The sequence below is a fragment of the Plectropomus leopardus genome, chromosome 18, assembly GCF_008729295.1.
Source record: "Plectropomus leopardus isolate mb chromosome 18, YSFRI_Pleo_2.0, whole genome shotgun sequence".
In the NCBI taxonomy this organism is placed as follows: domain Eukaryota; kingdom Metazoa; phylum Chordata; class Actinopteri; order Perciformes; family Serranidae; genus Plectropomus; species Plectropomus leopardus.
Genome location: NC_056480.1, coordinates 19,009,233 through 19,131,128, shown reverse-complemented (window position 1 = coordinate 19,131,128; position 121,896 = coordinate 19,009,233). Strand labels below are relative to the sequence as shown.

The 121,896-nt window shown below is 40.1% G+C and overlaps 4 protein-coding genes across 8 annotated transcripts in view; 1 reads left to right on the top strand and 3 right to left on the bottom strand.

The window, feature by feature from the left end:
* Positions 1 to 2,228: 2,228 nt before the first annotated feature.
* Positions 2,229 to 5,697, top strand: cfap300 (cilia and flagella associated protein 300). The gene is given in 8 exon segments (XM_042506150.1): positions 2,229 to 2,320; positions 2,322 to 2,341; positions 2,473 to 2,552; positions 3,732 to 3,803; positions 3,925 to 4,082; positions 4,170 to 4,342; positions 4,477 to 4,543; positions 5,470 to 5,697. Coding segments are annotated over 8 exon segments (792 nt in total). The 5' UTR covers positions 2,229 to 2,230; the 3' UTR covers positions 5,602 to 5,697.
* Positions 5,698 to 11,539: 5,842 nt separating this feature from the next.
* On the bottom strand, positions 11,540 to 68,047 carry LOC121957533 (potassium voltage-gated channel subfamily KQT member 4). The gene is given in 15 exon segments (XM_042506153.1): positions 11,540 to 12,467; positions 12,894 to 13,032; positions 14,017 to 14,148; positions 19,404 to 19,503; positions 19,921 to 20,150; positions 24,030 to 24,155; positions 25,589 to 25,677; positions 26,720 to 26,769; positions 26,772 to 26,814; positions 26,911 to 27,021; positions 28,207 to 28,332; positions 28,914 to 29,089; positions 29,216 to 29,342; positions 31,221 to 31,311; positions 67,367 to 68,047. Coding segments are annotated over 15 exon segments (2,040 nt in total). The 5' UTR covers positions 67,669 to 68,047; the 3' UTR covers positions 11,540 to 12,269.
* A 12,612-nt stretch (positions 68,048 to 80,659) lies between these two features.
* On the bottom strand, positions 80,660 to 111,140 carry nfyc (nuclear transcription factor Y, gamma). Of its 4 annotated transcripts, none has more exons than XM_042506145.1 (11): positions 111,041 to 111,140; positions 98,384 to 98,493; positions 98,168 to 98,239; positions 95,278 to 95,391; positions 91,978 to 92,073; positions 88,640 to 88,816; positions 84,798 to 84,866; positions 84,204 to 84,356; positions 83,758 to 83,862; positions 83,609 to 83,668; positions 80,660 to 81,839 (listed from the first exon to the last, which is right to left on the bottom strand). In XM_042506145.1, the coding sequence occupies exons 2-11, from the start codon at positions 98,480 to 98,482 to the stop codon at positions 81,720 to 81,722; spliced, it is 1,065 nt and encodes a 354-aa protein (XP_042362079.1). In that variant the 5' UTR covers positions 98,483 to 98,493; positions 111,041 to 111,140; the 3' UTR covers positions 80,660 to 81,719. The 4 variants fall into 4 exon arrangements, with proteins under 4 accessions (XP_042362079.1, XP_042362080.1, XP_042362081.1 ...); XM_042506146.1 differs by having other exon boundaries at positions 98,168 to 98,236; XM_042506147.1 differs by lacking the exon at positions 84,798 to 84,866.
* Positions 111,141 to 111,903: 763 nt separating this feature from the next.
* The window catches only part of si:ch211-13c6.2 (uncharacterized protein LOC100000125 homolog), a 13,875-nt gene continuing 3,882 nt past the window's right edge, over positions 111,904 to 121,896 (bottom strand). For both annotated transcript variants that reach the window (XM_042506133.1, XM_042506134.1), the window contains 10 exons: positions 117,832 to 117,918; positions 117,610 to 117,749; positions 117,377 to 117,496; positions 116,377 to 116,422; positions 114,644 to 115,604; positions 114,410 to 114,509; positions 113,097 to 113,162; positions 112,900 to 112,998; positions 112,503 to 112,797; positions 111,904 to 112,285 (listed from right to left, as the gene is read on the bottom strand). In XM_042506133.1, coding sequence (XP_042362067.1) covers positions 112,029 to 112,285; positions 112,503 to 112,797; positions 112,900 to 112,998; positions 113,097 to 113,162; positions 114,410 to 114,509; positions 114,644 to 115,604; positions 116,377 to 116,422; positions 117,377 to 117,496; positions 117,610 to 117,749; positions 117,832 to 117,918 — 2,171 coding nt within the window. In that variant the 3' untranslated portion in view covers positions 111,904 to 112,028. The remainder of the gene's footprint in view (positions 112,286 to 112,502; positions 112,798 to 112,899; positions 112,999 to 113,096; positions 113,163 to 114,409; positions 114,510 to 114,643; positions 115,605 to 116,376; positions 116,423 to 117,376; positions 117,497 to 117,609; positions 117,750 to 117,831; positions 117,919 to 121,896) is intronic.

Here is a 121,896-nt window from a genome sequence, read left to right as displayed (position 1 = left end):
TGTACCCATCATGCATTTGTCATCATTTAAACAAAGTGTTATTTGGAAAAGTTCAATATCAGCATAACCAGCATGGAAACATTAGACAGCAAAAATTCTTCAGCTGTTACATCTTCTCACCTGCCTCGCCCTCCTGCCTGCCACATTTTTCAGTTTTATAGCTCTAATGAGCATGAATCAAGTGCAATTACCACATAGCAATCAGCAGACAAAGAGGAATTGACACTTTTGCTTGAAATGACTTGACTCAATTATGTCAGGTTATAGCCTGGCTGTAAACGGTATCAAAACATCAATTTTGGCACAATTTTCTCCCTCCCTCAGTGCCTTGTCGTTGGAGTGTAACAGCTGGATTTGGCCTCATCTTTGGCCCATCATACATCCTCTGCTTTTGGCTTGTCACCGTCTAGACACACTGAATTATCTCTGGCTGGCTGTTTTCATCATGACAATATGAAAATAATTCATTATGTTCAAATACAGTTCGTTTATCGCTCCAATTATCATCAGCACTTTGAGCTGTTAAATTAAAACTCTATGGCTAATGGGTCCACACAATAGTTCATAATACATTTCATAACAATAGTCCTGTCAAGCAGAAGAAGAACAGTCATATATTTTAACATCGCAATTTTAAAAAACTTTAAATATGACAAGACAGTGAAATAAAAGAGACAGCCAACATGGTTAACATTATCATGACTTCAGAGTGCCACACCGGATATATTCTTTGCTCTCCTCATAGGGAATTATCAGGGTTGGGCGTCCTATACTGGAATGTGGATCAAAGGGTCCCACATCCTCCACCATCCTGGAATGCTGGGAATGGAAATGAGTATTGAGCCTAGGATGTATAAAAAAATAATTTGTAGGGATCTGTAGGGAGTTACAAGGACAACTTTAAGAGAAAAAAATATATATGCGCAAGAGCAAAACAAGCACATGTAGAAGTGGTGGTGAGAAGCTTCAGAAGACAGAGTGCCCTTTTGGATGTGATGTTAAAAAAAAGAGCAATAATCTATAAATGTAAGGTTGATGATAAAAAAAGGGATCTTGCTGCTTTTTCTTCCTGAAGCTCAGGTGTTCCTGATAGATTGAAGAAAATTTATGAGACCGTTTAACACATCTGAGGCAAATAAAAACAGAGCAAGGCAGTAATTAAAATACATATTTAGGTGGGGGATGCACCTGAAGCCAGTAAGTTGGTTTCAAAAAAAATCCAGGGTGACCTTTGCAAAGCTCACCTGGTGCACTATAACAAACCTGCTGTAAAAATGATCTCTCCCAAATTCTAACAGTAATGTACTTTTTTAAACAAAATACACTTAAACACCATCAGTTTTGATGCTTTTTGGAGCCATGACAATTAACATAAACTGTAGGCTGCTGTTTGATTTTACAGCATTAAGCAGTATTTTTTTCTATTTTGCCAAATTATGCCTAAGGGCAGGACAGACACCACATGTAGGTTAGCTACAGTATTATACTGTAAACCTCACATTCGACTGTAGAGTACTGTAATATATTTAATGGTAATATAATTTCAAGCAAAGATATGGTAGTTACACCTTAAAATAACAGTATTGTGCTGGCAAGGACAGCTGCCAGCAGTTTACTTAGGAACATTTTTGGAGTCCACACACAGGTTAAAGTGTGCTGAGTCTTTAGCAGAGAAAATAGAGGGATGTGAGGCTAAAACAGAAGATCAGATGAGTGGCAGTGTGTTTCTACAGCAGGACAAGGATGCTCTCTGGTGGCTGTGAAGGCATGTCGCCATGTCCCACTGGTCCCACTGTGGGTAGTGCCATCCTGGTAGGTGTATTTGGATACATGTTGGGAAAAGTGAGTTAACATGAACTCAAAGCTTTACGCTTATAATGGAGTCAAATGAAGCGACAAAGCACGCGCTGGCTTAGCTTCTTTAAAAAGAATGTTCCAGTCACTAAGTGAAACGTTACCAGCCTCTGTTGTCAAGGCAACACGTACACGGATCTTCGGAGCTGGTAGAAACAGAACGACCAACCACTCCGTCGTCGTTCCGTGTACCGGGAGAAAAAACTGTCCAAACAAGACGCTGATTGGCTGCTGGTGAGCAAACCTGCTGCTGATTGGTCTGTAAATGCCTACAGCTCAGATACTTGATGTGAGCAAGAGCGAGTCATCATTATCTTTATAGCCTAACAACAACAACAAAAACAACGACAACGAACAAGCAAAGAAGATTAAAAACATGGCAGACGAGAAATACGCTTTTGAGCAAACTTTTTATTTTAGTCCTCTTAACTCCAAGACGCTCTCCTTCCTACAGGACCGAGACACCCTTAAACCTCTTTATGAAATGGTAACGTATGAATCATAGCTAACCTAAAATTTAATTAAAAAATAAAAAAGTTCAGAAATAATCTCTTCCTTCTGTCAGTTGGGCCTTCTTGTCTCCATGACCGTGTAATGGATGTGTGTTGTGATTTACAGGTCCATGCTGGGGAGGATTTCAGCTCAGTCATACAGCTTTGACCAGTGCTTTTATCCCTACAGCAGTGAAAAATTTGTACTGGATTAAGATCCACCATGATAGGTATAGATTAGGCTACTCTTCTGAAATCACAGTGGGCCTATAACTTTCTGACTGATTTGAATAACTTTAAGTGATGATTAAAGCTGCAGTAGGCAGAAATCTGTAAAAGGGGGGAAAAAAGGTTTTGAAAGTACACCCTTTCTCTCTGACCTGAACTCCTCCCACCAGACAACCACAGGCACCTGTGCCTCTGTAGCTACCGCCAGGTCTTTCTCTGGCGAGGGTGATATGTAGATGGTTGGCAAGACTGGTAGACAAAGATGTAGGACCCAAGTGCATGAGTTGGACAACAGTTCAGAGGCAAAAGACCAAAAGTCTTTACCCTATAGGTCAGACAGGCAAACAATTCAAAAAGGGTTAGGCAACTCAACTCACCTCACACCTCAACAATATTTAAAAGTTAAAGTCCAGAAAACAAGGATGCTGGAATTTATGACACAAGGTACAAACCAAAAATAGATGAAACAGGTACAGGGAGCACACAGACTAAATACACAAGGGAGACTGGGATAATTGGACACAGGTGAAAACATATCAGGGCAGGGCAGCCAATCACAGAAATGGGAAATACACAAGGACAGGAAGTGGGGATCTGAAACAAGAGAAGTGAACAAAATAAACAGGAAATGAACCTAAATAATGAAAACAATGAAACTCTCTCACATGTATTTATACCTTTGAACCTGTACATGGGACAATTTTTTTAGATTAGCAATTGGTTAGAAAATTATTTTTAAAAAGGCTCAGGAAAAATGTATTGTATGTGTTTTTTATAATTTACCATTTTTTTGTTTTGTTTTGTTTTATTCATTTTCTTGCTCATTTGTGGGTTATCTGTTCTTTTGTTGCTCATTGCCTTCTCCCCATGTATTTGAAAGAAAAGGATTTTTTTATTTAATTTATTGTCAGACTCTTTGTTTAGACTCTCTTTTTGATAAATCCATCTTCCTTTTTTTGGGTGGCTTTGCAGCATAGGCAGCTGTTTCCAAGGCTGGAATAACGTAACTTTCTCTGCTGTATATACTGAACTGAACAAATATGTTTTCTTACCTAATCTCAATATAGAAAACAATTACAGATTGTGTAATTAAATAATATTTTAATTGTCTTGAGGTCACTCTGCTATATATCTATATATATATATATATATATATATAGTGTTTCTTCAGAGATCCCAATGTGGTATCCAGTCTGAGGAAGATGGACGCCGGGGCCTGGGGGCCTCTTGGTATGTCATGTCCCCCAGAAAGCCTTTCATCACTGATAGTAGGAAATTGATCTCATCTGCTGGACAATATTTGCAGTCAAATTTCAGAGGAATGCTTTTGACTTCTGTCTGTTTGTTGTAGAAAAGCCAGTGGTGTCTGTCGATGTGGAGCAGGTGCCGTGCACTAAGGTCTCCATGGAGCTGTTCGACCCAATCTACTCTTGTGGGATCCTGAGGCCCTCTGGACATGTAGTTAAATGCTTCCATGATGTCTACCCCGACTATGATGAACTCAGACAGGTCACTGTGCCTTTTCTCATCCACCCATCTGTCTTTCTCTATCTTTTTTGACATGCAGTCAGTCAAAGTCTTCCTCTGCTCCTCTAGATGCTGCAGGAGGAGGACTCTGAGCACTACTACGTGGTTGGGAGAGAGGAGCGCGGAGAGTTTCTGTTTCGCCTCTTTAAGCACTTGTGCTTTGGAGGAGAGCTCTGTCAGTATGAAGACACCATTGATCCATACATCAACACCACCAAGCAAATTTACAAAGATCTTATCAGGTAGGCACAATCTGATAATATTTTGCTCCCAAGTTTGAATCCATACTGTCCAACAAGATAAACAGTTTTTGATCAGGTTATTGGTTACGTCCTGATCCAATAATAACATTTTGATTCCACACTTTACTTTGTAGTGTTCAGAAGGACCCAGAGACTAAGAAGATTAGTGTTGTCTCCACAGTCCTCAAAGTGTCTGCTTATGTAAGTGACTGATTGAGTGTGTTTGTGCCAACTAAGTTTGCATGCAGCTGGACTTCCAGCTGGCTAATGATTCAAAATCACTGTAAAATATCTGATGAAAGCAATTTAAGTTAGCATTTATGTATTAACTTAAAGGGACAGCTCACCCCAAAAAAACAAAAATACACATTTTCCTCTTAACTACAGTGCTATTTATCAATCTAAATTGCTTAGGTGTGAGTTGCAGCGTGTTGGAGATATTGGTCACGGAGACGTCTGCCTTTTCTCCAGTATAATGGAACTGAAAGTCACTCAGCTTGTGGTACTGAAAGCGCCATAAATAGATTTGAAGAACTCAACAGTAATGTCTCTTTCCAAAAATCATGACTCGGTTACGAAAGATAACCCACTGACCTCATTGCGAGAAGTGAGCAGGAACTGTTTTCTTTCTTCTGAACTACACCTGCCAACTATGTAATCCTGAGAGGCTCGTGCTCATGACAGCTCGAGATATAAACATTAAGAGTGTCCTCCTCAGCTGAGCCTCTAACGCTAGCCAGCTCGTTCGTGTTAGCTGAGTGAACAGGAGATGCATGCTTCCTTTTGCGCAGTGATACAGTTGGCGGGTGCAGTTCCTTGAAGAGAAAATAGTTTATACATGTAATTGCTCACACAAGGTCTGGGGATTCTCTTGAAAAACTGGGACGTGATCCCTGGAGTTTTTTAACTGATTTTTAGGAATCATGACTGCACTGCCTTGAAGGTGCTGTGTTTGAAAATATTGCAATATCACAATATCTGCAACTAATAAACTGTCAAACAGTACATCAATCTGAGTTGAAGTGACTTGCAATTGTCAAAATCGCACATTGCATAGTTGTCTTTAATATAGACACACGGCTTGCCTTCATTACTCACACATAAGTGGTATTTTTAATCCTCTGTAGGACGAGTCCGGACTATGTTACCCCAGCAGTCGAGAGGAGGAGCAGACATTTGCCTATTTGATTGTTGACCCCTTCAAACGACACGTGACTTTGTTCTACCACTGTCACGGTGTAGGAAACTTCTCATTGTGACAAAGAAGAACTGGAAGTTGGCCTGTAGTACTTGTCAGTCTCCTGGTGGACATGAGAAACATGAGTTCAGACTGCTGTACCCGGAAATCATTTGTACACAATTAATACCAAGTTTGAGTTACAATGAAAAAGGATTCATTATTTTCCTCTATGAAAGAATGTCAATGACTGTGCCTGCAATTAGGGGCCATGAAAAGCCTTTTGTTGATTCTCCCATAGTGTACTCATAATAAGACGCACAGTTACCATCCTGCAGTAGTAAAATGTCAGCAGACTCAACAAGGCAATAAAACAATTGAACATAATATAAGATCATGACTTTAGTCCATCTTTCACTTATGAATTATGATTTAGAATTTTTTTTGTCAAACCACAATTTTGATAAATAGATTACCTAAATCATCTTTTGTCAATGAAAGTAGAAACAGACACCCTTAACTCCCTAGTGTTTTTAAGTGGTGTCATTGTTTTGCTGCTACTGTTATTTGTTTGAGCGTCAACTATTTCCATTATTGGGGATAATAACCACAAGGAACTTACATTTAAACTCTTTGGACTTCCTTTGTGCAGTAAATCGAGCCTTCATTTTCCCAGGAGATCGTACCCGGTGGGGAAAAGAATTAGAGTGAAAACATGTCCAGACATTATAATTGTTTTGTGGGTCACAAGCACCTAAAAAACTGTCCTTTGATAGTTGTCCAATAGTAAAGTCCCAGTTTACAAGCTAACACTTGTATGTATATGCATGTATATAAGTAAGCACCTGAGAATGTGCCGGTGTGCTGTGCAGTTGTATTGTTCTCGTCTGTATGATGACTTCACCTGCTGGCAATTTGCTTCATGTGAGTTTAATTAAGCCCTGGTGACTGATAAGGTGCACCTATAGAGTGACCAAAATATAAGGTGAGTCATGGTGCCTATTTTGCTCTGAGGAAAGTCCAACAAGGCCAGAAATGTTTGTACTTTTGCATGTTTTTTCAGTGTGTCTTCACAGCCTCAAGACGTAAATAGAAGCATTAAAAAATTCAGACTCTCATCTGAATCTTTTGTTCTTTGTGGACGAATCCTTTATTGCATTATTCTATAGCCATTATATTGTGCAATCAAAATTTACCTGACAAATTCAAGCAAAAAACATTCCACTTTAAATTTCTATAAATGTAACACAAATTCATTGGATATATCCAGATATTTGGAATTAAGTCACTGGATTTCAGCCCCCTGCAACAGAAGCCTATCAGTCGTTACACAGTATCAATTCATTGGAATGGTTTAGACAAAGAAAAAAGAGACTAAATTCAACATACAGTCCAAAGAGCTTTATTGAAACAAATAAATTAATAAGTTAGTCAAGTGAGCTAATTTTATCCTCAGCAGATACACATTTTGTATCTCTTTAAAAGATCAAATAGAGGTGTGCATTAGATTAGAAAATAAGATAAGCGCCATATTTCATCAACCGGTAGCTACATCAATTGGAATCGGAAGACTTTGTTGGCTTTAGTGTTTTGCTTATTGCTTTGATCAGTTTCATTTGAACAACAGTTCCAACACCTAAGAGAGCAGTTAAAGGGTAACGAGCTGGAATGTCAAATGGCAGCAAGTCAGTGGAGGATGGATGGACGGGCGTCGTGAAGAAGAACAGAGTGAACAAAGAGAACGTGCAGATTGAGTCATGCATAGCATTCAGTCAGTTAGACGATCAGTTACTGTTTCTCATACTCAGATTTCTAGACTAGCGCCCCCTAGTGGCCTCAGAGGTAGTTGTGTGGAAGCCATATGTCTCTATGTGACATGCTTATGAAAGGACACATGCCTGCAGAATTTCCTGTGACGATACAAATGTCCATGCCTCCAGATCTGACTGGTGTTAAGAAAGGGTGACAATGCGAGGAGGTCCTGGCCAAGTTACAATGATATGCTACACACATAATAATACTCTAAGAAAATATCAAAGGTTGCAGCAGTCATAGAAGACTAATACCCTAAAAAATACATATTCAGGACAATTCGATGGTGTATTTTTTTTTTTTTTTTTTTTTTTTTAGTTAGGCCAAGTTTTTACAAGAAAAAAAGAGCATGGCTATTCTCGTGATACCCCTATGAAACCCTTCTCTTCAAAGCAGCATAAATATTTAAGTTTGAGACAGAAAGCTGCACCATGTCAGTTACAGAACAAGGACATAGAAGGCACAGGTCGTTTCCTTTCATGTCTTGACTCAAGACTTTACAGGAGACATCCTTAAGTTTTTTTTCTACTAATACTGAGGCCACTGCTAACACCAACATGCAATACAGTGGTCTTACATTTTCACAAAGCTCAACATTCCAGGTGACAATGAAGTGTCAGTCTAATAATGCCTCTAATAAACAGTCTTCTCTGCTATAGTTTAGGCCACTGGTTTCCAACCTTTTCCTTTTAGGGACCCCTCTAGGTAAAATGACAACCCCTGACGAAGTGACATATTTTTAATGGATATTATTTATATTCAACTGATAAACTGCAAGATTAACCCAAATATTGAACACAATTACTGCAGGAAGTTTGTTTAAAACCATTTGGATGAATTTTGAGCAGATTATTTCCTGAATATTTCATTAGAGATCAATTTTCCTGATAGTTAATCTAAACTTTAAAAATAACAATTTTCTCAGTTTTCTTCCCAGAAATGAATGAAATACTGAGATATAGGCCTACTTAGGATGTCAGTTTCTGTAACTAACCTGTTAATTTTTAGCATTGTTAATTATGATAGCACCTCTAACAACAGTCCAGGTGATACTGCTAGAGGTGGTAACAGAGCTAACAGTAATAACATAGTCAACAATGCTAAAGGTTTTTTTTTGGCTCAAATGTGAGCCTCTTACCGAAGGATGGGCACAATGTTTCCACAGCAAAGCTGTAGGGTTGGAACAGCGTTATTAGCTGTAAACACATCATGACCAGCTCCACTTGCTATCTAGCTCGGACCAGACCAGGGTGGTGCGCAGTTCACTAAACCATAGGTGGCAAAATAAACCTGTAGGCAAACGTGTGTAACCTGTGAAAAATATTCTTTCGTCTTACCGATTAATTTCTTACAGTTAGCCACTGACATCCCCAAGGCTTACTGTATACTTTTTAAAGTTTTCTTACATCCCCAAAAATCAAAGGCTTCTAGATCCCTGTGAAGCTGTGTTGACCCCGAGTAGGGATCGGCACCCCCGGGTTGGGAACCAGTGGTATAAGAATAAATCTAAATATATTTGTCCATGAAATGAATGCAAAAGTGGTATGAGGCCAAAAGCAAGCTCTGACGTGCCATTTTATTTCTCATGGCATCATAAAAGACCGAGCATTGAAGTACATTCACTGTTTGAAGTCTCAGTTTGGCTTAAATGTAAATGTGGAGCACCTGAGTCAACTGGTTTGACTGGAACAAATAAATGCAGGGACAAAGGAACTCTTTTCACTGGCCAAATACTGTATGGCGAATGTTTTCTTTGTCGAAGCTGGCAACGATTATCTGATGACGTTAAAAAAATATACATATGAGCTCTGCAAGTGTTGAGCGTGAACCTGATCAGCTGTGTGTGTAGTTACAGTTGTGTCATCCATGATTCACAAAATAGCTACATTTATTTAAAGATCGTATCTCACTAAATTAAATATGTCAACTTAAATCCTACATTTACTTTAACAACAACAATCATTAAAAAAACAAAAAAAACAAAACAGATTTCTGCTGTTATTGGGTTACGAAAAATCGAGTGCATGAACATTAATTACAGTCAAGAAATTAAAACAAGATAAAAAGACAAAAAGGTGTTTTAGTTATCAAGTGCCAAAGTATTTAAGTATAAGGAATTGCTTTCACTGTGTGTGTGTGTGTGTGTGTGTCTGTGTGTGTGTGTCTGTATGTGTGTATTTGTATGTGCTTGTTTGTGTGTGTGTGTGTGTGTGTGTGTGTGTGTGTGTGTGTGTGTGTGTTTATGTGTGTCTCCAGTTTTGTCCACAAGCACAGAGTGTAACCTGTGCATCACACATCTCTAAGAAAGAACCAGAAAAGACAGAAGAGTGTAAAGTTACACCTATGGGTGCCAAACCTGCACACTGTCTGTTCGTAGTGACGCTGTAAGGCTGGAACCATTTCCTAAGACACGTGCATTCATGAGGATAATGGCCTGGAATTCATGCGTTAGACCTGGACGCCTTACATTGTTTAAAACTGGCCAGAAAAGTGTCTACATCATCTCCACAGCTGCTGACTGCAGGATCGCATGCCTTCAGATGAGTATAAGAGCAAGAGCCATCCTCCTGTAAGAAAGGTGGTGGAGTATTACTGACACAGTAAACCTGACCTGAGGCTGAGTGACGAGGAGCAGTGCAGAAAAATGTGACATCAGTGTCGAAACTCTGACCGAGGATCAGTGAGGTTTTATCTACAATAACATGCACATCTGGGGGTGGGTTGGTGGGCTGCAAGACAGAGTAGTTTAAAGGGCACGTTAAAAACACAATGGAATACTCCAGGAGATAAATTGCAAGGAAGGTATCTGTGACAGCACATTTTGGCTCTATTAAATCCTAAATAAGTAGGGACATTCCTCACTTCAGTGCTAGACAAACAGGGACTAATGTCTTTCTTTTTTGCAAGTGGGCTTGATGGAGACAGAACATCTAAGAGAGGGAATGGAGATGAAAATAGACAAGATTGTACAGCACAAATCAGTCACTCCAATGCATTCTTACAGCTGTTTTCACACATTTGGGCAGCAATTAAAGCAGGATTTACACATTTAAAACTCCCTTGTTTGGGTGTGAAGGTGCAGCGCAGAGGTGTGGTGCTTTGGCAAGGTGGCTGTCCGCCCGGTGTGCTTTACCTATGGAGCTAATATCCTGCCAAAACTTAAACAAAACATGTTTTACTAATGCCCTACAATTTACTAACAAACACAATGGATTTTGCAAATGAAAATAACATAATAATAGTAATAATAACATAATTAAACTAATGCATATTGTTATGGCAAATACAAAATGTACCTATCAAACAAATACACAACATTTTTCTAATACATCATGCTTCAGAAACAAATATGTCTTACAAGTACAAAAAATATATATACTTCAAAGACAAAAAAAAATCACTTCACTTTTAGCAGTATTTTTCCGCAGTGAATGATGCTGGGATTTTCGCACAAATGTCTTTATCTTTTCTGGATAAAAGGGCACTGTAATATTTAGATTTCTCAACCAACTGCAAGTCAAATCAAGTTTATATCCATGGGTTTACAAAATCTATATGTAATGGTAAAAAATGTTTTGTCTCTAGTTAGACACAAGTTAAATATTTAGGCTAGAATCACTGTTAAACACTCAGGGAGTGTGAGGAGGGTGTGTTAAGCTGACATAAACTGAACGACTGACGGTGTGGAAAATAATTAATTTTCATGGAGAATTGGAAAATCTTAAATCTCTCAAGCATGGATTTAGCTTCTTGTCCTTGATTAAATATATTACGCAATGTGGAATTAGACAACTTATTGACTTAATAATTTTCGCTTGTGAGCTAGCCAGTACGATCTGTCTTCTTAAATGAGCAGTGGTGAAAGTTACAATATTCTGTTACGATCAAGGAGTCATTAAAGAGACAGCATTGACTATTTAGTGCTTTCTAGCTGGAAAAACAGTAACATTTAAGTTTACATAGCGCCACCTGCTATTGTGGAGGTAGAATTACTGAGAATTACTTAATTATTTTTTTTTGTACTTGTAAGACAAGGTGTGTTTGTTTCTAAAGCATGATTTAATAGAAGTGCTGTGTATTTGTTTTATAGGTATGTTTTATATTTGTAAAATTAGTTTGTTAATTGTGTTTTTCATTTGCAAACTACATTATGTTTTTTTACTCAATCATGGGGCATTTGTGAAACATGTTTCATTTGTTTTTTTAAGTTTATATTAACTCCATACTGTCCAGCTCCAAGGGAGCAGATAGTTTCCGTGTCGACGGCTCCTTCAGTGCTTAACTGGCGGTGTGAAATTTGCAGGTGGGACCCATTACATTCATCACAGCCATCCTAAGGTACTGAAAAAATGACTGGCATGGCACTTGCAGTATGCCAGCTGAGTCAGCAAACTCTCAGTCAGTTGATTCAAGCAGCCAAGAAAAAGAAAGAAATGATGATGATGATGATGATGATGATGAGGGGAAAAACAGACAAGATTTCTCCAAAGATTTACAAAATCCAGTCTGATTATCTACAGTTGAAGCTTTAAAGGAGGCATAGATATATTTATATATAGCATGAGGTGAGTGTGTGAAAGTGGTTCAGTAGTTTAGTCATACATGTTTATGTGCCCTCTCTTCATCTCTGTCCTCATCTCGTGGGTCGAGAGGCGTGTGCGGTGAGCAGCTTTGGCTGAGGCTCCCTGTCTGCTGGAGCCATCTGGTGGCCTCCGTCCATATCAGCTCTGAGAACACATTCACTTCAGGAAAAAGAGGTGAGGGTGCAGATTCGAGATGGAAGGGGTACAAAAAAAAAAAAGATAATCCCAGACAGATATGAAATGATTGATGACATTAAGGTCGAGCTGCTCGAAGTGAGGACTCAGCCGCAGGAAGACGTACTGTAATGGGTTTTGTGTCTGTGTTTGAACAGCCGCGAGACTGCTCAGCTCACTGTCATTCCAAGTTACCGCTCTCAGAGATGTTGAGCGTGTTAGCAGAGGGGAAGAGGTCTCTTTGGTCCGTTGGGCTGTGGTAGTCAGATGTCAGGTCGGGGTCCAGGAGGGAGGACAGGGTGAAGTGGGATGAGCCTTTCTTTAGGCACTGGGAGTAGAAGTTGAGCAGAAGGTCCAGCTTGTTTTCTATAGACTGTACCTGAAGAAACACACACACGTTTAGACTGCAGTGTGTCAAGTTCTTTGGCGCTCTATTTCATCCGTTTTTCTAATGAGATGAAACATGTTTCTAGAGTTTTCCTTCCATGTTCTCATAAATTAAATGAATATATTAACATTGAAACACTAAAAACATTTTTTCTTGAGCTTTTGCCATCAAATCCTGCTGGGAACAGCAGAAAAGAAAAACTGATGAAAGAAAGCCCACTGTGTTCATTAAACATGGACTTCAGCTATTAGATGTGAAATCACTTCATTTCCTGTTCTCACTTTACTGCACTTCCTTTTTTTCAGACCTACCAGAGTGAATGAAAGCAATCCATTGAGGTTTTGCAGCGGATTCATTTGTTTATGCAGAAAACAAAGTTCCACAAATGCTACGTAAATCAGACTCTTCCTCTGTTACCTGTTTCTCCACCTTGACTACACGTCCCATCATGCTTAGCTCATCCAGTGGGTCCAGTTCTGGCGGCGTCTTCTCTCCCTTTTCCGGGCGCGCTTTCTTATCGGGCTGAACGGCTCCACGCCCAATTATCTGGTCCACCCTTTCACGCAAAAACAATAGAAAATGATTTTTAAAGCTATTTTAAAACTTGTTTGGCATAACTTGAAAAGAAAGTTTGATATCTTAGGTGACATTTATTCCATTTCTCACGAGAGAATTAGAGGACATACTTTATTGATCCCCAAGTAGAATTGCAAGTTTTCACTGTTGTTATTTCTACACTTTAAATACACTCCAACGCATTTTGGAGAGATGTAAGTGCACGCCCTGCCCATTAACAGGCGCCCTGAGCTGCTGGAGGTTCTGTGCCTTGCTTAAGGACACTTTGGCATGCCCAGGAGGCAAACTGGCAACTCTCCAGTGAGGGCCAATACCAATACCGATTATCAGTACTTAATGAGACCGATAACCAATATTTTGAACCGATATGCATTTACGATAAAAATGAAAATACTTCTGTCAAAATTCAGAATTTGCAATATAAAAAAACTCCTACACAGAACTTTGTTTAGCTTTTAGCACAGTTAAATCAACGATTTTTCACAAAGTTCAGTGAAGGGGCGTCCGGTGGCTCAGTGGATAGAGCTGGCGCCCCATAAATGAAGGCAATGTCGATTCCAACTCGCAGCCCTTTGCTGCATTTCATCCTCTCTCATGACACCTTTCACGCTATCAATCTTCTGTCCTGTCTAATAAAGGCATATCTTTAAAAAATAAATAAATAAATAAGTTCAGTGAAAATTTAAATAAAGAATGAATGAATAAAAATAGCTCCCTGAGGTTTTACAAAGTAAAAGTTCCTCTTGCTAACACTCTTTGTGTGTATTGCAGACTGCCTTCCCTGGTGTTTGTTGAGTGTAATATGCACGCTTTTTCATTTATTAATTTTATCGGTGCCCATTAAATAAAACACAGATACAGAATATCAGCCCCGAAAATCAGCCGGGCCCAAAATCTGTCAACCCCTATTTTAAATGACAAAGCCAACACAAAATTAGAGTTTTTTTATATGCATAAAACCTACCGCATCTGCAGGCTCTTGATCCGGCCCAGCATATCCAGGTGTCCAGCAGAGTACTGCTCTATGACGTCCTTCACATCGTACGGACGCAGCGTCTCTTTAAACTTCCTCTTGGCCACAAGGAACTTTAAGATCCTACATAAACACACCAGAGTCACCGTTATCACTCCTCTGAACACCTTTAAAGAGCCTCACACCGCACACCCACATATACAGTAAACCTTTGGAAAAATGCAGGGGCAGGACAGCTATCACGGAGACCCTGAGAATAACAAGATTAATTACAGTCGGAGTGACCTTATCATTCACAAACAGCCCCATAAAGAGGGCAGAGTCGCCCCCCGACTAAACCATGTGGATATATTGTGATGATGACAACATCTCCCAGAGACATTTGCTTATCAGTGCTTGCTGTTTCAGCAATTAGCACAGATCCTCACATAGTAATGAGCACACATGCACCTCCATCAGAGCTACCCCCTGTTCTTACTCCTTTGTCAGGATGACAGCCATGTTGGTCCCACTGGTTCCTACTCCCAGTGCACACATCACCACCCAAACCCCAAATGTGGGGGAATCACACAGAGGAATGTTGACCCAGCACTACGAACACATCACTGACAACATCCTCTGCCAGAGGCGGTCTGGTTGGGGCGTCATGCACGAGGGAGTGGAGGATGTGCAAGAGATAATGGGGAAGGGAGCGAAGGAAAGTTGAAGCATGTGTGTGTTTGTGTGTGTGTGTGTGTGTGTGTTTGTCTGTGCCTGGCTTTCTGTGTTGGGTGGGTCTTTCAATTCCCTTCTTATCACTTACGAAAGAGATGCTGGCTCTGCAAAAGGACCGGAAACACCGAATGTAAGCGAGACAAAATATACACACTCAAGCTGTCATCTTACTCTGTGATAGGCCAGTCACGCCGGGGGAGACGGAGGAGTGAGAGAGAGCGTGAGGGCAAGGAAGGAGGGATTTTTTTTTAACGAGGAAATCCTATCTCACACATCCAGATGACTAAGTCCACTATAATACTCCCACTTGCCTTCATCGGAGGAAGAAAGGAAATCACATAAAAGGTCTAGGAAGCAGAAGATCAGAAACACTCAGCTGTTCTGAGAAAATGTCACACACACACATATCTGCGTACACAACCATACAGACACACAGATATAATGCCAAAAATGCATACACACACTGATGGAAATATCTACACACTAACGCAACAAAACACAAATGGGCTTAACAGAAGCAAACCTGAACTTGGGAGTGGGGTCAATTTCTGAAATAACCAGTGTAACCTTTGTTGAGGTCTGCAGCGTTTGCACTTAGAGCGGCCACATGCAGTGCACAGTTTTGTGAGGTGACCGGTGCTGCAACAAAGCAGGAGAGAAGGTGTGAGGGAAGGAGAAGAGGAGCGAGAGGAGGAGGAGTGGTGGTCTACAGCTGGTGCCACAGCAGCCATCAGCGCACTCTTCCCCCTCACGCAGCACTCTGATTCTTGATGACTGCTGCATTTGGGGTATTTTTGCAGGCGGCCTTTTCTTATTTTGCAGGTAGATGCAGATTTTTTGCCAGGGTGGGTCTCAGGTGTGGGTAAAAGAAAAGCTGGAGGGGGGTGGTACTTTAGATTTGGATCCTCCAAGGGTTTCTTCGAAATGCTGACTCTTTCTCTGTCGATGAAATGGTTTTCATAATACATGGTCAGGATGGAGTGTGGCCCCACTCTTCCCCAAAAAACTTCCAGTGCAACAGTCACTGGCAGTGGTGCTGTGCAGCTGGCACCGCTCGCTGAAAGATATTATACCTTCCTACTGTAAGGAAGTTGAGATGTAAAAACACAGCAATGATTGGAGGGACAGGAAATGTCATCTTTGCCCCAAAACGCTTGCATAGCTAGTGCAAATATTTTTGCAATTCAGCAAAGGAGGATCCCTGATAGTCTCCAATGGCAAGGTTTAATCTGTAACTTAAAAATGACTGTTATGCTGACACGATTCCAAGGCGGGCCAAGTGGGGTGAGCTACTGCAGGGGCAAGTCTGATTCTTCGCCAGATATGATGACTACCTCCAGCTGTGTGCGTACCCAATCATTCTTAAAGAGAAAGATACTGCATAAACATTATATGAGTTTAAAAATATTAAAGCTGAAATGCAACAAAAACTGATGACAATGTCTAAAGATCAAATGGTTATAAATTGTAAGCATGTCCAAACTGTTTATTTAATAAAGTAGGAGCTTCATCCGAGACTGCAAATGTGCAGAAATTTTGTGTTTTGTGCAGTATTGGATTGTGCACGTGAGGACAGTCACAGTAGCGAGAGCGAAGAGAGATATCAGTCCCTGTTTTCCCATCCTCCTCCTCCTCCCCTTCTTCTCTTCTCTTGCTCCCTCTGCCTTCTCCTCCGTACATACACAGAACACCGTACACATTTATCCCGGCAGCCAGGCACTGATTAACCACATGAGCCTCTCTGAAGTGAAGTCTCAGCACTAAGCCCTGCCGCGAAATTTGGTGTTTCACAAACATCAATCTTGAAACTCGCCAAGGCTGCCGCATGTGTGTGTGCAAAGCACCTGCTGTTTACACACCTGCACTATCTATAGGAACTCCCTCTCTTCTATTGTGTACTGCACAGAGCAGCTGAGGTCAGGGCGATCTGCTGAGTCAAGTGCAAACCTGAGGAGCGGTCATATAATACCCTATCAGTGGCATAATGATATCAAACAAATGTATCATGCTGCATCCCCAGACCAGAAAATATCTACCTCCTGTGTAACCACAAAGAAGACGCCTTTGGTTTAAAGGAACACTTTAGTCAAAAAGTTATGATTTGAATATCAATTACTCATCCCATGTTAAGCTGACTTTGTGATAGACTGCTTTTCTCACCTGCCTCCACGCTGAACGAAGAATAACAGAAAATTCTTGATGAATTGAAGTCATAGGGGTCCATGTTTAAGAGCAGCAGGACTATATACATTTTATCTATCTATCTATCTATCTACCTATCTATGAATTCATCATAACCACAAAACATAAATAAACTACCAATTTAGGCAGTTGTGGACCAGCTGCCCCCGTTCTTAAAGAGGTAAAACAATGAATTTTGTCTGGCTTTGAGTAGAACATAGAAAATTTACACTTAAGCTCCCTGTTAGAAAAGGCTGCACTGAGCATACGACTGGAGAAATGAGATTTGGATTATACTGCACGAGTTGTGAGAGAGTTTGTAAACAAGTGGTTTAATATAGTTTTGCTGGTATTAAACATAGAGCACTATGACTTCAATTTATCAATAATTTCCTCAGTTTTTTGATTCTTCATTCACCGTGGAGGCATGTAAGAAAAACTAAGTTTTCTTCATAAACTCAATGTAAAATGGTGTGATTAATTGACATAAGAATGGTCATCTGGGGGGTGAAGTATATAATGTAGCATATCACCAGGGTCAGACAGAGAGGCTGTTTTAGTAACAGTGACAATGTACAGGGGCAGACTGGTCATCAGGAAGATAAGGAAGACTCCCAAACAGTCAGTCCATTTCAGGTTCTTGATCTTTGAACTTCAACCACCATCAAGTCATTCTTGAGTCCAAGTGGACTTTTATGTCAAATTTGAGAAAACTCTCTTAATGTCTTCTTGAGATATCACATTCACAAGAATGAAACAAATGCACAGTGATCTTGACCTTTGACCTATGAACACCAAAATCTAACCAGTTCACTGTGAGTCAAAATGAATATTTGTAGCAAAATCTTTAAAGTTCCCTCAAGATATTCTTGAGATTTCTTGTTCATGAGAATGGAATGGACGTACATATGGCATATGACACCACCAATAACTTATCACTTCGTCCTTGAGTCCAAAATAAACATTTTTAGCAAATAGCACAGGCACAAATACAATTACAGCGCTAATCATAAACAATAATCGAAGTCGTAAAGATTATAACACAATATCTGCACTCATCTACACACAACAAACAGCAGAACTAAACAACACTGTAACACTGTTAATGTGAATATACTGTATGCATCTTATCTGTATCCACCTCATTCAAGAGCTTCACAGAGTGCAAATGGAAACACACAACAGCGTCACACTACTATGAGCATCGCTGTGAGGGAACACAGCTGACATCAGGGAACCTGAAAGAGTCGATCTAATCCGCTCTCATCAAATCTCTCTGGAGACTGGCCTGGCCCCAACACCAGATGTTTGCTAGTAATTGTAGTTTTTTTCTGCCGCCATCAGTGAAAAAACTCTACGCTGTTACTCTGCAAGTGAGTGTGTGTGTGTGTGTGTGAGAGAGAGGTTGCATTCATAATATTGTTGGTAATCCTCTGGGATATTTTCACATTTAAATACAGAAGTATTTTTGCAATGTAAACATGAGTAATTCTTTTTTATAGCTGTGTTATATATTTGCCAACAGAGCATTCTTCATAAAGACACTGAGTTATGACTGCGTACTTTGCATGTGCAAAGTGTTTGCATTTTCTTCATGACAGTAAGCCAAACTCATTCAAAGTGCCTAAGCACATATTGTGTAAGGACATCCATCACTGACGTGCTACAGTGATATGACATGAAAGCTTTTAGTGAGTTACAGTAAGAGATGACACAATGACAGCAATCAACATCACCAAGGCTCCCAATCAATTATTATTTCAGTTGTCCTTGTCTAAACAGTACAATATCGTTTGTCTCTGTGCAGGTAATGTACTGTGATCCTCCACCTGTACAGTGTTTGTACATTCATGTGTGTGTGTACTTATAGGCCACCCTATCACGCCACATGACCAGCCTGAATGAGCCAGGCTTGCTGAATGACAAGGTCGCACGAGGGAACTAACCCTGCCTGCAGGAGGGCTCAGTTACTTCTCCTAAGTGGATATTTCTACTCTGTCAGCTGAATCTGCACATGCCAGCACCTAAATGGAGGAGCAGCATGTTCACCAATTAATGCAGGCTGTCAAAGCCCATGAGAAGGGCCCATGTCTGAACGCACATGCAGTTGTTGTTCAGCCAGCTAAATGACCCTATTTTTCCATGTTTTTAAATCTAAATGACAAATGGGAGCAGTAAGTTTTGTTTCTGTTTCAGAAGATGCCATTGCACATGCAAGTAAACACACATGTGCAGCACTGTGTTCTGGCTCTGTGTGTAAACAGCACTTATGCAACAAATATTTAAAAAATATTCACTTTGAGGTGCATGTTTTGCTGTTTACTCTCCCTGTTTTTTATAGGTTAAAAAGCACTCGCCACTAATGGCAACCAAAGGCCAAGAATTGGTTGCCAAATTTCTCAAAATGGTTGCTAATAGATGACAAACCCTGACAAGATTTCCAGTGTTGTCATAACTAATAAAATACTGATAGCAGGACTCACCTCACAGCCCGTATGAGTGTCTTCACTGCAGGGATTACCTCCTCCATGGCAACGTCACAATATGGTTTGTCCTCCACACTGTCCTCCCCGACCCCCTCCACTGAGCCAAGACAGAGGGAGAGACTTTAACCCTTTAAAACCTGAATGGACACCTAAAACTTTGCTTAAAAAATTAAATGACATGAAAAATATCAAGACAACCATATTTATAATTATGTTAGTTATATATTTAAAATTAGATTACAGAGATTATTTGTTTGTTTATTTATTATTTATTATTTTCATATTTTAGCACTTTTTTCAGGTCACTCAGGTTTCAGGTTTTTGTTCTGTGACTTTTGTTTCCTTTTCTTGCAACTTTTTACAAATTTCTTGCAAATTTTTTGGGTCATTTCTTGTGAAGTTGCTCATTGCCTTCCTTCTATGTTTTTGAAATAAATGAAGCCAATTTCCTCATGCTTCAAAGGATTAACAACCAGAAATGATCCTCAGGAGAGTTAAGTGTATGTGTACCTACCATCAGCAGGTGGACGTGGTTTCAGGCGAAGGGAGGTGCGAAAGCGTGTGCGGTCATTAAAGCTCCAGCTCTTCTGGACCTTCCCCGGGCTGATAGGCTCGGGGACGTTCTCCTGACTGGGAGAGCGGCGGACACCGGAGCCCGGGGGCAGCGGTGACGCCTTGTTCCTAATGGTTTGGGATGATCGGGAATTGTTCATCCTGATCCGATCCCGGAAGCCCATTTTACTGCTGATAGTGAAGATAAAACAGTCAAATGTCTGCAGACACAGCATCCTTTTCGGATCATGAAAGACACTAGGTTTTCTCAATGATCACAATGTCCATGCCTTTGACCTTAATGGGAAACTAAGCTGTGTTATCCTGGGAGTTTAAGGCAGCAGCAGAACAGCAGCTTGTTAGAAAAGAGTTAGTTAGTAAAAGTGAACACAACATAGCATCTGACTTCAACAATCATTAGAGTGACTCGTCGACAAACAGACAAAACAGGGACACAAACAGACATTTACATTTTGTCTCAGCGAAGGACAGACTAGCTGACTTATCATGAAGGCAGTTTGACCACAGGGACCACTCAATATTGCTAAAAAATGATTCTTGCCCTGAGGATTTGCTTATTTAATGTGCCTATCATAGCACCTGATTCAGCAAAATCTGAAACCTGATTCAAGACTCGCAGTAGTGCTGGGCCGGCGGAAAATGTTCCACATACCATCAGAATAAAGACACGCTTCCTTAATCCCTTCAACAGAGTGAATAAGCATCGAAATATCACAGCGCAGCTGTACAGAAGGTGTCTCATTAAATGCACGCACAACAACCCAAGGCAGGTCGGTATGTGAGGTCATCTATTTTCAGGAGGAAAGCTATTTGACGGCCATTCTACCCAACAGATCTACTCCTAATGCTGCTGTTACGGCATGCTCTGGAGACCACTGCTTCTCTGCAACCACTCACATGTTACACACTGTCACGGATCCATAAGGCAATGCAAACATCATGCACCGCAGAGCAATTCTGGCCCAGCCGCTCAATCCCACATTTTTTTTAAAAACGATGATATACTCTTTGTTGTGCGTGTGCCATTTAAATTAAAATTTAAATAGTTAAGGGGGTTTAGTGGCAAACAACATTTCATACAAGCAAGCTGAAATGCTCCAGGTACACTGGCGGAAATGGGGAAGATAGAGTGAAAGAGCTTTGCATGCAGTTGGGAGAGCAAGCAAATGATTTGGATGCATTCAGCTCCATAAACTTCACTGAATCGTTCCAAAACATTAAAGAATATCGCATGCAAACGGAAACGCTGTAGCACTTTGAAAACCTTTTTAAAAAATGCAGCACAAACATACTGATTTTGTTCAAAGGTTACATGAGTAATCTGAGGCAGAAGAGCATGCTGAATCATTTAAACCGTCTTTCCAAGAAGACACTATGAATGAAGCAAACAAGTGAATTGAAAACATAAAGCAAGTCAAGAGCAGGGCAATTCTTTTGATTTCAGTTCCAATTTGGGAGAACCCAAAGGAAAGGAAAATTCAAAATAAGATCTCTTCTTTGTCCAGCCTATGTCTCCAGACATGACTGAGCTCAGTTTAATATCATTGTGAGTTTTGACCATTTTTTCCACACTTCTTAAACTCAACTCCTGAGAAACAGCCTTCCTCTTGTCTCAGCCCGATCCTAATTTAAGATCTTAAAATGATTAAACTGATCTTTATTTGTCTGAAAAAATCCAGTCTTAAGATAACATCAACAACCAAAAGGGGACTTGAATGGCCTAGAAATGAGCCTGCACAATATCAGAATTAACAGATCTCAGTGATCAAAGTCAAGTCTCAATTCTGTGTTTTTTATCTGTTCTCAAATTTGTCTGTCTTTTGAGAAGCCTATAAGCACAGCAAAATAACTGCTTATTTATTCTTTTGCTCCTAATTTCTAGGCTAGGAGAAATAAATCAGAATGTTTGGTTATGTCCAAATAAGAAGCTGAGTTATTGCTGATGGGACAAAGAAAAGACTATTGTGAGCAGCATTTTTTTTCTCTGGGAAGCTATTGCGTATTTTTGAGTGAATATTTTATTTCCTCATTTCATCAGAGACATCTGATGAAACATGTGATGTTAGCCGAAAAGAAACATGTATTTTTGTGACACTGTCATAAACCATTAGGACTTCTGTTTTGTTTTCAACACATGGTTTATCATGACTTTCGAGCAAAACCAAGCAAAATCAACCCTGGTTTGTCCAGCAGGAGAGTCAGAGCTGGAAAAACATCCTTTCAGGGGAGAAGAGCACAGCATTTCAGTGAAGGATTCACTCAAGCATTTGTGGACCAGAGTATAGAATCTGTTTAACCCTTTTAAACATGAGCAAAATGGTTTGATTTCTTTCAAAACATGGGGAGAAGGCGGTGAGCAACTCAACAACAAATGGCCCACAAAATAGCAAGAAAATGGTAACAATTTACAAGAAATGTTACTGAAAATATGCAATAAATAAACAGAACCCCCAGAAATGCAGAAAATAAAGAAAAAGGTGTATTTTCTTCAAGAACCTAATTATATGTATATATATATATATATATTTATATTTTTTTTTTTCTAGACATTTTTCCCTATATTTTATAATTTTCTAACAATTCTTTCTCCCCTTTTTAAAAAACACATTTTTTCTTTTTTTTTTAACCTTTAACTAATTTGCTGCAATTTGAGGGGACATTTTGCCAAGCTGCTCATTACCCCTTTTCCCATGTTTTTGAAAGAAATCTAACCAATTAGCTCAGGTTTCAAACGGTTTAAATACTTGTGAAAAGCGTCTGAATGCAGCAAAAAAAAAAGATTTTCGATTCAGGTTTCAAAGAGTTAGGGGATAGAAATTTGCAGAATATGGTTGAAAATACAGTGACAAAACAAGCCGCTGCACCAGTCCACAAATGTTTGAGTGTTTCAGGCAAGAGTAGCATGATTTGTGTGTTAAAAGAGGAGTGGGAATGGTGTTGTTAAGTTAGCGTGCCCCGTGCACAGGCTTATTGCCGTGGATACCTCTGCTTGCGGCCACCATGAATCCGGAAGAGACCCCGTTTTTTAGAAAGAAGTTGACTGGGGAGACACACAAGGCAGAGGGAGAGAGGGTGAGGGGGGGGGGGGAGACAGGAGTGGAAGAAGGGAGGGAGTGAGTGAGGGGAGGACGAGAAGTTCTGGGACACGACCTGGGTACGTGGTTAACCCATGAGGATAAAGCGTAGCAAAGGAACAACCAAGGAGAGAGGGTTAGGTGTGAGATCTCAATATTCCAAAGAGCCTTTCCCTTCCTGATCTTGTTGCCTTACCTAAAGATGAAAAAATGTACTCCTGAGAGGCCATTTTGGATTATGGAGACACAGTCAGTGAGAAGTGAGGAACCAGTAGGTGGGGAAGGATCATGCAAAGGTTGTGGATAATGTTTCACCTGAGTATATGCATCAAGACAGCCGTATAAAGTCATGTAGTGTAAGCAGCTCCTCAAAGCAAAGTCATTTCTAGCAGCAACATTTGCATTATTCCGTTTGCTTCTCTCATCTAATGCATGCATAAGTCCACTACATACCATTTACCCTTTCAGCCCGATATCACCTAAAGACTCTAACGCAGCAAATCTGCTCTCACTGCAAATTGCCGTTTATCAACAAGCACAGCTCATGACTTATAGAACAAACCTGCATGGGACTTCTGCCTTCCTGAGAACAGATGAAGGATGGAGGATGGATGACATGGAGACGATACAATGGAAATAAAGGGAAAGAAAGAGGAAGACAGGAAGAAGCAACCAGTGAGTGCACAGTGGGAGGTGGGCAGAGATGGCAAGAGTATGAATGTAGCAGACAAAGATGCAGAGAAGCATGGGGAGGGGGGCCTGCAACACAGTGGTCTCAGATCAGCGTTAGTTGGAACATTGTTAGATACACAACACATCCGTGCAGAAAGCTCCACAAAAAGCTTTGTTGATAATTTCTTCTCTAAGTCCTGTTGTTACTGTTCTGATTGTGATTGAGTGTTTGTGTGTGAGTGTAGGTAGACTTTCGGAGTGTCTGGATGTACTGTGCGAATGTGAGAGGTGGAGGGGTGCGTACCTGTCCCCCGACAGGTAGGGGGAGCTGTAGGGCCGCAGCCCAGACAGCAGCGTGAGGTAGGAGTTGTGGAGAACCTTCTTGGTGTTACGCTGTCGCTGGAGGTGACTGAACAGTAGCGTCAGTTCTCTGACAACCCCAACGTGCACAAATAAACACACACACAAAAAAAAACATGACAAATGAACAAAAAAAAACAACAAAATATGAAAAACTCACAAAAAGGCCAAATCAATGGTCCAAACGCTCAAAAGAAGAGGGATACTTGAGAGACATAGCAGGAACATCTGAATTTAAAGGAGCAGCGTGTGTAGGACTAAGTGGCATCTAGTAGTGAGGATCACAGACTACAACCTGCTGAAGCTTCAGCATGAAGTCCCGGTTAGAGTTCCTTCAGTGTTCATTGTTCAGAAGGTTTTTACTGGGAGCCAAATTATCCATAGAGGTCTGTTACTCTCCAAAACAAACAAACCTCCTGATTTAAACTGGTAAAAAAATCACTGAATAAAGCATTTTCACATTACAAATCAGTATTTCGCCGACACATTTCAGCTCTTCACAGACAGGTTTGCTAGCCAAACATCTGCTACGGTGCTCACCTTTTTTCTCTGATGACTTAAGATCCAGACATTCAGGAGGATTTTACCAGGAGTTGAATTATCTGTAAAGGTCTCTTCTCTCCAAAAAACACAGACCCAGTGATTTAAACCGGTAAAAACACTGAGTAAAGCAGGTTTATGTTAAAAATTAGTGCCAATGCTGTTCTGCTTGTCACGGAGGAGCTTCTAACTTTAGTGGCTGACGCAGAAATGCAAATGGCCCTATCTAGAAACAGTGTTTAGTTTGTCCGCTCTGGGCTGTAGTAGAAACATGGTGATGCAACATAGCAGTCTCTGTAGGTGAGGACCCACTCCCAGTGCAGATACAAACAGTTCATTCAAAGCTAACAACCAACACAAGGATTCTTATTTTCAGGAGATTAAGCGCTTAAGAAAACATTCTTATTGTTTTATATTCAATTTCTGCCAATATGTGCCCCAAATCCTGCACACTGGATCTTTAAGATATTGCAAAGTAAAAAGTTCTGACTTTATGTTAATGCAACAGAGATGCTTCTGTCTGAGTTTCTCATGTTACCCTCCTTTTAAGCAAATAAAAATTAGTCAAATTAATAAATAAATGCAAAATATAAGAAACCACTGCGCAGAGCAAAAATAATGACGGCATAATTGAATAGTGGTGGTAGAGGTGTTTGAAAGGGCTCGGTCCATATTTAATTTCAAAATGAGAGGAAACAATATTCCTTTTTAATTAAACCACCACTGCAAAATTAACTAAAGGGGTTCTGTTCTGACTAATGGACAAAAGGTGACAAATGTGTTTGTATTCAACGTATGAGCAGGGAAAAATCACTTATTATTGTAAACAATTCACTGCTTCCTGATGCAACTCTTAAATCTCTGTCTGCATTATTTACAACGCTTCAAACTATTGACTGAACACAGATATCTGATGGTTGAATCCACTCAGCTCTGAGCATGTAGACTGATGGAAGCACCTACCTGAATGAAGGCAACATGCTGTCATAGAAGTACCATGTAGCTGTCAGATAAGAGTGTTTGGCATCTGTAGAGTAGAGACGCCATGCAGCCTAATGAAAGACACAAATACACAAAAACATTAAGTGAAGTTAAAAACATGCTGGACTCCAACTCTTTATTGTGTTTGTAAATTTAGTCAACACCATGTTAGAATGGGATTCCCTAAGAACCTACAGTGTCACCCAGTGTGGTGCCTTACATCTCGAGTCCATGTGCCATGTGGCTGATGCTACCGTTGTTGGATTGCATTGGCTCGTCTCTTCACTTTTTTTTTTTAACAAAAATGTTATTTTTATTAATGTAATCTTTGCCTTAACCCCTCAGATAAAACTCACAGAGAGAACTCACACCTAATTGTATCTTCAAAGTTTTTTGTGTGTGATCATCTCTACATGAAGATGAAGATATGCTTAGATATGCTTGCAGATTTTAAGGATGCAACCGTGACTAACGTTAAGACTTCCTTCCAGATTTTCAAAAGACTTTAAAGACAGACTGCTAATAAATTCTCAAATCAACCATCACAGCATTTTAATGTGTTGACATTTAGATGGACTACATTATATCCAACATCAAAAATCAGATGTGGGGTCTGTATTCTGATATAAATAAAGCATCTGATTATCAGCCCAAAGGGGCTTACAAGGCAGATTATCAATTACCATGTACATAGGTATGAGAGCGAACATCTAAAATATATAATTACATGAGTCATCTATTTGCCTTCATTCTTGACATATACATGAAATAAAATGAACATTTATTGGTTGTGTGTATCATTTTTTAATGTGTATTATTATCATTATTATTATTATTATTATTATTATTATTATTATTATTATTATTATTATTATTATTACTATTATTATAAGTCTAGTTTATTTAATTTTCCAATCTTCATAAGCACAACTAGACCTGAAATAATTGAAGATTTTTGTTCTGCATTCTTAGAGGTGCATTCATGTTTACACATAAAGCTGCCTGACTGAGATGGTCAGAGAGCAAACTACTACGTCCTGCAAAGTAACATCTATCTGGATGAAACAAGTTTTTAGGGAATCCCATATTAAAGAGCCTCACTGTGTTTATTACCTGTATCAGGTTGGCAGCGGGCATCCTCCTCTTCTCGAAATGCTTCTGCGGTGCTGCTCTTGAACCTTCAAGGCAAACCCTGACCCCAGAATTCCCTGAGGGTCAAAGGTCAAACAAAAGTCAGCAGTGCTACTCTGGGCACTGACAGGGTTGTGAGTAAATATATAGATGTGAATATACAGGAGACTTACGGCAGGCAGGGCAAAGAAGGAGACTCCTAGAAGAGCAAAGCCGGCAGCTAGGAGTCGTCCTTGCCAAGTACGAGGAGTCTTGTCACCGTAACCAATAGTGGTTAAAGTAATCTGGGGAAAAAATACCCATGATCTCAAACACACACAAAACATTGTAGATCTGTCCACATGTATTTTGTATAAAACTACAACCGATTTCACTTTGTGTAATTTTAATTCTATTTTAGAAATATTTAATCACTTTTGAGAGTGTCTCAGGGGGGATCTTTTTTTAAAAAATTATGTTACTGTAAGTTTGTGTTAGCTATAATCCAGCTCCTTGACTGTGATTCCACAATGGTTCTCATATGACTTTGAACTTTAGACACCACAAAAGTATTTTTTTCTCCTCAGAAAGCAGCCTTAAGAGCTTTTCTCCCACATTTCCACACGTAGCACTAGTGAGCTAGCTAACGTTAAAGCTCAGCCGAGGAGAACGCCATTAATGTTTACATCTGACGCTGTCACAAGCACAAGCCTATTGTCAATAAGTAGAACCAGCGTCCCTCTGCATGGTGCATTTGTTGGCGGATGTAGTTGAGTAGAAAGAAAATAGTTTCTACATGAAACTGCTCCCAACAAACTTTTTTGGATTATCTTGAGTACCCGTGTCTTATTTTCTTGAAAGAGACATTGCTGTTGAGTTTTTTAAATGTATTTTTTGGCACTTTGAGCACCATAAAAGCAAGTGCCATTTACTTCCATTATATAAGAGGGAAGACAGACATCTCTACAGCCGATTTCTCAAACACTTGGCAATTCAAATCAAAAGGATCCAGATTGAAAAATAGGACTACAGGTAAGAGGAAAAAACATGTATTTTTGTTTTGGGGTTGAAGTTTCCCTTTAAAAAAAAAAAAAAATTCTGAAAATCTTAGATTACTAATGATATATATATATATATATATATATATATATATATATATATATATATATATATATATATATATATATATGCAATCTCTTTGGAAGAATATAAAGCTAATCTGGACAGCTTGAAAAAAGACTGAACAATAGTCAGTTTTATACTGTTAACGCCTGACAATCCCTCTGACTGGACATCATAAACAAATACAGTCATGGACTACAATATACATGTGATCTATTGTTGTTGTTTGGTTGTAATATTCCTAGAGGTCTCGTTTCTTATCTGTGTCTTTTTGTTAAGCAGACCATTTTGACAACAAAAGTCAAATATTAGTTCCTCATTAGATCAGATTAGAGCCTCTGCGCCTGTGTGTGTTATGTAGTACTCACAGTCCCCCCACCAGAGGGAGTCTGCTAGGTGTTAAAGTCTGAGTTGATGTCTTTCTCTGCCAGGTAGACGAGGAAGGAGGCAAAGATCAGGACCAGGAAACCTATGTACCAGGCAGTAATCAACTCCTGAGAGAGAGACAACAAGCAGCAATCAATCACTTCTGGCTGCAGCAGCAGCAACAGCATCTTTAACACCATAATCCCTGCTGTCATTACCGTATCACTATCATCATTATTGGCTAAATCCCCCTCATCATCACATTTAGCGTCCACTTTGACTTGGCTGCACAGTTCTGCTTACACAGCTGATGCATCAATTCATCATCATCACCTCCGTCTGTGTTCTGCAGCCGATCGGTGGGTGTCAGGTGTTCCGTTCAGCACAAAAACTAAAAACTAATTGCCCAAAATTAGCAGCTCAAGAGGAGTTTGGTGTTTGAGGCCAGAGGATGTAATCAAGTAACAGCTGGTCATCAGTTATTAAGTTATTTATCCCATTAGTGACCATCATCGCCAGTCTTTTAATAACTCTCTTCCTCCTGCTCTCATAATAATCCATAACGTTGTATGTAGCTACCCTGCATTACTATACTTTTCATTTTCAATGTCTGTAAACTAACCACTGTCGATAAATGTAGGTCATTCATATAAACCAGAGAAACTGTGTTTTCTCTCTACTATATAAACTATATTTAGCAGGCTGTCACCTTGCTGTGAGCGTAAACCACTGAGCCCAGTAGTTTCCAGGTGCCTCCCCGTCGGTCCATACGAACCATACGCAAGATCTGCAGGAAGCGCATGCTGCGCAGGGCTGACGTGGCGAAGATGTTGCCCTGCGTCCCAGCTGCTATCACTGCCAGCGATGCCACAAATACTATGAAGTCTATGAAGAAGTTCAGAAAAGAAACACAAAAAAGAGGTGAATACCAGTCATTACCAGGTAATGTCATTTAGCAAAATTTTCTCATCAACATCTAAATAGGACCTTGACGCACACATACACACTCACCTATGACACAGAAGGGCTTCCTGGCGAATCTCAGCCGTCCCTGCCATCCACGATATCTGCAGCAACAGCCAGCCGCCCAGATCCTGATGAAATACTCCAACCCAAACACCACGATCATCACAAACTCCTGCAAACCAAACACACACACACACACACAAACACAGGTCAGTGACATACAGCAGTCAAGCGAGCGTAGTGTTTGACATCTCATCCTAACAAATGCATCCACACACACACACACACACGCCTTTGTTTTCTCTGGGTTGGTTTATTATCAAGAGGATTTTGTTTGGGGGTTTCATTTTACTTTGCACCCCCCAGCCCTTGTCCTGCATCAGCCTCATTAATCGTTCCCTGCTCAAGACGTTTCCCAGCCAATCAGATCCCTGCTTGTTCTTTTGCCTCATCACCTTGTTCCCCTCTCCTAAGCTTCATCCCCTTGTGAGAAAAGTTTGTATTTAAGTCCTGGTATTCAGATCAGACGTTATTGGAGCCTGATGAATAATATCCTGCATTTCTGCCAATGGATCCCCCTAAATTCTAATGTTCTTTAAAGCAACGTTTTTCAAACGTCTCCATGAGGACCACTTGTTCTGCATGCTTTAGATCTCTCCCTGCTGCAGCACAGCTGAATTAAATTATCAGCATCTCAGCAAGCAGCTTCAAGAGTTCATAGCGAGTTGATCATGTGAAACTGCTGTGTTGGAGCAGGGAGAGATCTAAAAAAAACATGCAGGACAAGTGGTACTCAAGGAGCAGTTTGAGAAACGCTGCTTTAAAGTATCACATTGGTGTTTATTAATCCTTTAAAACTTGAGCAAATTGATGTTGTTTCTTAACATTTCAGACTTTATTTCATCAGCCAGGTGACTTTAATGAATAGAGGTTTAATAAAAATGTAAAAAATTTGAAATTTTAAAAGAAAAATTAACTATATGGTCAACAGCTGCAACTAATGATTTTTTTCATGATCGATAAATCTGATGCTTATTGTCCTGATTAAGTGATTAGTTGTTCGGTCTATAAATGTCATAAAATGTCGAAAGCGTTGATTAGTGTTTCCCAAAGTCCAAGATGACGTCCTAAAATGTCTTGTTTTGTCTCAAATCCAAAGATAATTAGTTTACTATCATAGAGGAGGAAAGAAACCAGAAAATATCCTAATGTAAGAAGCTGGAATCAGAGCATTTTTACAGTTGTTTCTTTTTAATTATTCAAACTGATTAATTGATTATGAAATTAATTGAGTTGACAACTAATCTATTGATAAATTAATTGTTTCACGTAAATTCCTTAATATTTAAATGTATTTTCTTTTCAACTTATAAAAGATTAAATATAAAGATATAATATTAAAGTTATATCAGACCAGTCACCGCCTATTAACAAGCTACTCAGTCAGTCCTCTCTCTTCATCTGTCCTCCTTTCAGGTGTCTCGACTGTACGGGCAGTTAAAGTTGCACTGACCCAATCCATCATTAGAGCCAATACTTGAGTAAGTCTACTAGTGGTTGATTGTCTGCTAATGGACGGGTGATTGATTGAAAGAGTGAACGGAGGGAATGTGAAAGTCAAGAGTCGGACCATTAAATAGCACGTAAAAATGAGCCAGGTGGGAAGAGAGACGGGAGGAGGAGGAGGAGGAGGAGGAGGAGGAGCTGTTTGAGAGAGGACGAATCAGGTTAAGAAGGAGAAGGCGAGTGTCCATTACCTTTCACTAAAGCAGCCTGAGCACAGAGGAAGAGGGGAGATTATGGGATAGCTATTAGGATTAGTGGATCATGTCTGTGATTTCCTGCACAGTCAACAACACCTGAATCCTCCCACATGCTTACATGGCTGTCTGTGCCTCCGCCGGCAGACAAAGCAGCACGTATGCAAGCACATTCGTTGCAGTAAGTGAGACGTCGTGTGTGAAAGGACAGCATATGAAAATTGATGCTGAGGTAGCCATATGTGTGTGTTTGTATTGCGAAGGAGACAGAGAGGGGAGAAAGTCCTTACCAGGATGAAGAGGCCTTGGTTGGCAAACTTCTGGTGGTCGGGGATGGTGGAGAACACAGACAACACCAAGCAGCTGAAGACCAGCAGGAAACTGAAACAAAGAATCACACACAGGTCAGTGATCAGAAATGCACTCAGTTTTCATTAATCCCATCAGAGAAAAACAAAAAGACAAAAAATAAAACAAATTAAAATACACTTTGTTCACTCTCTGAGTAGTTAACTAACAGAGGATAACAAAACTTATCTTTTAAACTTAAAAACTTATAAAAATAAACGGGAAAAGATTTGTAAATCCATAACGCAATAAAAGCACAGCAAGTCATATACGTTTAGTGGTGCTGGAATCAGAGCGATGTAACCTGTTTTATGTTAATAAATGCACAGTGTGTAAGAAGAAACAGTCCTAATATACAGCAGTTGTAGCTGAATATTTACAGTATTTGGTTTAATGCCATCTGAATTTGAGTGCTTTAACACATTCAAATGATCTTGTTTCAGCAACAGAGAATACACTGCATACACATGACCGCATGATGGGCGGCATCTATAATGCATGTACAAAGAAAACTGGTCTGTTGATATATGATGTGAACAAAACTGACAAACGTATTGTCTCAAAAAGAAGAGCTACACCGTATAACTTTTGGATTTTAATAAAAGTTAAAGATACAAATATTTAAGAGCGGGGCTACTTTAAATGACAGGATGTCTGTGAGGTGTGAGAAGGATCCACCCCTCGCTCCACTACAGATCTATATTCTCTTTTCCAAATATGGTCACTTCTGGTTCCAAAAATCCAAAATGGCCGATGTGCCAAACTCGAGGCTTCAAAGCAGGAGTCCACAAACCAGAGGGCAGTGATGCCACATTGGCTACATCCATTATATATACAGAACACTGTTTGTTGTGAAGCCAGGTAAAATTGAGAATAAGGTTAATTTTTTGTTTTATGTAATTTTGTTTGTTGTAATTTTTGTTTAGGGTTGCAGTTTTTAGTCAAAATACAAAATGTATGTTCATTTCTTTTGGCTGGATGACTATGAAAATACTGAGTTGTGCTTCAGGAAGGGAACCTCCTGTAGCAGATTTTATCTACCAAGCCTGAGGGAGAAGTTGGAATATTTTGTTTGTTGGAATATTTTGTTTTTATTTTGTTGAATATTTTGAATATTATGTTTGACCACTGCAACTTTACTTATGGTGTCTTGCAAACCGATAACAGTTGGGTACTTTGTGTGAATGAGCAGAGGGAAAGCACATGGAACTTTCTCAAGACATATTTTAACATCATAAAGCGATACAGTGCTTAAATATAGCCCATAAATGCATTTTAATCAGTGCATGACACGAAAATAAAGAAATCTATGAAAATGTTCTGAAGCAATTATCTCATGTCTATAAAAGTGTTAAGCAGCAAGTCTGTAAAATGAGCAGAAGAGAAGTGTACTGTGCAATGACTAGTACTGTACCATTGGGACCCTGCAATTCTGCTGGGACAAAAATTACTGCCCAAAGCAAGTAATGGCCACTTCAGTTTGAGAAGTACTCCAGAATAAAACATGACATAAATTCTGGTAAATTGTGTCTCATGTTCGAGGTGCTCTCCTGTCAGTGTAAACACTGCTCTTCTTCCATGACAGAGGAAAAGAGAAAGTCTCCACTGGACAATCTCCATCATTCACTCAGATTCAAGATGCAAGAGACATGCACATCATCTCTGCTTCTGTCCAACATCTCTTTAAACTATTATTAAATGTTTCTGGCTCAAAGTGCACTTCTCACATGCTTTTGCAACCATGATGTGAATTCCTCCTTCAGAAGAAAAGTTCACTCTTGGTCAAATGTTTTCAGGAGCAGGTTACAAACTACCTGTCAAATAGCACTTTCTCCTCAGAAACCCCCCCTCACTAAGGATGATGCATTAACTTTGACTTCAAAGGAAAAACATTTATGCTGGAAAAAGTGTGCTGCTGAAAAGAAAAATGTTGGCCCTTATGTGGCAACCGCCACACTCTGTCCCACTTAACCAGTGGAAAAAGTTATTGTTAGACGTTTCAGCGGAGATTAAAAGGAGGAACAGCATGAGCAGACAGCACAGAGGTGGAGTCTGATTTCAGGTGAGGTTAGTATATAAAGCTCCTGCTGTATTTTCATTATCTGTCAGTCATTGTAAGATTTTTATGTTATTTGTTATGATGTGTGAACTATTTTTCATGTTTTTTCTTTATTGTTATCAAAAATAATATTTGCACCAATTATGGAAGATGACAGGTTGTAGGGTCTCTTGGTAATATCAGGGACATAAAAAACAAAACTATATTTAGGCTACATTTATATTTAAGGCAGGCTCATTAAAGAGGAACGGTAGGCCTAGTATTTTTTTAGCGTGAACTCTATTTTCCCATTTTTTGTGTCTCTAATGGCGCTTTTCCACGACATGGTACCAGCTCTACTCAACTTTTTTTGGTTTTCCATTAGGAAGACAGACTCATGGGAACATTTTTTTTAAAATTGGTCCAGTACTGATACACTGAGGGCAGTTACACCATGTCAAATTGGCTTGCTTTTGTCGCTGACAGGCTCAGATTGTTTTTTCTGAGTGGCTTTCAGCATAACAGAAAGGGCTCTACATGGGAATGAAACATTTTTCGTAACTTTCTCTTGTTTCGGTCTGTTTTGTAAGTCTGGCTAGAGGAAAGGTCCAGTTCTGAAAAATCATACACTTTTACATTGCTTCCAAAATCACACGTATACAGACTTGCATTTGTATAACTGTCATTTAGTATGTATGTAATATGTTTGTTTGCTGTTGTTTTTTTTGTTTTTGATGTTGTTTTACCTTGCTTTCTTATATTGTATGGTTTGGTTTTGTGAAGCACTTTGTAACTCTGGTTTAAAAAAGCGCTATAGAAATAAAGTTTATTATTATTATTATTGTTAAAAACAGCTAAATATTGAGCTATGACATTGAAAAACTTTTAGATAACACTAAGATGCTTTCCGTATTTCAACAAAACAAACTCTCTCCAACTCTCCCTCACGTTTCCACTGTTTTCTTTCTGTAATATGGACCAGAACAAGCAAAAGGTACAGAAAACATTTCATATCTCTGTAAAATCCTTTCCATAATGTTGTCAGATACTAATGATAACAATCTCAAAATGTCTGTGGCAAAAATAAGCACTTTAAATTAATGTAAACTAAAGGGGTGCACCTGCCACCGACTGATTACACAATGTCATCTGTTCTGTTGCTGCCGGCTGCAGCCCTTTCACTCAAAAACCGTTCCCACAGTTCACTTAGACACATAAATATAGGGAAGTAGGATCAAGGATGAAAAATACTGAAATTTGCCTTAAATCAAAAGATATCTGAGAACAAAAAGCAACCTGCATTCACGGCACTCAGTAGCTTGCCTGGTAAAGAGGCCATCTCACGTACAAAGGCCACAGCAGCCATGGATTTGAGTCCAACCCACGGCCCTTTGCTGCATGTCACCCCCCTCCCCCTTTCATGCCATAGCTGTCCTATCAAATAAAGGCAAAAATGTCCAAAAAATAATCTTTAAAAAACAACCAAAAACAAGAGACAATATAAAGTCAGACAACTAGCAATTCATAAATATCAATTTAAAAAATAAGAATCATAAAGAAAAATAAACAATATTGCTTTAAAGCTCCATGTTATTTAACTTCCTGTGTTTAATAATGTGACAGCTAGTAGATGCAGTTCTGTATGTGCTATGTTTTGTATTGTGGCTTGAAATTATAGTTTTATCTACTAAACCTGAAGCTAAAACATGATTACAAAACAGACTTGCCCAAATGCTGCTTCATTAACATGGCAGTGAAAATATAATAACCTTTCAAACTGAGCTTGGTTTAACATCAGAAATCATCACGGTGGCGGACAAGGCTGCCAAAATCCCAGCGGGCCCCTGAAAATATGCCCTATACTGAATATACTACCAAAATGTTTACTGGTTTAATCCATCAAACTCCTCGTGTATGACACCTTTACTGCAGCTCAGTGACAAAAAGCAAAGCCCTGTGTATCTCTGCTGTATGATAACATGTTAGGTAAAGAAAACAGGAGCTGCGGGAGACAGAAGTGAGAACAAAGCAGCACCTCCCACCCGCTCGCTCTCTGTGCCATGTGAGCAGCAAACAGCGAGGCAGGATTAGCCAGGTGTCAGCTGCTGCTCCAGCTGGTCTAGATGTCAGAGCCCAAAGTTAGAGAACACCTGTTTGATGCTAAACCAATTCTCATGGTCCCACACAATGGTGCCCTTTCTCTCTGATTAGTAAGGCGATCAACAAGTCTCTCACCGGGCTAATATGTGTGAAATTAAAATAGTCACATTAAAAAGCTGCTTTAAAGAATGGGTGCAAGTCAGACAACAAAGCAACTGTGGACGGTTGAAAAACAATAAATCAAGATTGTATGTCGTCTAGATAATCTTAATTATTGATTGAACAGAAATTTTCAAGGGACTAAATCTAAAAGGCAGTGGAGCTCATAAGGACCACCAAGGGAGGCCATGGCCCCCACTGATTCAATTGTTGGATCCCTGTGGTGAAAATAATTGGAGGGTGAAATGACTGTACTAAAGAGGCTGTGGTTTGCTTATTTTTTAAGCAAGGTATTGCTGGCATGGTATCTTGTGGGACTAGACAATCTAAGGCATCCAGTTTTACCAACCATGTCAACATAACTTGTCAGAAAAGGGGCTAAAAAAATGCTCCAACGTTAGGCTACATTTTGGCAAAGGAATATCAGATCAAGATATCTCAATTAAAATAGGTTCCATACCCATAAGTTTCATCTAAAACCAAGAAGGCTTGTTCCCAAATAATGCTTAATTCTTTGCAACAAATGTACTCCAAAAAAGCAGTATATTTGTCTTTATAAGGAAAGCGCAACCAGCCTATTTGAAGAACAATGAATCACCAATGTATAGATACATAAAACATTAAAACAGGATTGCTGTGGGAATCAAAATGTTAATTATATCACATTATTGTATGTGCACCAGATAATTAGTAATATATACTGTAAAACAGGAAACTAAGGTAGATTGGTATGTGATTACTCAATCTCTACATTGATAAAGTTTTCAATTAGTCTACATATTTCAAGAGCATACCAGAATTCCTGAAATTCAGTAATCGCTACTTGTGTTAGTGTGTCACCCCAAGATTTTCAGTGGTCCCATCTGGCCACCCCTATGAAACATTTCTGGGGGCGCCTCTGCTACAGGAAACAGAAAATAAGAAGAGAAACTTCTATCTCACTTACATAAACATTCATCAGCAGTCATTTAGAAGAAGAGGAAACGAAAAGAAAGACGCAATTCCTCTCAGACTGAAACTCTGAGGGTCCAATGTGTTTAGACAAAGAGTGAAGAATATTGACATGTTTATCTTGTATTAGCCTTACATCAGAAATAATAGAAGACAACAGGAAGGACAGATAAGAGAGATGTTAGAGATGTTTGATTGGCAGAGTTATCTGTATTTCTAGTTCTTTTGGCAATAATGAGAAATGTAACATTACTATTGGAATTATTGAAATGGGAGAATTACTTGTTACTTTTGTCTTGATCATAGCAAACAACCTATTGCCTTGATTTTTTTTGTCAACTGATCTAATGGCTGTGTAATGAATAATGTAAATTAATTATACTTCTTCCATGTTGATTTGGTTGGGAAAAAAAAGTCTGATGGAATGGCAGGACGTCAAAACTAAACAGTCATGACAATATGTTGCTATGGTGATGTTGTATTGTTTACAAAGAATGGAAAATTAAATATTATCATTTAGTGTCTATTATTTTATAGATAAAGAGAAGATGGTGTATAAAAACTGGTTTGTGTTCTTGAATTGGAAGGCCTGTTGAGGCAGCAATAAATAGGCTTTTTAAAACATTTCTATTGTGCTTTATTGTTCCACTGCTTCTCTTCAGAATTATATTGGGTTGTCTTGTCCCACTCTGTGCCAAAAAAATAACATAGCTATGTGTGCCTTAGAAAGAGAGTTGAAGCAGATATTTAAAAGTAAAGCAAAAGCTATTTTCAGTAAATTGCACAACACTGCTCATTACTATGAGATATCTGATATGTTTGTGATTCAAACATTCGATTGGAAACACCTGAATTATGTCATCTTTATTTTACACTTACAAAAAACCAAAGAACACTAGACAGGAGTGAATAAGCAACTTCACTTCTCCAACTGTTTGTGTTTCATCTGCCTTGCCAGACACAGTTTCCTGATGGCGAGACGCAACTCACAAAGAGACAAAGTAGATCTTAGACAGCTAGAGAGACACCGTACACCAAGCGTGAATAAACAGACACCACCAAATTACTACTGTATATTTCTCAGCCCAGTGATGCACGCACGGAGGAGAAAGTGTGCTTCAGCCACAGCGGAGTTAATCTGAAAAAACGCACTGAGATGACTCTCTGCAAACAATGCATTTTGGTCGTTCATCAACTGAGTAATGTGCTGACTAAACCGTCTGTCTTTTTCCCCTCAATTAACTCAAAGCGCCGTGTGTATTTCCATAAGGAGGAGATTAGTTGGGGCAGCATCTCAGGTGGTTTCTTTCATTGACTTGTGCTTTATGACAGGAAACAAGTCACAGAACAGATAGTCAGATCGACAGCTTGGCTTTTACAAAATGTAGACACAACATTCCCATAGAAATAAGTTTTAAAAGCAACTCTGCATTTGCCTGAATGTAACACTATCCTTTACTGTACATACAGTAACTCCAAAAACACTGCAATGAGTTTCTGCCAACACGGGTCACTGTATCTGTTTATGCAGCCAGTTTGCTTCATCGCAATTCTGCCGGCTGTCGTGCAACAAACCTCTCAAACCTCATCTCATTCAGACCACAAGCCACAGACGGGCCTCAAATCACAATATCTGCCAAACTCACATATGGCTGCAAAATACCACTTACACAATCTATGTTAAAACCCTCAAACCACATACTGTACATGTCAGTGTCCTATGTTGTTTAACCCTTTGGAACCTGGGGCGACATTACTTTTCTTTTTATGCTTTTATGCACCTTTCATAAGTATTTAAACTCTAAAAAAAAGATGAAATTATGAATGACATTACATCTAAAATTACGTTGCAGAATTATTATAATGTTCCAGGTCAACTTGATATAAGAAATTATATTGTTCTAAAGGCAAAGGGTGACACCCTGCTGCCATAGCATCTCGGTGCTCCAGCAGATGAATCTACAAATAAAGAAATACATTATTGAAATAAATGCATAAGTAATTAAAACTGATGAGGCGACATTTAGGCCAATGCATCATGCATGTGGATTGGAGTCAAATTTCTGCTGAGGGCGCACTTTCACCGTGGTACCACCCTCCACCATCCCGCCATCCTTTCAGGGAAATGTCAATTAAAAGCAAAGCATCAAAATCCACCATATCAGCAGGGGTTGTCTCAAGGGACATCCGGAAAAAATCTGCTCAGCCTTGAGTGCTTTGCTGATGTGCCTCAACTTCACATTGAAATATTCCAAGAAAGACATCTGAAAAAGACTCCCACGTTTAAGAGAGAAGAAAGTACATAAACAAATACTGCTTCCATGGCCAAGACAATGAAAGAAATCACTGAATATCTGTTTTGAGGTAAAGATTGCAATGCCTCCGCTCTGCACAGGATATTGTTTCATCTGCTACAACTGGCCTGAACATGTGACTCAACCGGGGGTGAAAGGAGGATAAAGTGAAGTAAAAGCCCATCTCATTACTCACATTATTAATGAACATGTTAATGTAAAGATGCACCACATGTCATACAGCAAATCAAAGAGGTCGTCATGATATAATGAATCAAGTAATTTACGAAAGTCAGCTAAGAGGAGAGATTTACTGTAAGGCTGTCTGCATTAGTAATTGCTCCAGAACTTTTAGAAAGAATAATGCATGCTCTGCTATAGTATACACAGAATATCTGACTTTTCTCCAAAAGCTGGCCCAGTGTAATTTGTCTCGTGGACAACTGTGGAGATCAGGAAAAATGCAAGCACAGTGAGACATAGTAAGAAAGAAAGAAAGAAAGAAAGAAAGAAAGAAAGAAAGAAAGAAAGAAGGACGGACGGACAGCCAGACTGACAGACAAAGGATAGAGGGAAGGAAGAAAGAAAATAAGTCAAGAAAGAAGGGAGGAAGGACAGATGGATGGACAAACAGAAAGAAAGAAAGAAAGAAAGAAAGAAAGAAAGGAAGGAAGAAGGAAAGACTTGAACATTTGACGTTCTTTATTATACAACCTCAACAGGAAAAGTGCCTCTCCAATCGTCTTCATGAAAACCAACCTCCACTCACCATCACACACGCATGCATGCACGCACACACGCACACACACACACACAAAAGACAGACAGACAGACAGATACAAAGAAAGGAAACATAACTCTTGGCCATATAATTATTATTCATTCACCTTCAAGGTATCTCTCCCCTGAAACTCTAACCGATCACTGTTACACACCACAGGCCCCTGTATGTATATATGTGCACACAATTTGGCTCGCAGCCTGTAAAGCTCCAGAGGGCCATTGGGCTGCTGCTGGGGCAGACAACAAATAAATGCACAGCAGCCTACAGGGCAACCAGATTGCTTTTAATGGAAGCTCAGGCCGGGTGCTTTTACTGCTGTTTTCCTGTAAGCATACATAAGTGAAAAGGGAGATCCCACATCACTATGACTGGACTGTGAAATCGTTTTAGTGAGATAAATAGGCATAACCAGTGCTAATAAACATATATGACATTGTGTACTGCTGCATTACAGTGTGTGTTTCTGTATGTGTTTATAAGGTTAGTACTCAGCGCTACATGCCAGTCAGAGCGCCTGGCAGGGAGAGCTGGACTGTGTGAGAGTGCACCTTTGATTCAATCACGGCTGGATGATAAAGCAGCTATCAGTTACACACAACAGAGGAAGCGGAGGGATGAAGAAGACTGAGATGGGAGAAGCAGAGAAACAGATGAAAGTGAGGGGGAAAGATGTAAAGACAGATGGCTCACGAGTCCAAGAGAAATAAAACATAACACTGTGAAAAAAACTGGAGAAGAGGGCAGCTGAAGGATGAGGTCAGTACATAAAGTGGGCCCTGAGGTCATGTCACCTTTACTTGTATGTGTGCATGTAAGTGCACGTGTATGTGTGGCGCCAGTCCTGATCAATGAGGCTTTCAGGAATTGACCCTCAATCTGTGCACACGCTGCACAAACATACAAACAAAAGTCCAATTATTGAACACACATTTCCAGTGACACCTTTCAGAAGGACAGGTAAACATATAGACCTGCTTCAACAAACGTACCAAAAAAAAGCTCAATTAGAGCACAAGATTTATTTATTGCAGAGACTAAAAGACGTAATAACGTGTGTCAAATATCACCTTGGAAACGCAGCACTTCATATGTTTACTAAAGTGCACACAAACCTTTCCTATGCAATGCTAACAGCCGCTAACAAACAAGCAATAAAGAGAGGAGTTCTGTCCGGAGAAGGGAGGAAAGAGGTGAGTAAGAGGGGGAGTGTGTGAGCAGAATAAGAGAAGGGAGGGAGAGGAGAAAGAGAGGAGAAAGGTGGAAACAGTAGAAAGATATTAATAGCATTTCTCTCTCTTTAAATAGCGACTGCAGGAAAAATGTGCGCAGGTAGGCTGCAGAGCACAGCGCAGCACAGCTCAGAACAGGCCAGTTACCCCCTTCTCCTCCTCCTCCTCCTCCTCCTCTTCCTCCTCCTCTTCCTCCTTCTTCTTCTACTACTGGGACAGCAAACTTTTCACGACAGGAACAGAAAAAAAATGTACACACAAACAAATAAGAGACGAAAAGTGCTTTTTCATGAGGAAAGAAGCTGAGTGAGCGATTCAGTGGCTCTGGCGCATGCCCCAGGAAGAGGAGGGAAGGGGGGACCTGACATGAGTGTTGTGTAAAAACGAAGGGAATGTGTTTGTTTCCCTCCGAATGCCACAACCTTCAGGAATATTACGTGACCAGATCAATTATTTACATAACAGCGCCATGTCACAAAGGTGCAGCCTGGGCAGTTTGCATCACACTAGTGGACACTTCTGCACAAATAATATGCTTTATTACATACAAAGGCTCCTTACACGCCACAAAAGTGCAGACACACTACTACTGTTCAGCTTGACGATCTCACACACACATTCACACGCTCACCAAAGAGCCACAGTCTGCCGTGCTGTTCCATTGTCTGTCTACAGATGATGCATTTCAAACACAGTGCCAATTAGACTGATACATTTTCCTTGCTGGAGAATGTCACTCCCAGTCGCAGCAGCCATGAAAGTATCTGCCATCCACACACACACACAGACACACACACACAAACTGCACACTGAACTTTCAGACAGCCAATGTTACACCATGGCATAATTGAGTCCTTTGTTCCCTGCTTTTGATTCATTGAAACTAATCCTTTAGTTGCACAAAGCGTCAGGTAAACAGAAGACTCCCTCCCTTCACTGAGTGTTTGTTCCTGACCTCTGCACGCTGTGATATCGAAGTATCACACACAATGGATTAATGCTGCAGTGCTGCAAAATGAAGTTCCTAACCAGCTGCAAGGATTTCAGTGATTTATCAGCCCCTTCAGCCTATACAAAGAAACATTTCGGGGACTCTTTTCCAGAGAATGAGGCTTAATTACACGAAAAAAATCCATGAATTCCAAGTGGCATTTCCAATAACGACATTTTAATGGTTTCTTTTGGAATCGGTTGTTTCCAGCGTTTTATTGTTTTGAGGCATTATTCCAAGCGCAATCATTTTGGAATAATTAGACCACAAGCAGGACAGGAAACACTTGATCACTTGTTAAATTTGCCTCTCGTGGTTGCACTGTATAATATATTCAACTTAACGAGCAATTTTCAGAACTACAGTCCATAGACTTCACCAAAAAATGAGTGATTTATATGTCAATCCTTTCGTGTTACCTGAAATATGGTAAAATGTTGTTGTTTTTTTCACATGCCTCCAGTGAATGAAGTATTCAGAAACGCCAATGTTGTTAATCTGTTGAAGTAAATGGGGACCACATTCAGCAACAGCAAAACTATATCAAAACATCTGTTTGCTAACTCTCATAAAACTCTCAACTCAAGTGTGTAATATCAATCATGGAGCATCAATTTGTTAAATATCAAACAAATTATATGTGCATTTTCATAAGACACTGAATCATACAAACTATTGTGTGGGGATATTTTGAGAAAAGATATCCATCAGAAACTTTGTCCATCCTCGTCTGCAACTACGTGTCAGGATCATGGGTTGCTAAAGTCAATCCCAGCATGCATTGTGTAAAAGGGAGGCTACACCTGAACCGGTGGCCAGTTATCTCAAACAGAAACCTTTGGGTAACAAATCACAGAACTCTAAAGGAGTCAGTAACCTTCAAAGTGCTTAATAAGCGTGTGAAACCGGCAACCTCCCGCATCTGTCTGAATGATCATGGCGGCTGAGCCTGACAACTTTTGCAACTCTCTGAAACTGATAAGCAACGAGCACGCCAATTCACAAAGTTCCTGGAGAGAGATTAGAGAGAAAGTAACTATTCGGAACAGGTATAAATACTTTTGCCATATGACGTCAAAAATCATGTCATGTAGTTTATTTACTTTAAATATCAATATAAGCATTTGCCTAAGAAATACAGTATTGGTAGGGCTGTGCTTACGTCTACACAGAGAAAGTATGGAGGTTGTGACCTTGGTGTCCTCTGAAAACAATTCCACTGTTTGAAACAAGTTATAATTATCTTGTAATCCAGTGTATCTATCCTCAAATATGAAAAAATAAATGTTGCAAGAAAAGCTGATGTGCACCTCAAACTAGAGAACTTATCTTTCATTTCAGAGAAGACGCTCGGCTCAACGACAGGATGTTTTACAAGGTAGCGGAACATCATTTGAGCACAACAATAATATCTTTACCATATACAGTAATGCAATCTAGTAAAAAAGTAAAACATCTCAAACAACACTCTCCTAAACTACAAGAGTAGCTTTAGCCTGTTATTGCAGGTGTTGCTGTCTCCTATATTGATCTTTTCTTTATATCCATCAGGCAATGTAAAGCTGCCTTCTCATATAAGACTTGGTTTATTAAACAAATTGATTTATGCATCTTAACTGAGGAGCAGTTTCTTTCTTCTTGATACCATCCAATATTTATCAACCCCACTGCCTGAAGAGAGGTGTAGGGCATGCACATCGACACAACATTTTCCAGTAAAGCTACAGCAAGAATCAAACAGAAATAAGGCAACCTTTTGATCCTGTTAGATCAAAATGTTACACAATTAAAAACTACTGGGGGTTTTAATACAGTCTGTGGAACTTTCCTTTTTTTGTGGCACTATCTCGTGTAAAAAAAAAAAAAAAAAAAACAGTAACCGGTCACTAAAAAACAATCATATTTGGTGCACAAAAAGCCACTTTTAAAACAGCAACAAGTCATTAAAAGTGATTTTTGTTTTTTGTTGGTCTTGAACAGTGGCCTGCAGCCTGACAGGCGTCTCACCTGTGTGACATACCATCCAGCATCTCTTCCACCTCCTGATGACAAAATCAGCTCATACGTCACTTTAGTAATGTTGATATGATACGTATAGAACATACAAATCTGACATACCCGTGTTTTGCTGAAACATATAAAATTCTTCTGGCGACTTGGATGATGCTGACACACAAATAAATGTAAAGCCTATTATAGAGTCACACAGTATATTCATTATATTTGACACTGTGGTTTTCTGCAAATATGTGGTACAGATGGTTAGAGACTGAGGACATATTTCCAGTGTGGTCACATATGTAAACAGTAAATGGAGCGAAATAAAAGTATAGCCACAGAGGAGGGATACAACCACTATCTGAGAAAGGTTTCATGAGGGCTCAACAAGCCTTTATGTGTGTGTGTGTGTGTGTGTGTGTGTGTGTGTGTGTGTGTATGTATGTGTCCACTGGGATTAAGTAATTACACACAATTTCTTGGTGATTGGTGGTGCTATGACCCGGGGTGAATATCAGATAGCTGCAGTTAATGACATCAGGACAATTCAGTGTGAAATTGACCACATAAATTATAGAAAAATCATGTGATTAAAGGAATAGAGGCTGGGAAAATGAAACCATGTGATTTATACACACAACTTTGACATCCGTTATCCACTAAGCTGGAAGAAATGGCGACCATCATAAAGACCTAAATGAATTTGCAATAATGTATAAGCACCGACCCAGAATCACACACACAGCCAACCTCAATCCAGCCTGACACACACCTATCCAGAGGATGTGCTCCGGTGTTTCTGATGCTTTTTTATTCCCTCCTTTGCTACATGTGGACTTATTGTCAGTAAATTGTACTGTACAGAGCTCAGTGATCCGACCGGGACGGAGGCGAAGTGCTGAGAGAGCTCTGACATTTAGCTGTGGTATTGTTAGCACCGGCTACCCAATTAGCACAGAGCTTTCAGACCTTTTAGTACAGTAGGTGTACAGGCCGCCACTTCACACACCAGCGTGCTTGTATAACGCTGACATTTCACCATTGAACCAGTGAGTGAGCTCAACCTTCACACAGCTTGGATCAGCAAGGCTGGAGGTTGGGGAAGTGTCTTTTTTGAGACCAAATGAGAGAAATCTTCTAAATATAATCTGTATCAAAGTTTTTTGTGCTTATGAAAACTTCAATTGGGAGTCATAGCAGTTGAATTCAGGGCCCACCTGTGTCTTGCCAGATTATTGGTATTGAAACCCCCTTCAACCAAAAACACACAAACACCCACCCCCTCCCTGACCGAGGCTGCACCTGAATTTCAAGCCAATCATCATTACTCTGTGACAGGTCTAATCTTGTTACCATGGCAGCAGGGATCTCCAGTGATGGATTACAGAGGGTCGGGGGCATCTCTCAAGGATTGAGAAACAACAAAAAGAAAGCGGTGACTGTAACATTTGAACTTGAGTAATGGGATTGGGCGAGCAGTTTGAGGCGAGGGGTGTGAGAAAGTGAGCCGGGGTCACGCACAACCCCGGTGGTCAGCGGATCTCGAGGAGGATTTACAGAGGAAACAATGGTTGCAGTAATGTTAAGGCCGCTGTCACTAATACCAAGGTTTGAGGGCATTTAAAGTACTGTGCAAAAATGATCTGAGATCCCATCTGAATAGTGTGGTGATACTGTTTGTGCAACACATGTTGAAATGCCACATGTTTTTGAGGGTCAAAAGTCATTAGTATTTAAGACAGCATTTTGAGCAGATACTAATATCAATATTTGCGTTATATACTTATTGGCAACATTGTAACACAATCACAGTAGTGCAAACAAATATTTTTTTTGGGGGGGGGGGTGACAGGGAACAAGTTTTCAAAAACATGGACATGCATCTACATGGCGCACATTCAAAACCAATATGATGGTTTTAAGTATTTAAGTGAATATCTGCAGATACAGTATATCAGTCAGTCAGTCAGTCCACATTTATCAGCATGGACTTTCTCTGTGATCTGTGCCTTCATCTAACTGCTACACAAACATTAACATTAAACGAGAAATAGTGGAGTCTCTCTGAGGCCTGTCTGTAATTGCAGCTAGAGCTGAAAGAGTTACTGCATATGCAGCTCAAGCACCAACATACACTGTCATATTTTTTCCCAAGGTAGGAAAATTGGCATTCCAAGAAGGACAGAAAGAAAGAAAGAATGAAATAAAGAAAGCTGACTTAAGTGCTATAATGCATTATTTTGCGGTGTAGGCAGTGATTTTGCCCCTTCAACTAGTGCCATGCAAGTGGTAAAGTCAACACATGTACCCTCTTAAAACACATATATTTAGAAAAGAGCAAGCTGTTTCTGCAGTATCACTCTGTTGTCGGCTGGCAACGAAGACAGCGACCCCATGGCCTTAAAGCTGCAGTTCTGTCTGATGGCGAGACTTCATGGGACAGATAGCTATATGGGTGGTGTATTGTTTGCTGAGGCCCCGGAGTCTGCCTGATTATTTGTCCGTTAATGTTATCTTTGCTATGATTAAACACTAGTACCCGGGTCACATCACATGGAGCGGCTGCACTGTGTTACTCCTCAGTCCACTGTGACTGCTGCTATCCCTCCCTGTCAGACGAAATGTTTGAGTGTCTGTCTCTGCATGTCTTTGTGTAACTGTCACTGTCTTTATGTTAAGTGTAGTTTTAAACAGAGTCCAGAGCTGTGTAAAAAAAATGCTTGCGTCACCCTGAAGCCCTACAAACAGCACCACACACCACCACAGTGACTTTATTTCTATGACCACCTCCTCAGCTGCACCTACAGCCACATGCATGTTGGCCAGCACTGAGAATTTAGGACTGGGAGCTCTGTTTTTAGTCCTCATATATTGCACAATATCACAACCAAGACAGTAGGCAAAAGAGCAAAACTAACGTTTTATTGTAGGATAAAGGGCACTGCTTCTCATGTACTGCTGCATCCGCTTACACACAGCGCTGTTTTTATCAAATGCAAATCACTCTCATGTCCACTTACTGAATATAGCACAGGAAGTATGTTTTCAATGCTTTGACTTGGCCTTCTGTTTGCCTTCATTTTTGGTCATAAATATCTCATCTATGTGCAGTGTAGCAATATCTTTCCCCCCTCTGACACACATCCCCTTGCGAGCTAACAAAAACATGAAGCAGGATAAAGAGCATTCATTAAGTTTACACTTTCTGTCCTCACATTAAGTCCCTCCCCCAAGTTACTGGACTGGACACTCTAAAATAACTCCCACACGAGACTGCAGATGTCAACATTTGTTTTCAGAATGAAAGTGTGACAAAAAACTTTGAAATCACATTCAAAATCCTTTTGCACCCTAAAACCTGTTCTTCTTTCTTACACGCTCCCACTCTCCTATTCTTCCCCTAACTTCTCTCCTTTCTCCTCCCCTCGTTTCATCTCCTCCTCTTCCCCGCTTTACAGTATCTGAAGTAGAGCCAGAATCAGAGTGGACCACTTGTGGGCCTCTTAGCCACACCCTCTCCCCTCTTTAACTCATTACAACCAATTATGTGACAAGCCAGGGAGGGGAAGAAGAGATAATACTCTTCTGAATTATTCATCCCTCTGCTGAATCTCACCCTACCTCCACCCTGCTCCTGCTCTCTCTGTCCAAACCTCTTAGATCTTCTTCTTGTTGCTATTCCCTTTCTGCCGTCCATCCAGTTTCTCACTCAACTTTCTCTTAGACTACATCCACGCTAAAGGACAGAGTATGCATGACACAAACTAGTTTGTACAAACTTGTCAAACAACATTTAAAAGAGAAAGTGTTTTCCAAATTGTAAGATTCAGAGGCAAGCCAAAAAGGCAGAGGATAAGGTGTCGCACTCAGTTTGACACATGAAAAGTGGCAGTCATGAAAATCTCAGACACAACATCTCATGTCCACGTACCTGGCCAGTCATTGCATGAGGTGGGCGTATGTGAGATTGTTAGTTACAGAAAGTTAAAAAAAATTGCTAGATTAAGCATAGAGTAAGCAACTACTTCACACTTTGTCATAGTCGTTGGGTGTTTTGCTTGATTGTTAAGGACAGGTATATCACTATTCCATTTGTTCGACCAAAATAACACAGTATTTAAACTTTTCCAGTCCAATAATTCCTGTTTTCTGTGCTTTTTTAAAAAATCCAGATCTAGAAAAAAAAATATTTGTATGGTTTGCTTGTACCCAATCACCACAAGCGTTCGCTGATTTAATGTGATGTGTGATTGGCCCACTACCACAGCAGCTGCAAACCTGTCAGCCTGTGATGTGGTGAAGTCGAGTTTGGCTATTTTGAGTTCAGCGTGCAGACATTCCACTAAAAAATAATGGATCAAAAAGAGGAAATAAAATGAAATACTCGATTGGTATCAGTATCATTTTAAGGGAACTGGTATTAGTAGCGCAATTTTTTTAAACGCCCAACTGATTGTACCAGTAGAGTTTGTTTTCCTCACTACTTTCAGTTTTATTGACCTTGCTTGAAGTTCACTCTGAGACACAGGACGTTTCTTGGACGTCACAAGACACTACAAGGTCTGGCAGCCCAGGGCCAAAATGATTGATTGACCGCTGATAAGTAGCAGAGAATAAGACAGAGAGAGAGACAGTGCTAAGAAGAGACAGAGAGAGAGAAAAAGAGAGAGAAGGAGAACATATATATAGTACAGTCTTAGACTTATGGATAGAAACAGGAGGAGGGGGGTGAAAAAAGTAGCAAGGACCACGAGGAGTGAGTACCAGTGAGACACAGACATAGATAATGAGAAAAATGGTGGACAAGAGACAGAAAGAGGTGGCTGAATAATGTATTGGACAGACGAGGGGACAGTGAGACGAGGAGAGCCAGAATGGAAAAGAGAGCAAGATGAGGTATCGTCTGTGAGGTCTCATCACACACTTGCTGACATTGCTTTAATCTCAGGGCCAAGAGAAGACTAGCAGGCCCACCGACACACACACACACACACACACACACACACAGAGTTACAGGGTTTACATATTTGCCAGCATGTAAAGACATATTTATGATGTGTTTAGCAGCTGTTGGGGACAAAAATGGGGACAATTTGATGTGACAGGTTTATGTTTGTGTTTGTATTTCTCACTTGGCCATAATACATTTCTGTACCTTCTACGAGAAAACGTGTTTTGACACAGAGTGAAAGCTTTTCATCAGCAATAACCCTCCATTAAACTCAATCTCTGCTGTAAAACAAGAGTGAATTAGTGTGATTTGAGGCCAGAGCAGCAACAGAAGCAGCAGCTGATGTAGAGCACCTACAGACAGGCACGGGACGACAATTTGAACAACAACTTTATCCCTCTTTTTCGCTCCTTAAAGTGAAGCCTGCTGACTTCATGTATGAAGAGAAACAGAAGGAGGAAGAAAAACCAAAACATAAGACAAACAGATGCAGCTAAGAGACAGTTCTGATGGAAATAAGCTGGGAAAGGCGCAGATTAAAGCAAAAGGAACTGAAAGAGCAGGCATCGCACAGTAATAGAGGAAATGACACTGTGTTTAAGTGAAGCAATTGTGCGAATAAGGCATTAAGAGCAGGAGAAGACAGAACGCATTCAAAAACAATCTCACACGAGTGGCAGGCAGCCTGGATAATTATGGCTCCGTCGTTAACATTTGCTTATTGTTTATGCTCTGCCCACAATGCAACTGGCCCGGCATTTACCCCCCCACACCCACACGCACAATCTCCATAAACCTACACATGCATGAATGCGCACACATTTTGCAAATGTGCACACGCCAATCAAGACCTTTCCTGACAGCATGCACACTCAGCCACATGAGCAATGACATGCACATATACATATATACATATATATATATATATACGTATATATATATATATATACACACACAGAGACATTGCAAAGTGCACTCTGCAGGCGAGGCAGACCTTATAAATACGGTCCCACATTGTGATTCTGTTTGAGCTCCGTCTCCATGGTGCTGCTTCCTCACATGTTTATAGTGACTGCCGTTATAAATTAAAATGATCTTAACAACACTTAAGATGGGCCTTGCATGCGGGTGCAGCCAGGCAGGGACAACAGGAGAAAGACACAGAGACCTGGGCTATCCCAGGATCTGGAGAGACAAGAGACAAGAGACAGACAACAAGCAGAGAGAGCAGGAAGAAGACAGGGAGAGAGATAGAAAGAACAGGGTTTGCTCTGAACTGAAAGTAAGATCTAAAGCAGCTCTTGAAAAAGGTATACTGAAAAATCCTGAGGTGTTTTAGCAGTGGTATGTGCCTCTTATCCTGCATACACATCAGGTATACCTGCATAGTCATGCAGCCTCCTTGTCCTGAAACTATATGGACAGTGCTCACATGCCTGATGAGAATAAGTTAAAAAAAACACGTGGGAAGACAATAAAATCTTACACCAAAAAAATAACACGCAAGAGAGACACAGTATGAGAAGCTGTTTGGACCTAAACACATCAATGAGACTGGCGTACTGCTGCAGAGACACACCGAAGATGATCTGTCCTTACGCACATCTGATTAAAGGTCCAGTGTGTAGAATTTAGGGGGACATATTAGCAGAAATATTGAGTATGTTTTCTTTAGTTTATAATCGCTTAAAAATAAGGATCATGTTTTCATTATCTTAGAATGAGGAGGAAGCAGGTCCTTGCCCAAAGGGTCTTTGTTTCTACAGAAGCCCAGAACAGACAAACTAAACACTGGCTCCAGATTGGGCCATAGTTAGCAGTGTTAGTGGCGCCATAGTTAGCAGCCCCTTCACGATAAGCTCAACAGCATCAGAAATACACAGGTTGTAACGTAAAACTGCTTTATTCAGTGTTTTTAGCTGTTTAAATCACTGGGTCCCTTTGTTTTGGAGAGCAAGAGACTGCTGCAGATAATTTAGCTCACATTAAAAACCTCCTTAACAATGAATGCCTCTAACAGGAAATATACGTTTGACACACTGGAGTGGTTTACAATGGTTGCAATCTGTAGTCCTCAACTGCCAGATGCCACTAAATCCACCACACTGTTCCTTTAAATTCAAATTTTTAACTTTTATATGGATTTCAAGCTTACATTGCAACAACTCACAACAGTTTAAAAGTGCAAGTCTACTTTGCTTTCACATGAAAAAAAAAACTACAAATACAACCTATGGCTCCCCAAACCAGTCAAGTTGCACTTGCAGTTTACATCCATGTCTGTGAAAACATGGATGCTTCACACACATCTTCAACCCGGCAGCACAGAAGATCTATACTATCAGCACAGTTTCAAGGTGGCCACCCAAAATTAGTGCCACCAATTTCATTATCTGACTTAATATTTATGATGTTGAATAATGGTGAGTAAAGTGTTTTTGCTGAACATTTCAATGTTATAATGTGGTTGATCTTTAACCTTTTGGAAAATTTAATTGATTCACCCTTGAGTGCATTTCAACGTTTGTGCCAAATTTGAAGAAATTTCCTCAAGGTGCTCCTGAGATATCGCATTTGCAATAATGAGAAGGTTTAAGCCACAGTGACCTGGCCTTTAACATTTGACCACCAAAATCTAAGCAGTTCATTGTTGAGTCCAAGCAGACATTTCCTCAAAGCATTCTTGAGATATCGCATTCACGAGGATGGGACGGACGGATAACCTGAATGCCTCCGGTCACAGCTATTCGGTTAGAGATTTTGGTTAATCCCAAGGCTCTCCATTTAGCACATCTGGCTGTATGAGGCCATTGTGAGTAGATGCTGCAAATCAGTGAACAGGACTGGTTTATGACATTATTGGAATTTTATGATTTATGCATCAATGTGATGAAGTACATTGATTTGTCAGGTATTTTATTTGCTGGACTTGCCACAAAAAGACCCACAATTTCACAATTAATTTTCCATAGAGTTTACAATATCACAATGTATTTCAATCTGATGATATGAAATGAAATACATCCTGACGGAAGGTTTTGATGCTTATTGCCCATATCCCTGCATAATTACTTAAACCTGATATTGTCTCCAGAGCCCTCTTTAAAAACGCATTTCATGTGGCTTTTGATTATTGTTTAGATTTCTATCTGCATCAATAGTTAAATTTATCACCTTTCAGTTCATCACTTACTGCATCAGAGTCGTTGTCATGTTAACCAGAGAATGAGATAAAACAGAGCAACTTTCCCACATTAGTATAAACCAACATGTTAATTCCTTATCAGCGCTTAGCGACACAGCTAGTTTCAACATTATTCAGCATCTGCTGATAATCAGCAGTGTGCAGGTGCAGGCACCCATTAGGGTCAGGCCTTAAGTGTGCTGCTGAGAGATAATGGCAAACCTAAAGCTATTGATTTATTTTATGTCTGCCCTTATGGTCTTCGCAGCCCCTGGCGACACACAGACCCTGCTTCCTAAGCACTCTTCATCACCCTCAACACCTTGACGAGCACATACACCCTGCTGCCCCATTCAGTCAAGTCCTGCTATTTCATGTTACTTAAGCGAAAAGTGAGGTGGACGTGGATTAGGGGTTGACCAATATTGGTCATGATACGCATTATTAGTAGTTAGTGAGACCTATATCAGATATTTGGAACCAAAATGCATTTACAATGAAAATGAAAATCTTTCTGTCGATATTTAGAATTTGGAATATAACAAACTCCAACACAAAACTTTGTTTAAATGAATTTGGCAAATGTTTAATCTAAACTGAAATATTCAACATCATATACAAACAGCTCCCTGACGTTTTACAAGTAAAAGTTCCTCCCACGCTGACACTTTCTTTGCACTTTTTAATTAACTTATTTTATCAGCGATCATTAAATAAAACGCTAAAACAAATAATCATTAAAATGCCAAATATCGGTCCTGATAATCAGCCAGGCCAATAATCTGTTGACCCCTAATGTGGATCATTGCCACTGTTTGCGGACACTGGAGAAAATCCCTCTAACTCTGAGTGGATACCGCCAGGAATGGTTACTGTACAGAGGGAGACAGCACGCCCAAGCTGCAGAAAGTTCTCTGCCTTTGTATACAAATGAAGTATAGTCAATGACAGGACAACCGTGAAACCTTTACAGAGGGTGACGTTGCAGAGCAGCGTTCCCATGGCTTGTGACAAAATGTGTTTCCAGTGAAAAGACAATCAGACTTTACTGGCAGGGGTGTCTATCGTCACCAAAGTCCTAATTGTCCTGTTTTGACCTAACAGCTGGGTTGTAGGGTTTTGACAGTCAAGTGTAACACTGATATAAAGCAGGACAGTGTGAGCACCAAACCACGATGGCAGCACAATAAAGTGATTCAAGAGAAAGCTCCTACAACAGCCAGGCAGAAAGGTGCTGGGTGAGGTTTTGCAGTGTATATAGAGGGAAAGTGATGCTGATTTATCAACACAAATCAGAATTGAACATGTGCGGTGAAATCTTGTCCAACAATGTGCACTAATGAAGCAACTAAAGTGGGTTTCTTTTGGACAGAAATTGTGTAAAAAAAATTAGGCCTCAAAAACACACACACTATAAATAAACATATGAGGGAGCATACCGATTCTTTAAATGGCATGTGGACTACTTTATTCTGTCATTTTTGCACCTGGTGACTTTAAGCTGGGGTGTGGATTTTTTGTCACCCCCCCCCTTGCAGTGAGAGTGCTTATGACGTATGCCTGCAGATGAGCTTTTCGTATATTCCATGTCCCAGGGAGAACCCTTTTGTGACTTTAATCCTTCCTCTGAATGCCAAGTTCCTTTTTAACTTGGAGGATCCAATCCAGAGACCTTTCTGGGACACTTCTTAGGAATATAGCTTCCACCATACCCCTAGCTGCTGCTCCATGGATATGGTTTCTTCCCCTTTCCTGCCCTCTTTAGGTCTGGCTAGTTACGTTAAACAAATCACTTTCGGTGTGCAAGCGCAAGAAAGTTGCTATACTGCGTAATACAGCGAGCTCTCCATAGTCGCGGATGGCTCAATCAACACTCTGTAAACTAGTTTTGCAAGGTCTTAATGAAAATGTAAATGTTCCACACTATAGTGGGGATGGAAATCGAGAACCTATCCCAGTTGAGAACCGCTTTCAAATTGTTTGATCTATCAGAATTGCATGCCTCTGAGCTCTTTTTTTTTGTTAAATCGATGCCAGCGTGCTTTTTTTTGACAGCGGCACATTGCAACAGTGACATCAAACTCATGCATGTATGCTGCAGGAGACTTGCAACAAGGAGGCATGGCAATGCGGAAGATACGGTCCAAAGCGTGGCATCATTTCACAAAGAAAGACAACAACAGTTTTGAATTAAGAGTGAAATCAGCATCAATTTGCTGTAAAATCTTTTTATGCAGCAATGGGATTATATTCCTGAAATGTCATGTATGTGACACTCTACACACTGCCACTGCTTCCCAACTGAGCAGCATGTCTCTTGCAGAGAGTAAATATCCTATGTTAAAAAAATGCTGAAACCCTGTGTGGACCTACACTTTTTCCACACAGAAAATTGATCAGGAATCAATCAAGTGTCCGACCGATAAACTGAATAAATAATGTCATTGGTATCAATAAAATCCTATCAATTTCTATCCCTACACTATAGCTTTAAAGAGGGGGCCCACTATTTAATTTAGTTTCTTTTGTTTTACACTAGTGGGGCAGCTTGTTACATGTTTTAACATTAATAATATGACACCAAGTGTTTGCAGTTGTCAGTATTGGCACTGTAACATTTTGTTGTGTTGAGACCTTTTAACATTTCTGTAACGAAACAAATCAAGCACTTACAGTGTAACCGCAGCACAAATGTTTGTACGTGTTGTCTATTTGTTATCTCACCACCTCAGCATCACTGTGTACACACAAATGTGTCAGCAGCTTAGAGAAACATGTAGTTTGAACAATATAGTCTCCTGAGAACACACTGGGGAAACATTGGAAAAAATCCCAGAAAATTAACAAAATCCCCCACCTACGGCATTTTGTTTAAATGAATGACTGCTACAAGGAAATGACACAACAATTTGTCAGTATTTGCAGCTCCTGTAGTGCGTCTGCTTGAGCTGACTCGCCACCTCTGCAGAAATCAGCGAAGCTATATATTGCAGAGAGACAGAGAGATGTAATAAGAAGATATACAGTAGAAGGGAGCTGCCTCTGGATTTTCCTGGCTGTGAAAGCAGATCTGGAGTGTTTAAAGGTTCTTGACTCGTCAAAATAAACTCTTGGCATTCCCGTTTGACCCTCCCGACCAAATGCCACAGTATTCCTGGCCTGCGTCAGCAACAATAACATTACATAAACACAGATTAGTGAAGATTAGAAAGTGTCAACACCCCTCCTGATGACCCATCTGCAGGAGAATGAAACAGAACGATTGTCTGAGGCTCAATGTCTCTGCTGAGTGTATGTGTTTTTGCATGTACACTGACTTTCACCTTCAGCCCTTTCATGTGTTCTGCACTGTCAAGTATATAAACAACAGTAGTGTACCCCCCCTCATGGTAATGGTGCGTACGTGGATATATGTGTGTGTGCATGTCCCGTTCCTCAATGAAATTGAGCAAAGAGAGGCAGGTTGGGTATTAGGGGGTAACATGACTCCTGGTTGGCCATTCCAGGACAGACAGTCCCCTCCCCAGGGAGAAACATTTTGCCCCGAAAGGAGAAATTAATACAGCGACTAACCTCGACTCTCCCCTCTCTCCATCTCACTCCTGCTCTCCTCTCCTTACCTTCCCCTCCATGCACACACACAAATCACTTGTCCTGTTGTGAGCCCTTTCCTCCTTTGAAGGACAACAAGGCTATGAACACCTCTAAAACTGTGTCTGGACATACTGCATGCTTCTGACATATCCTCCCACCCTTTTCTCTCCCTGCTGGCTTTAAAAAAAACTAAAGCATCTGCCCAGCTGAAGTGCCCTTGAGCAAGACACTGGATCTAACGAGCACTGCTGTTGTGGTAGGGGACAAGCGGAAAGAGAATTTCCTACAGGGATCGATAGAGTATCACATTATCATTATTATCATTCATCCTTAGAAACCAAAATCAAGCTCCCTCCTACTTCTTTCTCCCCCTTCTGTCTGCACTCTGTGTCACACTTTGGTGTTAGCGGGTAGCAAGCCACTCTACGGAAAAATAAAGCCACAGTGGGACAGGCGAGGAGGTTAAAGCAGTTGCTGCACAATGTGACAAGCCACGGAAAGAGACGTCAGGACACGACATGAGACTTCAAAGCAAACTTTGACAAACACAAAGGAAAGGTGTAAAAGTGAGGGAAAGACCTTTAGACTTTTAAAAGGTGAAAAAAACACCAGGATAACTTAAAGGCATTTACATCGAGTACGATTAGTGTAATTTAGTTAAGTTAATTAAACATTTCCCCAGATGTCAGAGTGGTGGACACATATCCATATAGGGAGAGACAAATTTAAAAATAAATCTCTCTCAGACTCCTTTATTACAATTAGGTATTCCTTCTCTAAAATCTACTTAAAAATAAAATAGTACTTTTAAAATAAAACTGAGAAGGAATAATCTTAATCTGTGCATCATTCATTCTTTTGATATTGAATTTGTATTTCAAAATTGTAAAATTAGAAAACAACTTATTTATTTTTTGGTTTATAGATGGGATATAAAAAAACAAATGAAACTGTTTGTTTGACACTCTTCAGTGTTTAATATGTAATTTGTCTAACGTTGCTCCTATGAGCTAGCCTCACTCCTGGGTTATATGAAACTACTTTTGCCATGAGGAGAGCGGCCTGCACCTCCAGAGAGGCAGAGACGGACTTGCTGTAGCAACTCAAATTGATTCTTTTTTTCAAGCAGGAAGATAGTGATCTTCAAAATGACCCTAATATGATTTTGGCCTTTACAACATCTTTTACATATTGTATTATAGCCTTGATGAACTGCTGTCCTCACAGGAAAAACAGCAGCACCAAAACATCAAGACATCTTGACCCAAAAATGACCTTGTTTCTGTCTCCAAAAATGAGTCTTTAAAATCTCAAGAGCACAAATTAACCAAAATCATCTTCTCTGAGTTCCTGCCCATTCCAGTCTCTCTGAACTTAATCTCATTAGGGGCTCTGCTGGATGTTGGTTCCTCCTTCACTCAAATCAAAGGAAAAGCCAAAGATGCTCGATCAGAGAAGCATTACCGGACAACTGCACAACTGTGTCTCCACAGGAGACTCTACATACATTAAGTTTTTTAATGTTTCTAAGTGAATGTCAGAGCATTTGAGGCAATACCAATTAGTAATTGTATAAATGTTCCAGTTTTAAGTAGTCCGAACATCTATATATTAGGTGGAATGGGTTTACTGGGGTTCACCAATGTATAATATAAAGATGGACGGCATGACGGCTCCCCAAAAGTGAAGCTCCATGTTAGCTGATGGGACTAAAACATCAAAGTATACATCAAATACATTTTTCCAAAGATGGTTTCTATCATATTTCTATTTTTCTATCACACTGATGAATGTTCAAGTGTTTTTCTGATTAGTTTGGTTTAATCTGTTTTTTGATGCTTGAAAAGGGGGGTGTAATAATTAATAATCTGTTTATGTGACTTTTATTACTTATTTATTTATAGGCATAGCTGATCTTGTACATTCTCACACACACAGAGTGCTTTCAAGAAAAGATGTGACCAGCCAATCAGGACTGAGAGGGAGACACAGGAAGAGATAGAGTGGCAGTGATGGGGGGCTGAGTCAATTAGGCAGGACAGTACAGCAAATGAGAGATTATATTCCCACCCAGAGGGGAAGGAGGGAATGATGAAGGACAGAGAGTGACAGAAGAGCAAAGGCATCTGGACCATAAAGGGTTTTAATGGAGCAGAATTTACACGACCTGCTGAGGTGAACAGATAAAAAAAAAAACAGTAGCAGTAAATGAACAAGCATCCAATCTGCAGTCCTGAGCAGGTTAAAACCCCCACACAAAGTGCCGAGTGGCTTTCTCCCTTCACTGTTTTACGGTGCCACTTCCCTCTCCACTCCACCCCTCTTTCTCTCTTACTTAGTCATCAACAAAAACACATTCATGCGCTGAATAAAAAAGCAAACAACAAAACAAAAAGCCATTTTCTGACATTAGACCATCAATAATAAAAAAAATTAAAAAAAAAAAGGTCTAACGCCAAACGCATCAGTGGTTTTCGGGGGATTTTGTGTTGCATGGTTAAAAACCTGGAAAAGCAGACCAGACTGTTTCCATGACCCAGGTGAGAGAGCAGATTAGCTGGCTCAGACTGGGTTCAGAGGGAGGGAAAACTGCAAGGATAGAGCAAACATATTCAATCAACAAGCTGTCTAGGTTAAATGAGTTTAATAATGTCAGAAAGGCAATTCACCTTTAATGAAAAGCTTGCATTCTGTGCGCAGCGCTGTTAGCACAAAATATGTGTGAAGAAATAACCACAGCCATATACAGCACATATCTCAAAGCCAAAGCCTTGACCAAACCGTCAGTGGAGTGGTTATGGAGCGCATTAGGCTGCGAGTCCTGTTGCAGGTATCTCCCTCCACATCTATAAATAATGTGTCTTTAGGCTCAAGCTTTCATAAACATACACCATCAGTGGTGCTTGTGCCATAAAAGGTTAAAGTGAAGGGATTCCCACATGCCATGGAGACAGAAGGGTTTATTTGGCAAAGACTTATCTGACATGAGAGATTTACTTTGGAAATTTGTGAAGCTACTGTTTCAGATCAAAGGGAAGGAGGGAGATTTTAAGAACCTGGTGTTTGTTTCCCCATCAGGCTAATGATAATTTCTTTTAAAAGCAATGAATTAAAAGCTTCAACAGATCTCCACTAAAGTGTTCTCTCTTACATTCAATTAGTGTTGTCACAATGAAAACAATACTCTCATGCAGTACTACACACATTCAAAAGTCTCTGGGATTGTCACACATTCAAAAAGCAATAACGTTCAAGTAAAAAACAAAACAAAATTGTGCTGCAAAAGCCGGTAAGCAACCAGAGCAAATGAGACGAGTGATAAGAAGACAGCACTGTGAGTCAGTGAGAGGAGCGGAGTGTATGACAACTCACTGTTGGCGGAAAGCAAGAATACTGAGGAAAATAGCTATTATAAGTATTTCAAATATTGTGAATTGATGACCATATTTTTGAAAACACTGTATTCAGTTATACTGCAGAGGTACATGTATTTGTTTAGGTTTACATCCATAACTGCTGCTTGCATGGAAAACATCTGAAAGTGGGATTAAGTGTCAACTAGGGATGCAGGATAATATCTGCACATCATTGGTATTGGCTGATATTGGGTTTAAATTAAAATATCAGAATTGGCCAACATGCTGATTTCTGACAAACTGCTTTTTTTAGTGTTTTTTTTTAAATTGCCAAAGTGAATATGTTTTTTTTCTGCACAATGAATAAATATTATATACAATGTAAAGCATTGCATTTTATTCTCCATCTGCTGGTGGGCCATCACGATAAGAGTATGGATAATACGATGTTAATTCCACTGCAGAACAGACTTGATGATCACTAAAATTAGGAGGTGAAAAAAAAAGTACCTATATCGGTTATCAAACAAATAAGGTGTTATTTGCATATCGGACATCGGTAAAAAATCCAATGTCATGCATCCCTATTGTCAACATTGCATGAAGCTGGGTGATTCCCATTTGGGTGACACATTTTTTAAAATTGCAGCAGCAAAGGCCAAGATATCATCATTTCTAATCCCTGGTATGGATAAAGCTCCACTAACACTTGCTCTTAAACTCTCGATGACTCCATGTTGTCTTTTTGTCAGATCTTTCTCTTCTACTTCACTTTGTAATGCAGGCTTTCTGGAGACCTTCCAAGAAAAACAACACAATCAGCAACTGCAGCAAGTCCCCAAAAACAACATATGTTTACATCAGAGCGACAAAGCCCTCAAGCAGAGGGAGCAAAGGAGAAAGTCAAGTGATGTTACTACAGAGCGACAGAGTCTGTGTAGGGAGGAGGTCAGAGTGGATGGATGGGTCAACAAAACATTCAACTTTTGCAGGAGAGATTGTTCATTTCACGTTTCAAACCAAAAGCCTTTATTGGTTTCTTTTAACTATAACCAAAATCACTCCTGAACTTCTACCACATCCTTATCCCCATGACCATGGCAACAAAGCTCCCCTAACCTTAACAAACTACTTAGAAATACCACATCATGCTTGCTCCTGAGTCTAACCACTTCGTTTTTGTGCCAAAAAAAGGATACTGGGAAGGACTGACCCACTCGAAGTGTGTGGTGGTGTATTTTTCTGCAGACTTTGCCCTCTGCCTGTATATTTTTATTTTTTTTGCTATGTTTGGGATATTCCTGGGCACAGCACACAGGTGAGGACTTTAGAAAAAAGGTAGCTATGAAAATAACAGACACAAGGCCAAAAAAATGCTTTTGCTTTTACTTTTGCTGGCAATGCTGTTTACAAACAGTTAGTTGTGTAAATCACAGGTTTCATAACAATACTATATTATAATGATTCTTTGGACATAAAATGATATTTGCTGATATCAGAAAGTCTGCCCCAACACAATTGTTTAAATTCAATTCAGAGGCCTATAATAAAATATCACTATAAATCCTCATTGTCTTTTTCTTGGGCGCTTGCCATTATCAGCTTGGCACTGTCTTAAAGATGACGGGATATATCAATGTTTTCACTTTGCATAGACAATACTGGGTCGTTGATCACTGAATCTATATTTTGATCCAGGCCAATGTATTATTACACCCCCTAAAACAGTAACTGACAATTCCTGCATTGTAACCATTTAAGTTTAGTGTTGTCACATAATCTCATATTTATTTTCCAACAGTGATTTGTAATGATGTCAAGCTCAGGCTTGACAAAGCTGGTTCAGAGCCACAAAATACATCATGTAACACTTTCACCGTCTGAGTTGAACTGTCTATGACTATTAAACTGATTTTGATACGTTAAATTCAAAGATTTCCCTTTATCTTGAGCAGAGCTCAGTGAACAGACAGCTATGATATTCCAGAGGAAAAAAATTGCTAACTTCTCAATTAGCCTGTCAGGGAGATCCACACAGATCTTCTCATAAAACAGCTACTTGTAAAGACATTTCTCTTTAACCTGTAATACTTATTATACGGCTCAAGCTCAGGTCTAAAAACCCCACGTTGTAATTTTGCTCCACATTCCTGCTCCTCATTTGTAAGACATCAATAATACATGACCAGTATATTTTCACCCTCCTTAGAACCAATCAGTCACTGCGATGTCAGTGCTCGGTCTTGACTGCTTTTCCTCTCCGCCCACATGCACTATTACTGTATGTCCAGACCACAGTCCAGTGAAATGTTGTACTGAGCCAGAGACTGAAGATGTATGGGTGCCAAAGCCAAGATCAAGACATGACATGGTTTGTTAGGTCTCCACAGTGCTGGTATAAGTTGGCACCATGTAGAGTGACTTGAGCAGGGACCCAAAGGACCTACTGGGAAGATTATGACTATATTCAAAGCAGGCAGCCTCATGTGATGGTCTATATGTGGTGCTGCGTATGGTGGAAATGGGTGAGAAGTCAAAGGTGAGGGAAAAGTATTGACACGGATCCCTCTGAACATATTTTCACTCCTCTCCTGAGTTTATAGGAAAAGTTCACACATGCACAGATGACAGGACCAATAGTTATTTTTTGGTTTCAATTTGTCTTTCTGTTTATAGATGTATTGTTTTTATTCCTTTATATGTTAACATATTTTATTCATTGTATTTTATGATTATTATTATTACTGGATACGTCCTTCTAATTTTACTTTTGTAATTTAACATCCCTGATGATGGTCACCTGGAAGGAGGGTGGAGTGGCAGAGGAATGCACTCGTGTATTATCTACTCAAACATTTAGATTTCTGTATTTTTGTGAGGGAAAACTGATAAATAAAGTTACTATACCACGTACACACCAAGTACAATACAATAATGTGTGTGTCTGAACTGCACAGGTCCAAACTTTCTTGCTGGGCCGCTGATGTTTGTGAAAACTCAAACGGACGTAACCAGCTCAGACAAGCAGACCGACCCTGCTGCTGACATGGTAGTTTTTACTGCAGGGGAAACAAAGAGAAAGGATTCAAAGGTGACAAAGAGGTCTTGAGCTTTTACTGTGAGTGAGTGAAAAGACCATAACAAGACAAGCCGCACTTAACATTTCAAACGGCCCATGCACCACTTGAACCAGGGTCTTGGCGGATGCAAGAACCGGCAGTGTCGTCTGAGCCGATCGAGTTGTTGAGCAGAGGAATTTACAGGTTTACGGAAAAAAACGATTGTCTCTTTTAACAAGTTTGTTGGTCCTTACCCCCTCCCTTACTTTCCTTGAGGAGAGGAGAGGAGAGGAGAGGAGAGGAGAGGGGAACTGCACAGGTCCAAACTTTCTGGCTGGGAGGAGAGGAGAGGAGCAGAGGAGAGGAGAGGAGGAGAGGAGAGGAGAGAGGAGCAGAGCAGAGAGGAGAGGAGAGGAGAGGAGAGGAGAGGAGAGGAGAGGAGGAACTCAGTGCCAGCTCAGAATTAGCATACAGCTGTTAAACTTTGAAGGAGTGTTTGAAGAAGTGTCCCGTCCACAGGACAGTCGACACACAGATGTAAAACAGTTCACAATAATGTAACCTGAACCATTCAGGAGGCAGGATGTTAAAGTTACCAAAGACCCTCAGGGTTCTCACACATTGTCATGAAAAAAATTCAAAACTTTTCCATGACTTTTCAAGGACTAAAAATAAAATAAAAAGATCTTGCTCCACTTGCCTGCCGTTTTTAAAACATATGAGATTCAAACTGTGTTCAATCATAATTTCAGCATCCCACATCCCACATGATGTGTCCAACATTAATTTTTGTTTTTACAGTTTCTATCCGTCATAGATCTTTTCATGAAAACATGCCACCCAAAAAATATAAGGACAAACAAAATCACCCAAAATGTTTAACTTTACAATAAAAATCGTCCAAAAATATTAATAAAAATTGCAAACATTTTTTTTTAAACAAAGGAAAAGAAAAATTTAAAAAGGAAAACACACCTTCCAAACCCTCCCAAATTGCCCCCCAAAAATTTAAAAAATAATAATAAAATGTATGACCCTCTCCCAAGCCAAAAGTGCTTAAAAAATATCTGAAATGCGTTGTGGACATATAGAGACAGACGGAAACGTGGGGAGAAAAAGGAAAAAACTTCCGTTACAAACGAATAAATAAAAACAATCAAAACGTTGTCTCATGTGGACAAATATTAGAGCTACCTTACATCGTCAGCTACAGAAAATAAATTCAAGGTTACATTACATTCATGTCATTTCATTTATTACACACAACACATTTCCATGATTTTTCCAGAACGTTCAATGATTTTTACTAGTTTTATGATTTTTCCAGGCTTGGAAAATGTGACTGTGAAATTCCATAACTTTCCAGGTTTTCCAGGACCTTTATCTAGGAGTGAAATCTGTCTCTATGAGGATGCATCTTATGTGCAGCTGTGACGGCAACAAGGCGGGATGAGGAGTGTGGTGGGATTTATGTGGGTAACCATAGAGAGACATTACAGCAGAGAGCTACTTCACCCCTTTCCCATATACGCCCCAACACACACCTGTGACGAGAGGCTCTCTGGAATCAACGCATCTGTTCCAGCATCCCCCATTACAGTGCAGGACTAATTAAAGGATCAAGGGAAGTTAGCACAGCGCCCTACACAGCAGTGTATGGCACAATTCAATTACAATAGATCAACGCCGCCTTAATTGAGCTCCGTTGTTCCATGAATTTTCCTCACACATGGTACGACTCTCAGCATGGTGGGCGCCTCACATGTAATTAATCAAAACAAATGCACAGCTCAGGGTGATGCAGTATCATGGGAACAATGCACTCACCCAGACATATGCGCACTCAAAATACATCATGTCAAAGCGCAAGGATTTTTGAAAGGATCTCAGTCTCAGGTATATTCTGCAATCTGTTAAACAGCGATATAAAACAGGCCATCACACAGGCGGCTCACTTCCAAAGTCAGTCCAGCTCTGTCTTGGAGGCCGTGGCATCTGAAACATGATCTGGACACCTCAGAGCGCCTGCCCTGCCTCTCTGACAGAGAAATAACAACAATGGCAGAGCTGCCATCCACTCTGACACCCAGTAATGTCATGGAGAATGTCACCCGCAACTACCCTGAAAAGGCCACAGCTCGTAATGAGAAACACACGAGGTGGAGGCGGTACATGACATGTTGCTTCTGTGTGTGTGTGCTTCAAAGACATGTTTGCAGTCCCATGGGAACAGAAAAGGAGGAAACAGAGAAGTGAAAGAGCTGAGGAACAAAGTCAGACTTGCTGATTTGCACTCACTGATGTGCCGACAGTACATGAACAGAACACATGAGAAGCTCTGCAGTGGGATTTCCCTCTGCTATAAACACATGATGGCATTGGCGCGGTGACGGCTGCACTTATTTACACAACGACACGGAAAGCACGGCCCAGTCCAAGGAGCTCTCACACATAATGCTCTGTCCACCATGTGCCAACCACAGCTGGAGGACAGCTGCTGGTGCACAACTGTCCTGGGCTTCACTTCAAAAGACATATACTGACACTGTAAATAGTCACCGTGTGAACTTTGACTTTTAATGAGATATTTAGGCCTAACGTTCACACCAAGGGTTCCGATTATTTTTTTTAAGTTATCAAAGTGGTTTAATTTGAATTTGAAACAGGTGCATGTCTAATTCAGTTCAGGTGTGTTTGGACAAATGAGTGCTGTGTGTTTCACATATAAGGCATCGCTACCAGTGAGCTCATAGTTTTCCAGTGTTTACATGTTGTATAGAGCACGTGGCACTCAGGTACTTTAACGCCATGACAGAAGGCTTTCTAAAGTAAGGGGAGAGTTGCTCCAGTTTGAGCTCTGCTTAGTGAATGTGTTTAAGTGGTGAGATTATTTTTCATCATGGTTAAAAAGCTGTCATGTAATGGGTTCAAAATGGGTTCAAGTCTTCCTTCTAAGGCAAACTTAGCCAAAAAAAAACCCACTAATTTCTGTAATTCAAGTTAACCCATATTTATCTCGGCAAGTCCCATCTCTTTTTCAAGGGAGACCTGGACAAGACAGCAGCATAAGAAAAAATGACAAACAATAACCATCATAAAAACACAAGAGAGAATACACTGTAACACGTGGAGATATTAACACACCAACGCGCAATGACAAGTACCAGTGGATTCATTCACCCATGTACTTATGAGAGCTTTAAAATCAGGCAGAGAGACAAGTGCTTGTAGTTTCAATCTTTTTGAAGGCTATTGCAAGGGAGGGGTGCAGAGCACATAAGCTTTCTTTCCCAGCTAAATCCGTGCACGAAGAACTAGTGTTGTAAATCGTAACCACTTTCCCTAACTGATTATTGTTAAAAATGAACAATCAATTAATCAGTTAATTGTTATTCCAAACAAACTTTGCTTATTTCAAACACCAGATGTATTTTCCTCAATCAAAGCTCACAGCAACATATTGCATATCCTTTGACAGCATTACATAGCCAATTGATTGATCGGTTGAATTTCACATCTGATAAAATTCTTAATGACCGCTAATCGATTGTCGACTAATTGTTAACATCTCTACAAGGAACAGATGAGACTCATTTTTGAGATCTTAGACTATAGCTTCAGTCAGACCTCTCTTCAAATTGAACATGAATAAAGGGAATTAACCCAGCATGGCTTTAGAAATGAACAAATACTAATGACCGGGCCTAAGAAAGGCCAAAGATGGCCAACAAGACCTGAAATAAAGCATCACTTCGTCATGCTGTGTTACCATGAATTTGTGAGGAAAATTTTGTTTTTCTTGTATGCCCCCACAGAAAATTGCGACCTTATTGATTTACTGATTGATTTGGGATCATGTTTAACAAAAGCAAAACTATATTAAAACATCTGTTTACGAACCTTAACATGACTTTATCTAGCTGTATGCTCAGTACTTCCCAAACACATGCGTTTCAGCTAAAACCTTACTATTTAAAACTGATCTGAAAGTGATACTTATCTATGTTCTCTTCAAAGCTGAACTCCATTAAAAAGGTTTGGGTTTTTTTATGAAAATGCATGTGTTCGGAAAGTCTGAGCATACTACTGGATAAAAGACCTCAGCAAATTGGCTTGATTTCTTTCAAAAACATGGGAAGGCAATGAACAATGAAAGAAAGAAAAATAAATCAAGAAATTAGCAAAAAGTACTAAAGACATTGCCTGAAAATGAGTAAAACAAATAAATCAACTGAATAATAAATCAAAGAAAATAAATACGACCTTGATAAAACATAATTGAAAATATGTGATAATGTTAATTATGAATATTGTTTTTTTCCCTTGACAGTTTACCTTACATTTTTTAAAATAATTTTCCAAAACTACTAATTTCTTGCAATTTGTGAAAGATTTATTATTAAGTTGCTCACTGAATTTTTTCCAATGTTTTTGAAAGAAATTGCCCTATATACACAGGGTTTAAAGGTTTAAATACTTGTAAAAGCGTCTGAAAGAAACACAAGAGAAATGATATCGCTTTAAGTTTTTATGAGTTAAAGTACTCAAGCGCCATCTGCTCTATACAACATGTAAACACTGGAAAACTATGAGCTTACTGGTAACGATGCCTCGATTTATCAATATGTTTTCAATGTAGGCAAGCAAGAAAAATAAAGTTTTCACAAAGAATCTGAGGTTATATAGCATGATTAATTGATAGACAAATGGTCATTTTGTGAGTGAAGTATTCCTTTAACTAATGCATTATTTATCTCACCTGTCAGAAAAATGCTGAAACAAACAAGTCCAGTCTCATAAAAGTTTGTAACCACACTAACACCCCCACTCACATGAGCGCACTGATGTTATTTTTCACTTCCTGTCATTCCAGTACATCATCTGTCCACCATATAAACTAGTTAGTCAAGCATGCCAACATACAGGAAATATGAATCATACTGATAAGTGATCCATTTTAAAAGTATGGCTATCTGCAGGCATCAAAACTGTTTACAAGGAGATTGATTTTTTTACATGTGGATTACTCCCTGTGGATTTGGACAAATTCAATTTAATATCCAGGGTCCTCATGATGATTTAATCAGACAGAGACAAGCGGAAATTGAACAGAGGACCCCATGTTGTGATGATGTATGGCATGTGATTGTGCTAATTGCCGCATAAGCAACTCTGCTTGGTTAATTGGAAAATTCATCAAAAGACTGCTGGTAGGCTATACACTGATCAAAACACATGATTGGAAGCAGGTCTAATGTAGCCTTTCTCGCAGCATGTGGCTTCACTCACAAACTTTATACAACTACAAAGTTGTTTAAGCGGAAAGAATGTGGATAAATGTGAGTTTTTAAATGATTTTCTTTGGGTCAATTATAAAAGTAAAACTACGATGACACTCACATGAATGCATGGTAGATGAATGCCCATCCTCGTGGTCTTTCCAGTACGTTGTACAGGCAGTTTTGCAACTTCCTGAAGCGTTTGCTTGAGGCGGACGCGTTGGCCCGGGGTCCGGGCGGTCCGGGCAGCGGGGTGCCCAGCAGACCCGTGCGGTGAGACGGGTGTCCGCGCTCCGGGGTGGATGGCTCGCTTCTCTCCGTGTGAACAGCAGTGAGCGCCACAAACTCTACCCGCCTGTCGTCGTTCGGAGCCGGGGGCACCAGCATTCTGATGCCGCCGTTGTTTGACGGACTTCCTAACATTTTCTGGCACGGTTACACTACATAAGATTTGACACTTTTCACTGGATCATCCGAAAGAGCGCACAGCAAAGTTTTGACCAAGTCATAGTCCGGTTTGTCTCGCCTATAAAGTGGACTAAAACTACTCTACCGGTCAAAACACATGAGTAAATGTCATTACTGCTATTTTTCAGCCTCGGGTTGCTTTGATAAGATTTAAAAGTTATCTGTAAATCAAATCGCACAAGAAAAGATGCACAATACTTGGATAAGTGCGTCGCGGTGAAACGTGACCTTCAGCGATCATTGTTGAGAGTCAGATGTGAGAGGTAATCAGCAGGGTGCAGAGAAGAAATAGCACGTGCACTGACTCCAACAACACAGTGAACGACCTGCCATCCCTTTGCTGAAACAGCCCCAACTGAGCTCAATCAAGTCACGCATCTATTACCATAAATACTCTTGAAACGTGCAGGTAGAAATCACGAAACTAGGCTACAAATTAAGCGACCGCAATGCCCATGCAGTCCAACCCAACTATATCTAACAACAGTCTGTCTTTAAGTTAGTGTTATCTGTTTTTATAGTTTTAACTAACTGAGTGAGACTTGCCACAGCCGCGAACATCAGCCTGCTCTCCCCCTGTTTGTGCGCCCCTCCGGTCCAGCGCTCCTCCGCTCCGGTGGCAGGCGGGGTGGAGCGCGCAGGAGTGAAGATCATCAGTATGATGTCAAGACTCGCGGACGGCTAACTCGAAAACTCTGAAGTAAGGCTAAATAAACACATTTCGGTGTTTGCATCTGAGTTGTAAACGCTTACAAAGATGAAGACCTCCGTTTGTGTTGAGTTGGCGTTCAGACAGAGAAGCGCTGGCGACAGGGGAGGACGGGATGGATATATGAGCGTGGGTGCAAAAAGTGACGGGAGAAGGTGACCAGACTGTGATTTTCTTGTTTATGAAGCTTTCTCGGAAGAATTAGATTTCTGGGATAGTTGATAACTTTGTTAAGAAATGCTGTTTCGAATATGCACCTAAATGCTGTATTATACATAGTCCAGAGGTAGTTTTGTAAGGCTCAAAGTGCCCCAGATCCACCTTTTCCAGGTATTCCATAAGATACACTGAAGACAAAAATAAAAGAAACACTTTTGCTTTTGTTCCAATTTTCACGTGTATGATTAAAAAAACAGATTTTTTTTCTCTCAAAAGACTTATTTCTCTCAAGTTCTGGTCGCAAATTTGTGTAAGTGAGTACTTTCCAAGATAATTCAGCCAGCTGACAGGTGTGGCAACTCAAGATGCTGATTAGACTGCATCATTACTACACAGGTGTGCCTTGGGATTGTCACAATAAAAGGCAAATCTAAAATTTGCAGTTTTATCTTGAAGGGAAACATTTAGTAAGGTTTTACATGACTACATTACAGAAATGCACTTTGTGGTCACATATTGCTGCGCTGTGCTGTTTGTTGCAGCTACCAAAGTCATTAGTCACTGATATTTGGTTAAATTTACATTGGAACAAATTTACAATAAAATATTGGCAGCTGCAGTTGCCAGCATAATACTATTATTTTATGAGGACACTAGCGTATTTACTTCAACACAATATTAACTCTAAATCTCATACATTTTTCTACACTAGGATCTAAGGTTTACAGTTTAATACTGTAGCGAATGTGCATGTGACCTCTGTCCCTCCGTAAGGCCTTTTGGTGAAATTAAAAGTATTGCATAACGCTGTAAAATCATACTGTAGCCTACTGTTTATGTCAACTGTTATTGTTAAGCTGCTTTTTATGTTAACAGTATTTTACTGTATTTTGGAAAAATTGTACCTTACTGATAGAATTTGGCTGTATTTTTTCAGCAGTTACAGTGTAGTTTGTGACGTCGGGTGACCAGATTTTAATGTCAGGACAACGTCCATCATCCATTTGACAGAGGACATGAGGACAGATGACACTGATATTTTGTTGGTTTTAAGTTATGTTGTCAGGTAACTAAATTTAAAGTCTTCCAAACCTCTCATGCCAATGTCATCTTGACATAGGAAAACATTTATTTATAAGGCATGAAGAACATAAACCCAACGTTTACAAAACGTCAAAAGTTAACATCCACACAAAATGAAATCCTAATGTCATTAGACATATAAAATATTGTCTACCCAACCAAAATTTAAAATCTGTCAAACTAAGAGTTCACTCTGTTCACAAAGTTAGCATTAGCAAAAAGCTTGCCCACACGATGACATACATGGCATAACAGTAGAAAAACATATAAAACCAGATTCATTCAGTGAAAAGAAACACCTTTCCAAAGTGCAGTTGACCACTCAAGCCAGTTCCAATGACGAACCGCAGCCAGTGAAAGACCCCACTGAGGCCGGCAAGCATGCAGATGAGTTTCCTCGGGACTGTGCCTGACAATTTGTGCTGAAATTCTTTGGTTGTGCAAACCAATTGTTGCATTAGCAGTCCTGGGCTAGTGTAGTTGCATGTGGTCCAGATCTGAGGCCCTTGGATATACTGCCAAACTCACCGAAACAACGTTGGGTATAGCTTGTGGTAGTGAAATAAACATTCAGCTCCTGAGCAACAGCTCCGGTGGATTTCCCGCAGTCAGCATATCACTGGCATGCTTCCTCAAAACTTGTGTGTGTTGTGAGATCAAACTGCACATTGGAGTCACCTTTTACTGTGACGATCCCATGGCACACCTGTGTAGTAATAATGCTGTTTAATTCTAACTTTGATTGACATCCCTTTCTTAAGTTATGTTGGGACACGCAAGAGTTTAAACTTTGAAACCCGAGTAAATGGGTTTGATTTCTTTTGAAAACATGGCTAAAAGGCAACAAGCAATGTGGCAAGACATGTTACATTGCAAGAAATCAGGAAAATCTGGGAAGAAAATGAACTGAAAATTAGTAACAGAAATCAAAAGGCAGAAAAAGACATAGACATAGAGGGAAAAAAAATGAAAGTACTTATTTGATTATAATTATATATTAAAAGTTAATTACAGTTACTTTTTTGGCACTTTTTTCAAGCCGTTTTGTTGGGGGGGGGGGTTTGCTTTAACCATTCTTCTCCATCTTCTATTTTTTTGTGACTACTAATTTTCATGTAATTTTCTTTTAACTTTTGACTGATTCCGTGCTAATTTTGAGTAATTTCTTGTGAAGTTGTTCATTGCCTTCCTCCAATGTTTTTGAAAGATTTTAAGTCACTTTGCTAAGGTTTCAAGGGGTTAATCAACATCTTGATCTTCCACACCTGTCAGGTGGATGGATTATCTTAGCAAAGGAAAAGTGCTCACTAACACAAATTTGCGACCAAAATTGGTGAGAAATGTATCTACTGAGCACATAAAAATGTCTTAGATCTTGAACTTTCAACTGATATTATTAAATTATCCAGGGAGTAGTTTGTAAGGATTAAAGTGCCCCTGATGTAACCTTTCCACACATACTTTTTAATGGTGAGGGTGATGGGTAATAAAACTTTCCTTTGTGTTACCTTGAAATGAAAATGTCACTTGTGTTTATTGTGGGAGGGGGCTTGAATCCATGGCTATAGGCGTTTGGGACAACAGAGACAGGTGCTGGGGGACACACAGCAACAGCACCTCAGTGGACACAGCTTTCTAAATCTATAACTGTGACACACTGGAGGGCTTGTGGTTATGACACAAATACTGGGGTTATGGAGCACAGTCCCCTGTAGAGAGATCACCTGTCAGAGGGCCTCCGAGGCACGCATTATCAAGGTGGTCCCCGAACTCCCAGTGTTTTGTCTGACACCAACAGTTACATCAGCAAACGCCAAGGTAATCCATGATGTGTGTCTTTGAGATAATATCTCTATTCATCTAACACCGAAGCACTAAAATGTAAACCTGGAGGTACTGGAAGTTAAATTCCCGAGGAGGAAAAGAAATGAGGAATGTGAAAGAACAAAACTGCTCTCTTTGTCCAGTACCTCATCGCTCACATCTCAGGTCCCCCACATCAGTGAAGCCTTCTTTACTGACAGCATTTAAGAATGAAAGTTTTTCCAGAATAAAAATAAACATTGTTTCCTGCATCGAACAGAGTAACAGACCATCTAACATAGCCCTGTGTTTAGGATTATGAACGTTTTAAAATGTTCCACAACAAACAGCAGTGACAGGTCACTCATGCTATGTGCGTTCCTGTCCGTTGTGGTGGCTGCAGTTTATGGAACATGCAGGTCTGTCGGATGACGTGAGGGAATGCAGCTGGAGTCTCTCACAAGTCACAAATCTAGACGTTATTCCCAGGGCCCAGTCTCATTACATAACGTAACACACTAATCCTTAACTCTTTACTAAGCATCCCACATAATGACTGATGGACTCACCGATGGCTATAAAACTGAATGAAGAGTTGACAGCTCTACTTCTAACAGCAATGTTTTAATACTGACCAGAGGCTGATTAACACGGTAAATCAGTCCAAAATATATAATTTTCACAATGGATCTTATGTAGTTAAATACATATTCATGTTCATCCTACGCAAAATTATTGAAATCACATACAGTATGTTAAAATATGAGACCAAAGTGAAAAATGTCCATCACAGCTTCCCAGAGCTCAACTTAAGCAACACGTTCTAGTCCCATCTCGTATAATATCGACACTTGATTAGTGGACTTTCATATATATATATATATGTGATTCACACTGTCCCCTCCTGCGTCTGTTGTTGTTGTTCTGGGACACTGTGTCATTTTAAGGCTGTTACATGCATTGTGTCTTTTCAAAAAACACTACTGTTTTCACAAGCAATGTACAGTTCTGCTTGTACAGTCTTTTTCAAAGTAAACTTAATACCTTGTAAAAAAAACCTTATATATTTTTTATTTCCTCGTGCAACAAAAGTACGTGGTAAGGTTTAGAAAAACCATCATTCATATGGGAAGCAAACTGTGAGCTTCTGAGTGAAAGTCCGAGGTTTGTTGAACACATCCACCCCCCCTCCCGCCCACACTATTCGGACTTTCCGGTCCTTATATTACATTGTCACCAGCAATGTTTGAAACTGATGCTGGCTTATCATACTGCTGCAAAAGGTGCTGTCCACATGCATTTTAAACTGACACCGCCAGGCTGCAAATCGTACCGCCACAATAGGTGTCTTTGTGCATCATTGTCTGATGCCGAAATTACTGACCGAGCGGTGGTATTTGACGAGATGGAAATGAAAACAGGCTGACTTGATAAATTAAAATGTCTTGTTTCGTCAGACCAACAGTCTTAAATCTAAAGATGATAAATTTACCATGATATAAAACAGAGAGAAGCAGCAAACTAGGGCTGGATGATGTCTATCAAATTGACATAAGATGATTTGAGAAAAAAAAAAAAGCCATGTGTTATTAACCATCCAAAATAGACCCACTAACTGCAAACTATACGCATTATGGTGGCAAAACTGTTAGGACTAAGACAAGGACAGAGACAAGTAAGACTGAGCACAGCTTTGCAAGGTGCTTAAGAAAGAAAGAAAAAGAAAGAGACGGGAAGAGATGGTGCAGGGCATGCAATTTTTCTGTAGGCCCAAGCATTAATAACTCACATGGAACACTCTTTGTCACTTTTATATAATGTTACCAGTAAATTTAAAAACTAAAAAAAACAGCATTCACCCCAGCAGATTTAATACGATATTAATAGTGTTGGTGACAAATCTTCACAATGGTGATATTATATAGATTTTTTGGACAATGACATGATATATGCTGATATCACAAAGTCTTGATTCGATTGAATCAGAGACCTGAGATTGATATGAGACGATATCAGTAAGTGTTCTGATTGTCTTTTTCGTGGCTGCAAACCATTGTCTGCCTAGTGCTAAGGTGTTTGAATGTTTAGGAAGAGGGTTAACTGCATCGAAATGGTGACACAGCCACACCCTGGGAATTTCAAAATGAAGATGACAACGCATCGATGTCTTTACTTGGATGGTTGATCACTGAATATTGATCTAGATCGATGTATCCTTACACACCTAGTTAAGTTCGTGAAATATTTCCATAGTAGAAGTACATAAGCTAGGCACAACCATATTTTGACATAACTGTAGTAGTCTTGGAAGTATGTTCAGACATGGTTGCTCTCCAAGTCCCCATTCTCGTTTCAATATGTTTGGAAATATACAAGTAAAACAGATTTATATTTGTATTATGATCAGTTGAGGAGCATATAAACTGCTGATATTTAATGTATGAATATAACTCTCGACTTGAACGTGAACTTAAATGTAATTTACATGGTGAAGAATATAAGGACTGGGACTCTAGAACAGAACTGTAATGTAAATGAAAGCGAGTTAAAGGACAAGGGGTCTAATTTGAGAAGGTCATCTAACTGTAGAGTCTTGTGGAAGCTAACCACCCCACGATGAAAGGAGGAGGTACTAAATCTAAACATCAGCACAATGGCATCCTGTAGTGGGGATCTCCCAACACAACTCTCTCTCTGTTAGCCTAGTTTCATCTCTGCCTCTGAGCAGTCCAAACCAGGCTGGGGGGCCATGAAGGAAGAGGGTGTCGACGGACAGGCCAGCCCTGCTACTATCCTCAGGGATATACATCAAAGTCTCACCGAGGCAGCCCCTCTTTCTATAACAGTACCAACCTTCCTTCAGTGTTACTTTCACCCAGTAATCAACACTAAGAGCTGGGCAGGGTATCCAACGAGGCCTTCTGGGATAAAGGCCGCCCCGTGACAACACACAACAGCTGAGCAAGGTCAGACTGTAAAATGTGAATGTGTAACTGGCGGTTGAATGTACGAATATACACTACCCGACCGAAAGGAAGGGCTCACACAGAACTGGTGGCACTCAGGGTGGAATTACAGCGGGGGATGACCCAGAGCGGACTACTGGGGCCCAACGTTTGGAAGCGGCTGTTGTGTTCCCTTCACGCCCACCTCTCCCCTCGCTGTTGTTTTTCCACTGCACTCCTCACTCCAAGCATTCGCTCACGCCCCAAAGAGCCCGCTGAGCTCCGGGAGTCGACAGCCACTCAGGGAATCTATGGGAACTTAAAAATACTCACATCAGCGATTGTGCGCTACACATAGTAGAGTACAAACTGCGTCCGACCCCCACCATCCTTTTATTTCCGCTGGACGTTTACTTACGCCACTTAATGGCTTTTCCAGACCGCACTCATGTTTGCTTTCATTTAATCACTTTTCTCCTTTTCATCTGTTTCCTCCTCTTTAACAGATTTTTTTCTAAATGAAAACCATCAGAGGGAATAAGTGAGTAGGTGGAGGGTTGAACTGTTGACATAGTGGCTGCTATGTTGGGTTAATATTGTTGTGATACATGTGGTTATAGTCTTTGGAGAGATGAAATGACATTGTGTCAAACAATGTGGACTAATGGTTCCCAACTGATTCAGGCACTGGGTCCAGATTTCTCCTTGGTCATCAGTTCAAGGTCCCCACATTACTTTTATTTGACAAAAAGTAAATAACCCGTGGGTTTAAAACACAATGAAATAAAACATTTGGTGATTTTTTTTCTTTAAAATTTTGGGTATTTTTTAAAAGCTTTTGGCATTTTTTTTCTTCATACATTTTAGATTTTTTTTTCTTTACAAAAATATTTGGTGATTTTGTATTTTATTTCTTTTAGTTATTTTTTAATTTTGGGGGGCAATTTTCTTGTTCTCTTAAAGTTTTTTGGCAATTTATTTCTCTAAAGATTCGTAAAGAAAACGTGCCTTCCAAACCGCAGGCCTGCCAAAAACAATATCACCAAAATGACACCATTTACCAATGCAAGAAACTTAACAAACAGAAATTATCGTTGGATTTTCAAATTTCCATCAGTTCTTGAACACATGATGTGGGATAAACACTTCATGAATTTTCCTTGAGTCACTCAGGGAGGCTCAAGGAAAAATATTTGTAGCTTTGGGGAGGGTCAAAAAAAAAAGAAAACCCAGACAGCCAGTTTTTAGCAAACTTGAGATGGTTGTGAGTCACTCGTGGTCCATTTGGAGTGGAGTCGCTATCCCCTTTTGGACCATGATCCACCAGTAGGGAACCACTGATGTAGATGCTGATAAATGCCAGCTGAAGTGAGGCTGTTTTCCTGTGTTAATCTATCTGCCTTTCTGCAACATGTTTAGTGTCAACCACTGCATTCAGTGACTGAGTCAGGAAATTGCACCAGCTCACTAAGTGGCCCATTCATGACCAGTCAAAAGCTCCTTTATAGCTTACTACCTCTCCTAATGTTTTTACAGCAGTGACAGAGCACGCAGCGTGTTACTGACGACCATTTAGAGGGGCGGAGGGGACTGCCGTGTAGACACTACCTCACTTCCGACAGGCAAAAACAACCCAAACCCATAAAACTCTAAAGCTATAAAAAGATTAATCAAACACACACAAGTAGCAGTATTCTCATAACCTGGCTGATTTTAAAACATCACAACAGAAACTGGCTGATCCTAAAAGGTCTGCAGGAATACTCAACTCACTCTGCCTAGGGGCCACTTTTGCACAACAGAAGGCCAGGGACCGGTTAACCCTTTAAAATCTTAGCAAATTGGCTTGATTTCTTTACAAAAACAAGAGATGATCAAAAATTGGCATGAAAATAGAATACAAGATAATCAACTGAAAATAACTTTAAAACAACAAAAGAAAAGGAAAAAACAAAGACATTACCTGAAAAACATGCTTAAAATCATATAATTTTGTAAAATAATTTTAATATGTGATTATGATCATTATAAACAAAGTTTTTCCCTTGCTTTTTTCTTTTTTACCTAGACATTTTTACCTAGGTGTTTAAAAAGATTTTTATAATTCTACAAATTTCTTGCAGTCTTTGCATTATATTGTTTTTGAAAGAAATTGTACCAATTTGTCTAAAATTTGTTCTAAATATTTGTGAAAGGCATCTGAAAGCATCACAAGAAAATTGATGTTGCTTCAAGTTTCAAAGGGTTAATGACCAAACATTAATAATTAATAGAAAAATAATAAACCAGGACCTCTACTAGTGAGTCCAGGGGATCCTCCCCTGGCACTTTTTTTTATATCTCCACTTTTATTTTTTATGCACTATGGCTACAGCTTGGGCTCTGTTTGGTTATATTCATGGTTGTTATAAATACTATACGATGCGATGTGATGCGAGGTGATATACTTTATTGTCCCCGATGGGAACTTTTTCTTGTATTAGTGCCATTAGGAGAACTATGAGGAGGAAAAGGAGCACGTTTCTTTCTTCTTTGTATTTTCACAGATTATCTGCATTATGTAAAAGCTTCAGGATGTAATGACAGATATTTTATAAGTTACTTATTGTTGTATTTTATATTTCTAACTGTACACAATGGTTAGAATGTATTGCAGCATAAGGTACATAGTTTTTTATCTTTACACAATTTCCACACCCAGCACAGTGCACATATTAATCATTTTAAATATTCACATAATAGTGCTAATTGTCTCTTATTATTACTATTTTTCTATTTTATATTTTTACATACTTTTTGCAGGTACTTATTTGCACTTTCTGTGAATTTCTATGTTTGGCATCAGAGTGACTGTAAGGAATCACTTCTGATTCTGATTTCTGATTTGCAAAAAAGTTAAAAAAAAAAAAAAAAAAAGTTACCCACTGTTGCTTTAAAAGCTTATCATCAATCTGTCGGACTCACCTCCAAAGATGCTTGTCATTAGCGGTGGTGCTTTAGCAAATCAGACTTTCGTCTTTGTAAATTAAAATTACATTGACGCCTTTTTTGAGAGAGCAGATTGAATGTTATTCATCATGCAAATAATATAGTTTGTTGTATTTTTAAAATCCATTCAAACCTCAATATTTTGTGCCTTTTCAAATGGGAACTGATAGCATCCTCATTCTGAATTAATACTTGGACAAAAATTCAGTCGTTTTTTGACTAAATGTAATCTATTTAACATCCTTACAAACAAACTTTGAGTATTTTAATACAATTGATTTTTTCTTTTCTTTTTTTTTTTACCAAAAATGAATGCATGGTAAAATACGCTCACACCACCTTAGCAAGATAGAAAAGAGGACGAAACACAAAGAAAATGTCCATTCCTGTTGTGGCTTTGTCCCTAAACTTGGTGAGACCAACTGGCGTTGTGGCCCAATCACAAGGTCCAGACTGCAGCCAAGGCAGTCAGCCTCAATTCATCCGGCCCAGGTTGCCTTGATCTGACCAGACGAGCCGGCCAAGAAAAATACCATCAGACAATCCTTTTCATGCTTGACTTAAGCTCAAACATTCTCACAATCCTTGTTGCTCTTATTAGAAAGAGCCGAGCATGAGTCTGCACTCATTAATGCTGTTATTGTTCAGTGAATAAGTCGATTAAGAAAGAGCCTCAGACTAATGTTTACTTGTGGTTCTGACTACCGTGGCTTAACCAGATAATTGTGTAGTTAGAGCTAACTATGAGTGTATGTGTGGGAGCAAAAAAACACTTTTACAGCTTTTGAGCTTTGACCTTCAACTGTGAAACAATGTTGAAAGTGAGACCTAAAACTTGGTATAAAGTGGGACTCCTGCATCTCCCTGTCTACCTAATTTGCTGTTCCACCATAATTACTTCTCTTTCTTTTAAGATTTAGGTCGGATGAGGAATGCAGTCTGATCTCGCAGGAGCTGAGAAGTCTCCAGCCAAATAACTCGTGACTCTATTGTTAACCACTTGCCCTTTGCAGCACACGAAGCTTTTCCAGCACTCGAGGAGGGCAGCAGAAACAAGATTAGTGGTGTTCATATAGTTTGGTTTAGGTGCAACGTGGGCACATATTGATCACACATTTTTGCCAGTGTCTATGCTTCTTAAACAATGCTCCTGGTGAAAGATTGCAAACCTGCGTGTTCTGCAATAAATCAGGTGCCCTAATGCAGGACATTGTTAGATCAGTGCTGCCCTCCTTTGGGCATTTGGAAAAACAGCACAAGCCTCAAACTAACAGTTCAAACCACAGGCATTTGTTTGTGTCCTTAACCAAGAGGAGTCTTGAGGAGTATGGCTAGGCAAGATATTGATATTATATCCATATCCTGATAAGGGATGGGCATGAGCACTTGAGTACTTCATGTGGACGTCAGTATTTCTTCAACTTGTAGAGTACTTACAAATATACATATATTCTTTCATTGTTCGTAACCGTTTATGGTGACGGGGGGCTGGAGCCTGTCTCAGCTGACATTGGGCAAGAGGCAGGCTACATCCTGGACAGGTTGCCAGCTCACCACAGGGCTGACACATAACAGAGACAGACAACTATTCACACCTACGGGTAATTTAGAGTCACCAATTTCTAGAGAGCCCAGAGAAATCTCATGCTGATGCAGGGAGAATATGCAAACTCCACACAGCAGGGCCCCCCACCCTGGGTTTGAACCTGGACCACTCTTGCCCTTAAGCAACAATGCCAACCACTGCACCACCATGCCACCCAAAACACAAATATGCATGTATACTAAAAATAACTATAAAATCGTTGTTAAATGTTCACATTTTTTGGACGGGTCACAGTGATGTAACTGCTATCTATGCATATCTATTCAGATCTATAGAGAAAAAAGGATAAATCTACTTTTACATTTTTGAGACAGACATCAAGACGTCACTCAGTCTAAAGTTACAGGCAGAATGGAGCCCAGGCATAAGAGTGATGCTTGGAAGTATTTCAAAATAATACACGTAACAAATGCACAGTGCGAGCTATTTAACATTGAACTTGTGAATCGTAGCTAATCTCTACGGTCTCTACAGTGCCGATAGAAAGGCTAACCCAAACCTTTACTCGCATTTTCATTTGGCTGTTCATTTCAGATCCAATTCTAAATTTTTTAAAATCTTTTGCCAGTATTTGATTATAATTTAATGTGAGTGCTTGAATATGAAAATAACTTAAAATTCACACTCCTTATCCCGACATGAAAATATATATCATCTTAGCCTTTGGATAGTGTCATCATTTCCTGGTTTTATAGGCTGTGTTACAGTAAAGTGACGTACTTTTCTGGACTTAACAGACTGTTCCAGCTGTTCTATTATTTACCTTTACCCACACTATTGATGATTATTTATCAAAAATCTCATTGTATAAATATTTTGCTAAAGTACCAGTAGTCAACCCTATATTAGTGACAATATCTATATTAAGGTTTTTGGTTAAAAAACATTGTTATATTTGAATTTCTGCCCTCACATCCTTTACATAAATAAAAGTACTGATACTACAAGAACAGTCTGTTACAAGTCCTGCACTTAAGATTTTACTCAAGCAAAAATATGTAATTGTAAATGTATTAAAGTATTAGAATTAGAAGCACTTAAAAATTAACCAACCAACTAATTGCTTAAGCCAACCTAGTATATTTTCATATATATTGTGTAAAAATCTTAATTTGTAAACTAAGTAGTAACTAAAGTTAACAAAAAACTGTAGTGGAGTAAAAAAAAGACTCCCTCTGAAGTGTAGCGAAGTAGAAGTAGAAAGTGGCATGTGATTAAAAATATTTAGGTAAAGTAAAAGAATCTTACATTTGTACTTCAGTACAGTAGTTTGGTAAATAAAAAAATAAAAAAATAAACTTAGTTATATTTCACCTCTGCTCTTGTGACACTGCTGTGACATTATACCCATTAGATAAAAGTTACTATGGAAGCAACAAAGGTACTTTGGGCTCTGGTGGTGGGATGTGTCTACCTGGAAATACAGTCGGATGCTGACTGGGTTGGTTCATGTCTTATCGCTGTTGCATTTCTCTCTTGTCTCCCTGTCTACAGTCCACACATTAGTAAGGACCTTAATTCACCTAAAATAAAACAACAAAAATTAAGGTTAGTATTGACATAAACCCAGAAAAATACCATAAAAACATGAGTTTTAGACAAGTAATGTTTTTAATTTTTTTCCACAAACAAAGTTTGTTTACAAAAAAGAACGTCAAAAATAAAATTGTACCTATCTATTGCATGTCATGCTGGCAGTTTGAACTACATGCAAAACAATAATAAGAACATTGATAATAATCATTACTGTACAAAAAATGATGGGGAAGATAAGAGGCAAAACATCTCAAAACCAAAAGAAAAACACTTGTATTCAGAAAAAAGGGAGTTCTATAAAAAGGGTGTTTGTTTTTGCTCCAGACGGAGTCGTGTGTGTGTGTACGTGAGACTTAAACTAGGGAACAAGACTCCAAAAACACCAGAGAGGGTTGTGCGAAACTGCATAAAGGAAGAGAAAAGATTCCCCGCTTTAAAGACAGAGGTGAAGAAAGAGTGAATGGAAGGAAGAATAAAGATGACAGTAGTGTGTGTGCCTGAAATACAAACACACACACCCTCACATACACAGTTAACCTATACAGACGTTAAGTGAAGCCCTTAAAACATAAAGTCATGCTTCATCGTCAATGTGGAAAACAACACAAAAGAGAAACTACATGAATTTATCATTGAACTTTAAAACCTCTTCTTGAGATCTCTTAGATTGACTTGCTGTAAAAAGTGATTTCTGAGGTATATGGCTTCATTTTATCCATTTAACTACATAGAAAACAATAACAAGAGTATGGTTTTTTCCAAAAGGAAAGCAGGAGTTGAAGAATCCCATGGCTTCCTTCAGCCACAGTTATGCCAGGAGCAGGTCATGTAGACAGAGACTTTCCCAATTCATCTCCGAATACGTTTGAAAAAAAAAATTCCAAGTTCAGACATGAGATGATAAATAGAGTTGGTCTGTGGCAGTGGATTTGTATTTTCTCTACAGATGTGGGTGACAGAAGTAGAAAAAGTCAGAAGTGTCTAAGCATGGATGAAACTTAACAGGAAATTTTGAGAGTCATTCAAATAAGTGTTACAAGTTTTCAGGTCCCCCGTCTACATGAGCAGTGCTTAGGCTCAGGTTTATCAAGCGTCCTGTGTTGAAGTCGGTGGCATCTGCCAGCATCACATGGGCTGGTGTGCGTGCTGTGTGTAGAGAAAGCGGTTCCTGGTTGGCTCATTCGGTGCTGACCTGCGTGACCTGTGCGTCGGCTGTCTGGTTGGTGGACTGAATGAACATCGGTTGGGTCAGCTCCTGTCCTGCTGGCATTGTCACCTGCTGGATCTGATACAACTGCTGTAAAATACGGAGAGAGACAAGAGAAGCTGAAGAGCTGTGCAGAGTTGGACTTTACTGGGATGACATCAAATTACATGGTGTTGTATAGGGTTGTTACAAGGTGTTTTTAAGACAAATGTTTTATCTGCCTGTATCAAAAATTGTGTCCATAATGTATCACCACATTTCTTTCTACTTCTGATTTGTGAAATTCTGTGTTTTTTTCCAGTAACTCATTAATTGCTACTCTTCTCTTGGCTTGATACAGTTCTGAAAAAAACATTTTTAATCTAAATATTTTTTCTATGGTTAATTTGAGGGGAAATTTAAGGATGCACAATACTGACACTGTTGACGGAAACTATTCGAAACACAACACATTTTAACATCCTGATGCATGGCAGAAAAGACTGACAGCAGCAGATTGGAAGGATGCAGATCAGCTGAAAGAGGAACTGTGGCTCTAAACATTCATGGAGAGGAGAGCGAGCTGCATGTTTCTGAACGTTATAATGAGGAACAACAATTGTGGAAGGTCATAATGGACACTCTTTGTAAAACATCTACCTCAGAATCTTGAGAGATACTCCAGAAGCAACATGAGCGGTCCATGTTTCCTTAATTTGTTACTCTATTGGATAGATGGCTTGAGCTATACTTTTTTTTGTTTATCCTCTAGACACTTATGAGCTAAACTACACATAATCCCTCTGTGCTTTTTATTAACTGCTTTTCTGTTCTCTTTTAATTTTATATTAATTTATTTAAACTTTTTATTGTTGATTCCTTCACTTTGTATAGGTATCTGTGCTGATATATAAGTTAAATATGCTTTTTTTGTTGTTGAGAAAAATCAATAAAAGTTGGGGACGATGCACTATATTGATTTTTTTTGCAAATAATCCAAAATGGTATTATTTTCCATCTTATTTTGGCCGATTATTTATGCTGATAATGATATATGCACATTTTTCCTCCCAATTAAAGTAAACATCAAGTCTCTCCTGCAGTGGGATGAACATAATTTTATATATGCTCATACTGTAATAACAAACAGGAAGATGCAGACATAACATACAAGATCCACTTTGGATACATGTAAAACATACCATAGTTGGTTGTGTGTAAAATTTTCAACAAAACTGTAATATTCATCCTACTTTAACAGGTTTGGAACCTCTCCCTGTGAGCATCCTGACAACAGCCACAACCCGGGCAAATTTGGACTATTTCGACTAACCAAAGTCACATAATTAAAGCAGTATCTTATTGTCCAGTTGCATCAGCGATATGGTCATTTCGATGAGGTTGATATATTATTTTAAATCTGATATCTGCCAGTAACAATGATGTGCCAATATTATATTCATATCTGGCTATGTGCACACTCAGTTTTAGCAAGCCAGAATTAAGGACTGTAACTCAAAATAAAGGATACAAAATGTAATATTCAAATGAAAATGTGGTAATACTTAATTTGGATATAGTCAGACTGCAGATAGTTTATAGAGTATTTGTCACATTTCAGCAGCTTGTTAATTGACTTTTAACAATCCAGCTGTTCCGCTTATTCTGTAGATGTTTACCAAAATATCTATAGAGCATATATGAAAATATACCATGACAAACATATTCTCACAATAGTTTAGTTCAAGTTCAACTCTTTACTCAACCTATATGTTCATTATATCTATCTGTAGATGGACTGTCCTAATAAAAATGTTACCAAAAATGTCTCTGTCATTGTTACAGCTTTGACACAATCGATATAGTCGTTGCATATTTACCTGTCCATCAGTAAACTGGTTGAACTGCTGCTGTCCTTGTTGTACCTCTGCCTGTGTGATCTGAAAACAAAACACATTAAAGAATGTAAACATTTGGGTATCAGATAATTTGCTTTATGAATGCCATGTTTTGTTGCTTATGTGATTACCTGCTGGGTGTTGGCGAGAGTCTGAATCTGTCCTTGGACCACTTGTGCTCCAGACACAGGCTGAGCTAGACGGATGTATTGTAGCTGTCCTGTGTTTAGTTGCACCTACACTCGGCCAACACAGGGGGGAGACAAAGTTTGGTTTTGAGCAAAAGGTCATTCAAACACAGAGGTCACAGCCATTTTCCTGCTCTGGACAACAGCAACGAGAATCATTCGCTTTCCTCTGGTGATTCGTTAACTTTGTAAAACTCAAGTTTGATGATTCCCCTCAAACAGTGAAGAATGGATAATTGATACAACAACATGTTTGTGCAGGACTATAATGTCAAACATGTCAGCCACTGCTTTAACCACTTCATCCACAGTTTGAGCTTCTTTGCTCCATCACTGATCCCTCCCTGACTCCCATTGCTTCTCCTCTCGGGTTTAAAGTTATTTCTCACCGGAATTTGTTGGATCTCTCCTGTGTTGGTGATGATCTGCTGCATGACCTGCATGGTTTGGCCTTGGGCTTGAGCTGTCTGAGCTTGGCCCTGGGCAGCTTGGACAATCTGTACCTGTTGGCCCTCACTCACCTGCATTGCTACAGGTGCACTCTAATGGAGAGAAAAGAAGAGAGACAGACAGAAGTAACACATTAGTTGTTGAAGTACAACTGGTGCAGGCATGCAGTTTATGATTGACACAAACAAAGAACCAGGACATCACTAACTTCCCAGAAATAACACTTTAACCAGTACCATGAGGCTTATGTGTTCTTAAATTTCTTAAGTCTGTTAAAGATCATCAGGCAGGCACAAAACATGTGAGGACATGATGTGAAAACGCAGCTTTCGAGACCTCTCTTTGTCCCCTGTCATACTATCTGGGAGAGGCCACCTGATCTCATGCTGCGGTCACCCCTACGGGCCTCAGCCACCTGAGCAGGACAGAGCTTGTAGGCAGCGGTCACCTACAGGGTTGCGGCAACAAGTAGTGGCCTCTGTGAGAGTGTATAGTTGTTGAACATATTACTGCACATGTGCATGTGTGTTTACCGTGATAGGTGTGCCCTGTGACTGCACCTGCACTTGCTGTAACTGCTGCATGGTGGCACCTTGCAGCATCTGATGGCCCGACAGAACAGAATGAGAAAATGAGAGAAAGACACAGTGAGAAAGCAGCGATTGCAACAACTTAACATGTGAATGTAAGCGTGTGTGGAGTGTGTGCATAAAAAGCCTAAATGTTAGAGCAGCAGACATAAAAGCAGCAAATGACATTGAATGACATGTTCATGAATGACAAGGAAGCTGCGGTGAAATGTCAGAAACAGATAAAAACAAAAAATCATGGTGGAGTTTGGACAGGTTTTGAAAGTGCATGTGCAATACTGACATTTACATGCAGCTTACTAAGCTCTTATGAGAGATTCGGCGACCTAAGAAAAACATGTCAGAATTAGTACAACAGTGACAGCTAGTCAACAAGTTGTTTGCCCTCTTTCCCTACTACATGCTTTAACACTTAAGTCACACTTAAAGACCAACTCTTCTGTACCAAACATGACATGTGTCTGATAGGTAGTGGCAAACTAATCGGCTCTGTTTCACACCGGAAACATTTAGGATGTAACTTAAATACCATCAAGAGGGAAAGGTGGGATTGAACTGGGAGATAACAAAACAGATACCCTTTGCATTAAATGCAAAAAAAACTGAAAAGCAGACTGCAGTAGCTGCAGTTACATGGGCAATATTTCCTCAATCTGATTTATAAAATCATTCTGATTAATTCCTATTGTGAACTTTTCACACTAAATATCTAATAAGATGTGTTTACATGCCCCAAAGCACTTAATCACAATATAACTTTTTTGACTTACGCAAAGTGGTTCCGTCATACATACGTTTTTTGTTTGGTTTTTTTTTTTCATTTTTAATGAGAAAATTCAATTTTTCCAACACATGAAGTATAGAGGAAAACAAGGTGATCGCCTTGTTCTGGTTATTTTCTGTAGCTACAAATTACAGATGTTCCTTTCATACTTAAAATGCAGACTATTGCGAAACTTAACATTTTACCGACGTTACCAAAATGTCTCATATGCAGGCTACCACTAACTAGCAGCAATAGACAACTGTACTCATTTAAGAAAGTAGCATTAACAGAACTCTGAAAATGTTGAATGAATTTGTCAACAATTCCCTGTCAAAATCAGCAGAGGGAGGCCTGTAGAGGCAGCTGCTGCAGCATGTACTGTGCAGCACACGCACACCTTTTGACACCTAATGTTATTCCCAGGTGAGGCAAACAAGAACAGAACAGATATATTTTTATGCCAACCCGAGAGAAACAATCAGATTCCTGGTTAACATTGTTATTAAGCGCTAATATTTTCCTTCTGAATGATTTATCAATGGTTGACACCATCCCTCTCAAACTGATTGAAAATTCTTTCAGATTGGGCCAGTCTCTTCTGACTGAGGTGGTTACATCAGGCATTTTGATTCTGATTATTAGGGTCCACCTATTGACAGAGATGAGATAAAAAAGATTGAGATAAAGCTTCAAAGATTTCAAAGTTTGTATTTGATCTCAAAATCACTTTAACAAAGCAAATACTTTTTTGGGGGGGCAGATTTAAAGCTTTCACCTATTTCCTGAACGCTCACCTTTTAAAGTGCTACGTGGTAAATAGCCCACAATGGATTCTACATAAGGTAAGTGTCAAAAACTGTGACCTCCCTACACTCAGCGGGGACTGCAGCAGTAGCAGTGCTAGTGAATCAGGCCAGGTCTAAATGAGTATGACAGCTCAGCTAAAGGCAGTCTGCTGAAGCAGCATGAAGCACAACAGCAGCCCAACAGCATGGCTGCATGACATGCAGAGGCCGAGCCCGAGGGAGAGAGAGAGCACTCAGCAGCAAAGGTAGCAAGAATTAGATAATTAAAGAGACAGATGATTTAAAGGGTATCCCAAAGTGGGCATGGTGTGTGCATGTCATGTTCTTCCCAAAATGATGTACGTGTGTCTGCCTGTAAGAGAGACTGAGTGTATGTTTGTTTCTTTCAGCTCATATCTCTGTAACTAAAACAGTGAAGATGAGACATAAAACAATGAGTGTTCAATGAGCCTTTGATAATGGTTCTTTAAGTGACTAAAGGTCTCATATTGTAAAATGTCAGATTTCCATGTCTTTTTAATCAGGAAGCAGGTGCTATATAAATGCTGTAATAGTTTGAAAATGCTGAATTCACAGAGAAATGCACTCAGTCTGTATTCAGAAACTGTGCCTTAAGCCAAGCTGATAGGACCTCTGTGAAGTTGTGATGATGTCACAGCTTTACTAGATAAAGTTACGGTTACAGTTATTCCCTGACTGCAATGACAATGCAGAGCCGCCAAAAGTGCAGATGTGGAGACCCGTAAACTCTGTCTAATCAGAGTAGATTGGGGCTTTTTTTAAGAGGGGGCAAAAAGAGACAGGTGCTAAAACAGAAAAAAAGAAAAACAAAGTGGTCTTTGAACATAAAACCCAAAATAAAAGCATGAATCTGAAACTGAGTGTAATATGGGACCTTTAAGTTATTTTTTACTTTCTTGCTGTGTGCTTCACTGATAAGGAAAAACATGCACTGCTAACTATATGGTTTCAGAAAGCATGATTCGCACACAAGCAGAGCTCGACAGTAACAGTCACCAGGTTGCTACTAGCAACCATTTTGAGAAATTGGCACTTTTTAATATGACCAGGGACAGCAAACAGCAAAATCTGCACCCCAAAATTATTACATTTTCAATATTTGTTGAATTAGAGATATCTACATTATTGCTGTCAAAGTTAGAACTGGAACCCGACAATACTGCTAGAGCACTGGTGCGTATACTTGTATACACACAGGCATCTGTGCATTGGTGCATTACTCACATGCACACAGGCATCTGTTCTAGAGACAGCAGGGAAGCAAATTAAGTTGTTTGTGATGCTGATGGGTAAATCTAACTTTTCACTCCGTAGTCAAACAAACTGACTGCAAATTGATGCAGCTGACAAAGATTTTAGTTCAGGTACTGTAATAAAGTTTTTAAATATGGTTTTATGTCACATTTTGAATTGTGAACTGACTCGTGTCCATGATATCTTAATCGCTCAAAAACCAACTAAAAATGGCAACTATAGTTTTTAGTTTGGGAAACCAAAAGCTGAGGCTACCAATTTCAGAAGTTAGTGTTGAGCCCTGTTTTGGAAGCTATGATGTTGCAAAACTAGACAGGGACTGAAAACACAAAGTCAGTTACGATTTCAGAAGTTCAGTTTTTGTCTAATTTCTTTTGCAAACATTTCATTTCCATTTGAAATAATATACGTAAATAACAGAGAAGGGAATATTCTGTTCACATCAAATGTTTCCTCTGCAGGGATTCAGAGGGAGTGTGCGCATGTGTGTGTAGTTATGTGACCTGGGTGTGTTCTGGGGTTCAGTTATTCCTGCTGTTTGGAGGGCAGTCTGCTGCTGAATGTGAACTAAGACTAACATCAGTAAAGCCAGGTGTGATGAGCTGCGTAACAAGCCTTTTTTCCCAGGATGGGGTGGAGTTTATAATGGGATACTTAAACTACTTGTGAGTGGTAATCCTCCAGGTGTCACACATGCTCACATGCACTCAAACACATTGTCCTTTTCTAGAAATCCAGTGCAGGCTTCATTAACTGGTAATTTGTGCTTCTGTGCAGTTAGACTCTCAGCCGTAGTTGCTGTGCTTCTCCATATCATCCTTATTATTGCCAAAACTTCTCATATCCAGCTGTGGTTTTATTTAGTTGTTGCTTCTGTAAATGTTGGTGTGTGTCCTTTGTGGCAAACTCTGTCATGTCAAAGAAGCTGTTGGTAATACCTGTCCTTGCTGTGACTGAGCGATGATGATCTGTCCAGGCTGGATGGTCGTGGCTGTTTGTGCACCGGGCTGCTGGCCCTGTTGCGCGCCCTGCACCTGTACAGCTCCAGGTTGCTGCGCCAAAGTGAAGTAGTACTGCACCGGCTCTGCTGGAGCGACTGACTGACGCATCTCCTCCTGCAGATGACGCACACACAAATACACACATGGAAGAGGGCCTATCAGTCCATTACATCTCCATGAATTATTTTTGCAGGTGTAACGGTAGAGGAGGCCAAGTCTGATAAATAACTGATGGGATGTGGCTGGGGAAGAGTAATGTAATCTGGACATAAGATCCATTGCAAGCACCATACTGGTCAATACCATAGACTGCAGGCCTGCAGGCATCAGCCAGTACAATATACACAAAAATCATTTGTGACTCTACTGAAGTAAAGGCAGGGGTGGGTAATAACATGTTTCAATTAATGCACATGAGCTTTAAAAGTCATATTTTTTAAAGGAACAAATACTTTACATGTTGCTTTTTATAAACTACACTTCTGCTCTTTATTCAGATATATTTTTGAACCAGCTTTATTTTCTTTACTTCACCACATCTGCCATTCAAACCTGCATTACAATTGGTGATAAATCACTCTTTAATCCATACTGATGACCTACACAAAAATGAAAGCGCTGTTGTTTGAAAAAAATTACAAAGTACATTCTATTTCTCACTGCATTTACGAACAGTTAAGTTAAGCACATTAACTGTGTTTGTCACTCCTCCGCTCCAGGAGTGTGGTGCTCTGAATAAACAAATGACTCTATATTTCAACAGCGCTCCAAATTCACCAGTGTGAATATGATATTAGCCAATGTCTGTTAACTCACTGGATTCCACACATGCCACCAAAGTGACTATCATCGGACTCGAATTTCACTGGTTGCGTAATAAATGTAAACACAGATAAATGTACATGATACAAAGAGGGTGGCCCGCTACAATACGCAAATCTTCACTAAGTAGCAACCTTTTTTGCAGGAAAGCTGAATGTGTGTTGTTTGGTGACAGTTCTGTTCCAGGCCAAACTATTTGCACGGACAGAGCCAAATCATTAAATAAACAAATAAATCCTAAACTGTTGTTGCTTATTACTGTCAACTAGGGTTGCAACGGCATGATGATTTTCATGAAATGATCAACTACTCAGAAATATTGCAGTTTTACAGTATAAAGGTATATGGTATCACACAGTTTTTATTATTTTTATCAGTTAAAATGACCCTCAAAGAAAAGAAACCAGAAGTTATTTTTTTGGTTGAACAAATGCTGTTTAGAATTGCGACTTGAAACTAATGGAAGTATGTGTAAGAGGCAGTCGAAGCAGGTGAAACTGACCATCTGGTTGCACCTTTTTTTTTTTTTTAAATCATAGATAGAATATAATGTACATGTTACAATAACCCTCTTTTTTCATATCACTATATTTGGTTTCTGGCTACACTGCTGCAACCCCTTGATAAATGACACTTATAAAACTGCTGTATAAAAGCAATACCATACTCCAGGTTGTTAAAATGTACTTAATATCAGCACTGCTATAATTATCTTTGGCACTGGGCCACACTCTCTTTTGTGTAATATTCCTTTGTTTGATTAGCCTACCTGCCCTACCTAAATAAAATTTTATCAAAAAAATATGCTTATTCATTTTGTACTGGCCTGCACACCTTAAAAAAATATTACATGGAGTAACTGAGTAATGAGGCGAGTAAATTATTGTCCAGGTACTTTTACATGAGCAGGTTCCTCAAATAGTAATTTTCCCTTTTACTTCTGTCATATTTTATGGGAGTAATTGTACTTTAGGGTCCCACACATTGTCATGGACAAAATTCAAAAATTTCCCATGACTTTTCTTGCCCCACTTGACCAGCATTTTTTCAAATATATAAGATTCAAAGTCTATTAAAAATAATTTCTGCATTGGGATCTGCATCCCAAATAATGTGTTGAAGGTCAGAAACACTAAAATCCAATTATATCCACAATATATATATATATATATATTAGTTTTTGGCTGCAATAAATGGTGTAATTTTGCCATTTTTGAAAGAAAACATGCCTTTGGAAAATAAAGAGAAAAAAAATCCCAATTAAAAAAGTAAAAGAAATTCTACAAAAATTTTAAGGAAAGAAAAGTCACCAAAAATGTTTAAAAAAAAAAAAGAAGAAAAGAAAAAAAGCCAGAATTTTTAAAAGAAATTGCGCATCCCAAATCTGTTTCCTTAAAAAAAAAACTTAAAAAAAAAACTTTTATTTTTTCAATAAAGATAGAGAAATTTAAATAGAAAATGCCTTAAATTTGTTGCACACAACACATTTCTATGATTTTTCTATAAACGTTTTACTAGTTCCATGACTTTTCCAGGTTTTCCATTACTGTGGGAACCCTGGTACTTTTACTTGAGTATAGATTTTCAGTACTCTACCCACCACTGAATGTGGTATACTAAGACTAATAATTTGTCAGTTTTTTATTTATGTATGTTAACACTCTCTCTGCTTCAAAATGCAGCGTCAGAGTTTGTTGGCATTCAGTTTTTTTAGAGCAGATCAGCAGGTTAGACACTTGCTGGAACGGGAGCTTGAACTCAGGTCTGACAATTATCACAAATTAAATTATCAGTAAACACTGACCTGTGTCATTCTGCTTCATAACTGACTAATGAGCAGGGCTTCATCTTGATGAGGTTTCTCCATCACCAGAAGCGTAAACACCCTTCTCCCAGCTCCATGACAACACAGCTGAGAGTGTAGGATGTTTACATGCCTGGAGACAGTCTACTTGACACCAAATTTAAATATCTCACTTCTCCATCTGGTATCCTACATTTGTATCCAGTATATCAATCTCTTGCTTGAACAAAACTTCAAAGCAATAAGCTGTTTTCTGTAAGAGAAGGCACTTGATTTTATCCTTATTGGTCGCTGGTAGAGGACATATTTGAATGCTTGATTAAGTTCTTCTTTTCTGTGACTAATGGAACAAACTAGTGACATTGCTGGGATTACTGTTGGTTGTTAGAGGCAATAAGATGCTGCAAACATCCGACTGAAAGCCCTCACTGTCCAAACCCCAGCTTCCAGTCAAGGATGTTTACAGCACCTTCAGATTGCCAACAATGGAAAAGCACCTGAGATAAATAATAAAAAAATAAAATAAAAAAAAAAATGTCCTTTCCCATTTAAACTTTGATGTGTAAGCAAATTATTTTAAAAAAAATCTCTTAATGCCACTGGAGACATCTTCTGTTTGCTTGTCACAGTATAGCGTGTGATTTCATACCTGTCGTTTAGGTGGCTTCAGGTCGTCCCGGGGCACAATGTCAATCAGGAAGTCAAACTGGTCAAACTTTGTTATTGCCATGGCGATGTCATTCCTCTGTAAATATAACAGACACGTAGGGTCAAGGGATGAGGTCAGACTCTAATTATGCTAATTCAATATATGCAGCAGCCTATATATAAACATGCCTCAGGGCTGAGGGTCAGCTCTCCCAAAATAGCCACACAAGAGGCTACTGTGGAACTGAAATTAAGATCCCCGTAGAGCTGTAACAGGCATTAGCTTTGATACTTAGCTCAAAGAAACAGAGGATAAGCTTTGAGTTGAATCGACCAAGTATATCTGGTGGCAGCCCCACCACATCTGAGTACACTCCCCGTCACAGCCCTCCCCAAATTATCTCTGCTCGCATCTCAGCAAAAGATCGCTAACAATATAACCTGCCCTGCCCTCCCTGTGATTGGCTAGCATTTGTTGCCTACGTTTCTTGTTGTACAGCCAGGACGAGTGGGATTGGTTAGGGTTAGGGTATGGGCAAGAATGTTAGGGTGAGACAGTAAAGAGGAAGAGTAAGGAAGAGTGGGGCAGCTCTTCGCCATCATAAAATAAAAACTTTGCCTCCATTAGCATCTCAGCTGACATTAGCAGACGACAGCAGCAGTGTTCTTATAATACATCCATGCACTGCACGGCCAGAAAGCTTATGGTTAACAATAGAGAGAGACAGAGAAGGGAAAGAAGAGACATGTGGTGAGACACGACGTTGTGTTACACCATTATTGGGGGAGGATCATGAGGAAGAGGAGGATTGTAAGGAGTGAGAGGGCAATGAGGTACAGTGCGTCCACTGCAGGACCCTTCCCTAACTGACTCCTAACTATTTTGATAATGGATTAATTATTTGAGACCCAAAAAAGTCCAACATTTGCTTGTTCTAGCTTGTGTTGTGTGAGGATTTGTTAGGTTTCTTAGTCTTCTATGATGCTAAATAGAAAATCTTGATAAATTGAACTCAACTGCAATGTGTCATCTTCAGGATGGGGAAAAACCTATGGGTGGCATTTTTGCAATTTTCATTATTTTATATAAACAAAACAGTGGATATAGCTCGTTTTTGCCAAATTAAAGGAGCTTTATACAATATTCGTAATGCATCTAAAATTCAGAGGTTGTCTGCACACAGTTCTCAACATGAAGGTGGTTGAGCCAATGGCTAGCAGCTAACAGTGCTAACAGCACAAACAGTGCTAACGATGACAACACTGCTGAAAGAGCTAAGTATGTAAACTGAGGGGGAACCAGAGGGTGGATTTTCACTTCTGTGACATCACTGTCCCAGTATTAGCTGTATGAGCGCAGTGCTGAGCAGTGGCAAACAGCTAGCCAGTGGGGTATACACAGGATTCACATGCACACATACGCATGCATGGCCAGAGCGTATACTACAAACAGGAACAGAGAAACTCATACTATAACACACGCATAGGTAGCGGGACTTCATTATCTTCTTAGGATACCATAACTCCAATATATCGTGACATAGCAAATACTTATTTGCTGCTATGTTAATGCTCTGAATGTCTAAACAATGATTAAAATCATCATTAGCTGCAACACATTGCATTTAGGTTCAACAACAGCCACTTAGGCAAATGATAAATAAAAAACAATCACCCTAGCATCATAATCATAAAAAATGGGTATGTGTGATGGGTGGAAGCGAACAGGATTGACGCCATGCTGTCGTCATGAGCACAGCCTCTGCTGCTATAGGCCTTCCTATATCCACAACAGTGCGCTGTCTCTGTGGAATTTTCCACAGGATATTGGCTGTCAGGACCCCCCATTGTGGCCCTCCCTGCACTAGAGGCTATTTATAGTAGCTTGATTAATATCTGGTAACACCAGGTCACATCTACACTTGTTCTATTGATGAGCGTTGCTATGGTGACCTCAATTGGCGTGCCTTCTTCACAATAGGACTTTGCGTGTGTGTATGTGTGAACATGTGGAAACAGAGGGTGCTGTTTTTTCTCACTTAGGCACACAAAAATCGCACATTCATGAGGTTTACCATGAATTAAATGCGTCATCTGTGGTGTAAAATGTAATTAACATGTAAACCTGTACAGTAAATGAGGTTTCTATTTAAAGCAAGCAGCGACTTCTAACACCTGAGAGTTTCATGCTAAAAAAAGGACTCAGAGACAAAGATAAGCCAAGACAACAGCAAAGTGAACTCACTTCCAAAGTAGGTCTTCAATATAAGACTCTTCCAAGACTAGCTACGATGAGAGCGATTACACTGCCCTTATTTCCAGCCTCTTTTTCTACCTGCGTTGGCATACACACACATAACCATGGGCTGCTAATCTCTCAAAGGTATGTGAATGGATAAAGTGGACTTAAGGGCTTTCATGTTCTGCTCCACAGTTTTCCCCTCTTGACATCCAGGTGAGACTCTTGTCTGATTTTCCCCAACAGTTCCCATCAGCGCTCTAATGTTCTCTGCTTCCCTTTCCCCCCCCCTCACATCATTCCAGAGTCCATCTTATTCAACTTTGGGACAGCAGAGCAGGCAAAATGGCACCAGAGGGAAAAGTGGGTCATCTACACCCGCCTGGCTTTGCTTTCAAAGTCAATGGAGGGATAGTACTCAAGGGGATGCTGGTATGGGGCCTCTGCTTGTTTACGTACACAGGCGCTCAGACAAGAGTGAATAGAAAGCAACAAACCAAAAAGACACCCCAATGATGCAGGGGTTTGGGAGGGAGTCGCAGAGAAAACGGTGGTAGAAATATGCAGATGGAAGAAAGAGGTAACGTATTTATTATAATAGATAGATGTGACAATTCAACAAATAGGGTGGAAAGAGGGAAACTCCCAGGCCACAATGCCTACGTAAGCAGCACACGTGCATCGTGGAACTTTTTTTTTTTTGGCACCTGTGTTAACAGGTTAGAGCAGCCACGCTGCCCACGTAAGTAGTGTTAAGGGTCGGAAATTAGCATCAGCCAAATGCTGGTAAAATATGCAAATGACTGCTAGATTTGTGTCACTCACCAGACAAAAAAAAAAACAATCTACTCAGTGGCTCATAGATTTTGACTTTTGACACAACACTTTTGAGCCAACACTGCATGCGTGCACGCCACAGAAATTCAATGTAGCAAGTTTGGCCTGGGTTTAAGAAGACAGGAAGAAAGTGGTCAAAAAATGATCATGGTAAAACGTACGAGGAGGATGTAAGGGAAAGGCTGACAAGAGCAGAGTTCACAGGTCTCTGTGAGCATGTCTGACCTGTAGCGTGCGTCTTTTGTTGTCCTCAGTGTGGATCCACGCTCTGAGGGTGAGCTCTGTGATGAAGATCTGAGCTGCCTTGGCAAACAGGACCGGAGCCTCTGCACTGATCATCTGCACAGAGAAGATGGGAGTTACTCCTGCTTAAATGCACCAACAAGACTTTATTAACATCAATCACACATTAACTATGACATGGATCATTAAGTAACATATGGCTGGATCACATTCATATGTGTTACAAAATCAGAAACAAATGCACCCATAATAATAAATTCATATTCAAATGTGTCAGCTCAAAATACTGCTCAAACAGAACTATATTGTTCAGCAGGAGAATGTCATCATTATTCACCAAAACACTTGAACATTTCTATTCTTTTCATCCCAGCTGTGAGTTACCTTCAAACCTTTGTTTGTCCCTGACAACAACTCTTCAGTTGTAAAATCTCTGCTCTGCAGGCCTCTAGTGGTAAATTGCTTCGCCTCACACTCCACTTCTTCAAACTGAGTGGCTCTGAACTGTCAGACCAAGCCACACGGTAATTGGTTAAGTAGTATGTGGACATGAATGTGAAGCACAACTATACAAGGTGGACAATACTAATAACACAATACCACTCACATGTACACATGCAGTGAAAACTGCTGTGTCAGGACTGACAGAAAGGTCCTGTCTTCAGATATGTTAGTGATCCTGATCTCTTTACCACTTTAAGCTACAGCTTAACTAACTGGATAGTGCTCTTGACACGACACATTCAAGCCTAGACACACACACACGCACACACACACACACACACACACACACACACACACACACACACACACACACACACACACACACGCGCGCACGCGCACACACACGCGCACCAAGGCTTTCTCTTTAGAGAACGATGAACCTGATAACCTGGTGTAATGGGGGTAAAATAGTGCAAATGACAAATGTTAGGAGATCAGTAGGTTCCTATGAATTAATCCTGCCTACACATGCCCCTAAAACTACAGTATCCTTAGCCAATCTGAGAGTCTGGTACTGGTGTCAAGGTGTATTTTTAAGTGATTGCTATCAGTTATGATGTGACCAATAAAATTCAGACCAATTTTACTTTTTTTCTCCCATTGGCTGTTTAAGATAAACCCAGGGTATAAACAGGTATCCAAAATTAAATTGAATGCTTTTTAAGACCCTTTCAAGATGATTTTTAGTCAAATTTAAAACTGATTTTTGATATTTCTTATTTAGACTTTGCAGGTGAGAATAAAGGTTTGTATTATATATGTAGTCCCATGCAGAAGTACATTTTATATGGAAATATGGGTATCAGAGTGAGTTAGGCAATCTACATTTAAACAGTTAGTGCAAATATAAAGTAAAAAGACAGTATTAGGTTTAGTAGTAGGTTTAACAATTTGTAACATCAGATATGTGAACTTTAAGTCACAAAAGCTTGCCTCATTCAACAAAAATAAATTAAAAGCGAGATAAATACAATTACAAAAATACAAAAAAAATGTGTGGGGAAATGAGCTATAAAAATCGATTTTAAGATCGTACCATTTAATTACTTTTAAGGCCTCATATTCATAAAACTGAATTTAAGACCACAACTTGTGGCTCATCTTGGAAACAAGTTGTGTTGTAGCAATGTGTTTTCAAAAGCCAACTAGCGGCTAAAATCTCTGCAATGTGGAGCCACAGTAAAAGACTGAGAGCATCTACAAAAAGCTTCACAAAGTGGCATTAACAGCTACTTGCCACACAATCAGTTTTGTAATTCCACTTAATGATGCTGTATGCACGCTGCTAATATGTTTTGATGCAAACCTATTTGATATAAATAATGGACTTCTTACCAACAAATACTGCTGCATGCAGAAGAGCTTATAATATTTTTCCATTATAAAATAAGTCCAACAGGCTACTCCGAGGCACTGAGTGGTCTGAGCACAAGAGGACACAGACCAACAACTTGATAGACACAAAATTAGAGAAAAAATATTGGTCAGGCTTTGAGGTATTAAATTAATCAAACTTTTATCCAAATTGGAAGTTAAATCGGAAATGTATTTTACCAAGCCTGAATTTGCAGTAGCTGCTGTCATGTATGTGCATGCATCCGAACATTAATGCATTCACACAGCCTCACAAACAATAACAGGTAAAAGTAACAGCGTCAAATCAAAGTCTATGTAAAAGGGACCACAGGCAGGAGGGAATCATGGGTGGGACAGGAGGGACGTTTTGACCACGTGTTGTGTGTGCGACCCACTGCAGGAGATTTAAAAAGCAGCTAGCAGCAGTTGGCAGCTCTCTCAAAGAAGAGGGACAGCGGCCAAAAATGTTCACAAATTGGGAAAACAATGAGGTCCGAGCTTACCCTCTGAGAAGAGGATGAGATCAACCACCATATATATATGAGACAGTAAATGATTGTTATTGCCATGTTAATGCCATTGTTTTTGTTTAGAAAGTGCTGACACCACAATTTATGTGTCACAACAGAGGTTGATGCTGTTGTGTTAAACGTCACATTTCTTTTGCTTCTTAGATGCCGGCATGCTGTCTAAGATCACACGCTGGAGCAGCATGATGCTGCCGTTGTTTGGTACTGTATAAAATACAAAGGCGATGCAAAGATACTTCATAGCGTCCCTAGAGCTCAGTCTCTGTGTAAAAAAAGACTCTGTGGTCGCAGCTCAAAATCTGGTTCAAGCTATGAATAAAATTTTTTCCTTAATTCTACCTCTGTTATTTAAAATGACCACTATGCTAAATATGAATGAAAGGCTTTACCAAGTTTAATCGTGACATGGAAACATCATGATCCAAGAAACTACCAACAATTCACAATTGTCAAATGTTCAGTTATTTAGGCTGTCCTCTTACCTTGACATCCTCATCCAGCTTCATGATTTTCTTGATTCGGGCAAGAGGCAGCTCCTGCACACGGAAATCCTTCTAGAAATAATGGATGGGTGGTCAGTCAGAGATACACAATAAAGCACAAGAAAGTGTGTGCATGTTTGAACCCATGTAAAACCACTGAATCTTGGTATTAAGTTAGCTCGTATGTGTGTGTGTCTGTTTCAGTGGACAACGTACCACAGTCAGGTTCCTGATCTCCTCCATGACACGAGGCCAGAAGGACTGCAGGGTTTGCTGGGCATCGCTGCCCCCAGCTCCAAAAGCATCTGCGGACATCCTCTACCTTGCTGCATCGAGGAATGACAGGGGTGGAGAGAGATGGAAGCAAAAGTTTAATTATTAGGAAAAAAACAAAGACATGATGTTATGATTCAAAGACTCAGGACAGATCATTGAAAACGAGACACCAGGACACAGTGTCAGTCCAAGCCAGGCCTGTGCTGCCCAGAGCTCTTGCCGTGTGTCAGAACCACATGGCCTATAATTATAATACAGTGAGATCTAAAATAGAGCCCCAACGGGCTTCTATTCTTGTCTTTTGTGGGATGTTGACATGCCCAAGAACCCACCACCAGACTGACTGTACACTCCCTGATTATGAATGGCTCACCTTCGACACATAGCTGCAAACACAAGCATGTCATGTGCGAGTCAAACACTGCTGGTGACCCCACGCACTGAGGACAATAATGAAGCCACAAATCTAGGAGACACATGTGTGTTTGTGTCATGGAGAAACAATCTCCTGACAACAGCTGCATTCCCGTTACAACGATACACACACACACAGACACATGCTCACAAACTAACCAAAAGCTGCAAAGTGAAACAAACCAACTGTTACACACGCATGTAAAAGTCAGTGCTTATAAGGGGTCTGACGGTTTGAAAGAGGATCCAGCAGGTTACTATGGCATGTCAGGAATCTGCTGGGGGAATATTGGCCTGCCTGTCTGAGCATGCAGAGCTTGGAGTGTCTGATCGCACTCTTTCACTCTCTCCCTCTCTCCCTTTTCTCCCCACCTCAGTGAAAAGATTCGCCAGAAGGGAGAAGAAAAAGAAACACGGGGGGACAGAACAAGAGATGAGTGTGTGGAGCTACTCAAGAGAGACGGGGGTGTGTTTGTGTGTGTTGCTGAGGGAGGGGTAGTGCCTTGTCCAGTTCAGCATTAATCCAGCGCTGAGACAAAGTGCCAAAGGCTTTAACACGAGGAGGTAAGAGACAAACAGGGCCGCAGTCAGACTGCTGTGCAAACTAGCTATGTGGGTCAAACAAGACAGAAAGAGGGGGACGTGGAAGAAAAAGAGAGAGACATGACAGAACAAATAAAAAAAAGAGTGTTAGAGGAAAAGTGTGTGTGGGGGGGGGTCTCTCCTCTTTATCTTCTCTTTCTTCTTTCACTCGGGGCCAACAAGCATGAATGGCTCCAGCTCTGGTCCAGCTGACAGACCAATATAAAACAAAAGCTGGCCTTTCAAGCACTCCATCTAGTGTCTCCCGCCTTGCTGCGATGTTGTAGGGGATTGTTTTGACACTGGGACCACGTCAGCTTCTTTACTTGTACCATGTAAGTGAAGTTGTAAATATTTTACACTGGTAAATCACTTATCCAGAATCCAGGATTGATTTTTGACAGGAAAGATTGCTTCTCTGGCAGTTGTACGAGTTACTGAATAATACAGAAGCAGCACTGCTGCATCCTGTTCTGTCATTCAGTTTTTCGACAGAGAGTAGCCTAAATCAATGAGACAGAATGGCAGCAGGGGATGGCTTTATATAAATCAATCAGGCAGCTTGTAGCTATGGCATGCCAGGCTAGTGATTGACCTTGACAGTGTCTCCCCTTCTCTGTCTAACGCTCCAGTGTCCAGTTGCATTTCAAGGTTGATTGAAATCCTGCAGTCACTAGAACAATCCCAGCATTCCACGGGGCAGGAATGACTGATGGGAATTGTAGTTTTTCTCCTCTGCCTGATGGGTGAACTGACCTCTGTCAAGTCTTTCATGGCCTCTGTGTACTTTGCAGCACCATGACCATGCAAATATACTGAACAAAATAAGACAGGGATTTTTTTTTCAACTAAACAGCATTTCACCACCCCTATCAGCACTTGATCTTGTGACGATTTTGAACAAGACAACCTTGTTTATCTGCCAACGTGTGTTCTCTCTAGCCTGATAATAAATAACAATTAGTTATATATATTTTAAATTTAACAGCATTACAGACAACCACCAGGCTAATTATCATGGTAACAACACTGTGGCCCAGAGAAAAACTGCTAAGGATAAGAGTTCAAATAGAAAAAAGAAGTAAAACACACAGGCCACCCAAGCTCCTTCTGCTCTCACACATCTCTTAAACTCCTGTCTTTTCTTTTAAAACACCCTGAGAGAGAAAGAGCTGTTATTAAATCACACATACACCCCAACCCCCTCGCTCTGACCCCTTGACCTTCAATCTAAATACACAGCCACAGCGCACTAACCACAGCAGCAAGAGGAGGAGGGGGGGGCAGTCAATATGTGAGAAGAGGTGTGACGAGAGGCAAGCTGAAGCGTGAGAGGAGGAAAATGAACTTATGCGAGTAAGAAAAGAAGGCTGAGGTATCAACATGCCTTGAATGTCGCTAACTAGCTTTCTCTACCCACAGTACACCAATATCACAATATTTCCCAAGGCTTTATGTCAATGGAAAGTTAGCGTGGGAGTCTGCTGATGTCTGACACACAAGTGCAGAACATAATGTCTTCTGCTGACTTCTGCAACACCTTCTATGGTCCGGGTCTAGTCTAGTCAAACAAACACTCTGAGTGGGGCAATCTGCTGCACAAAGAAAATCAATTTCAAAACTCCCCGAAAGCTAATAAATGTCAGCGTTATAAAAGTTGTAAAAGGTCTGGAGGTTGATGCAGACAACGAGAGAAAGCCAGTGTTGAGATTGCTTATTTTATCTGCACTGATAAGTACTAGTTGCTTCTGTATTTCAGGTCTCTGATCTATAGTAAGCTTTGGAGTACTCCTTAAATGGAAATGAAAAGAATTTAAAGCTTGTTAGTTCAGTGCACTCCTTAACACGTATGGTCAGCACTGTAAGTCGCTCTAAATAAAGCATCTACAAACGTTGATGTGAGCTTTTTATTCGGGATAACACTGTGTCATTCTGTTGTAATGAACCTGACATCTCTGCTGTGTTGTTCTAAGCTGCCACTGTATTCTATATTAGGGTACATTGTGTTGTTTTGTACTGTGCATCTCTCCTCTCCTCTTCCCTGCGGCTCTGTTGTCCTTCATCAGGTCATTGAGACCGAGAGATGCCGGTGTTGGGTTTCCTACCAACTCTGCTGTGTGTGTGTGTCTTTGAGGACAAATGTGATGTCTGTGCTTTGTCGACACTGTCCAACACAGCAACTTCCTCCTATGGAGGATCTGCATCTCTCTTCCTGTCTCTTCTCCAGTACTTCCCATCTCTCTCTGTCACCCGTGGGTGTGCGTTTCTCTCTTGCTCTGTCTTACTTACTTTCACCTGATCCCTGTTCTTCCAACTTCTCAGAGAAAGTCAATGCTGCTCCACTTGCGGCAGCTGAATCAGCGCTAATGTTGTTCTGCCAGCCCAGTCCTGCATCTCTCCTTCTCATCCCTCCCTCCCCTCCCTCTCTCGCTAAACTGGCACGTCACATCAAGTGGCCACTCACAGCAGCATCAGCGACTAGCTCCTACTCTGACATCACACCACTTTATATGAGACTTCAATTCCTGTCCAAATAACCTAATAGCAGTCTAGGCAGAACACCGGAAAAACAACAAAATAATGTCACTTATACTTATGGCTATTCATTTATTTCTTTTAAATTAGTAATGAGTAAGGAAAAGGCAAACTTTCAGCATCAGACAATCAGACAATACAGTTTTTGGTTAAGGTTAAATGTTCTGTAGTTAATTGCCCCCTTAATGACTTGACAGTTGGTATAAATTGAGCCTAATTTTGCTGAGTGTAGTTGATAGGTAATGAGGCACAGCAGTTCAGGACAAACTGAAGGCCTATTTGAGGCAGAAGAGTGAACTTTTCCCTGAGGTGTTTTAGTATCACATTGTCATCGTACTGAAGAAGAGCTCATCTCATCGCAGATCGTTCCCTGAAGCACAGCTGACACTTCACATTGCAGCAGATGTGCGCTAAGAAGACTCGACCCACACAGAAGTAAAAGGGTATGTATTGTACAAAATTCAAGTTAAAAATGTGTTGCAAGTAGGGCTGCAACTGTGTAAGGTTTTCATGGTACAATAATCGCCTTGAACATGTCACAGTATCACGGTGCTACACTATTATCATTATCAGTTACAATGACCATTAAAAAAAGGAAATACGTTATTTTTTGGTTGAACAAACGCTTAAATGCTTGATTATAATTGAGACTGATTAAGACAAATTGAAGTTTGTGTAAAAAGTCTGATAGGCAGTCAAGGAGGAGAGGAGATGCACATCAGCAGGAGAGATTCTCCATTCAGTTGCCTTTTTTCAAAAAACATTTACACAGTATGTTAACCATTAATGTTACCGCTACAACCCTAGCATGTGTTATAATCTGCAAAAAGTGTGAATTTTGAACCTTGGTTACAGGGGAACTTAATCTCACAGCTGAGTGATATTACATTTAGTTTATGTCTGCTTTATCTATTTACTTTTATCAGTCCAACAGTGTGAAAATCTATGACGTTTCTTTTTTTTTAGAATATTATCACAAATAGATTGTTCTTGTCAGTGCATCAATTTTATGTGATATTATGGATTATATGACTGTAAAAGGCTGTATTTTAGAGTATTGGGAATTTAGTTAAAATATTGCGGCATAAATAATACCAGATAGTTTTAAAACTAACTTATTACTAACACCCTTTCAATTTCATATGACTGTTAGCCTATAACATGAAGACAGGTAAATGAAGAATTGACAAATGATAAAAGAAGGGGACAACAAAGAGGAAGAAATTATTTCTTTCCCCAATAATATGACATGCAACTTTATACATTGTTACTCTTCATGGTTGCTGAGAGTTCAAACATCAGGCTGTACAAAGAGCAAACAACATGGACCTGTTACAGCAATGTTTCACTATAAATGATGAAATCAACCGAAAGACGTTTTTTTGTGTAATGTAATACCAACTATTGGATGAATGCTGCTACACTGACATGTCTAGCAAGAGGTCAATCTTCCACATGCTGCTGTCTGAAACTGTCAATGATGCAGAGTGGGCAGTTTTATAGGAAGGTCACTAAAGGTTAAAGGTTTAAACTGGACTCATATGCAAAAAACAAATGCAACACAACATATGTTACTCTAAAACAGGATATATAATTGGACTACTTACCTAACAGTCAGTATGTCAGTTTTATTCTGATTTACTTTACCTGAATAGATGGCTTTTAATAAAACCTAGGTAACAATTGTCATACTGGCAAACATTCATTATAAATGAAGGCCATAAATCAAAGGGGCTGTATTACAAATCCTGAACAATTACAGCGTTCACTTTGATGAATCCAACCACAAATACCACACAGAAACAAACTGGCACAGTTACAGCATGCAGGGTAAATGATCTACTCAGGCAAAACAAAAAAACAAGAAGTTCCCAGCCAGGAATTACAGATTAACTACTGGGACATGCACAACATTTTCACAGATGTTGGTGCAAATGTTTTGTGATTAAAAAGAACAGACGGGGGTCAAAATGACGGACGCTCCTCGCTGTGACCTGCAGTGAAACATCCTTTTGGTATGGCTGGACCGAACAAGCCAACCAAACAGCCCGAGCAAACTTTGCCCTTGGTTCTGCTTCAAGCCAACTCCAGGAAGTGCTAGTCACTGATCTCCCAAGGTCATTCAACAGAGGAGAGAGAGAAACCAGAGAGGGTGGAGGGGGAGAGAGGGAGAGAGAGAGAGAGAGAGAGAGAGAGAGAGAGAGAGAGAGATGAAAGAGAAAAGGGGAGGGAAAGAGGGGAGGACAGAAAAGGACAGGTTTTTCAACTTTCACTGCAGCACTTAAGTGACCCCAGTGGTTCAGGCTGTGTACTTTGTAAGAAGCTTAATAAAAACATCACATACTGTACATATTAACTTTGTTATGTATCTCCCTTTGGGTTTCGCTTCCTCTCATCTCCCTCTACATGTTTCCTTCTCATTGCTGAAAGAGAGACTGCAGGAGCCAATCTCACATTCCTGTGACCTTCATCCAATGCTAGGCCCAGTCTCTGGCGTCAAAGTAGGCAGGGCTAAAGCTACCTGCACATTGCACGCTGAAACACAGCTGACTCCCCCCAGCTGCCCACACTGTCTTTGGTGACAGTGTACACATGTACAAGAAAAAAAAATAGGGGAGCAAGGGCAAAAGAGTAAACGCACAGCGGTAGTGGTCACCTTAGTGATAAGCTGAAAGGCCTAGCTATGTCTAAGTGCTTGGCGTGTTTCGTTTACTCTTTCCTTCTCCCGGTGTGCCTATGGTACAGTACGGGCCACAAATGATATTCAAATCTCATGCAGACAGCAGCCAACCCTGGGATTTGGCAGCAAGGGCTTCAACTTAAGAGTTATTTTTAGGTTCCCTCTCTCAATCTCTCGCACTCTCTCTTTCCCCATCGGGACTTTGTTTTGTCAAAGGCACCAATGGAAACTTTCAATTAGGGAGGAAGGGAGGGGAGAGAAAGGCAGTCGGAGGCAAGTGAGAGAAGAGGCGCCCTCCAAAGATTCCATCAGAAGAGATCAGATCAAACTATTAGCCTCCTCTGTCCCTGAAGCTGACAGGCTGACAGTCTGTCCCATCTGGGCGTCTGGCACTGTCGGGGTGGGGGCCTGGGGGGTCCTGAGGTCAATGAAACCAGCTGCACCTCCACCCCTGCGGACCCGTGACACCAAGAGCGACAACAACATGGACAGTTATCCTCTCAGAGTCCTCCATATACAGCAAATCTCTGTTCAACATGGATGCCATCTTTGCCTGTCGGCTCTGCGTCACTGTCTGGCACTAGCATGTAAACAAGGACGTCGGGGGGGGGACAGGGGTCCGGACCAGCACCATGAGGCACTGCGGCCACAGGCCCCCAGGACATCAACACCAAGACAGTGAAGAACATCTGAACACAGAGTCTGGCACTTAGAAGCAATCAATCACTGGGCACTGGGTAAGCGTTGACGTGTGGTGTGTGGTGTGTGTGTGTGTGTGTGTGTGTGTGTGTGTGTGTGTGTGTGTGTGTGCGCGCGCGCGTGTGTGTGTGTGTGCGCATGGTGGTCCAAAGTCAAACCACAACAAGTGACAGCCGAAAGCAGACAGACTTCACTCTACATTATAACTTCTAGAATTAAAAAAAAACAAAACACAAGAAGCATGCAGCATGAACAAGTCTCTTTTTCTACTAGTCTATTCTGCAAAAATCATCAATGATGTACTGAAGTGACAACTGAAGGACATGGATGAGACAAACACACACACACACATACACACACTGAGCGCACAACTCCAATCTTCCAAGGAGAGTACTACAGGACAGGCAAGGGAGGGGGGATCGAGGACGGCTGTAAAGGACAGACACTGTCTCATCACTGCAGAGCATGATGGAGAGCGAGACACCAAAAAGTGAGCTTTTCGGAAACTCAAAGCTTAACCAACTTGACAGGTCGATGTGTGTGTTTTCAGCAGTCAGACTTACCCCTGTGCCCTTCATGGTGAACGGTCTGCCCTGCTGGAGCACAGCAGAATAGAGGGAAACAGATAGCCCTGTTCAAGTCTCCTTGAGTGCAGCAGCGGCAGCAGGAAGAAGAGGCACAGAGGTTGACAGAAAAAGTCTCTCAAGCTCCTTCACTTCCTCCAGTCCCCTGATCGTATCAACAGACAAAAGGCACTCTGGCTCCACTGGACGGCTCTAAAAAGGCTCTCAGCCTGGACACACAGAAGAGCAAGCCCCCCTTCTTCTACCCCTCCCCCTTCTCTCTTCCACTCTCCCTTTACACATTGCCCCGTCTCCTTCAGCAGCCCCCCAACGTCCTCCTCCTGCCTAAACATACAGCCCCGTCTCTCCTGTTTCTCTTCTGACCAATTCACCCCAAGTCACTGACCTTCTCTCTTTCTCTGTCTTTTCTACTCTCTCACCCCTCTCCCTCTCTCTACCCAGTGACCCGTGCGTTTGTCTTTGAGCTGACCCCTGGCCCAGCGCAGAGAAGCGGGCGAGAGGGAATAGAAAGCCAGCACAGCAGCAGGCAACAGCGCAACAGCAGGCAAACAGTACAGCGGCACTCCCGACTCACAGACAAAAATCTCTAGCCTCCTTCCCCTTTAACATTCAAGAGTAATCAATCTAGCATGCTACATGATACTCAAACCCCGCCTCACACCCGGCTCCCGCCTCACTCTTGACACTTGCAACCAATGAGAGGACAATGTCCTCCTATGCCATTGGGCGCTGCACACACCAGTCAGCTCTGACACATCCCTTGCTCCTCCCCTTTCCTCCGCCCAACCCCCTTTTACCGACAGCCAACTTCCTGCTCTAAGTTACCTTGAGCTGCAGGATAGGGGTCAGGGAAAAGAAAAGAGGAAGAGAGAGTAGAGAGGAGAATAGGTAAAAAAGAGCAAATAAAGTTATGGAAAGCTGTTGAAGGAGTGCGTGAGGGTATGCTATTGGTGGCTTGCCTCGGCATTGTTTGTCCTCGGGCTGTCCCTGCCTCTCCTGCTGCTGAACGGATGAGAAAGGCTCCACGGGCTGCTCTCTGACAACTGCTCTCTGCTTATTTACAATGTCAAACTAAATGTCTCCCTCTGCCCCGCCTCCTCTCTGCTGCTACAGGCTGACAGCACAGTGATGCATGCAGCCACGCTGGCCCTCACTGGCTGGAACAAGTGTCAGTATGGATGCCGCATGTTGCATCCACATGATTTAAAGTACAAAAGCATACTAGGCAGACTCGCTGTCTCATACGTGTGCACAGGTAGACATGCACATCCACACACACGCACTCACACACACACACACACACATTTTGTCCTTGCTTTCTCATTCATCCCTGCACAGTCCTAGGTACACAGCACAAACATCTAGCCTCTAACCAGCCTACTTGTTATAATGAGATTCATTGTTCTGTTAATATTATGCTAGCAGAGGAAAAACTGTCTACATGCATGGCCACTAATTTTTCGCTTGGAATATGATTTAGTTGAGTTAGACTTTATTCACTAATTCTCATGACTCATGGGAACAATTAGTTATGCAACTAACCACAACATTAATCTAATATAAACCTTATTATGGGTGTCAATCAAATTTACACAAAAACTAATTACTGCAAAACAGATCATTGTGGTGCTTTAGTGCAATATGAACAAGAATCAGCTGACTGGTGAGCAACCACAGACGAGGGCAAGAAAAAACAGTGCATTTGATTCTCGTCCTATTTGTGGATAAACATGACTCAAGAGATATGGGTGAAAATCTGTAAACAAGGACATTGTTGTCTTGACCCCAAAAAACTACGCTCACAGCAACTTCCACAATTAAAACGTCATCAAAAAAAAACACGTCAGCAATGTCATACAATGCCCTTCTTGTTAACTCACTACTGGTTTAAGGTGCATTCTTTCTACACAGTAACCTTTACTTTAGAGCACCAAAGCATATTATGGCTGCCTGTGTATTTAATGGACCATCGACTGCATACTTCCACATCTAATATGCAAACTCATCAAGACATGTAAGCTTAGTGTGCCAAGAAGTGGCAAATTAAAAGTGTGTTAAAATAACATTTTGGCCGCAGTAGCCTTTCACTGACTACTTGTTTAAGGTGCAGTGGTATGTCCTGAAGCTTTAAGCTGCATATTACTGCAAATCCCGAGTGTAGCGAGGAACACAACGAGCTTAAGAGAGAGGGAAAGAGAGCAAAACCTGCCCCATCAATGAAAAACTTGGAGGGGGAGGGGAACCGGAAGGATGGAGAAGGACAGAGAGGAGAGTTGTTACAGGATGGGAGGGGCAGAACAAGTAGAGAGAGGGCGCGAGAACAAGATAGAGACTCAAGAGTAACAAAGCTAAATGTTCCCTTTTCTATTTTTGTGAGGAGCATGGGGACTAGAGCAGGTACTACAGCCACCCAGTTAATGATTAGAGCAGAGCTGCACAAATATTAATCTCTCCGGCAGTTCTCTCTGTAGATGTATTCTGGCTGCCCAAAATGCCTCAGTAATGACACCTGGCAAGGTCACCGTGCAAATGAGACCTTCCCATGACCTGTGCTGCCCGTAGCAGGGACATGTTTGCTCTCACTGACGCTGTTTAGAGATAAACATACACCAGCCAGACTATGGGTTTCATAAACACACAGAACCCTCAGGGTGGCCAGGCCAAGCTATGCATTCACCCAAAAAAATACAAAAATACATGCACACCTGCATAAATAAATGGTTTCCTGGATGACTTACACACGGGTTACACAGTTCCGAATAGTATGACCGACCCTCATCCAGTCGTGTTAAATATAACTGCTAGATTTCACATGCACAGAAAACAGTGAAGTAAAAACACAATTAACATACCTCTACTCGGTTTATAAAGAAAGCTACGCTGTGGGGCAGATTGCAAAGGTGTAACTTGTATGCACAGTATTCATCTCCACTGCTAACAATCGATAGAAACAGGGTTGTAAATTATCACCAGCCACCAGCAGAATGTAAGTTGCTGCTAGCTTCTCTTACCTGCCAAAAGAACCAAATGGAAATCTTTTGAGTGGCTGGTGGATTTTGAAATCCAAAAGCCAGAGTGGCAGGTGAACAAAAAAAGTGAACTTCCAACCCTGGCTAGTAAATGCCGAAGCACCTTTTAAATAGTTACATTCACTGGAGATATTGCAGAGACATTATGTTTGTTTTATATACATCTTTACAGGGTTCCCACAGGTCCTTGAAAACCTTAGCAGTTTGTGAATTTGATAGTAAAGGGGCCCTGAAAGTGTATGAAAACATACATAAATATGGGTCTTCGACAGTGCTTGAATTTATATAATTTGAGCAATAGAAGAAAATATTGTTCTTGGATAGTGGATATTGTCTGCTGTTACTGTAACATAACACAATTCAGAAGTATCCACACAAGGGCTAGGTAATATGGAGAAAATCATATATGACAGTATTTTTGACCAAATACCTCTATGTAAATATTGAAGGGTTGGCTATTAGTGCTATCACAAAATATTTATATAATTTTAGTTTGGATAATCATCAGTTATGTGGAGATAATGACCAAGTGGGTTAAAGGCAAATTTAAAAAAGCAGCTATAACAGTCTGGCATGTTCACTAAATTACATCACTTTACTAAGGCAGCCTCTTAAACCAGTAACAGACAAGTTATGATCATATGATATCCGGAACCAAAAACGATATGTATGATAAATAAATAAATAACGATGTGTTATGATAAATATAATAATGATATATTGCCCAGCCCTAGATCAGACATTCAAGCCTCTTTTTCTTTTCTTTTTTTTTTTGTAATTCTCTGTGAGCTTTATTTTTTCCCATTATAATTTTCCTCTGTATTATAATGGATTTATACTGACCAGTGTCTTGAACTATGTATTATTGGGTGCTTGAATTTGAGGGAATTGGGCCTGGAAAGTAATCTAAGAGTCATTGAATTTGTATGGTAAAACCTGTATGAAATGAGTGAATCTGAGATAGGCTAGAAGGGTTTATTTGATGACCATTGATTTTAAAAAAAACAACAACAAACCAGAATTAACACAAGTGCAACTTAATATTAGGTTATTTTTTTCTGACAATGTGGAATGATTAGAAGCCCTGCTTTCATTATCTTAGTATTTAAAGGTATGCACGTTCAGTTTATCAAGGACTGTTGCTTACATAAGGAAACAAAGACACACTTAAAACATGCATTTGGATCGCACAGTGTATTGGCATTGGGAGTGGAGAAACTTTGCTCTTTGTTGCTCTCTAGCTAGGACACTACAACATACATTACAAGCTTATTAGGACGAACAATACGGCTAGTAGGTGAGACTGAACCCAACACATCAGGCACACGTCAGTCAGTATTTAATTATCAGTGAGTCTACGGTCGCTAAAATGAACCGGAATATTAAAATACACTGTAGTGCTACACTGTGACCTATCGGCTGCAAAATACTTTGGACATAAACCTACAACAAACACACTTAGCACCGGCAGCTAACGGTATGATAATGCTGACCGTGACTTCGTGCTAACGTTAGTCAAGTAAATGTTAGCTAGTGGGAGATGCACACAGCGGTGACTGTTGTACAGCACCGTTGTGCATCGCAGTGTGTCTAATTTTAATCACCACTGGACAACGAGTCCTGCCATCGAGTGAAAGTTTGCAAAGCTTTCCAGCGCTAGGAAGAAGCAGCCTAACCAATAAAGACAACGTTTGGATCTGTCCTTCAGACCAATCAAACCTCGGACTAGATTCCACCAATCAAGGTTTTTAGGGGCTAAGTTCGTTCTGCAACTGACGCCATTCGGGCTCCAACAGAAATAGCCATTCCGTCTTTCAGTGATCCACACAAGAGCCAACATGGCGAACACAGAGCATCAGTTTCCTAACCACCCGTGATCCCTTCAGTGGGCCACCAATAAGCGCCTCAGAGAGCGGGGAGGGAAATGGCGCCTATGTTCATCTTCCAAAACAATCGTCTATTGGTCAAGAACAGCAAATGAAAAGAAGCGAAGTAATTGCTCCTACTTCCAGCCAACACGAGCGCCTTTCTTGTAAAGGTTAAACACACAAAGGAATTTTAATTTCTTACTCACTTTGTTTTACGGGTTCGAAGTGAAGTCCGGCTCAGCGTATTATTTATTTTATTTAGCTAGCAAGGAAATCAAGATGGCTGCTACTCGAACCGGAAAGAGTTGGATGTTTGGACGTGATGACGTAGCAGTTACGTTTCCTGAGCAACGGCGTTTGTCACCCACCGCTCTTAATGACATCAGAGACGTTACTGATTAAATTCGCTAAATTGAAAAGGATACGGGCCATAATGTGTATGTATATATATATATATATATAAAATAGGCCCCAAAATATTAGTAACAGTTAAACACAAGTGAAATGGTCAAATTAAAAATTATTTATTTTTTTTAGATTTTGAATTGTGGTGTTAAAATATTAGGTTTCAGCAATTAGTCAAAAGAATATTTTATTCTTATGTAATTATATGTAATTAGTATGTATACTATATATTATATTATTATATATATACATATATAATATGTTAAGAATGGTGAAATTTAAGGGAGTATATTATTCAAGTATAACTATGAACAAAAATACAGATTATTAGATACATTTGTTTTTTAAAATTATTATAAGGCTTATTATTTTTTAAACATATACATATAGCCGATATATTTAGATCCAGGGCTATTCAAGAAACATTTGGGGTGGATGAGAGCTGATGTGACAGATTAAGCACAAAAATGTTTTAAAGTTTTAATTAAACTGCTACCTTAGACCACATAATTCAAAAATACCTGCAGTAGATAGTCTACAAAGATCAGTTAAGTTCAGTTAAACTAAGTTGATCTTAATTACATTTGCTGCACAGTTAAAAGAACAAAACTGCTACATGACGTTGGTGATATCAGTAATATAAAGAACAGAAAGACACGACAACTGCAGTCAACAAATGTTTTTATGTTTTATGCCTTCACAAATCACACAAAATGTCTAAAGCAAATAACATTAGAAAACATTCTCTCATTAAATGTATAAGTGTTTAGTTTACAGAACTTCAGATGATTATTTCCTTGTCACAAATTCCAGGAGTGTGGAGGTGATTTTATCCAGGTTGTTTGAGTACTGAGGGCCCCTGTTCATCCTGGGCCCTCTTTCCATGTGGAATGGAGGTGCAGGAGTGTGCAAGTCAAAGAGCTCATCAGCGGCAGGTCGGTTGTCCCGAGGGTGCATGGGTTCTTGAAACCTTTCAGGATTATGTTCTGGCTCATCTAAATTTTTGGCAAGTGGCATCCGAGACATCCCAGGCCGTCTGAAAACATCTGAAAGAAAAACAACGGGAATTTGCATGAAAGTAAGTGGAAAAATGTAGGCTTATTTTGACAGAGGGAACTGAAATTCATTGTTTCTTAATAATCAGTTATTCACACAAACTTAACATAAAATGGTACAAATATGAGACAAGTATGACCCAGTAACACCTCGTATGCAGCATATAGAAAACATTTATGAATATTTTTAGACACAGTTAATATTTACCTTCATAGCGGTTTCTGTTTGACTGTCTGACTTCCTCACGTACGGGATACTGGTATTCTTGGATGGGGGTATTTCTCTCGTCAGGCCGATGCTCATGCTGCTGCCAGCTTCTTCCTCTGTGATCTTCTTTGAAGTAGCGGTCTTCTGGTCGTCTATGGTCAAAATCTTGTCTAAGAGTTGTGTCAAACTGGTCATACTGCTTGTACTGGTCATACTGGTGTCTTGGAGACAGCTCTGGGTCTGAATTTAAGCTGTTGTAGTCTTTGGGGATGGCTGCTCGACCTTGGCTATTTTGCTACAACAACAAAACATGTTTAATTAATTTCTAGTGCTTTGCAGAGGGGCAGGTAATAAAACTACACGTTCAGATAAAAAGACCGAGCAGGGTGACACTTACAGCTTTCTCTGATTTTTTGGACTTGAATTCTCTCAGAAGGTTGCAAAGTTCGCTCTTCAAGAAATCAGCCTCTTCTGCATTTTCAATCTCAATGTTTTTCTATTGAGAAAATGACATAATTTAGATAATGTCAGTGAATAGCTGCATAACAAATATATCACTGCTGCATGTGTTACAAATACAAATTCACATCTTACCAGCATATCAAAGACACCCCTCGAATCAGAGTCTCCTCTTTGGTAGCTTTCAGTATGAGGCAAGCTCTGAAAAAAAAACAGATTTTACATCAGTACAACAGTTACGCTACATGTATACACACACTTAGCACTTTCTCTTAGCGCCAGCATCTTTTTTCTTTAACTGTGCCCAATGAGGAACCCTTTTCGTATCATGTATCATGGGTAAACTGACGACCCCTGTCTATGTGGCATGTTTTGTGTATATTTCACATCATACCCAGTGCATAACAATAAAGTTATGTTTGTGGTTAATAAGCGATCGGAGCAATTTTTTTTGACAAATTTAGTGTATTCTTCTCCCTGACACTTGGCCATTGTTGGATTAGCTGTTTGGTTGTTTTAACTACGTACTTTTCCTTTGTACGTGGGGCGCCCACTCTGCCAGGTGAGCTGCTGGGTGCCCCTAACTGTGTAATTTTCAAATGCAGGATCAGAGTGTTTAGGCAGGAGCGAAGGCTCTGCAAACAAAGCTTGTGTCTTCACCATGCTCTTATCCTGTGAGGTGTTTTTAAATGTTTATATATAATAGTTTAAACATTAAAAAAGATAATATATAATAATCTAAAAGTTGATTTTTATTTTTAAAAAAAATAGCAATAAAATACAGGCCAACTGTATATATCAGTATTTTCTTTAAAAAGTTGTATTTCACTCTTAAAAGGCTTTGCGACCCTCAGTGAAGTATTGGCGACCCCTAGTGGGCCCCCAGCATGGGAACCTGAGGCATCTTCTTTCAGATCGCTACAAAGTTGTCATTCGGCCCCTCCAAACATTTCTATTTAAAAATCTCTGAACTTCTCCAAAAGGTGCTGCTGTTGTCACTGTCACATCCCTTTTTGTTTCCCTGTTATAGTTTTTTTGGGGGGGGGGGGTTTTCCTTAGTCGATGGGAGGGTCTAAGGGCAGAGGGATGCTGTATGCTGTAAAGCCCTCTGAGTCAAATTGTGATTTGTGATAATGGGCTTTAGAAATAAAATTGACTTGACCTTACCGTCTATCCCAAGCCATATGACATGTCGGTCGGAAACTATCACAACAAAGACTGGCTGGACACTGAAAGTTGCTGGTGAGCATTGTGCTTTTATCACCATATGCATTGTTAAGCTTGTTGTTAACTGTGTGGTCAACCTTCTGTTACCATAGTGTTACATTAGCTAACTAGCTAACATTAATGTCAAGATGGTGGTGTCATAGAAACAAAACCCAGGCGCAGCGCTGGGATGAAGCGCTCCCCAGAAGAAAAAATATTTTAGTCTCATAGTTCAGTTTTACTTGTGATTGAGTGTAGAGGTCAGGATGTTGTGGTCCTTGGACTTCAGATCTAGGATGACGGCCAAACTTTAGATTTGGGGGTCCATATTCATCACTGAACCTTAAAGCAGAAATCAAATATGTCCAGAAACATAATGTAAGAACCCAAAACATTCAAACAATATAAAACACTTTTAAAAAAGTTTCATGGAGAGCAATCTTTCCAGAAAAATGACAAGACACAATATCACTCACATCTCCTTTGTGGTTTCCACCTCCTCTGCAGTGGCATCGGAGAAGCGACTCTTCCTTTTTCTTTTACCGTGTTCCTCGCCATTAGAGGCCCCTTTCAGGAAACGTCTGAAGGGCTCTGGGATGTCAGACATGGCCCTGGTAACTTCCACTTGTCTCTGTGAGGTCGGGGGTCCGCATCTTCTTGGCCCAGGGTCAGCGTCTGCCTCCAATAGATGTGGTTCTCTCATTCCATGACAGTAATCTCTGGTTGTAACAAACAGATGGTCACGCGGTCGCTCACTCTCCACAGGTGTGGGAAAGCTCCTCCTCTTGGCCTCTGGTTCACTCGACCCCTGCATGCCTGCTCTATACATACTGTCATGTCTATCCGTTTCTCTGTTCAGTGACCGTCGTTGCTCATCGTCTTTTGGGTACATCAGCTGCGAGGGCTGGTACTTGTCATAGTGAAATCGGCCACGCCTGACTTCCTCAGAGTAGAACTCCTTCAGTTGATCTCTGTCAGGGTAGGACCTTCTGTAAGGAGAAGCCTCTTCTGGGTAAAAATCTTCTGGGCCTCGGGGCAACTCCTCCCTTGAATCATACTTGGAAACACCGTCTGGCTCGAGTACAACTCTTCTCTGTGGATCTTCTACGAATTTGTCTTCATACTCCTTACGATAATCAGGCTCCATATACTCTCGTCTGCTTAAATCATTTTCCCTGTAATCAGCCCTCTGCAGCTCATCTTCCACGCGGTCAAAGCTGAGAGCGTCCTCCTGCTGGTACATCGGTCGGTCTCTGTTCAACATGTAAGAGTCTTCGGGATGGAAAGGGGTTGTATATGGGTCACCTGGGGGATACCTCCGTGGGTGAAAGGTCTTTTTCCGATAGTTCTTAAGTTCTGGTAGGAGTGGCGGCACATCTCGTTGAGTAAAATTCTGTGAGATGTTTTGGTCCCGATATTGTTTCTGTCTTTGGGGATCTAGGGAACAAGAGTAAAGATATAGTTCAAGTATCAAATATAAGGGATTCACTGGCATATTTTCTGTAAATAGTTCCTTAAAGCTGCAGTATACCATAATATACCATTATATACTATAACCATATATGCTATGTGTAGTGACTCGGTAAGTGGTTAACTGCAGATGAGATTACACACTCGTATTCTTCTGATTTAAAGCAGTGGTCATTTTATCATTAGCTGAGGAAAAATATTACATGATATGACTCATAAGATCTGTTTTAATTAGCAGTAGTAAGTGCATGCTGAAATTGTAAAAGAGAAGAGCTAAAAGAAGAAGTCAGACATTTGTCACTTAATGAAATATTCATGTTTTCTCATGTGGGTTTGTTGCATGAAGAGATAACCATTTATATATAAGCATTTCACTGACTGATGAGGAATAATTGATTTGTTTTTAGTATTCAAATATTAGGAAAAACATGACATCTGAGGTTGAAATAATGTTCCTTTATCATGTAAAGTTCAGATTCTTAATGTTGTGGTGTTATTTCTACATAAAAAGGTTGTTTATCTGTTAAAGGCAGGGCATAATTCACTTCAGTTGTAGCATGCAAAGGTGAGAGGAAAATTCAATGGGGAAACTGAGTTGCTGGCCCTGACATTTCATGTGTTTTTCAAAGCTCAGAAAGGCATGTGAAAACACACAACAAAAACACTGGAAATGTTATGTAATTTCACCAATGTTTTATCCAACTTTCTATTCCTACCAAGATAGAAAGAATTAATGTACCTCTTGAGATGTTTAATCTGCCCTCTATCCCCCTTTTCTGCAATTTCTGAAAAACAAAAACAGTAAAACAAACAACCGATTAATCTCCGAATTCTAATCTAAGCGCATATTAATTAGTGATGTTCAATCAGTGTTGCCAAATTGGCCGCTTTTTCCCTAGACTGAGTGACTTTTCAGACCCTCTTAGCGACTCTATTTCTAAAAAGCGATGAGTGACTTATTCAGACCGTCACGGAAAAAGAGAGAAATATAATCAAATATATTGTAATTAAATCCCATGCATATTGTTGAGAGTAGTAACAGTCCACAGCTCCTCTGCCAACAGCCCAGAGTCTCTCCCAAAGAGCAGAACTGTGCAGGAGAGAGGAGGCGGCCGTGGGAGTTCATTTTTATTGAGTTTCTATGTTTACGTTGATGCTCTCCTTTCTGAAATGGAAGCGCAAGAAAGCACTCATTGCACTGAAATGTTTTGCTGAGGAGTTGTAAAATGCTTCCATTATCCCAAATGAATGTGCTATGACACAGGCTGTTTGCATGCACTGTTCGTATGTTTTCCTACGAAAAAAGTAATGCACCAGAATTCATACATTTACACGTAATGATGAGGCAGCAATTCGTACAAAACCCATGTATTTTGGAAGGCTGAAACCATGGGACCTGTGTGCTGTTAGGAGTAAAGAAGGAGGCTGTCCTGTTGTACCTAACCACATTAACTTAACTTGCCTAAACCTAACCCCTGTAACTTCACGACAAATACATAACTTTATATTAAGTACTAATATTAAGGATGTTATGTCATTTGCAGGGCACTAATTTGTAGGATATCATACCAACCATTGTATGAAAATACACTGGATGACATCACCAATATGCAAATAAATGCATGACAACATCTGGCGACTTTTAGCAGCTTTCGAAGGTAATGATGGCTACTTTCATTGGAAGAGAGTTGGCAACACTGTATTCAACATGTCTGGGTACTGAAATCAGCATGTCCCACCGTTGGACATCCTTGTCCATCCTGTCTCTCTACTATCTCCGCTTTGGCTCGTATGATCTTTCCTCCGTGGGTTATTATGGATTGTTTAGTCCAGGTCACCAAGTCTGGCCGTTTCATTTCCTACATGAACAAAAAAGAAAGGCATTCTTGCTTTGTTTCATCGTAATTTGTATCAGAAGCAGACACTCAAAAAGTTCCATTGGAGATTTCTGAAAATATTCACAATGCTTTACCACATATCTCTGCCGGTGTTTACGTCCAATCACATGACGGACCGTTTCAGAGAGGTTTGCGTTCTGATTACACAGCCTACACGCGTATCTCGGGCCTGACTGCGGGTCACTACAAGGCAGTTCATCCAAAAAGTTTAAGCCTGTGAAACAAGAGCAGAAAAAAGTTAGATAAAGGTCAAATTCACATGGAAATTTGTTTTAAAAATTGATATCGTTATTCACCAATGATGGGCTCATCAAGCTTCATGTAATCCAGATATTGTACAATGTCCTCAAATATCGGTATGTGGTGCTTTCTGACAGCGCGTCCTGAGAAACCCAAATACTGGTCATTAGAATAACAGACAAGGTTAGATAATTAAGTATCATACGCACACTGCATGATCTAACTTAAGTGTAGAACGCATTTTGTTTGTCTTGCATCACATCATTTGTGATGAGCTCACTTTGCTGGTCAGAGTATATTTCACACACCAAGGCAATGTTCCATTATCTTTAATGCCACTGTATTTTAGATGTAGCTACACCCAACAATATCAGTACTGCATTTGCAAAGTGAATTTCCTCCAGATCCACTTAATGTCACACTTATCTCCCTCAAGCCTTACTAGTGAATGATCCTGTTTTCCTTATATACAAAAAAAAAAAATAAAAATATATATATAATATATATGTGTGTGTGTGTATGTATATATGTGTGTATATATATGTGTAAATTTTTAAATTTCTATTTCATATTTCTTTTATATTTGCTAAACGTTAGGCATTCTGTGGACAGCAAAGTAAGAATTTCATTGTACAGGGAAACATGTTTCCATACTGTGCATATGACAATAAACACTTTGAATCTTGAATCTTGAATATATATATATATATATATATATATATATAATTGTAAATATATATATATTGTAAATTTTTAAATTTCTATTTCATATTTCTAAGGTCTAAGGTCTAAGGGAGGTACATTGTTTTGCAGCTGAAAGGGTTGAATTCTCCACTTCACATACTGAGATCAGTAATCCGACTGCTGCAAATCACTGACCATACATGCTGTTATGCATGATCTCCAAAGTTTCACCTTTGAACACCTCAGTCCTCAAGTCCTCTACTTACATTAGCAGGGAAGTCGTCGCTTTGAAATAAACATGCGGTACAATCTTCAGTATCTAATGATTCTTTGGTGTTCTTTGATGTCTTCAAGAAAAGAAAAGTTGACCAAGATGATAAAATGGCATGTACTAAACACCTGTATGTAAAAAAAACATGCCTGAGGAAGCATTACGACCTTGGTTGCCTGTGGTGTTACTTAAATAACCCACAGTGGTGGAAAAATACATTTTTCCTACCATACATAAAATCTCCCAAATAACTGCAAAAAATCTTCACTGCAAGTATGAGCATGCCACAGCTCTTTTTTCAGTTAAAACAGACAGACGTCCACCTTGCTGTATTTGAGCGTACACCGCATTGTTCAACAGGTTAAACTGGAACATGCCTTGCAGGCTGCACATTAGTAATCATGCACAGTTTTCCTTTGGAAACTTTTTTGTGGTTGTTTCTTTTATACATGCAAGTAGGACTGGATATCGTTTAAAAAATTCTTTGACCAATGATAATACCAGAACCCTTTAAGAGACACTGACACAAATGAGTGCTGAATTGGAAGCCCAAAGTTTTGATGCCATGTCAGCCCACCAAACTGGCAACTCCGTTACTGACACCGCACTCATCTTCATCACACCACAGACTGTATGGGTTAAAGCTGCTGCTGCGGAAGTGTGAGCTTGACACCAGGGACAGTTGAGGCTGCCACACACCCAGTGACAGGGCTAACAGTTAGCATCGGCTAACATTACCTAATGGTCATTATCTGGTTTAATGACAGACTTGAGCTGTTTTGGTATCAGTTTGTTGGGGCCTTCAATAGATTTATGTCAGATGTTGGCTGCAGCTGCTTCTGTTAGCTCGTGCTAACTGGGCAGACTTAAACAGACCATGAGGAGAGCGACTCCAGAGATGGCAGCAAAAGAAAGTTTGTGGTTAAAGATTAGATTCCAGCGCAAAAAGGACTGTATCCATGTATCGTTTGACTGCAGACATTGCAATGCTACTTGGTACTGGGCTATTTCAGTCGCTCCCTTAAAGGTATCGAATACCCAATCTGATTGTTGATGTGCAGGATTGCACAGCACATTCTTATCTGATATGCACAGCTTGTCTGCAAGCCTCTAAGGCCTACAGTTACCTTACACCTTTCTGTGTGTTGAACCTCAGAGATGTAGGCGAGTGCTGATGCACCCACTGATGTTCAAGCACCAAAATTATTTTTGTAACCACCAAGTTTGGCTACTGAAAGTTTTGAAGCAGTCTTGTAAGCACAGGTGGGCTTGTGCTACTCATTTTCATTCAAGTGCCACCCATTTGAACAATAGGTGAATGAGTGACATCTCTTTCAACTGAAAGGACACCAACAAAGGGCGCAATCTCAACTAGCAGGCAACAACAGGCCTAAAGCCAAGATCGGAAGTAGACCATTAGTGATGAACCTAGCTAATGTGCCAATGAGAAACTGTCCACAACACTCCCTATACAAAAGTGAAACAGGGCTCTTTCTATATATTATCAGACCTCACCAATACAAAGGAGGTTTTTGAGGAACGTTCTCAAAGCCAGCCAGTTTTGCTCACAGACTCCGAACTGACAAAACAGGCCGAAAGATGCCCCTCTCCAGCCCAGCTCACCTGCTGTCCAAGTCCCTGATGCCACTGTATCTGAGGCTTCATCCAGTCCAGTTGATGTCTCTTTAACTTCTCTCACCAAGTAATGGTAATGTTGCATACGATTTCTCTGCAGCAATGTAACAGAAGCCCACTGCGCATTATGGAATTATAGCAGAAGCCCCTTTTGTGCATCACTTAAAAGTGGGGGACAAAAACACTGTCTACCCAAAAGTCATTGAGTTTTTTGACCCTTGTCCTAGAGACACTGTCCCCATCAAGATTCAGCGACAAAGAGCAATCATTTCACTGCATATGACATGGTGAAGGACCCGCCTTCCCTCCACCATTAACAACAGGCCATCCATGTGAATATTTGAACTGACAAGCAGCTCCAGTTAACTGAACTCCGGCAAGCTTTGGCGAGTTTTGGTAACCCAAAAAGATATTCCAGTTTTTTCACATATTTTATTACGAGACTTGAATTAGTCTGGTAATCACATGTGCTGGATTTATCAAACTGTTGAGCTATTATGGCTACCTGGGACACTGTCTGCAAACTGACTATATAAGTAACTAACATCGTCTTCCAAAAGCACTGGCATTAAGACTGCATTTGGAGGACTCTCCGCAAGATTTTGGAACCTTGCTTCAAAACTCAACTTCAGCCACAAGAGCATTTTGACACTTACACACCAAGCCGATGGCTGGCTGTTAGTTAATGTCAGGCCGATGGTGATCATCTGTCACCTTCGTCTCTAGAGACAGCTGAGACCATCAGTGAATGAAATTACTCTGCTTGACAGTTCAGTGTATGACAAGAGAAATTGAAGTGAAGAAAGACAACAGACTGCTTACCTCAAGAAGGCATGAAACAATGGGAAATTTCTTTCTTTCTTTTTTTTTAAATCATTGAGGTCTTTACCAAAAATGGTTAGTAATTGCACGATAATAATATCCTTTGTTCTTTTAACAACAAGTTTCACACAGGCGCAGAAGGTATGTGTTAGTTGGCTGTTAGCTGTAGCCTTTGCCATGTGTTCAGGTGAAAACTTTTTGGGCGAGACACAGGCAACAAGAGGCGATGCAATGGTCAGCTTTCATTGCAACAGTTTATTTTAATGTTGGTTTGATGTATCTGGGCCTTTAGTGAGGTCTGCCGCTGATGTTGGGCAATAAGGTCAGGCTCATAGTCAGCGTTCCCATTCATCTCAAAGGTGAAGTAAGGTCAGGGCTCTGTGCAAGCGAGTCAAGATACTCCTTAACTGGAACTAAGGGGGCCAAGTCAGATCTTGACAAAGCCCCAGACATAAAGCACATCAAGGTCTGTAGACATACTTTTGCCGGTACAGCATAAAGATCCAGATCAGAATGGTTTTATATCTAACTATAAAGCGATGGCACACCGTTTCTTTTCTTTTTTTTGCCAAGATTATTATTTTGGCATTTTTGCCTTCATTGGGACAGGACAGCTCAAGTGTGAAACGGGGAGAGAGAGGGGGGATGACAAGCAGCAAAGGGCTGCAGGCTGCGCTGAACCTGCGGCCGCTGCATCGAGGACAAGGAC

Excerpts from the sequence above, each read along its gene's own strand:
- nfyc (XM_042506145.1), bottom strand. The coding sequence starts at position 98,482 with ATGTCCGCAGATGCTTTTGGAGCTGGGGGCAGCGATGCCCAGCAAACC. Across the intron at positions 95,392-98,167 it reads AGCTGGATGAGGATGTCAAG|ATGATCAGTGCAGAGGCTCC; the intron begins GTAAGAGGACAG and ends TTCTCTGTGCAG. Across the intron at positions 92,074-95,277 it reads ACAAAAGACGCACGCTACAG|AGGAATGACATCGCCATGGC; the intron begins GTCAGACATGCT and ends TTATATTTACAG.